The following is a 123,700-nucleotide window of genomic DNA, read 5'->3' on the forward strand; positions in this document are numbered from 1 at the left end:
TAAAACCTAAAAACCCTAAACCCTAAAAAACCTAAACCTAAACCTTTTAAAACCTAAACCCTAACCCTAAACCCTAAACCCTAATTTAAAACCTAAACCTTGCTAACCTAAACCCTAAACCCTAAAACCCTAAAAACCTAAAACCCTATTAAACCCTAAACCTAAACCCTAAATTAAAAAACCTAAAAAAAACCTAAAACCCTAAACCTAACCCTATGCTATTTAAAACCTAAAAAAACCCTATTTTTAAACCTATTTTAGCACCCTTGCTATTTTTAGTGCTATTTTAAACCCTTGCTAAAATTTTCTATGCTATTTTAGCACCCTTTATTTTAGTGCTATTTTAGCTCGCTTGCTATTTTAGTGCTTATTTTAGCACCCTTGCTTTTTTTTTTGCTATTTTAGGCTATTTTTAGCTTGCTATTTTAGTGCTATTTTTGGCTATTGCTTTTTTTTAGTGCTATTTTTTTGGCACCCTTGCTATTTTTAGTGTGCTATTTTAGCACCCTTTTGCTATTTTTAGTGCTATTTTAGATTTGCTATTTTAGCTATTGCTATTTTTGCTATTTTAGCTTGCTATTTTTTAGTGCTATTTTAGATCCCTTTGCTATTTTAGTGCTATTTTAGCTCGCTTGCTTTTTTTTTAGTGCTATTTTAGCACCCTTGCTATTTTAGTGCTATTTTAGCACCCTTGCTATTTTAGTGCTATTTGCTTGCTATTTTAGTGCTATTAGCACCCTTGCCCTTGCTGCTATTTTAGCACCCTTGCTTTTTTTAGTGCTATTTTAGTGCTATTTTAGCTCGCTTATTTTTTTTAGTGCTATTTTAGCTCATTTGCTTTTTTAGTGCTATTTTAGCTCGTTTCAAATTCAACGCTAGTTTTAACTATTTGCTACTTCAGCGCAAATTCAAGTCATTGGGAATTGGGAATTCTGTAAAACGTCTGGTGCATCTCCACTGCCTTGAGTAATGTCTGACAAAGCCCAAAATATTGCCGATATATCTCGATAAATTGGTACACCAATATCGATATTTTCAACATATATCTACCAAATATTAAACCCTTTTTTCCGATATAAAACTTTATATCACTGATATAATCAATATTTCCGATATAATCAATATATATCAGTTAATTTTTTGACTAATTTTTAATATTGAAATTTCCAAAATATCCAATATATCCGATATATATCGATTCTTCTGGTGGCATGATCAATCACCCTGCTAGTAGTGCGTCATATGGTTCTTCATATGGATATTAAAAGGAAGTTGATCAACAACCTTATGGCGCACCACAACCTAAACCAACATATGGACAACTCTATCCAAATTATCAATCTGTTAGAACTGCACCTGGATTTGTTGCATTGCGCCCAATGTATAGTTATACACTTATACCAATACTCCTCGAATTTGAATCTGTTAGAATTTTCAACACAAAAATATGAGTGGCATGTTCGACAATTTCTCAACAGTGGATATAACTCTGTATACACTTGGATAGGGTATTGTGAAGCACTTAGAATTCAAAAATCGGGTATACAAGTTAACCAGCCACGTCACTCGTTTATGTATTGATGACTTAATGTAACTTATTTATCTTATTTTGTAATTTGAGACTTTGCGTACATTAGATTATAACATTGTGGTTAATTATTTGTTAATATTTTTTTATGGTTTTCTTGATAAATAAGTGTTGTTATTATGTCCACCGATATATCCGATAGTTTAGACTTTGGACTAGTCACAAAAAAAAACGGATATATCCAATATAAATTGGTTTTTGGGTACACCGATATATTAACCGATATCGATATTTTGGGCCTTCCGTATGCGTGCATCAAATGTGGCGGCATACCGCTAGACCTATCTCTGACTCAAGGCCCAAAATATCGATATCGATAAATATATCACTGTATCCAAAAACCGATATATATCGAATATATCCAATTTTTTTTGTGACCACTCCAAACTATTTAAAATATCGGATATATTGGAAATGTCAGATTTATATTAAAAAATGGTCAAAAAGTCAACCGATATATATCGATTATATCGGCGATATAAAGTTTTATATCAAAAATTCCGATATATATCAAGAAAAAAAAAGTTCTATATTCCGTGGATATATATCGGAAATATCAATGTCGGTGTACCAAAATACCGATATATATCAGCGATATATAATATATATCGGCGATATTTTTGTCCTGGCTTCACCCAACCACCCAAAAAGAAGTGAAAAACAAACAAAACTACCAATTACAGGGCAGCACTTCAGTTTTTGGTAGATAATCAGTTGGAGCACTTAGCTGATAAGTGTGGCCCAATCTTTAAGATACGTATTGGTGTTAATCATGCATTAGTGGTGAGTAATTCGGATATCGTAAAGGAGTGCTTCATTACTAATGATACGGCATCAAAGATCCTGGGCTGTGATTATGTCGTGTTTGGCATGGCTCCTTATGGACAGTATTGGGTGGAACTACGCAAAATAACCGTGTCGGAACTCCTCTCAAATCGCAGACTCGAACTACTAAAGCATGTTAGGAACTCTGAAATCAATACATCTATCCAAGAACTATACAAGGTGTGGAAGAATCGTGATAAGGCAAAAGGTCCAGTCTTAGTAGACATGAAGCAATGGTTTGGAGACTTGACCCTCAGTGTGATTCTAAGGATGATTGCGGGAAAGAGATACTCTGCTTCAGTGTCTTCTTGTGATGAGACAGAAGCAAGGACATGTCAAAAGGGAATGAGAGATTTCCTTAGGCTGTTGGGGCTATTCGTCATCGAAGACGCACTTCCGTATCTAAGTTGGCTCGACTTGCAAGGTTACAAGAAAGAGATGAAGAACACAGCAAAAAAACTTGATTCTGTTTTTCACAGATGGCTGGAAGAGCATAAACGGATGAGACAAACCGGTGAACTGAATAGGGAGCAGGACTTCATGGATGTTTTAATGTCCGTATTGGAAGACACACAGATATCTGAATACGACAGTGATACTATCATCAAGTCTACTTGCCTGGTAAGTAAACCTTTCTGAAATCTGAATAACCTTCTGGACATTTTTATACGACAACAGTGCTGAATGACTACCAACTAAATTTGTATAGTGCAGCACCATGCTGGAAAAGTACACCAGGTACTGCGAAGAGGTAACTAAGGCATTGGAACTCAAATGCAAACAAGTGAATACAGTATCAAGCTAATTGGGTGTGACGAGATCAAATTTTCTATTTCTTCTTCCAAAACTAAGTGCCAAATGGCAAAACAACTAAGTGGCAAACAACCAATTGCAAGGTTGACCCCGCCCCCCTTCACCCAATAAAAAAACACTGAAAAACCAATAAAAACAACTCAAAAACCAAAAATGAAGTGCAAAATCAAAACTATTCTCCAAATATAGTCGCGAATGTTAATGTGATACAGCTACTTACCTCAGTATCCCATATGCGAACCACAGCATACTAATAATAGTCTTCTCCACAGGACCAAATACACCTCTGTTAATTTTACCTCCAGGGCTCTTTATTGAGAGAATACATTTCCCACACTCTGCAAGTAAACGTCATTCCTGGTTTAACCGTCTAAAAAAAATGTGAATAAGCAAGTTAAAGGAAGCACGCGCATCGTTAAAAAACCAAAACACCTTCTCTTAAACTTACATCAAACAAAATGGGATGGAGCATCGCCTTTTCTAGGCAGACTGCCGAAGCTCTACTTCTCAATACGGAAAAACTCACTGCTCCTCATACTCCGGGTTATATGCCACTGCTTCCTGCTAAATTAACTCCTTAATCTGTTCCCAAGACAATGCATGCTGCTCAGAGTCAGAGCTCAAGGGTGTCGAGCACACAGCTTCAAAATGTCGTGCAGGGACGCTAGCTACACATGTGCTACTGCTTCTTCAACTGCAGCCACAGAGAACAATACACACATAGATACATAAACCCTAAACCATAACTGCACGACTTTGTTGGGAAAACACAACTCAAATACCTCATTTCCTGTGTTACTGCTTTTACTACCATAATCAAAATCGAACCGAATGTCAACATCTTCTCAACCGGATCAACAGCTGCAGGATGGACGTGTGGGAATCTCTCACTAAACAATTGCCGCTTGTGGCCAGGAACTTGTTCACTGTATCTCTTTGCATTTTCGTTCATACATTCTAGGTCAGCCTCAGTAGGGAGCTGCCCTGTAATACACCAATTACTGCGTAAACACTACACGCATGCACACATCAAACGTCTTCCATATATATGTAAAATCATGTATTAAGACATTCAACGCTACAAATCTTAACTGTAGGCGTAATAGCATGTGGGATACCACACGCTCTATCACTTAGTCTTTAGACTTATCATTAGACTTAGTTACAGAGTACGAGTTGTTATTCCTGTATTTCTTTTGATGTAAACCAATTTTATATAAATAAAACGTGTCTCTTAGTCTAACCTCGTGTTCAGGAAGACAACCCATTCTCTGACTTTTCATAAGGCGTTTAGCCATTTACAAATCCAAACAAAAGCTTTTTTTTTTTTTTTTTTTTTTCCTCACTGGGCCATATATTACTTTAATTTCCTCATTTAATTTCAAACTGGGAACTAAATATAACTTTCTTGTCTCATTTTTTCTTCCTCTGCTTTTCTTCATAATCGTGCCTCCACTGTACTAAAGGAGTAAACAAACAATCAGAATCGCTCTTCTACTCCCATGTGGGTATGTAACGTGCTTTTCCAATACCAAAAATTACAAACTTGAGTGGTGAACAGGGAAAAAGGAGACTGTAATGTGCCACCACATTACAGCACTCAGCACCAGTACGTGACAGTCACAACAGTGGAGCAACATAACGAGGCAAATGCCAATTCCAAACTTTTTCCACTTGGTATCGTCCCAGTATAACATTACCGAGTGCTTTCAGAAACTCATTGTCGCCTCTTCCCTAATGTAGTGTCATAAAGACTATTATCTTGTTTTCCCTCTACGTTTCTTAAATTTGAGGTATTACCGGTTTACCACTACTTCATCACTGATAAAGGGTCCGAGCAGAAAGTGTAGCTAGGTAGTGTTGCAAAAAACATTAACGAAACCTGAAACATATGATGTACCCAGAATATAGGATATCAAACGTTGTTCAACCAAAAACCTCACTAGCTCCAATGCATAACACCCATAATCAAATTGTTTACCTCCATTAGTAATCCGAGCTGCTGCACATGCTCTCTCCGGGGAAATAACGCTTTCCGCTCCATTAATTCCATCAAAATGCAGCCTACAGACCGTACATCCATAGCTGCACTGTATTCAGATCACTTCAGTAACACTTCAGCTGCCCGATACCATCTTCTCACCACATATTCTCTCATCAAATCACTTTCAGACCTGATACGGCCGACTCTCAAATCGCATATCTTCAGATCACAATTGCCATTCCAGAGGAGATTGCTAGGCTTTAAGTCCCTGTGGAGAACATTGCCTCAGTGTGTGTATTTCAACCCACAGAGGATCTCATACACAGAATACTGCACAAAACGTAGAGATCACACAAATTCGTTAATTTCAGTTACAATATACAATTTTTTCTTGTCGAATCAGGAAAATCAGCAACCACAAGAACACAGTAAATTAAGTAACTCGGACAAACAAAACAGAATATTCAATTGTGTGTCTCAGTGTCCAAACCGCGTGCATCCAGCCAGTCATACATATCAAACGCTGCCTAATGTGAAAGGGACTTTAGGTGTACTTGTTGGAGGCCTCAGGTCGCTGGGACCTCATCACAAGGTAAACAGCATTACATTACAGATTCAAATGAAGGAGAGACAGAGCTGCTACTAAAGCACGCTACCGTCAAAGAGTAACCAAGAAATAGCCCCTACCTAGTCCTTTCCTAGTCCGGGACCTAGGAAAGTAAACATTAACCAACAACTACTCCTAGTTAACTCGCTGTTAACATAGCTTGGAACCTGTCAAATTCAACCGCTCTTTGTCAACTACTTCTTTTGTAATCTAATGTGCTCCTTTCGGCTAAAACAGAGACTGATTAAACCTGGCTAAAGGCCTAACTAGAGTGAGTCCTCTTCTATGGGATCGCTACGAGCTAGAGTATCAGATTCTTTTTCAGACTTATTTTCTAAGTAATCGCAATCGCCCAACCGTCTTCTCTCTAAGGCTTTCCTATCCTGTCTGTCAGCAACTCATTGCTTCATCTCCTGCTTCTACCTCTTCATTGCCTACCAAATGGAGACCTAGGAACAAAATACCGGGCCTTTCGTGCCTATCCATTAGTAAGCAGCTTCCCTCGAAGCCCGCTAACTCCGCCCTTCATAGTTATCCCAGTCGGTAAGCCCTTTAGCTTTCTAGCATTAATAGTAGTTAGGCTTTTGCCTTTGAGATTTTTCCTTCATGTAGTAAGGTAATAGGTAGCTAGGATAAGTCATTTCATCTTCTCTTCTATTGGCATTCATGGCTTCTAGCCAAGAGTTGAGGAGAGATATCCAATTCCCTCCATTTTACTTATCTAGGGTAAGCTCCTCTTCAATGGATTACTAGTTCCGTCTTTCCTTCCTTCCTTCCCAATCAATGCTAACTCTATCCTCCTCTCTTATGGCTTAGGAGATTGCCTCAGCTATTTCATTCTAGAAACAACCTTACATACAACTCTCCAGAGAGAAAGAGCTACCAGCTAATCTATTCTTATCCTTCCTTCGCTTTACTCTTCCTTATCAACCCTTGGAACAACTAAAAAAGAAACAACTCAATAGAAAGGAAGCCGAGAAACCTTACTCAACTACCAGGCAAGGAAAGGAAGCTCCTGCTTTGTCCTAACAATAAGGAAACAAAATACATTCTAAGCCTTGCTTCCTCGAAACCTATAGAGAAGCCGATAACAAAAAGGATGTTGCGTCTTCGTCTTTGCGTCTTCTAGATATCAATTACCGATGGTGTGGTCTAAAAGGAGGGCTCATTTTATATATATCCTCAGCTCGCCGTCTGCCATACTTGATCACCTACCTGCCTAAGGAAGGAGGGGGATAGCTAAAACCATGATTCGTTATGTGTGAGTCATCCTTAAACAATGGGGCCACACCCTTATTAGGGGACTTTGCCTTATAAACACTACTCATTAGTCTTTTCTCTCCAATGTGGGACTAAACTTAAACAACTATCCCACCACAAAGTCACTCACCACTTGTTTGATTGAAAAGAACTCAACAACAAAGAAATCCGGCCTCAAATTGACATACAATGCAGCCCCCAAGTGCTCAGTTGCAACATAAAACTCCCTAGATTTGTCAGTAACCAAGACTTAGGAATGGCGGTTAGTGGAAGGTGGTAGAGGGGGCATATCTTACCTGAAGGGATTTCAAGCGCTCAACTTAGAAACTTCAGGAATGTTCGGGACTCCCCTGCTCCCTTGTGCTGCCACCAAAGATGCCCCAACTGACTGCTGCCGCAAGGTTTCTTCCACCTGCTACCACCTTCTGTTGCGTGCTGCTGTTTCTGCTGGAGTGCTCCAGCTCCTGTTTGCCTGCTGCTACTACTTCTTTCTTGTCATGTAATGTATTGGCGTCAACAGCTCTCTCACCCAATTTGTAATATAACAGAATTCACTCACAATTCTCAATACACTGTTGTCTCTCTCTCTGTCCTACATTCATAAACCCATAATAATTTCAGTCACTACTTTGGCATCATCAGCATTTAAGACCTATATTAATGTTATTAATGGGACCCTGGTATGGAGGAAAATGTGCTTAGGATTGCAACACCTATTGGTGCAATGCTGTAATATTGGCCCGAGTGCCAATTTAACCGGAATGCACTCAAGACGTTCCCATACGTTTTTATTCAACTTTTCTTATTACTTAGTTTGATCTGACCTTAACAAATGTGACTAGTTAATTAAGGGCAATGGGCAACATCCTTTTAAGGATATAAAAACAAAAATACGATATAAGCATTGTGGGACTCAGTTGGTCTGCTGAGATCCAGCTGGCATCACTTTGTCCACAGGAGGAGACGAAGAATAATTTGGAGAAGAGGTACCTATTATTGCATCGTCATGTCATATTCTAGCACCCACTCTTTTGAGCTCAGGTCTTCCTTGCCTTTGTGAAAGACTCTACATAGCACCCACTCTTCCTGTCAGTGTATACATTTGTATTAGAAAGTAGAAAAGCAAGATCCCAATGTGCATTCACAAACATAGCACACTGCATGCTTAGTATCTCTTGTGCAGTGTTTGATGTATACATACAAAAACGGAAAAGAAACAACGGAAAATCATACCTTGGGAGGCATATGCAGATTCTCAAGGCGGAATTCATGCATGACCCAACCACTCTTCATCCCATTTGGAGCTCTGCCAAAGTAGAAAACTAATGTCTTGAGTGTTCAATCAAACTGCACAACTTTGCTGGGAAAACAGAACTCAAATACCTCATTTTACTGCTTTTACTACCATAATCAAAATCGAAGCAAATGCACAACTTTGCCTCCACTTCTACAGTACAATTACTTTCATCATGCAGAAATTTCTTATGTGATGACAATTCACTCTGATCTGTAAATCGATCTGCATAGAAAAGAGTGTTGTGCTCATTTTGACAGATGGAATTTCTGTTCACAGACGCGAATGCAAACAACGTTGTGTGCCTTGTGGGAGAAATTTATAGAAAGATTCGTTGTGAAAAATAGCCATATATTTTTTCTCTTGCTTCTTGCTAGTACTTATCATCAACAACATCATCTACACCTGCCACAAATCGTTATCGTCCTTATTATGCTTCAGGTTAATATAAAGATTAGATACCCAGATATATCTCCGTCTATTTCAAAGAAAGCTGGAAGAGAAGATGGCAATGGATTAGAGCACTGATTCTATCTTCAGCCATCTCTTTTACGGTAACTGTCCCAACATTTCTAAAAAACAACCGAGAATACCAAGTCCGTGATTGGGACTTTGGGGTTATGGATTAGCTACTACTTAAAATTTGCTTCTACTTGATTCTTTATTGGGGGAAGTTAAACAAAAAAACAAAAAAAATAGTTTGGCAATTCGAAAATGAGGCCTACAAATCTAGCATTGATACTCACCTTGAGAAGATCTCCAAGCCTTGTCAAATCAGGAACCAGGCAAGGCTGTGTGAAATCAAAAGCCTTTGTGAACAGACATATAATTTAACAAATGCCTAAAATGGGCTAATGTACTTAAAATAATGGCTTCCATTGACGTGTTTCTGAGCCACTTTTCGAATTCATTCCATAAAAACGAACCTAGTCCCACAATTTGTCATCTAATTTTCTATAAATTCCTTTACAACATCACAACTAAAATGACTATCTCCTGCTGTTACAACTTTCACCCAGTCGCGTTTCTCACTATTTTTAGGAATAATGCCTATAAATCGGTAAAGGCAGCAAGGTAGCCAATTGAATTCTTCAACTTCTCTCTTTCATTTTGCTCTCCATTCCCAAGTCATTTCTGATCCCCAATAGAATGTGTAACTTAGCTTTAACATGTTAGTTCCTGTTTAGAAGGCCTAGTTTCGGTTTTCCACTTACAGTGATATCTCATCCAGTAACCAGTAAGAGTTCTTCTGTCGACTATATACTTATCTCGAAATTGATTAAATCCCATGAAACAAATCTCTCTTGGAAAAACATTAATCACAAATTTTCTTTTACTTATTTTCAGTTAAATTGATTATTAATTGTTTTCCTGCCATATTTTGAGAATTAACTATGGTGGATATGATGTCAATTGTGCATCTGACATTGCATTTTCTGCTCCCAACTGTGTGGAGCACGTACATGTAGTACCAAACACTTATTACTAAAAAAAATAAACAACTACATCTATATAAACTATAAACTGACTTCTAGCTAAATCCTAGATTGTACACTCAAATTCATTAACTTGGGTTCTAATTGGGTATTAAAAGTCTCACAAAAATGCTAAAGTACGCAGTACACCATTAACAATACATTAATTAATAAATTACTCATTTTGTTTTTGAGAAACTGTGCTTTTACTAAATTATCAAACTAAAATATAAAGCAAAAAGCAGTGTTAGCATTTTTATTTAGTGAGGAAGACATACAACAGGACAACAAGTACTCAACCTCTAGGACACATTCGATGTATCGTGTATGTTGCAGTGCTTCTGGTCAAGCAAACAACTGTGCCAAGTCTCATCTTATACATCACAACAAACTCCATCCTAGATTTGCAAAAACTTTACAGAATCCTAAAAATTCCCTGTACCACTCACTTCCTCAAATTACCTCGGTGTCAACCTATCTTCGGGTCGAGCTACAAACGATCACTTTAAACCACGGTTTCGAAGATTTCACAAAAGACTTTGGTTGGGAAAGGGCAACTTCTTTCGAAAGGTGGCTGACTAATTCTGTGTCATCCTCCTTAGCCACTCGATCATATCGATCATGTCTTGCATTAAAGCAATCTTCCTTAATAGCATAACTAATGAAGATCTAGGTCTGTTTAAATTAAACATACAAATTAAGGAAGATGAAGATCTTCCTTAATAGCTAAAAACTAACAACTATAAAATGAATACATACAAATTAAATTACCTCTAGCTCGAGAAACAGGGAATGTTAAAACGATAGATATAAAACCATAATAAAAGCTGAAGTGAAGAACTGATAGAGAAAAATACCAGAATAAAACAGTGGATATCGGATGGATCGAAAAAGAAACCGAATGAAGGAGTTTTTTTCCGGTTAAGAGGATGGAGTGATTGATTACCTGAACGAGAAGCAAAATAAGCAGCAGCTTCAGCGAAGAAACGAGAGTCGAAATTGTTCAAGACATTTTCTCTCTCTCTATTTCTATTTTGTGCAAGAAGAATAGAGTTTGAAGTTTTCCCTTTCTCAAAAGTCAGATCTATTGAAATTTTGAGTTAAGCGGGTATAAACTTTGAATTCCCCCTCTTTGATATCTAGCGGATGAGTTTTAAATGTTTAGCAAATAATATAGCGGGAACTAGCCCGAGATAACTCAATTTTTTTCATACACACTGTCGCCGAAATTTCAATTTCCAACCCATTCGACGGTTTGATAAAATCTCGTCATCTCGTAGTCTCGTCTTTGTTATAGGAAAACTAGATATTTGGACCCGTTGAACGGGACGTTTTTATATAATTTTTTTCATTTTATTATTATATATTAAAAAATTTATTTCCAAACTATATTGAAACTCATACATACAGTAAATTAATTAACCAAAGTTTCTAGTGTCAATAATTTGTTATGGCTATTAAACAAAGTTACAAACATAGAGCACTAAGCAAAATCCATTAGTATGTACGAAAAAAAATTCAAACAACACAATTTTAAACATTTTCATTCATATGGATAGAATCACCCTTATCCAAAAGTCATATTTTTGAAAGACAATAAATCTTTTCTTGATAATCAACATTAATTGTTTTTTTTTTCTGATACTCAAAAACAATTAATCAAGATGAAGCCTTTGATGACATTACCATGGCAGATGAATGATTTTTTAAATATTTCAGCATAATTAAAATTTGAAGTAAATTACTATGATTGTTACTTAATTTCTATTAGTTTAATAGTTATGCAACCTATGCAATCTACGAACGGATACCATTTAATAATATTATTTAAAAATATAAATTAGAAGTCTTTCATCCTTCAGATTGAGTTGAACTGCTAGAAACACCAATATCCATATTGTTGAAGATCCAAACTTTTTTAGAGAGAGAGTGAGTGAGTTTGGATTATCAATAAGACTATCTATGTCGAAGCAACGATCTTGTTTGAAATTCCATCTTTATGTTTTTTAAGAGACATCCGCCATTAGAAGAAAGTCATTATACAATTGGAATTTTTATAAAGCACCTCATTGTACAATTCAAACAATAATGTTCTTCAAGAAACATGGTAAAAAATCATGAGAATTCAAATGCATTAGTGGTTTAGTTTGCTCCAAAACTTCAAATAGACAATGTGTATGAAAAAAGACTTGATATCTGCCATTAGAAGAAAGTCATGATACAATTGGAATTTGTGCTATAATTATCATCATGGGGTAAAATTCAAACAATAATGTTCTTGAAACATGGTAAAATCATGAGAAAACAAATGCATTTGGTTTAGTTTGCTCCAAAACTTCAAATGGACAATGTGTATGAAAAAGACTTGATATTTTGTTACATTATTTTGGTTTATGGATTTTAGAAGGAATATTAAGTATTATTCAAGCTTTTTTTGAACATGTACATGCTTGATTTGAGATTGATTCAATTATTTTGCATCGGACTTTTGTTTTCCAAAATGGTGCTTTGGGACGTGAGTGCTTTGCATCAAGCTTCCGATTTCCGTTGATTAATCAAGGTGATCTATAATAAATGGTATTGATCCTCTGTAGTGTCTCAAACAAAAAAAGCAATAAAAATCAAATTCACAAATGCTTCTATTAGTTATCAAATGATAATATTGTAGTTATGTATGATTTTAACTATTTGGGATCATCAAAAACTTATAAAAATATATTGAAATGATATGGATGAGTCATTTCAATAGTTAGATGATCCACTAAAACCATCACATAAACTAAAAAAAAAACTTTTACATCAACAAAATAAAACTATAGATATGTTGAAATCCATATAGATGTTTTTTTTTTTTTACATATGAATAAAGAAGACTTAAAAATAACAAGGAAAAGAGCAATAACAAGATAAATATAATAAAAGTAAATCCAAGAAAAAAAATCCATTTCAAAAGGAGTCAAATCCACAATTTTTCCTTTTTGAACCTTACAAAATTTGGATTAGAACAAAGGCTGATTAAGAGAATTCATAGTTGACAAATCTTAGATTGCATAGAAGCAAATGTGTACTTATTACATTTTTCTTTTTCACTTTTTTGTAATATTATAACTAAGGTGAATAAGATACAACATTAATTAACCTATTTAGTCTTGCATAAATTAAAATGTTATTTGGCATCACACTCACACCTACCACAAATTATCAACAAAATTGTGTATTTATTTCAATTCACAAAACTAAACTGCGTTGACTAATAAAAATTTAATATTGACTGACAAAGTTAACTACTTAAGCACTTAAGCAATTAATTTATACTACTATGTCTATAAATATCTACATAATCTAGTCCACATGTCTACAACAATTCAACAAATTGTTAACTTCCTATAATACTACAAGTCTATATAATCCTACTATTATGTAGAGAAAACTATAAAATATTAACATTAAAAGTAAAAAATTATCTTGTTTTGTTTTGTTTTGTTTTGTTATATTTATATTTTTTGTTTTTTTAAAGTGAAAATTTTATTGATAATGATAACGAGTTTTATAAATAATTATGACAATTGTTATGTCTATAAATGTCTACATAATCTAGTCCACAAGTCTACAACAATTCAACAAATTGTTAACTTCCTATAATATTATAAGTCTATATAACCCTACTATCATGTGGAGAAAACTATAAAAGATTAACATTGAAAGTAAAAAATTACTTTGTTTTGTTTTGTTTTTTGTTTTTTGTTTTTTGTGAAAATTTTATTGATAATGAAAATTTTATTGATAATGAGTACGATGTAGATCATGAGTTAGCAACTAGTTCTCAAGAGCATCACTTAGTAAGCACACATCCAGAGTTGATGAATTAGTTTTATGTAGAGCGTGCTGGAAGGTTGCCATGGAACCGACATGGCTTATGGACAGACTGGCACATGGAAGACCTACACTCTTGGACAACCTACAGAGAAGGACACTGAAGTTAAAGGCATTATGGTCCGTTCGATGGTGGATATTCTTGCAAATATTTCTCCAGAGACTAGTTCTGTTTCAGTCGCATACTTGTAGGTTAAGCTTGTACAAAGTAGTAAATTGCATATCACAGTTATGTTGTTGCTCGTTTGCTCATCTCTGTTATAAATTCTTTTGCAATTTTTGGTTATTTGATTTTTGTACGTTGACTTTATAGTCCATGTGTTATGTTGCTAGTCTTCTCTCTTACATTTTTTATTCATACATCTGTTAGCCAGTTACATATAGAGACCATTCGCGACCTCTTTAAGCCTAGAAACACCAATATCCGTATTGTTGAAGATCCAAAAACTGGAGAAATATCAATGCCTGAAGCAACTCTAGTTGAAATCAGAGACCAGCATAGTTTTTTAAAGGTGTTACGAATTGGGCAAGCAAAATGATTATCTACCACAACACAAATGAGTACAGACTCATCTCGAAGTCATGCTATCATGATGGTAAAGTATGATATTCTTGACTTGTTGTATAGTTTGCGTCATAAGTGTTGAACGGATTCTTATTTTATTTATTCTTTTAGAGGAATATTAACTGGTGTTACTTTTTTGAACATGTACATGTCAAGAGGTCTGTTGAGCAAAATGAAACTGTTTTTTCAGGTGAAAATGGTATTGATCCCTGTATGTTCAAAAGATCTAAGGCACCTCTTGTACGGAAAGGGAAGCTCTTTCTGGTGGATCTAGCGGGTTCAGAGTGGATGGAGAAGTTAGGTGTCGACCTAAACTTTTACATCTAAACTTCAATATATGTTAATCTCTTTCTTGTAAGCGATATATATTGACTATCCTTCTCTCGTAATCCATATTAAGTTTTTGAATTTGGAAGGAGGGACAAAGACAGGGACGAAGCTAGGATTCTAAACCATGGGGTGCGAGATTATGTGCACACCCCCCACCCACCCCAAAAAAAAAAAAAAATATGCAATTTTTTATTTTTTATTTTTGTCAGAAGGTCTAAACAATGAATATCAACAAAATTGTGCATTTATTTCAATTCACAAAACTAAAGTGCGTTGACTAATAAAAATTTAATATTGACTGACAAAGTTAACTACTTAAGCACTTAAGCAATTAATTTATACTACTATGTCTATAAATATCTACATAATCTAGTCCACATGTCTACAAAAATTCAACAAATTGTTAACTTCCTATAATACTACAAGTCTATATAACCCTACTATTATGTAGAGAAAACTATAAAATATTAACATTGAAAGTAAAAAATTATATTGTTTTATTTTGTTTTGTTATATTTATATTTTTTGTTTTTTTAAAGTGAAAATTTTATTGATAATGATAACGAGTTTTATAAATAATTATGACAATCGTTATGTCTATATATGTCTACATAATCTAGTCCACAAATCTACAACAATTCAACAAATTGTTAACTTCCTATAATACTATAAGTCTATATAACCCTACTATCATGTGGAGAAAACTATAAAAGATTAACATTGAAAGTAAAAAATTACTTTGTTTTGTTTTGTTTTTTGTTTTTTGTTTTTTTTTAAGTGAAAATTTTATTGATAATGATAACGAGTTTTACAAATAATTATGACAAGTGTGGAACAAGCGGCGCCATAAGTCATTTATGAATTTGTTTTTTGTTTTTTGTTTGAAATCTGACGTTTGTTTAATAATTAAGAGTGAAAGAAATGAGGAAGAGTTTACGGGTTTGTTATGGGTGATTATAATTATACAAACTGACTGGTTGGGCTTTGGGCCTTTGGCTATTTGTTTTAATCTCATTAACCCATCAAATCTTCAAAGACATATTTGTCCCTCTTTAATAGTTTTGGACTCAAAATAAATTATAAATGATAATTTTGTAAAGTCAAAAAGAGAAATAAACAAAAATAGGTTGGTTTATTGGAATGTTTTTTATTAGTTTTTTTTTTATACTATTTTTTTTTTGTTAATTATATTTTCACTATAGTTGTGAAAATTTTGAGGTGCGATAGTAGAAATTTGCTAAAAAAATTTTGGGGGTGTCCTTATAGTTTGAAGCTTTTTCTAGAAAATTGGTTATGTGGTAGTGGAGCTTTTCTAATCTCAGGGATGCAACTGCCCCACACGCACCCTATGGACGTAGGGTAGTAGGCCCTTGTGGATTAGGGTTTTGGAATCACCACAATTTTTGTTTCGGAATGCTCTGCCATTGTAACATCAGTATCAAAGTATCAAAGGGATGGTTACATCTATGGATCGAAAGCGACTCAATAGCTGCTGTCATGGCTCTTAGTAGGGACAATTCTCCTTGGATACTCAAAGCAAGATGGCCCGAAATCTTCTTTTTTGGAGATTGTCCCACACATACCGAGAAGCCAATTTTGGTGCGGACTTAGCAGCGAAGAAGGGAGCAACTATGAACCAAGGAGAGAGGCTATGGAGTTCTACTAGACCAAGCTATATCACAAGATTAGAAACTCCAAACATGCCTTACTTCCGTTTTAACTAGACCTAGTTTTTGTCAAGTTGTAAGCTCTCCTATTGCCATGTAACATTCTTTATTATTTTAATACAATATCTCTAATTGTGTGCAAAAAAAAAAAACCATTGTGGATATTACTGTGAACAATAAAACAAAATTTGAGCATAATCTACTCTTCAGTCTTCAACAAGGAGGAGCTTACTGGTGGAAAAGTATGGAGTTGTGTCTCATTTTTGGGGAAATTGTTTGTATTTCTAGGGAGAGGATCAATGGGACTCTTACAATTGACATGCTGTCACAGAACACCTGAATGTGCTCTTGCATTAACATGACTTGTGTACACCTGAATGGCAACCGTCACTCTTTTTAAGTGCATTTTGAGCATGAATGGAGTATGAAAAAACTTCTCTGTACAAATTCGAATATATATATCTCATTCATACCAACTGTCTATTATAACACTAGAGGCACATCTGACTTCACTTCACGGTTGCTCGACTTATCAGAGCTCCTGATCAGGAATCATGTATATGTACATCATGCTTGTTGTCTGAATTATGAAAATCGGTAAAGACGAATTAAAATACTGTTTTAGTGCTATCAGTTGACAAAAGATGTAAGAAAAGGAATATGATAAATATGAATACATTTTTTCCTTCCTATGAGGTTCTGGCCTAACATCCCCATCATTTTATGTTGATTACTTGGTTTTATCTTGGCAGGAAGTGAGGGAAAAACACTGGAAGAAGCTAAGTCAATAAATCTATCGCTAACTGCGTTAGGGAAATGCATAAATGCACTTGCTGAAACAGTTCGCATGTACCAGTCCGCGACTCGAAGCATACAAGGTTGCTTAAAGGTTCATTTCGGGGTGAGACATTTTTATTTACTTATTTTTCCCTATTACGTAGATATACTGTTTCCAGCAATTTATTATCCCTCAAAATTCTTATAATAGTAATGTTGGCGTGGCCTCTGATATTCCTTGTGCCTCAGTCCTCAGCCACCATGGGTACCACTCATGTCACAACTCACAAACACTTAATACACATAAATAGAAGCTTATATATGTTTCCAATGTGCAGACGAGTACCTAAAAATTGTTAAAATGTAACAGGTATGGGAAGGACATCGCTAATTGTTACTCTTGGTCCATCACCACGTCATCGAGGGGAGACATCGAGTACCATAATGTTTGGACAAAGGGTATGTATGTGCAGGATGCTTATAATTTGAATTTCACTGGAAATTGCGAATTTTAGGTTGAATAAAATAAACTTTGTGATTGTTGACGAAGTATGGTATATATACTGCATTATCTTGTCTTCATTTATCCTTTATAATTATAGAATTCTCAGACCAGAACATGTTGGCTCTTATTTTGCACCATCCTGTTCCTTACAGTTGAACTCTTGCTTTTATTTTGTGCAATTTTTTAATTGCATTTGTAGTTTGTCTTACATTGAGGAATTACTTTGCTTCTGCTGGGGTTTGATTCTTCATACTTTATATGTAGATGTTCAATACTGTTTATTGATGCTGAAGCTTCCGATTCTTGTAGGCAATGAAGGTTAAGAATATGGTGAAAATAAAGGAGGAGTTTGATTACAAAAGTTTGTCAAGAAAGCTTTATATTCAACTGGACAAACTCATCGCAGAGCATGAAAGGCAGAAGAAAGCTTTTCAAGATGAGTTGGAAAGAAAAACAATTGAGGCACAAAGTTTTATTGCTGACGAGGAGAGAAGCTGTGCAGAAAAATTGGAGGTTAGTTGCATTGATATCTGTGTTTCAATGTAACCTTTGACACGCACAAAGACATTGAAAAGAAAAAAAAAATTATTTATACACTGATCACTGATGTAGGTCCAGAGATGCTAATTAGAGGTAGGACAACTGACTAATAATTATTAAATTTTAAAACGAGATTTATATCTGCAGACACACTTTGTTAGCTGTTTGTGTTCTACTTTGGTAAGTTCCATCTGGGTCGTCATGTTTAGGGTAATACGCAAATATAGTCAAGAAGTTAGTTAGATGGTGCTTATTAATAAAGTAAAAAAGTTTGTCACAATTATTGAAGCTTAACAAAACCTATTACTGTTGACATAGTTCACTGAGGCAACTGAGGGCTTGCTAAGAATTGTAGCATTTCTTGAATAGAAAGTATTCCTTGCATCAATACCGTGCATTGGACAAGTCTTCAAGTCTATCCAACCCCTAAACAATTCATAGGACAAGTATAAACTTATCTAATAGGGTTTCAATTATCCAAAGTTCAACACTATCATCCCAACCCAAGAAGAACTAAAAAACGAACCGACGGCTGCGAACGGGAGTTCGATCAACTAAAGTTTTTGACATGATGCTATTGCTAAAGGGTTTTCATAGAAAAAAAACGACTGTAATCTACCTAGTAGTATTAAAAGGGGTTTAGAAAGTGGGAAAGTTTTGAAGATTTTAGTCTCAATATTGGTTTTGAAAAGAAGATAAAAAGATGGAAGCCACCATGGGTCTAACTAGGTGTTCAAGTTAAAAGGTTTTATACCGATTTTGTCCTATTTATATTTTAATTATTTTCTGATTACAGATTCAAAACGTGTGGCTAGGATTAGTGCACACTGAAATGCATTTAAATAGGTGCGCATTGTAGATTTGGTATTTTTAATAGTTCTATATTGTCTTTGCCTATTTTTTTTAAGTCACTTGCCACGTGGTCAACTCGGGATGCAAACCAACATACCAATATAACCCGGATGTTGCCCAAATGCGCTCCAAATGGGGAGAGATCGATCTCTTCTTATCATTTACCTAATAATAATAATTATTTATCGTTATTTTGTAGGCAACCAGTTTGACATGGATCTAAAAAGAATATAGAAGTATCATATTTTATGCAAAACCTTACAAGAACCACTGTGCACATTCTAGATCTCTTCTTATCATTTACCTAATAATAATAATTATTTATCGTTATTTTGTAGGCAACCAGTTTGACATGGATCTAAAAAAAATATAGAAGTATCATATTTTATGCAAAACCTTACAAGAACCACTGTGCACATTCTAGTTTTCTACTATAGTCGTACACTCGTACATAGACACTGGAGGGAGATAAACAAAACAAAATTTTGGGTGTAGAAGTGTAGAACTGTAGAATGTAGATACACACGGAATTCTTACGAAATATATATTAGAGTTTATTATGCATGGATTAATGTTTTGGCACCCTACTAAATTTGTTTAGTTAAAGCAAATAGGGGGAGGGGGCCAAATTCAAAGAAATTTGGAGCAGGCGGACTGCACTGCAGACCCAGTCCATCAAATTTATTAATGGTTTCACGAAAATTTCACTCACTCTATCTCCATTTTTAAGAGAGAGAGAGAGAGAGGACAAAAACTACACCACAGGAAGGAAAGTATCCAGCTCCTCTGCTAAGCTGAGTATGTGATGTGCGTCCGAAGAAGAAAAACTGTATCCCCTCTCTCTTCAGTCTCAGGTTTACACTACTTGATTCAATTCCCAATGATTGTCCACTACTTTCAAGCAGGGTTTTGCTTTCATTACAAGGGTGGATCTGTGGGTCTCCAGCATATTGCTTCATCTTCTTCTACTTGACTGAGTCATGTCGCATTTGTCTGCAGATCTTGTCTATTTTTTGAGTTTCAGACGATTAGGGCTAGCTTGATATCATTGATTAATTAAAGACACTATATGGATCTTCTACTTTGAATTATCTAAAGCATTTTTTTCAAAAAAACAAAAACAACATCTTGCATTTCTAATTCTTCTTTATATTCTGATCAACTCCACCAAATTATTTTGCTTGTAGCGGATTTCATTGCTTACTATGCTTTTATTGTTCATGGATATGCTTTTGCGCAGTCTGAACCAATGTCAATTGAGGAAAAGTCTGTAAGGCCCACTTTCTTCCCCTAAATTCGAGATGGCAGTGGATGCAACTCCAGTAATGGCTCAAAGTGTGAGAACAAGTCGATCTTCTTTCAGCTCTAACAACGGCGACACTACTCCACTGCATAGTTTCTTTCCCGTATCCAATGGGGATGACTACGATAGTGATGGTTCCAATTTCGCACCTCCGTAAGTTCCACAATTAGTATAACACCAATTTCATATATCCTTTTCTCTTGCTTCAAACCAATTCCCCATCTTCATTTTCATTATTTCGTTAGGGGAATTGGCTAGCTTTGTAATTGTGAGAGAGGGGCAGCTGCCAACTACCAAAGTTTGTAAAACCTCTGGGTGATGATGCCAGAGATCTAGGGCTCCAACCCCGCCAGTATCAAAGAGTTACTGATCTAATTTAAGCCAATAAAAAAAAACAAATTGGGAGAGGCGCACTCTGTCTGTATACAGTTAGTTTACTCTCCAAATATTCATACTTTTTTTTTCCACAGCACTCCAACGACCTTGTCCATGGCTATTCCCGCAGAGCTCGCTGGTGCTATACCTTTAATTGATAGATTTCAGGTGGGATATTGTGCTAACATGTGTTCTCTTATATACAGGAAGATATGCTAAGTTCTTCAACTTCTTTCAGTCTAAATTGCTTTTCTCTGCACCTGATAGCTTAAATGTTTGTTCTTTGTTATGACATGAATTGTGTGTGGACAATTTCCAAGGTCCCCATAATCCCCTCTACACTTTTAAGCATAGTACTAGATCACTAAGAAGACAAGTCCAGTAATAGAAAATAAGGTTACGGCTGGACCAGCAGAGTTGGCTGCCTACGTATCCACAAGGGGAATCAGACCTTATTGTGCATATTTCAATGATAGAGCTCAGCTATGTATAGGCAGAGATCCTCTTTCTTTCTGGAACATGGATCTCCCATCTTCCTAAAAGATGCGATTTCATATGTTATCCTTTCAGACCCTAGAAGCCTTCTAGACATCTTGAATTCTGAGGAGACTGAGTTGACCCAGCCCTAGACCAGGTCCAGGGCTGGTTGGCTCGGTTCTTTTTAAGTTGAGTAACTGAGTTCTATCTCAGTGGTGAACGCATGTGGAGCCGCTTATGTCTTAGTCACATGCTCCATGACCCATCTTAGGGCACACCGTAAGTGCGCCTCCCGTTCAGTCACCTGTCCAGATGGGCACTGACGGAAAAGTGAACACACAAATATGCTCCATATAACGTTTGTTTCCACATTTTCACCCTATTGTTGCTTGATTCTCCCTGTTAGGTAGAAGGTTTCCTGAGGTGTATGCAGAAGCAGATCCATTCTTCAGGCAAAGCGTGGATTTTTTCCAAAAGATCTGTGGGTCCTCAAGTTTAGGGAAAAGTTCACTTTTGAGGATATGCTATGCTTTCAAAAGGTAATATATTGTTAAAGCGTGAGAATAGGTAAGGTTATATTTCTGCAAGGCATTAAAGTGTTTGGAGAAAAAAGCAGCAATTTACTGTTTTCAAAATTCTAGATCGTGAACTTTTGCTTCAATATTGAACTTATCAGGCATTGATGCTGGGTTTTTGACAGGATCCTATTCCGACTTCTTTACTTAAAATAAGCAGTGATATGATAAATCGTGCAATAAAGTTGTTCCAGCTGATATTGAAGTATATGGGAGTTGACTCATCAGATAGAGTAGCTCCTATGAGTTTAGAAGAACGAGTTGAGGTTATTGGAAAATTGTATAAGCAAACATTAAAGCCCTGAACTCCGAGATGAACTTTTTGCTCAGATCTCAAAGCAAACACCTAAATAACCCTGATAAGTAAGCATGTTTTTTCGTCAATATGAGGTTTCATGTCATATAACATCGGTGACATTCCCTTGATTTTGTACTATTACTGATAATTGCATTTATGTTTGGTTTCATTTCTACAGGCAATGCTTGATTAAGGCATGGGAGCTCATGCATCTTTGTGCATCTTCCATGCCTCCAAGCAAGGATATTGGAGGATACTTATCAGAGTATATTCATTATGTAGCTCATGAGGTCAATACTGATTCTGAAGTCCAAGTCCTTGCATTGAATACATTGAATGCTTTAAAGCGTTCCGTTAAGGCTGGACCTCGGCATACAATCCCTGGGCGAGAGGAGATTGAAGCTTTTTTGACTGGGAAAAAGCTTACAACAATAGTGTTTTTCTTGGATGAGACTTTTGAAGAAATTACATATGACATGGCAGCTACTGTTGCTGACGCTGTTGAGGTATTTTTACTGGCATTTGCTGTATTTTTAACCGTGATAACAGCAACTGTATCTCTCAATACTAGAGGCAGACTTACTGAATTTCAACAAGTGCTTTCTTAATTCAGCTGTTGTAACTATTACAACAACTATTTTGTTGGGAGTGAATATTTCTTACCACCATCAGGGCTTACTTGTGTTTCATCATAATAAGCTATACATTAATGTAGTTCCAAATAAGAGGCATCTTATGTGAGGTATACCTCTTCAGTACTCAGATATTTCGTTTCTTTGTTAACTGGATCATTTTTTCTGTTGCTTGCCCCATAACTCAAATATGAATACTGAAAGGCATGGTTTTAATTTCATATGGTCTCTATTGTGGTCGTTGTAATGGCATTTTTATGCTTGGCCATACATGCTGACATTATGGCCTGCAGGGTGATTTTCTTTATTTATGTCATACCTTCAAGTCTTCGACTATACATGATCCTGTGTTTTTCAATTCTCTAATAAATCCGATGCAAATCATAATTCTTGCAGCTTGTATGCCCCTTCTTCCCTCGCCTTATTTTTTCTTTCTTTTTAAAAAAAAAAAAAAAAAAAAGAAGTATAATATACTCAATTTTTACTTTTGTTATTTGGATGTACATCTTCTTCAGGAACTTGCAGGGATTATTAAGCTCTCGGCATTTTCTAGTTTCAGTCTTTTTGAATGCCGTAAAGTGATAACTGGTTCAAAGTCACCTGAACCAGGAAATGGTAATCATTCTTTTTCTAGTATTGTAGATTCTGAACAGATGATTTGACACTCATCTGGTGCTTATGTTTTGTTTTATTGAGAAGAGGAATTTATTGGGTTAGACGACAACAAATATATTGGGGATTTGTTGGCGGAATTCAAGGTAGCTAAAGATCGTAGTAAAGGAGAGATATTGCACTGCAAACTTACATTTAAAAAGAAATTGTTTCGAGAGTCAGATGAAGCTATAGCAGATCCAATGTTTGCGCAACTGTCCTATGTGCAGGTATATGTTCTTCAGTCCACTTCATCTGTTTCCCTATCATATAAAGATTTTGTAGTTTAATTTAGTAATATATAATTAATACTTTTGTTGTTTTTACTGTTTTGGCAGCTGCAACATGATTATATTGTGGGGAATTATCCTGTTGGTAGGGATGATGCTGCTCAGCTCTCTGCACTGCAGATCTTAGTTGAGATTGGATGTGTTGAAAATCCTGAATCAAGCACGTTAGTGATTCCACTCTCTTCTTTTCATTTATTGTGAATTTTTGCTGATTTTTTTTGACTTCAAGTAAGGGAATTTCTAAATCTGGGATCATTTTTAGTGAGTGGATATCACTTCTTGAAAGGTTCTTACCTAGACAAATTGCAATAACTCGAGCAAAGCAGGATTGGGAAATGGACATTGTTTCTCGTTATCAATCAATGGTAATGTTCCAAGCCTCTTAATTATTAAACCATAGTAAAGTACTGAGTTCTCAAAGTGAAAATCCATAAGTTTTTACTTTCCTCTTAAATACTATAATTTTATTTTATCTTTAAGTGTATTCCTTTTTTGTACATATGGTGCGTTAATATTACATGGGTTAGGTCCCATTCAGAACTTACCTGTTATATACTTCATGTATTTTGTTCTATTTTCCTTGTTGGAATACAACTGTTTTTTATGATACTTTTAGGGGTCAATTTTTATTACTATTTTTCTGATGATTGGGGTGAGAAAGATGGTTACATTGTAGAGTCCTTTTTTGGCGGTCCTAGTGAAGGATTTCAATATGAGAAATTCTATTCCCTTCAAAGTTGGATTCTTTTAGTTGACTTGCTTATCTGAGAAGGATTAAGACAATTGATAATCTTAACCGGAACGGTTTGAATTTACAAAATATATATTTTTTATTGGCAAGCCTTTTTAAATGAGATCAGTAACTCTTTGATGTTGGCAGGGTTCGACCCCCAGACCTCTGGTATCATCTCACCCAAAGGTTTTACCGACTTTGCTAGTCGACACCTGTAAAAAAAAAAAAAAAAAAAGTGTGGGCAAACCTGTTTTTAAAGAGATCAATAACTCAATTGTGTGTAGCGGGGTTTGAACCCCAGACCTCTGGTATCATCACCCAAAGGTTTTACCAACTAAGCTAGATAAGCTAGAAATCACTTACAAAATGTGCGGGCAAGCCTGTTTTTAAAGAGATCAGTAACTCAATTGTGTGTAGTGGGGTTAGAACCCACCAGACCTCTGGTATCATCACCCAAAGGTTTTACCCAAATCTTTGTCCATTTTGCAAAGTGGTTGAGGAAAGTGTGGAACATCGTCATAGTGGAAGAGATTAGAATGGTTTTGTTTGATTGTGCTTGTGCTTGTGCTTGTCCAAGCTTTCGAGGTGTGTAATTTGTTGATTTCATGTGTAATTGAGTTACTCTTGTAAATTCGGGGGTGCATTGTCTATGCTCTTGTAGCTTCTTGCTAATTATGATCACTCTTCTTGGTACTTGAGAATGAATAGAATTTTACTGATCAGAAAAAAAGGGATTTAAAAAAAAAAGTAAGAATCTGCTCAAGCAGGTGTTAATAGCTCCAATCACTATCTTCTTTAACATGCTACCTTTTTTCTTTCCAGGAAAATCTTTCAAAGGAAGATGCAAGACAGCAATTTCTCCGGATCTTGAGAACACTTCCTTATGGGAACTCAGTTTTCTTTAGTGTTAGGAAGATTGATGATCCTATTGGGCTTCTGCCTGGTCGAATTGTTTTAGGCATCAATAAGCGTGGAGTGAGTTATAATCTTTTGACTTTGATGTTATCGACATGTTCTAGATATTCAGTTTTTCTGAATGTTAAGTTTGCTTGTGTTGAATATAGGACTAATTGCTTATTTGCACTCCAGGTTCATTTTTTCCGTCCTGTCCCAAAAGAATATTTGCATTCTGCTGAACTCAGAGACATAATGCAGTTCGGTAGCAGCAATACTGCTGTCTTTTTTAAGATGAGAGTTGCAGGTGTCCTCCACATATTCCAATTTGAAACAAAGCAGGTATAGCACGTCACTGTTCGCGTTGAATTACGTACTTGATTGTTTGCAGGTCATGCATAAGGTTTATGGCGGCTTCTTCCTATGTTGCAGGGGGAGGAAATTTGTGTTGCTCTTCAAACACATATAAATGATGTAATGTTGCGCAGATACTCTAAAGCTCGCACTTCTTCTAGCATCTCAATAAATGGAGACATTTCCCATAACCATAAGCTTCTTGTTGTGGATGATCACGACAAACGTGTGCAGGAATTGTCTAAAGCTGTTGAAGAATCTCAAAGGAACACTGACAGAGTAAGTAATATTGAATTTCCATTTCCTCATTCCCACACCTTTAGTACTTTGTATATCTTATGAACCCTTTATTTATTTTTTTAGTTTTGGCTCCCTTCTTTTTCATTTCCTCCTCAATCAAAAGTTTGCTTCTTCCATAGGTTTGTTTTGTGGATTGTGTTATGTAATTGCCCCCTGCCACCTCACTGTTCTCATGTTAACCTACATATGAAGATTTTCATTTGGTTATTTTCTGTAGTTACTGCAAGAATTGCGGGAGAAAGAAAAGCAGGAGGTACACATGTTGGAAGAATTGGAAGGGATGAAGGATTCATTGAGATTAGAGAAAGAAAAGCTTGCAGAACTTACTTGTAACAGGGAGAAGCTTAAATCTTTAATTAAAGAGAAAGATGATGCCCTGCAGGCATGAGTCCATATATTTAAAGTTGTATTGTTCTTAGTTTCATTTACATCAGGTACTTATCTCATTAATGCTTTGACTCTTTGTTAGGCTGCACAGTCTGAAACGAAAGGCATGGAAGCAAGACTGGTGAAGATGCAGATGCGCGATCAAGAATTTTTTTGTATAGAGAATACTGCAAAGAAGGATAAACTTGGATCAATGGACAAGGTATATTGGGTGGATTGCTACCTTTAAGTTTTGCTTCTTTAATAGTTTGTCTTTTTTGTGATTGCAATCCTTGGGAAGCTTTTGAATGCTTGAAGTTATATCGTGCACCGCTTAATAATTATAAAGTATTTGGTTGCTGATGACTTCTAAATGCAGACTGCAAGTAAACTCCAAGCTGAGTTAAGAGTGCAAAAAGAGGAATTGACTGTAGCTGAAGAAAATTTAAAGAGACTGGAAAACGAAAAATTCCATCTAGAACAAGAAATTGTCAAGATTGAGAAAAAGAATTCCGATGAGGTAGAGAATGATGTTTCTATTTTTGCTTTGTTTCTAGAAAATATTTCATCATTTCTATGCTTATTGAGTCTATATTTATTTTGTCAATATGTTGCAGATTGGAAATTTAGAGAGAAACTTTGAGCAAGAACGTGGAACCTATAAGCTATGTGTTTCTGAATTGGAGAAGAAGCTAGAAATATCTAGACAAGATTTGGCTACTGTTGAATCTACTCTTTCAATTAAAAATGTGGAATTGGATGCATTGCATCATAACCTAAGAGAACTTGAAGAACTGCGAGAAATGAAGGAGGTAGTGATCTAACAATAATTGCATCGCATCATAACCTTAGTTTGAGGTTTAAATGTTGGATTTTTTTCACGTTTTTCTTCCATGCATTTGTAGTGCCGTCTCTTATAACTAAAAAGTCATCTTCCTAATGAGTAAAATGTATGTTGTCAGGATATTGATAGAAAGAACGAACAAAGTGCTTCTCTTTTGAAGAAACAAGGGGCTCAACTGCTAGAATTAGAAGCACTTTACAAGGAAGAACAAATTTTAAGAAAACGATACTTCAACACCATAGAAGGTGTGTTTCGAATGCAATTTTTATTTGTATGAATTTGAGAAAAGTACGTAGTTAAATATTTTCTTTTTACCTATATTAATCCAAAAAATTCAGAACAATTATCATTATAGGGAAACCATGTATTTATGAGGACATATGCTTGCAGATATGAAGGGCAAGATTAGAGTTTTTTGCCGCTTGCGGCCACTTAATGAGAAGGAAATTGCTGATAGACAAAAGAATGTTCTTAGGAGTATCGATGAGTTCACAATTGAACATCTGTGGAAAGATGATAAGATCAGGCAACACCTTTATGATCATGTCTTTGATGATGATGCTTCTCAAGAAGATGTTTTTGGTGATACAAAGGTTGGTCAAAAGTGTTCCTTGAAGTTCTACTGTTAAATTATGAGTCTGCTTTTTCAGAGTTGCTTTTTCTTTGTTTACCTGTACAGTTGTAAGTGCCTCGGATACTATTTATCTAATTTCTATATTTCTCCCCAGTATTTGGTTCAATCAGCGGTGGATGGATATAATGTTTGCATATTTGCTTACGGCCAAACTGGATCAGGAAAGACATTTACAATATATGGATCTGAGAGTAATCCAGGACTGACACCAAGAGCAACTGCTGAATTATTTAATATTTTAAAGCGTGACAGCAACAAATATTCATTCTCGTTGAAGGTAATGATATATTATTTTTTTACTTCCATACTCTTTTAGAAAGATAGAATTACACATTTCAAAATGAGAATTACATATTCTTTCTGGTTGAGTTTTTTTTGAATTGTATTCTTAGCTACTGCTGTAGGTGTTTTCCATTTTGTTATTTGGTTACCTTGTGGCATATAAATTTAGAAGTATGCAAAATTGCTAATGCACGACCACAACTGCTACCGCTGAAAGATGTTCCTACACCCCTCATTTTCTGTTAGGGCATTAGTTATAATTCTAGTGGTTAGAATTGCAACGGTCTTGAAGAAGGTATCCATTAGTTTTGTGACACCCATTTTTCACTGCAATCTTTGTAATTCTCGAATTTGTGGCATCAGTATTCTTAGCAATAAGAAGGCTGCAACAACTGGTCATGTAACTCCGCGAGAACTTTCTACAAGCAGCTGAGATGAAACAAGCCAAACACTTGACCTGATAAATATGTGAAGGAAAAACATTTAACAGCCAAACACTTGACCTGATAAATATGTGAAGGAAAAACATTTAACAGTTCATATGGCGCATCTGGAATAATTCCATCGTAGCTGTTTCCAGAAGTTGTCAGCCAAACACTATTTTAGTATATGTCATAAAGTAGCATATTTAACTTTTTACTGTCACCCAATTTAGATAGTTATTTTCCCAATGGTTTATAACTGCTTATTATCTCCTAGCTATTCCGAACTGATTATTTTGTTTTACCTGTGAATGGTGTATACTTCCTCATGTAAGCCCTTGCTGCTATTCTTGAAAAATGCAGGCTTATATGGTGGAGTTATATCAGGATACCCTTGTAGATCTTCTATTACCGAAGAATGTCAAACGTATGAAGCTAGATATTAAGAAGGATCCAAAGGTGATTTACCTTTCTTTTACTAAATTGTTGGTACATGAGGTTGTGTGTGTGATTAATGTCGCTAATTCTGAAAATATTATTATGTTTGAATCTTGCAGGGGATGGTATCTGTAGAGAATGCGACAGTTGTACCTATTTCGACATTTGAGGAACTGAGAAATATCATTTTGCGGGGATCTGAGCAGCGACATACATCTGGAACTCAAATGAATGACGAAAGTTCAAGATCTCATTTGATACTCTCTGTTATTATTCAAAGCACTAATCTTCAAACACAATCTGTTGCTAGAGGAAAGGTAATATATGAATTGGCAACCCATTATATGTCTTTTCTATTATTATTAAAATGTTTTTTTCTTTCTTGAAATGATAAGCCTTGTCATCATAGATTCAGTTGGTAAACACTAATTAATTTGTATTTATGTTTTTATTAAGAAACACAACATTTCTACTTTTGCAGCTAAGTTTCGTAGATCTTGCCGGCTCAGAAAGAGTGAAGAAGTCTGGCTCTGCAGGGAATCAATTGAAAGAGGCCCAGAGTATTAACAAATCACTCTCAGCTCTTGGGGATGTGATCAGTGCGTTGTCTTCTGATAGTCAATACATACCTTACAGAAACCACAAATTAACAATGCTAATGAGTGATTCCCTTGGTGGCAATGCGAAGACTCTTATGTTCGTAAATGTCTCTCCTGCTGAATCAAACCTGGATGAAACCCATAATTCTTTAACGTATGTACTTTTTATCTCTTGTTTCACTGCCTCCTGTGTTTATTAAAAGTTGAACCTTACAAAGCCTCCCTGAGAGTTAGATCATTAGGGGAGCACACAATGACTTACAAAATCTACAAGCATCAAGCTTGACGTAGATGAGATTACTCACTAGCTACACATCACAATGGCTCCTCAAGAATGAAGTGATAGCAATGCTATCTCATTCTCTCCATGAAGTGATAGTAATGCTATATCATTCTCCTACTTTTTGGCCATGAATTGCTTCACTATCTTTGGATGATCTTACCTAAGATGAGTTTGTGCTTTCTCATAGTCATAGAAGAATCTCTCGCAAGCACAACACACACAAGTGAGTCCTAGATTGTCATCCCAAAACTCTTTAGTGTAGTCCTCAAGATTCCTCATCATTTCACCAAAGTTGCATATATTGATATATATAATATTAAGCAAGGCACAAATTCATTATTTATGTTATTACTAGGTATGTATGTGTCTGAAGCTGAGGGAAGTATGGACTTGTCAAGTCCATCATCTCTGGCTCGAATCATTGAAATTTGTATTTTGTTTTAAGCTTTAGAGATTTGTACAATAGACTTGGTTGGATTCACAGTCTGATAATGCTTTCCTAAAGAATTATTTAGATAGCTTCTTTTAATGCTGAAATTATATTTTCATGTGCATTCAGATATGCTTCAAGAGTCAGGTCGATAGTCAATGATCCGAGCAAAAATGTTGCTTCAAAGGAAGTCAACCGCTTGAAGAAACTGGTGGCCTACTGGAAGGAACAAGCAGGTAAAAGGGGAGATGACGAAGAACTTGAAGAAATTCTGGATGAGCGCCCACCACGAGGGTAGATGGGCGGTATTCTATGTAAGTTACTGTTATTTGATTGACATGAGATGAGTCTATATTTTGATTCTTCCAGAGGAGGGGAGGGAAAACGGAAAAATAGAAAGGGAGTGGGTAGTTAATGTTATTCTCATTCCTTTTGGCTTCTTATGTGCACAACTAGTTAAGCAATTTGCTTATGTCACTGACATGAGCTGTATGAGTTCTAAGGTTTTGTTGGCACACTTGACTGAAGGCCTGATATCAGTTCTGTGACAGTACTTCACTGGGAGCCTTATTGGACCGTGAGGTAAAAATCATTAGTTGTACTAGCAAAATTCACGTGTTTTTTTATTTTAGTACACGTGTTCTTTTTCTTGTACAGTTTTGCATAAAATGATACCTTGTCCGTATCTTGTTTTTAGATCAAGTCGACCTGCTGTATAACAATAACGATGAAGAATCGGAAAAATCAAAACTCGTTTGAGTCAATTTGCCACAAAATCAAAACTCGTTTGAGTCACACAATTTTGAAAATAAAATATGGAGAATAAATAGGAAGGAGGTTGCTTACAAATTTACAATAGGTCTTTCCCACTTGTCAAAACAAACCTAAAGGCGTTCTTAAAGAAAGACAGGCCTTAAGACTCCTAATTCATAAAAAAAAAAAAAAAAAATAGTTCTTATCTAATCAGTCAGATATCTCGTTGCAAAGGTATTTTTCTATCTCCAACGTAGTTGATACCTACTCCGACCCTTAAGTCAATGACAATACCGTCAATACCCCTTTTAACTTGGTTTAGTGAATGCATTGACATTATCAAGTTTTCTTTCTTTTGATTTACGCGTCTAGTTGAATTTGAAATGATTATCTTTTGTGTAGTTAAAAAGAGACTAGGAATTTGTCACCATTTGTCATTGTTAGCAATTCGGGATATGGCAAAAATTCGGTACGAAAATAATTCAAGAATTATTCGGCGCTTCAAAAAAACGGTTTGGTTAAATATTCGGTCAAATATATTGGAATCGACAATCGCAGTGTTGAATTATATTTTAAAATGGTCAAAAAAAAGTAAAAAAATTTATATATTATGTTAATAAATATCGGAATATCGATTATATAACAAACATATCTAAAAAATTTCATCTGAAAAATTGAAACCAATACGGTCTAAAAATTTTATTTATTTGTTCTTGGATTGAAATATCAAACTTCAAAAATACACACTATGACATGACAATTTAAATATTGCCAAAAATATATAAAAAAAATATATATATTGCGATATATCGGATATATCGGCGATATTTTGGTCCATGGTTGATACCTGGGGCACTTAAAATAAGAGTGAGGATATAAAATACATAAAAATGACAAAACACACCTGAATTTTTTTTTTTTTTTTTTAGGTTTAGTGAAAAATTCGCCAAAAACCAAATTATTCGTTTCAAAAACAAAAAATCATAAATTATTACGAATCTTTGAAATATTCGAAAATATTATACGTATTGCCTTTCAAAAATTCCATTCGCGAATTGAAGAATGAGAAATGAGGCATTATCCATGTTCCATGTAAGCATACATAAAAAAGAAAAAGAATTTATTGGTCAAAGGCCCAAATAATAAAGAAATCCAGCTGAATCTACACTAAAACCTTTTCAAAAGATACGGAAACATTAAATATGAAGCTAGCCACGTTTACAATGGAAGTCCACCCGTACAAAAATATTTGAATGTGCTGAGTAGGGCTGACAATGGGTCGGGTAAGAACCGATATCTGGTTCGAACCAATAAAAGTGGGTCTGGAACAGGTGGTTAAATATTCAATCGGTTATGGGTCTTGAAAATCAGAACCAGACTTTTATTGGATTGGTTCTGGATTAAATATGTACCGAACCGTTATAGGCCTGATCCAATTAAAATTTTTAGTCTTATTCTTCCTAATTTTCTTTCACCATATATTTATATTACTGCAACATCCTAACTTTCCTCCACCATATATTTCTATTACCGCAACATTGCTATATTTAAAGTTCCAAAATAAGATATGCAAAATACATATGTAATATTATGATATGTTTTTTACATAATAAAAAGATGGTTTATATCTAAAGGAAAATCCTCCCTAACAAATTTGGATTTCAAATCATTCATTATGCCTTTTGGATATTTATATTTGTGTTTAGCAAAAAAAAATTATTTAATATTTATATAACGAAAATTATGATCCAATTATAAAAAAACTCGATTCACCGGGTTGAAATTGAGCTTATTGGTTCGGAACGGATCGGATCCGGAATAAAAAAAAAGTTTTCAGTTCTGGAATAAAAAAAAAGTTTTCAGTTCTATTCTGGATCTCTAACTCAAATATCCGTTCGGGTCGAGTCTGATTCTGGGTATGTATTGTTGAAAAACAGATCGGTTTTGGATTTGCATATATCCGGACCGATCCAACCCATTGCCAGCCCTAGTGTTGAGGCGTAAACCCGGAATGTCAACTTGGCTATTAGATTGATTTAGGGTAATTTTAGTCATACCCAAAAAAAACTGTCACATAACCCCAAAATACCAATTATATCTTTTATTTATTGGGGTGTGGCCAAATAGCTACTTAACTATATTTATTTATTTTTATTTAATTAATTTATTTTTTTTACTTCTCTACCAATTCTTCTCAAGACGCCGTCACCTCTACAATTACCCCCCCCCCCCCCAAAATACCGGGTGTGGTGACTAGTGCGTTAAAATTACAGTTTCAACATATTAAAACGTTATAAGGTTATTATCGGAAAAAAAATGTTATAAGGTTTTATGCTTTCAAATAGGGTTTTTAAATTCCACAAAAGAATATTGTTCTATTCAATTCTCATGAATAGCCCAATAAATAAACTTAGTTGTTTTCTTTTTCCAAAGTTTCCACACGAGATTGAGTGAAAATTTTGATTGAATGGGGTTAAACTTAGTTGTATAAGATGGAATTAAATGAGAACAACTTCTATAGCATAGAATTGATTAATTGATTCAATTGGAAGGGGAAGGAAAGTAAAAAGGGTATTGGTGATTTTCATCGAATCATTGTCATGGTAGGGGTGGGAGAGGAACAAGAGAAGAAACAAGTTCGAGAACAGAGTACTTATTTTTTTGGTTCAGAAGTTTGAGAGGCAGAGTATGGTTGTTGGGCCATGCGAAAGTATTTTTGGGTGTGACTAAGATTACCCTTGATTTAAAATAACTACAGCAATTTCCTCGGTCCGCAAGTCAAAATCACGTCCATTTGAGCTCATCTCGTTTACAGTCAGAAAAACAGAATGTAAACGTACCACTGGTCTTTAGATTTGAGATACGTACCATCAGGCATTCATTTGCATACTGAAAACACCGACCTACATAGAGGACACGTGAATCGGTTACATTGAAGCCAACTCCAAATGCACGATACATGAAACACATGACCACACACTGAGAGCCGGCTTACCTCTTCTTCTCCTTCGAAATCGCCTAAGCACACTGCACACTGTTCATCTACTACTCTTCTTTGACATCGTGAACCAGTACACTCCAACTCTTCAAATTTCAACACTGGAAGATCCAATACATTATTGGAATTGCTGAGACTTCCTACTTTTGTTGGTTGGATAATCAACCCCATCAAGCTAAAAATATCCTGTTTGATTTGAAGGAACGGAATATAAAAGCAGGTATATAAAACAATGGCAGCAACATATAAACGAGACTGACGAGCAAAGACAAGGCAGAACATTTTTTTTTCCCTTGGGCTTCCTGGGAAAGTATCTGTACGTTGTGGACTTGTGAGTTGTGATAGGTGTAGCGTAAAAAGGTTGCTAAATGAAGGGCTTTATAAGCTTATACACAAGGGTCCTGCAAGTCAATTGGCACTAGCCATCTACCTGAGAGGCTGAGACTACGAATATAAAAATAACTATATGTGTTATATAACTATATTTTTTGATAAACTGCCCTGATTGTATTAATTTGTACATAACTTCTTACAATCAAAACAATTGACATTAACCTGAAAACAAGAAAATAAAACTGAAATTAAATTTTTGAAACCAAAAGTGTAAATATATGGAGACATAGACTCCAGGGACTCCAAGCAATGAGGACACCTCGACCACAGAAACCCCATCCTTTTCTCTTGGTCGACTTCATAGTTGCTCCTTCTTCCGTGTTGGATCTCCCATGGTGACGACTCACGATCATCAAAATAAACATAAAACTCCACAACAACAAAGATTAGCAATTCCAAACCGGAATGCCCCACCAAAGGCCCGACTAGTGAGCGGCAACTGACGAAGAATCCCAAACCGGCAACCGGAGAGGGATAGAAAATGGGGAGAGAGCCATGGCTTTGAACAAACAAATCATAATGCCAAACCAGAAATCCGGACATTTTGAACCCATGGCCTTTCGATAGAGATGTTGGACCAAGTAAATCCAAAGTGAAACTACCACAACCGGTGCATACCAAAACCAACTAAACCCAACTTATTTAAGGTCTTGAGATAGTGTAAGATCGCAAAATGTGGGAAGGTGGTCGCACCAAAGGAGACAACCACAAAACCCACCTAAGATCCATCGAAGATAGAGACCAATGTTGGTTGATATAAACTCTCCTACATACCAACACAAAGGAGGAAGCTTTTTTCTTTTTTTTTTTCTTCTTCATCACTTCCAATTAGTAGATCTACCGGAATCAAAGAGTTTTTGGGTTGTGGAGGTTGTGAATGGTAGGGTTTAGATTGTGGGATCTAGGTGGAGAAGAGAGTTTAAAAGGTTCAGTTAGAGGGTAATCCGCCATTTTTTTTATTAATATTTTTTCCAACAAGTTAATTATATGAAAAATATAATAGTATTTGAGGGAGGAGGAGGAATAAGATTATTAATTATATGAAAAAATAAGGTTTTAATTGGCATATAGAAGTTTAGGATGCTGAGGATCCAGGTTCAGTTAGCCTTTTAAAAAACGAAGTTCCAAATATATATATTTTACACGATAAGGTCTCACTTGGAGTGAATGCATCTGCATGTATAGCTCCCCTTCATCACTCATCCCTAACTTGTTAATAATTAGGGTTAACTAGTATTATCCCTCACTAGATAAGCCAATTAGGACTTCACCCCACTAGATGGGAAATTAGAGTCTCCCAGTGGAGGGTAACCCTTAATTAAATCTACTTTATTTTGTCTACCTCAATTATGCTAGAACAATGTCAACACATCCAGTTTTACACGTGGCTCCACAACTCCACTTCATTTGCTTATGCCTCGATCTCCTTCTCAAACTATAAACCGATTGCTAGATTTTCCTTTACAAAGCTTTAATTTTATGGTTTCATCTACACAATTTGTATAGGTTTTGAAGAAGATATGATTGTGATTGTCTTTCGAAATCTTAGTAAGAATGCTATTTGTGTACACAACTGTGTGGCACTTGTGGTGATCTAAATCTATTATTGCACAGTGGGCAAAAATGCTCATAAGCGATTTCAGGAGGCCATGTCAGCAATATTTTCCATTTAAGGACGCATTTTTAATTACTTTCTAGGACATGTTCATTGGTTATTACATATAAGTCCTCAATCCTAGGTAATTCAGTCGTAGGATTCTCTCGAGATCGTGCAGATGCTTTCAAGATACATAAAACAATTAGACGCCACTTTAAAAAAAGATTCGTGATAGAACTACGAGCCATAAAAACACAAAAATTGATTCTAAAACAAAATACCCTTCGACCCCTTCAAAGTTTAAGCTATGAATCCTAAAACAACAAAAAACCTTCTAAACCTTCTAATAGTCCGCAAAATAAAAAACACCCAAAAGACCAAAATCTCAGGAGTTCTCAACCGCCAAGATTGAAGAACTCGCGATTAACGAAGAAAGAAGCAGTTTAATCAGTCCATTGATCTGTAATTTTTTTTTAGCATATTTATTTCACATTTATTCTATATTTTTTGGGGTTTTGAAATCTATTCAATCTAAACTATAAACAACGTAATTTTTCTTCTTCTTTAAATAGAAATTCCAACAACCAATTAGCAATGTCAGTGCATTTTAAGATTGAATGAAGTACTTACTGTGTTGATTCTTACTGGTAATTAATTTTGCATTGCAGATCATGTTAACAATTGTTCTAAAAATATTTGCCAACTTATACAATTAGCTTGGCATAAAAAAAAACTAGAGCCAATGATTTTTGCTATCATACTCTATATTCTCTTTTTTTTTTTTTTTTTTACTCCTATTTATTTTTTCCAGATTGCGAGACCATTGGATTACGCCCGAAGAGGTTGGGTGAGTGTTGATGTTGATATAATTGTATGTGAATCTTGCGGCTCAAATCTTAGTTTTGTTTTGTTAGCATTGTGGACACCAACTGAAGGTGAACCATTGTTGTCCTTAGAGTTGTTAGTTTAATAATACCATATTAATATCATAGTTGTTAATTTATAATACTATATTAAATTTAATGGGGAGTTGTGTTTTTATGTTTCATTTTCTCCATGAGCTTTTCTAACAGTAGTCAATCTCATCTGTTTTTATTCAAGCTAATAATGCCGGTAAAGCCTTTGCCAAGCAGCTTAATGTTGCGCACGGAACCTCATGTCCTTGGAGGGGAAATAGCTGTGCAGAAAGCTTGGTTCAGTTTCCTCCAACCCCACCTTCAGCACTAATTGGGGGCTTTAAGGATCGATGCGATGGATTGTTGCAATTTGTTTCCCTTTCTGATATTGCTGCCTCTGCAATTAGTCAGATGCGACTTTCTAAGAGTTCACAAATTGATCGTCTTCTAGCCCAGTCAGAAACTTTGGCTAGGGAAACAGGTTACATACAAGGAATAGAGTTTATCAGTCGAGATAACACTTTATGCATTTATTCTCATGTAAGATATGTGGAAATATTTATTCATGCTGGTGACTTGATAAACATATATTATTTGGCTACTCGAAGTAGAAGTTTCAACCTTTTCGTTTTACATTGGTTAATGTTTTTCATTGACAGTCCAAAAGCTTATTAGCCTGTGTGGATCAATCAGCTTGTGTGGATGGGAGCCAAGATGGGTTCTTAACGTTCCAGACTGAAGAACACTCTGCTCAATCAGCTAGAGACGAATGCTCCTTTGGTCCGAATGCAAACTTACTCTGGCCTTCAAATCATCCTGGACCTATCAAACATGCAATCTCTGCTTCTCTTAAAAGAGACACGAGAAAGAAAAAATTAGTTTTTCCTGAGTCAAGATCTGAATCTAGGTCACCTATGTTGGATTGTAGCTTATGTGGCGCTACAGTCAGAATCTAGGACTTCCTAACTATTGATCTGAATCTTACGATTGCTGGGGATTGGGCAGCCTTCGGGAAGTGAGGTTGGTGATCGCGCAGCTTCATTTGAATCAAGGGGACCAAGTACGCATAACCGGAATATCAAGGGTGGTGGGAGTACAGTTGACAAACCACAGTTGCAAATGCAGGAGGATGATAATGTAGAAGGAACTGTCATTGACCGTGACGGTGACGAGCTGGTAGATTATGGCATCTAACTTTGTTTCTGAGAGCTATGGTCAAGGTATCCCTTTTGGAGCAACAATTGGCGATGGCTCTGCAAGTAATGTGGCTGGATCAATGGGTGAAAATCTAAAAGTATATTATATTAAGTAATTGAGGCTTGAAGGAGTTTGTGCTGAAGTCATTGGTGAAACATAGCTCTATATATACTCTGTATATGTTCATGATTTTTTAATTAGTTGTACTTATGAGAGTTAGTAATTGATTTATTTGGCTAATAAGATGGTTGCTTAATGGAAGTTACAAAGGATATTGAATATGTGGAAGATGGAGTCGATTGAATGAATCAAGATATCACCTTCGGTTTCGAGTCTCCTCTTATTGGAGAAGCGTAGGGAGAGTTTTCACCTACATTTACTTGCAAACTGCCATTTTCTTCTTTTGTGCCTGCCACACCTTGCTATGTGGAGGCTTTTCATTTAGTAGTTGTCATGAGTCAAATAGCTTGGAGTTCTCATCTCCCGTAGCTTCAATGCCAAGCTTTACATTCTTTGGTCCAAGCTCTCCTGTTGGAAAAGTGAATGATCCATTAAGTTTCACAGTCAACACAGAATCTGATGAGATTCAGAGAGGTATTCAAACTTCTGATTGTGTTCACTTTGCTTGATTCGAAACTCTGACTTAAAATGTCATTGTTCAATGACTTTTCCAATTTGAATTTGTTATTGAAAGAAAGATAAATTCTACTTTATCAGTATTATTGTCCATAATTTGAGTAGTATATTAAGTAAGATTTGTTAGTGGTTTTTAACGGATATTATATAGTTATTATTCCTTTAGATTGTTGAAATGTGAGATTTGACTGATTTATTTTTTCTATATTTTTTTCAGAAAATTTTAGATTTCTCTTTTTTTTTTTTTTTTTTTTTTAAGCTATAAAGGTTCCCTAATGATCTATCATTCCATCTCACTATTTTTTTCCCCGTTTTTTATATCCCCATGTCGCCAAAATAGACTAAGCATTTTATAAAAAATTAAGCCCAAAATACAGATAAACCCAAACGTTTAAAGCATACAATGAAACAATTCCGGCATAGCCGGGTGAAATGCTAGTAGTCAACAAGTAACTAGGTCGGGCAATATGAGAGACTCTTATAACGGTTAATGTGAGATACACTAACTCACTGACATGTATACGCGAAAACAGTTTAAGTCCGCTAATAATGTGCATCGCTTGCAAAACTCGGCACAATATTAATTCTCAATTTACATAGGCTACAGACAATCCGGTCCGAAAGTGGGATTAGAAACGAGTTAAACATATTAGGAAGGAAAGAAACATGTGGCATTATCTTTAAAAAAAAATAATAATAATAAATTGATGGGGTAATATCAAATCGTGGTTGTTTCTCAAATCATGGTGTGCATGAAATATCTGAAACTTTGAGAAACAAATGTATGCTAACAATTGGCCAACTTTGGGAGACGGAGGAGCCAAAAATTCTGAAACTGCACATCATGAGGACAGTTGGTGTTTCCCACAAAGCCTGGCCCAGTACGACATTTCAGAAAGAGGTGGAGGATACGAAATCTCTACACTATATGATAGCGGGACTTCACCACCCTACATCTTCCTCATTTTAGAAGCACCTATAATCAGTTATCCTCTCTTTATTTTCACCACCATCACTGAAATTATATAACCAATCACCCAACATTATACTATTTTTTTTACTTAGAATTAGATACCAAAAAACCAGTGCAAAGCACAGTTTTAGGGGTGTCTCTTTTTGCCGAATTTTTTATTTTTCCAAATCCAACCCGAAATTGGTCTGGCTCTGGTTGTAGTTTTCATGGGCCGATTTTCCGATTTCCGAAAATTCCGAAAAAAAATTGGATCGGATTTGGATATAATTCTAAAATCCGATCCGATCCGAAAATTCCAAAATTTCCGATATTATTTCCAATTTATTCCGAAAATATATACTTCTCTCACTATCCACTTGATTAGATCTCGACCGTTCATTCATTTTCTAGTTTTTACTTCCAAAACAAAACAAAACATAACCAAGTCGCATTACTTCCCCATTTGAATTGGACCACTCTACTATCATTACACCGTCCCGCCATAACAACAATGATATGAAAAAAAAATGTCATTGAAGTCATCATACAATGACTTCTGACCAATCCAAAAGCCAAATTCCAATAAATAGAATATTATGTAAAAGCTACATAGAGTCCAAGACCATAATCCATTATTTATACGGACACACTTCACACTTCAATTTCCACACACTAAAAAAAATTGAAACATTACAAATACCCGGGACCTCATGAGAATGCAATGCTTGCTATTATTGGTGGTGCGGGGTTCTTTTTCGTTTTTTCTTGGATCACTTGTTTGAATGAAAATAGGTTTTCTCAGTAAACAAGTGCGTATTGTTGTTGGTACATTGGTGTTATGGACATGGTTTTCTCTCCCTACAATGAACATTGGCGTATGATATTCCAAAAATAATTGAAAGTAAAGAGATCTTTGAAAATTTACAAAGTATTTCAAAATTTCCGAGTTATTCCGAAATTTCCAAAAGTTCTGAAATTGGAAATATATTTTGAATCCGAAAAAAAATTGGATCAGATTTGGCTAGCATATTAAGTTCCGAAAAAAATTTGGAAAAATTCCGAAGGAGTTTAATCCGATCCGATCCGAAATCACCCCTACACAGTTTGCATACTTGTAAACAATAAAGCAGTTTGCATACTTGTAAACAATAAAGTACGTATTAAAGGGGAACTTATTACTTGACTAAACCCAAAACTCCTAAGCAAATAACTTTATTTGGAAAGGGTATAGAGAAGACGACACCAATTTGGAAGAGAAAAAGGAGCCACCACAATCATCCAGGGCTTCAATAAGGTTATTGCTAAAAAAATGAGGATTTCTTCGTGTGCAAAAGCCATAACTTATTTTGTTCTTCTTCCGATCCTATAGGTTCAAGCATAGTACTCTGTATGTCCTAAACATCGGAAGTGTCTTTCTGTAATGGAGATCCAAGTAAAGGAGGTGTATTGCAAGTAATATGATTCACGACAACACCATTTTTCAGTCAAGCTTATTCAAAGACGAAAGGGGATTCGACTACAAGGGGATTGTGACAACATCAAGCGTCGACAAATATTTTACCTTACGTCATTACCAACCTTGAAAAAATTCCCTTTCTAGACCTTTTCATACAAAGTTAAACCTCTGGCTAATTAAGTTCAAGTAGAAAATACTTGGGTCATTTGTAGATATAAGGAGTAGGAGAAATCAATATTCTGATGTACAAAGCAATTACAATAAAGACCGAAAGTAAATATGCTTGCAAAGACAATAGCAGTGAACGACCAAGACCTAAGACCTAGTTAAAATCGTCCATTCATCCCTAATAACTAACTTTTAAAATTCAGTAACTAACACAACATAGATGACAACGGCATGTTCTATCCACAGCAATGCCTTAACAAAAATTGCAAAAGAGCAACCTGACAAACAAGCGTAAAGATTGAAAAACTTACAAGAATGAGCAAGAAAAGACTAGAACAATTTCTGGGAAATTTTCTTCCCAAAAATAGCCTCCCAAAGTAACGGCGAGAAGGGACCATTCTTGTCCAAATGCTCTCTAACAGATTTGTCATTGACAAAAAACCCTTTCTCTCTCAACCTCCTAACAGTGCTCTCTGCTTCTTGGACCCCTTTGTCCTTGCAAAAACCATCGATCAAAGTGGTAAATGTGGAGACATTGGGTAAATGACCAGCCTCCAACATCTCAACACAAAAGTCAGCAGCGTCCTCCAAATTTCTGCCTCTACAGAGCCCCTGAATCAAGATAGTATAACTGAAGGCATTGGGAGGGATGCCATTGGTCTGCATTTTCCTGAAAATCCTCTTAGCGTCGTCAAACTTATGAGCCTTGGAGAAGCCGTCAACGACTGCTGTGTAAATAACAACTTCGGGTATAGTACCCTTGTCACGCATGAGACCAAAGAGCTTCATTGCGTCTTGGACCAGTCCATCCTTGCAGAGACCATCAAGCATGGCGACAGCGTTAGGAATGAGTCCAGTTTCTTTCATTTTCTTAAAAATCTCATCAGAGTCTTGTGGGGGAGAAGAAGCTTCTTCAGGTTCGCAGCCGCTATTGTTGGTGGTTGGGCCTTTTTCCTTTCCCTCAAAACCAAGCTTGAATTTTTCGAGGAAACTTTCTCCGGCGGGATTGGTATGAACGAGTGGGGTGTCATCATCGCTGCCAAGGTCGAGTTTGGGGTGATTGCGTTGGGCCTCAGTTCTTCTATTTCTAATACCGTTGCTGTTGTTGTTACCGTCATTTCTGGAGGGGGGTCTATCTCCTCTCAAAGGTCTGTTTGGAATTGGGTTCGGAGGAGATCCAGCACCGTCTCTTCTAGTTCGTTGTATTCTTCTATCCCCTTCTACATTTGGGAGCGAGGATTGGTTGGTTTCAGTCCCAGCCCTAGAAATGTAATTGCGGAGGATGGTGGTAAAATCACGAGGGAGATTGGAATAGAGCCTCCTACTGCTGCTGTTTGGCCTTGCCAAAAGTGACATTATTATTATTTGAGAGTGCTAGCTAGGGTTTGTTTGATTGGAATGAACGAGAAAAGAAAACAGAAAATTAGGCTAGAGGAGTCAGTTATAAATACTTAGTAGTTCTAATACTCCTCTTTAATTTTTTTAGAATTTAATACTCCAATTTGACTAGAATATGGAGCTGCTATCTGTTATCAAACTTTACCAGGAATAGACGAAAATATTCTCACTTAGAAACAAACATAACGTAGTGGGATGCAAAACAAAAATTTCACTTATACCACCTGCTTTTACATTTAAAAATGCATATAATGAAAAAACTAAAAATATTATGCCTCCAATATTTTGTGGAGGCATTTAAGTCTAAACACCAAACCACTAGACACTAAATCCAAAATCTTTATAAACTAGACCCTAAACCTTAAGACACTAAATCATAACCCTTATAAACTAGACCCTAATCCTAAACCCTAAACCTTAAGGCACTAAATTCTAACCCCTATATTCTCTATTTCTAAACATTAAACCTTAAACCAACCCATTGCATTTAATAGTAGTTAATCAAACCCATAAAATAAATAATCAAATGTATTTTGTATATGTATTTTAAAATGTGTGGTGTGTATGCATTTTAAAATGTATAAGTTTATAACGTTTAAAATATAGAAGTTTATAACATGGTGCATTTGCATTTTAAAATGTATACGTTTATAACGTGATGCTTCTGCATTTTAAAATGTATAAGTTTATAACATGGTGCATTTGCATTTTAAAATGTATAAGTTTATAACGTGGTGCTTCTGCATTATAAAATGTTTGCATTCAGTAAAACATTTTTCATAGAATCTGCAAGTTTATCCATACAATTCAAAACCACTGATTTTAAGATTTAAGATAGGGGATTTACAAACCTAGGGGAGAGTCATGTGCATCAAAACTGACATGGCAAACAGAGACACGAGGTGTCGAGGCGAAGAAGTACAGTCAAGTAAAAGAAAATAATACACCATTAATACTATTGATAATCACAAACCGACACTGTTGAACATCAATCAGGTAAAAGTAAGGTGTTCTTCTACACCTTCCCTAAAAAATTACAAACTCCCACAACTTTGTCAAAGTAAATTCACATTTTATAATTCTGTATAATTCTATGCCCAAACAAAGGGTAATGCAAAGGAATTTAATAAACTCACACATACAAATGTAGTTTTTCAAACAATACTTTCCCATTCATGATTCTCAATCGCTCCTACAAACCATTAAATCTGTATCAGCGAGCCCGGACTTGCTGATGTGAACCCAAAGAAAAATTAGGATCTGAGATATCATTATGGGTTTCACTGCTGCCTCTAATGCAGGAGATTTGTTAATTGCTCTCCAAATAGTGCCTTACTCATTAGATGATCAGGAATTGTTTTGGCTCATGGATTAGTATTATGTGCTTTTAAGAAGAGATTAAATTGAGAGGGGATTAAAAGAATGATGATTGTATAAACTAAAAAAAATTATGTAAAGAAGAACAAAAAATAAATTAAGGGTGGTTATTTATCTGCTAAGTAGTTATTTTGCAAGGACAAAAAAGTAAATAAATTATCTCAAAAAAATCACAGGTGCGTAGGCGGTGAACGAAAAAAAAATAGGGATATTAAAACCCAAAAAAATTATTGGTCCGGCTTATAAGTTGTTTTTTTAAAAAAAAACCAGGCTCTCTAGCCCAATTTCTTGGAAAAGAAAAAGGTCCAATGAGAAGGGGGTATTTTAGTCATTCTTTGATGAAACAAGTTTGGGGATATGGAATTATGGATAGCAGAGCCTGTGGACCGCCCGTTGTGGATAGAATCATAGAATGACAAGCGACCACTATTGTCTTTCTTTCTTCTTCTGTTCAGTTGAGTTTAGCTATTGTATTTCGTCTCTCACTCTGCTCACTTCAACCCCGAACCTAGCGGTGCCGTCGTCGCGACTGTTAATTGGTAAAACCATTTCTTTCTCACTCCCCTTAATAAATTGTGCTGATTTTTTGGTTTGTGTCCGTCGAAATAGAAATAGAAATAGATATAGATAGGTAGATAGATAGATAGATTGATTGATTTTTGCTATCGTCTGACCAAATGACCCTACATCCAAAGATCTCAGGTACCACCAGTGGTGCTTTACATATGCTTTTCTTTTTTGTTTCCTCCAATTCGACTTACATATGCTTGACAACATGAGTACCAAATGACCCTACATCCAAAGATCTCAGGTACCACCAGTGGTGCTTTACATATGCTTTTCTTTTTTGTTTCCTCCAATTCGACTTACATATGCTTGACAACATGAGTTGTGATGAACACTGCCCTCATTGCAATCAATCCTATTCTTGTCGAGTTTTTCTTCTTTTTTTCTTACAAATTGAATTAGAATTTATGAATCTACCATTTTATCCTATTATTGTCTCAGGTTTTAACTACCATAAATCGCCCCAAATTTTATATCTCCTCTGGTAGCATGGATGTGAGCAGCCCTCAAAATGGTAGCATTGTTGGATTCTTCAGGGGAAGAGGGTTCGATGACAAAAACATCCATGATATGTTCAAAAAGTGCAAGCGCTTGCAAGGCGCAGAGAATGAAAGGGCTTCCGAAAACTGGGATTACCTCAAGAGCATTGGCATTGAAGAAAGAAAGCTTCCTTCTGTTGTTTTAAAATGCCCAAGGATCCTCACTTTAGGCTTGAATGAGAAGCTTGTGCCCATGGTTCAGTGTCTCACTACCTTAGCAAAGAAACCAAGTGAGGTGGCTTTGGTGATAACCAAATTTCCCCACATTCTCTCCCACAGTGTGGAGGAGAAGCTTTGTCCGCTCCTAGCTTTCTTCGAGGTGCTAGGGGTTCCTGAGACGCAGTTGGGTAAGTTGTTGTTTCTAAATCCCAGGCTCATCAGCTACAGCATTGAATTAAAACTTACCCAAATTGTAGATTTTCTTGCTAGTCTTGGATTGAACAAGGAAGGAATGATTGGTAAGGTTCTACTCAAGAATCCATTTATCATGGGTTACAGTGTGGATAAAAGGCTCCGTCCTACTTCTGAGTTTCTCAAATCAATAGGCCTGACGGAATTAGATCTCCAAAGAATGGCTGTAAACTACCCTGAGGTTCTGTGTAGAGACGTTGAAAAGATTCTCAGACCCAATTGCACTTTTATAAAGACATGTGGTTTTGGCGATAGACAAGTTGCTACTTTGGTTGCTGGGTATCCCCCTATCTTGATCAAGAGCATCCGAAATTCGTTGGAGCCTAGAATAAGGTTTTTGGTGGAGGTAATGGGAAGAAACATTAATGAAGTAGTAGACTATCCGGACTTTTTCAGGCACGGTCTGAAGAAGAGATTGGAATTGAGGCAGAGGCTTTTGAGACGGAAGAACGTAGGATGTAGCTTGACCGAAATGTTGGAGTGCAATCAGAAGAAGTTTAGCGACAAGTTTGATCTGAACAACAAGCTTATCTGAGATATTATCACCATAATCACATCACATTTTTGTGAGAAATAACTTTTACCCGGATTTAAAAGTGTAAACATTTTTTGCCTGTATTTTTTTTTTTTTTTTGGTCGAACTCCAAAGAGTTTCAGTTTAAGTTCAACTTATGCTTAAGAAACCCGAAAAACCTCTCTTTTTTTTCTTTCAGTACTGAAAGTTATCTGCGTCTTATGATTCCTAAGAAAAACTGTAGAAATACTAGCTTGTGGAGGTGACTTGAAAGTATTTTAAAGGTCTGTCAGAGCATACAGCCTTGGTGCAATCTTTTACGTGCAGCCATGGTTACTCTCCTAACCCTCCCTTTGACAATGGTTGCACATAAGATGTATCATCATTCATCAGTTATGTTTAGAAATGACGAAAATACAGTGATCGGTGATCCTTTATCTAAAGGGATCCCTTATCTAAAAGGCAACAACCACTTCAGAACAATTAATTTATGCAGTTTTCAATACTTGATTATTCCAATAATAGAACAAAACAAATATCTAAAAAAGCAAAAAATAAAATAAAATAAACAATAAAATGTTGAATACAGAATCCGTTATCCATAATTCCATATCGCATCACACCACAGCGATACATTGGACGGTCTGCGAAAAAAGGGCGCACTAGAACTCTAGAAGGAGGACAAGTGGGTGACACGTGTTAAACAATAAATGGTGGAGTGTGACAGGCATGGCACCTCCGTTACGGACAAAAGAAAGCGCAAACACTCATTGTCCGTTGCTTAAATACCGACGTCACGAGTTGTTTGATGACTCACCTAACCTAATCTAATCTAATCTTCCCCTTTAAGTAGTGGGAAAGAAGAAACGTTTGTGAGCTTAATGAGTTATCTTTCCTCCTTTAAAAATAACTTTACACAGGCACTCAAGCAGATCGAAAGCTACAAAAAAGAACACAATTCATATTAGTTAGGATATTATTAAGCACATATTGGATAGAAAGAAACCAAAATGAAAAATGAAAAACATCTACGGGCATTATACATACACTATTAAAAAGGACTATGGGAGAGGCAGGTTAATAAGAAAGTGATTCCGGCATTCATGTTCCTTACGGGTCCTCTTAACGCGATTTATGATAGTGCCAAGACAGGCTGAAAACTAATGAGAATGGCGAGAGATGTGGTAGGGAACTACGGGTCAATGGAAAGCAAGGAGTGTGTGTGTGTGTGTGTCTTTGTCGTCTTGTCGATGTGGGCTGATGTGATTTCCAAAACGTTTTGACGGTTATATGTGGTCGGCTATAAAATTTGCACAATTTGTTAAATCACCACCCACTATTCTTATTCGGAACCTAATGACCACCACTGCTCATAGATAGACTATGCTTTCAAAGTCGTAATCCTAAACCTTTGGAACTTATCTTAAGAAGAAAACGCTGGAATCAAACCCATCACTCTTGCGTACTTCTTAAGCCACATTATCCAACCAATGCTAAGATTCGTTTTGTTTTGTTTTGTTTTTTTCTCTTTTTTATTTTTTTTTCATTTTTTTTTAACAAGATTCGTTGATTTGTTGCTTTTAATAAAAGAACAGTTGCGTGAGTGCATCACTTTCTTAATTAGGTTTGACATTAATGATTTATTCCCAGGCTGCTTTTTGTCATTTTTCTTTCGTTTTTCTTTTATATAAACTAACTAGAAAATGAACCACAACAAAATATTGGAACTCTTTTTTGATAAACTTATAAATATTCAAAGAATCCGATATTTTGTAGAGGTCATGTCCATGGTGAGAATATCTTATCCACAAAAATTTAGCTCTTAAATTTAATAGGATGTAGCTTGACCGAAATGTTGGAGTACAAAAAGGAAAAATTCTAATTCGTGAATCGGTGGAATTTCTCTCCTATTGAAAAGGAAAAATTCACAAAAATTTAATAGGAGGTATTGTAGAAAAAGTGTTGTAAATAGAATCTACCACTATATTAAAGCTTCTACAAGGAGTATTTTTCTAGTTCTCTTAAAATTTCATGTTATCAACTTCTATTATAACGAGAATTTCTCTCATATTGAAAAGAAAAATTATAGCACTTCTAATTAAAACGGAAATCATTCTCCTATTAAAAATGAGAATCACACTTCTATATTAAAATGGGATCCCTCCTCCAATTTAAAAACGAGAATCATTCTCCTATTATAATGGAAATTCATTTTCTATTGAAAAATAAAAATCTAACACTTCTAATTAAAACGGAATCACAAATCTAAATTAAAACGGGATCCCTCATCCAATTAAAAAACGAGTTTTTAAAACTTAATTAAAACAATTTATTGAAAAATTAAAACGGTCACAAGGGGTATTTTTCTAGCTCTCTTAAAATTCCACATCATCAACTCTTATTAAAACGGGAATTCCTCTCTGTTGAAAAGATAAAATTCTAGCACTTCTAATTAAAACGAAAATCATTCTCCTATTATAATGGAAATTCCTCTTCTATTGAAAAAGAAAAATCTAGCACTTCTAATTAAAATGGAAATCACACTTCTAAATTAAAACGGATTTTTAAAACTCAATTAAAACAATTTGTTGAGAAATTAAAACGGGTTTTAAAGACTTTATTAAAATAATTTATTAAGAAATGAAAACGGGTTAGCGACGAAAACATGAATCACGATTTGTTAGAAAATTTCTATATGTATAGTTATGATTATTGAGCAAGTTTTTAAAAGAGTCGATGCGTATGCACGGGTCAATTTTCTAGTTAATATTAAAGCTCTCACAAAGGATATTTTTTATGCTCTCTTAATTCCATGTCATCTCCTATTAGAACAAGAATTCATTCCATATTGAAAAGAAAAATTCTAACACTTCTAATTAAAACGAAAATATTTAACCTATTAAAATGGAAATTCCTCTCCTATTGAAAAGAAAAAATTTAACACTTTTAATTAAATTGAGAATACTTCTCCTATTAAAACGGGATATCTCTCCCACTTAAAAAATGGGTTTTTAAACTTAATTAAAATAATTTGTTAGGAAATTAAAACAGGTTAGCAAGTAAAATAGAAATCCTTTTCCTTAATTAAAACGATTTATTATAAATTATATATATATATATATATATATATATATATATATATATATATATATATATATATATATATATTTTAAAAGCAAGTTTTAAAAGAGTCGGTGCGTATGCACAAGACTACATTTTAGTTAGTATTAAAGCTCCCACAAAGAGTATTTTTCTAGTTCTCTTAAAATTTAACGTTATCACCTCCTATTAAAACGGGGAATTTCTCTCCTATTGAAAAGATAAATTCTAACATTTCTAATTAAAACGGAAATTCTTCTTCTATTACAATGAGAATTCCTCTCCTATTGAAAAGGAAAAATCTAACAATTCTAATTATAACGGAAATCCTTATCCTATTAAAAACGGAAATCACAATTCTAAATTAAAACGGGATCCCTTCCCAATTAAAAAAATAGATTTTTAAAAACTTAATTAAAACACTTTGTTGAGAAATTAAAACGGGTTTTTAAGACTTGATTAAAACAATTTGTTATGAAATTAAAACGGGTTAGTGCATAAAATTTCTATATGTATAGTTATGATTATTGAACAAGTTTTAAAAAAAGCCGGTGTATATGCATGAGTCTACTTTATAATATTAAAGCTTTTACAACGAATATTTTTCTAGCTTTATCAAAATTCCACATCATCTCCTATTAAAATGAGAATTCATTCCTTATCGCACAAAAGATATTTTCCGAGCTCTATTAAAATTCCACGTCATCTCCTATTAAAATGGAAATTATTTTCCTATTGAAAAGGAAATTCTCGCAATTCTAATTAAAACGTGAATCTTTAGCCTATTAAAACTGGAATTTCTCTCATATTGAAAAGGAAAAATTCAGCCACTTCTAATTAAAACAGGATCCATCTTAATTACAATTAAAAAATGGGGTTTAAAACTTAATTAATACAATTTGTTAAGAAATTAAAACATGTTAGCAACTAAAACGGGAATCCTTTCCCCTAATTAAAACAATTTTTTATAATTTTTTTATATGTAAAGTTATGATCACTAAGCAAGTTTTCAAAAGAACTAATTTCTAATCTTAATATTAAAACTCTCACAAAATGTTAAAAAATGGGTTTTTAAAACTTAATTAAAACACTTTGTTAGAAAATTAAAACAGATTAGCAACTAAAACGAGAATCTTTTCCCCTAATTAAAACAGTTTATTAGATTTTTTTTCTATATGTAAAGTTATGATCACTAAACAAGTTTTCAAAAGAACTAGTTTATAGTTTTAATAGTAAAGCTTTCAAAAAGAGTATTTTTCGAACTTTATTAAAATTCCACATCACCACTTAATAAACCAACCTAACCTAAAACGGGAATCTCTTTTTTTTTTTTTTTTTTTTTTTTTTTTTTTTTTTTTTTAGAGCGTGCTTGATAAAAATTCTCACTTAATTGGGCAAATACTAGTGGCCAGGCAAATATGAAATGGAAAAATAAGGGACCTTTTCTCTAGAAAATTTTATCCAAGGGAGAGATGGATTACCTTTTCCCCTCTAAGCGAGAAAATAAGGCACGTGAGGGAAAATTTGGCAAATGTCAATTTTTTTTGTCAGGTTCTACTTTAAACACCGTTTTAAGTGGGAAAATATTAATTTGCCAGCGGGAAAATGGGTTATCAAGCAAGCCCTTAGAAAACCAACTTAAAATAGTTTCTTTATTTTATTCAAAACTCCTATTAAAACAGGAATTCCTTTTTTCTATTAAAAAGGAAAAAAATCTAACACTTCTAATTAAAACATAAATCACACTTCTAAATTAACTCAATTTTTATAACGGGATCACTCCGCTAACTTAAAACGGGTTTTTAAAACATAATTAAAATGATTTGTTAGGAAATTAAAATAAGCTAGCAACTAAAATGGGGATGCATTTTCCCTATTATAACGATTTGCTATGAAATTTCTATATGCAGAGTAATGATTATTGAGCAAATTCTCAAAAAAGATAGTGGCGTATGCATGGGCTTATAAGTTAGTATATATCTATATCTATATCTATATCTTAATATTAATATTAAAGCTCTCACAAAGGGGTATTTTTCGAACTCTATTAAAATTCCACGTCATCTCATATTAAAAAGGGAATTTTTCTTCTATTTGAAAAACAAGAATATTTTTTTACAACGGAAATTCCTCTCCTATTATAACGGAAATTTCTTTCCTATTAAAACAAATTCTAACACTTCTAATTAAAGCGGGAATCATTCTCCTATTAAAATGGGAATTCCTCCCCTATTGAAAAGGAAAAATTTAGCATATATAATTAAAACAGAAATTATTATTCTATTAAAACATGATCTCTCTCCCAATTGAAAAAATGGGTTTTTAAAACTTAATTAAAACTTAATTTAAAACAATTTGTTAGAAAATTAAAACGGGTTAGCGACTAAAACGGTAGTCCCAATTTTTTTTTAAAAATCTAAATGTTTTCAAAAGAGTCGGGCTTATGCACGGGCCTATAAACTAGTCTTAATATTAAAGCTCCCATAAGGGGTATTTTTCGAGCTCTATTAAAATTCCACGTCATTTCCTATTAAAATGAGAATTTCTCTTCTATTTGAAAAACGGGAATCCTTTTTTACAACGGGAATTTCTCTTCTATTAAAAACAAATTATAGCACTTTTAATTAAAGCGAGAATCATTATCCTATTAAAATGGAAATTTTTCCTCTATTGAAAAGGAAAAATCTAACATATCTAATTAAAACCAGAATTATTCTCCTATTAAAACATGATCTTTTTCCTCAATTGAAAAAATGGGTTTTTAAAACTTAATTAAAACTTAATTTAAAACAATTTGTTAGAAAATTAAAACGGGTTAACGACTAAAACGGTAGTCCCAATTTTCTAAAAAAAAATCTAAATGTTTTCAAAAGAGCTGGTGCATATGCCCAGGCCTACAAACTAGTTTTAATATTAAAACTCTCACAAAAAGTATTTTTTTAGCTCTATTAAAATTCCAAATCATCATCTCCTATTAAAATGGAAATTCCTCTCCTATTGAAAAAATAAATTCTATGCACTTTTAATTAAAACAGAAATCATTCAAAAATTCTAGAAAAAGATTCTTAATATTAAAGCTCCCACAAAATATATTTTTCGAACTCTATTAAAATTCATTGTCATCTCCTATTAAATTAGAAATTTCTTCTCTATTGAAAAGGAAAATTCTAACACTTATAATTAAAATGAAAATCTTTAACCTATTAAAACATGAGAATCATTAAGCAAGTTTTTAAATATGCGGGCTAACCACAACAAAATACTTAAACTAGAAAACAGCTAGCGGTGCAGACTTACCATTTCATTTGAGAAGAATAAAAACAGTGAAAAGGTATTAGCAATGAAGAAGATTGGGGACAAAGGCAAGAGAGATTTTCGGCAAGAGAGAGATTGGAGAAGAAAGATAAAAGTTGAGACAGACGGACAGCCAACTTATTTTCTACCCCTTACCCCAAGAGACCCATAATAAGCTCAAGCTCATACCAAGAGATTGTGCAAAATTCACCATCTCCTAACAAAATAGTAGCGAAATGGTACAATCCATTTTCGAAATTGTAACGTAACTATTACCAAATTTCGGGTGATGTGTATAAAAATTAATATGTCTGGATGTATATTTAATTTGTAACACAACTACTTTTACATTATCAACCATATGTACAAGAAACAAAATATGTGACCGACTCTGTTCCGATAAACATGTGTAGTGTAGCATGTACAATATAGGAATTATTTCTGTATCTTAAGCCTAACAAAGCCTAAATATCTATAAAGTATACAGTGTGATACTTATCTGTTCAGACCTTTTTAACTTCATCGTTCCCACATATGATGTGAGATTCAAGCCTTTGCAAGCAGACACTACTTTCTTTGTATTTACATAGAAAACCAAACGCCGGTAGCCTTTTTTTGCCGCCTTCTCCTTTTCCAGATTTTTCTATTAGCGCTGTCACACCCCTTCGAATTTCCCTTCCATAACTATGCGTGTATGTTTCTAGCATCCCACCTTGACCTCTACAACCTTGTTTCATCCCAGCATTATTAGCTGTACATAAAGACCCTTTTCCACGGACTTTCTAAACTTTTCTTTTTCCAGGTCTTACTTGAGACACACATATAAACACTTAGATATATAATAATTAGAACGGGGCGCGATGGGGAATACCCTTTCTCCTCCTGGAATTTCTGTTATTGACAATAGGAGGTGTGGCGGGTGATATATTGCTCCCAACCTCGTCACCTGAGCTGGTGTACTTATTATTGTTGTTGGCGTCGGAAGAGAATGAGAGTACTTGGCGAGTATCATCCATGTTGAAGAAGCGACTAAAGCCACTAGTCTTTGGGAATTTCTTTGGGGTGGAAGAATCGTCTGAGTCCAAGGCGTCACGACTGTGTTTTTGGCGTAGTATGAATGTGAGACTAAGGTCACCACGTTTCATTGCTCCCAGCTAATAATACACAGAAACAGAGAGGGTTTGTTGGTCAGTTTCTAGTTTTCTACCATAAAAATGAAAAGTAATATAAATATAAAATAGCCACAGCTATATCTCATTAAACACCAATGCATATATGCAATACGGATATCGGACAACGGATACAAATATCACAAACCACAACAAAGATAATGAGCGAGAGAGAGTGTGTCCTAGTAGAAAACAGAAATGTAGTTGTAGTAAAAGGTTATCTATAATAGAGCAAGCAATTTGGTGACTGACCTTGCATCCAAGGGAGCAAAACCTGAAGGAATCAAGGAGGCTCCTGCAACAAATTTCGCAGGTGTTGGTGACGCCCTTGCCGGGCCTTGGTTGGGGCCTCTCGTTCAGAAAAACAATCTTGGCACTGTTGATAATGTAGGTCTGAACCGCAGCTATGTCGATGTATTTCTGAATCTCATTAACCCTTATCACGTTATGGTAAGAAGACCTCCTTATCTGCAACCCGAGAGACAAGAACATCAACAAGAAGCAATAAGATATATGTGTGCGTGTGGAAGAAGGGGGAGGAGGGAGAGAGGGACCTGAACAATGTGATGATCTTTGTGATGAATCAAGCAGTAGGAACAGAGAGCAGTTCCGAGGCAATCCAAACAAAACATGTTGCATTCGCTCTTGTGGGAATCCCCATGGAACTCGCATGGAATGAAGTAATTCGCCTTCAAAAGGGGCTTCAACCATGGAGGGCACAAATGGTCTTCATCAGCATCCATCATCGGATCGACCTATAATGAAAAAAAAGGAAATATCTCCATTCATTATTATAATGATTATTATTAATTAGTTCAAACACTGCTCATCAGCGATAATACGAAGGAAAACCGGCCTCACCATGACTTTTTTGTGCTTGGTCTTAACAACCCCAATACCAGTCCTGGTGTGCCGATTATCCTCGATAGCCAGCTTGTCTAGTCTTTGAGTGTTTAAGCCAAAGCTGAAGAAGCAAAACGAATACCGAACCAACAGAGTTAGCTCTAGCAACTCAAAAACAAATCTTTAACACATTTAGATTCATTACGTACTGTCAGATAAGAGAGAGAGAGAGAGAGAGAAAGGCTTCACCTTTTCACTCTAGGCTTGTAAATTTATTTATGGGTCTGAATACGAAGAAGAAACTACTATTATTACTACTGTGTGGCAGAGGAAGACGATGGAGAGAGAAGGGGAAGAAGAAGCAGATTCGGTGGTGTCTTGATAGGAATGAAATATATGGGATAATTGACTCGTTGAATTTGCGAAAAGAGGCGGTCGACAATATGAAGAAACGTGCCTCTCATCTCTGCCGGTTGATCTTCTTTATATTCTCTCTTTCTAGCCGCTAGATCCTTTTATTTTTTTTCCTAGGAAAAAAAAAAAGAAGATATTAGTATTAGAAACAAATCGGTCAAAATATACATATACTCTAGGGCATCTCCGATATCTACTTCTATTATCTACATACTAAAGCAGAGATCTCCTAACGGAGGATTTTCTCTCTCCTATGTCCCACTATAATATGAGAGTTAGTTTTTTTTTTCTCGTGTGACACCTAATATGAAAGATAGTCTTTTTTTAATAACGTACAATCTCACGTACATGGAATCTCTTTGGAGGGTTTGAGTGTATTTCTAATTCTTATATTTAGAGAGTTTGAGTGTATTTCTAATTTTTATATATTTGATCAAATAAAAAAAATTGCTAAAAAATAGTTGATTTGTAAAAGATAATTTCCTATATACGAATCAAACACTTTTAGTGTTCTAATTCTTATATATTTGATCAAATAAATAAAAAATCTAAAAATTAGGTGATTTGTATAAACTAATTCCTTATTACAAATCATATAATTTTAGTGTCTATGATAAAGCACCGACTTATTTCGAATATATCCTTAACACGACCTCAAAACATAGTTAAAAACAATTATACAAAAAATAATATCACAAAATATATAATAGAAAAAAGAGTCTTTTTGAGTTATCCCCCCAAAGATATGTCGAGTTTTGTGTTTAACCCCCAAAATTTCAATCATCACAATTAAACCCCCAATCTGTCTCAGAACTCTAAAAACACTGTTCATTTTTTCCATAATGCCCAAACTATCCTTTCAAGAAAATTGCGGGAGCAAATTATTTCCCCCCCCCAATTAAACATGGCCCACTCCAATAACTTAGATTAAAACCCCCAACTTAGGGTTTTATTTTGCTTCTCACTCTATTTCTCATCTCATCGCTCGTCTGTTGAATTTAGGGTTATTTAGTGTGGAATCCATGATCTTAGGGTTCTTACACTACTCCTCACTACTTCTTACACTTTGGAATCCACGATCTCGCACTTTCGAATCGACAATCTGATCAAGGTAATTTTCATGTGCCTATATTTAGGGTTTTTCATTCTAAGGTTTTTTTAAATTATATAAGAGTATCAATGCCTTATTGATAGCATGGTTTTAAAGTTTGGTTGTTGTGTCCGATTATTGTTTTGGTTTTGGCTTGGTTACGTTTCTTTGCAGATAATGGCCTCAATTAGGATCTTTAGGTGTCACCATCGGGGTAAATGGGTAGAGGATGGACAATATATGAAATATGTTGGTGGACAATATGTAGATTCCGAGGAATGGGATTATGATTACATAAATTTGATGGACCTTGTTGCTTGGATCACTTTAGCATTTGGTGTCCCATCCGAAATGTATTGGAAATATGTTGGTTGCATGGTGGAAACAAAACTAGTCTAGATACTGATCTGAGATGTGATGTTCATGTGGGAATATGCAAGAGTTGATGCAAAGGGGTTCACACATGTCTTTGTAAATTGGCATGAGTTGGATGTCATTTCAAGTGATTCAAGTGATGATGAAAATAACTCTGAAGGTGAAATACCACATGTGGACTCTTCCACAGATAGTGAAGATGAATATGTATATATGCATGGCAGAAGATGTAGAAAGGGAAAAATGTTTGACTTGGATGACTGGCCCACTACAGAAGACTTTGACTATGTTATGAAGAAGACATCAAATTTGAGGTCCCCACCATTGCTATTGCCATATTATTCTGAAGACAAGAAAGATAGTGGCCCTAGTCTTAAAGTAAAGGGAAAGAGAGTTGATCGAGAACAAGATCAACAACCCACATCCATTGAAGTTCGGGAGTCGCATCTACATTTTAATCGGAGTTGTAGGTATGTGTAATTACATCCAAATTATTTTAATATCTGTCTACATCCAAATTTTTCCGAAGACTTCTTTTGTAATTCTTGTATGTTGCTTGAATGATTTAGGTCCTGATGCAACTCAAAGTTCTAGATGTGAATTCAACATTGACCAGATAGATGCAGCAGAGCATTACTACAGTCAAGATTCATCTAATGAGGAGTATGTACCTTCTGAAAATAATTCAAGTGGTGAAGAGTCTTTGTTTGATGAGGAGTCTTTGTTTGCTGAAGAAGAGGATGGAAATGGTTCAATTGCTGAAAAAGATGAACCAATACAACCAACTGTTATGACACAAACAGTTGAAGATGATGATGTAATAAATGTGTTGGTTGAAAACACATTTAATATTCCAACTGATGAGGGAGAGACTAGAACTGATGATACATCAGTTAGGTTGTTTGTAGGTCAGAAATGGGCTGATAGATTCTTGTGTAGAGATTATCTGAGGTTGTGTGCTATTAAAAGAAAATATAGTATGAAGTTCAAGAAAAATGATGCTCTGCAGATTGAAGCTGTATGTAAGGAGGAAGGTTGTAAATGGAGGGCTTATTGCAGGTGCATGACTAAGAGGAGTACATTCAGATTAAGAAGGTTGAATGATGTTCACACTTTGCGGTGTGAGAAAAGATAGAAACCCTATGGCAAATGCAACTTGGATAGCAAAAGATATTGAGAAAGACATGAGACTTCATTTCAAGAGCTACAAACCAGCTGACATCAGGAAAATCATTTGGAACAGATATCAAGTTAAGATTAAGTATTGACAAGCTTGGAATGCCGGGAACTTAGCAATGGAAATGATTCATGGAAGTTATGATGAGTCTTATGCAAAGGTTCATCGCCTTTGTTTGCATATTCTCAACTCCAACCCGTGTTCTATTGCTAAATTCTCTAGAAATGCTAACTACATGAGTTTTGAATGGGTTTGTATTGCTTTCAAATCATGTTTAGATGGGTTTGTCAGTGGGTGTAGGCCTTTAATAGGTCTTGATGGATGTTTTTAAAAGGGGAAATGGGGGGGTGTATGTCATGTCTTTCTAGCATTAGATGGAAATAATGGATTGTTTCCACTAGGTTTCTTTATTTGTATTTCGAAAAACACCGAGAATTGGACTGAATTTCTAGATATTATGGCACCATCCTTGAACTTACATCCATCTAGACCATAACCATAATTTCGATAGACAAAAAGGTTTAGGTAATGCAATTGCCACAGTGTTTCCTGATTGCAATCAAAGATATTGTTTTAGACACATGGTGTAGAACATGAAGACAAGGTTTAAGAGTCTTGAAGTGGAAGCATGGAATGCAGCAAAAGCATTTGGGGAAGCTGACTTTAATAAAAATATGGAGTTGCTTGAGAAAAGATGTAGTGATGCCAAAGACTACTTGATGACTGAGGAGCCTAGGTTGTGGGCAAGGTCACACTTAGACACTGAATGTAAGGCTAACCACCTCTCTAATAACTTCTCTGAATCATGGAATAGTTTTATATTGGATGCTAGAGACAAGCCTATTGTGAAGATGGTTTCCAAGATAGTGATGTTACAAATGAAGTTGATCTATGATAGAAAGGGGAAGTTTGTAGAGTGGAATGAGAATGATCTATTACCAAGGGTGAAAGATATCTTAACAAAAAGAGATAATGAAATTGGTGATTATGAAGTTGCTGGTTCAAATGAGGATAAGTTCTGTGTGACACATAAGTCTGGACATTGGTGGACTGTTGATTTGGTACAATTAAGTTGTACATGCAGAGAATGGCAAGTGTGTGGAATTCCTTGCATTCATGCTGTGGCTGTTATTAAGCCAAGGAGAGACACTTGGACACAGTAAGTTTAAATTTGATATGTTTATTGCAATTTGTTATGTTAAATTATATTATTTATTGCAATTTGTTGTTGTACTTGTTTTTAGATTCTGCAGTCCTTTTTTCACTATTAGAGCATATAGAAATGCACATAGTCAGCACATAACTCCAATGGTTCATGAGGATGATTGGCCAAAGGTAATTCTTATTCCAATTTTCAATTCTTTTAATTTCTACTTTATTGATTGCGTATTGACATGTGTTTTGTTTAATTGATGCAGCCTGTAGCTGCAGATTATGTTTATCCTCCAGTTAAGCATAGACAACCTGGAAGGCCTAGAGTTAACAGGAGAAGGGGTGCAAATGAAAATGAGAACTCAGTTAGGTGTTCTAGATGTGGTGTACTTGGCCATAATAAAAGAGGGTGTCAAGGAGGTGAAGTGGGTGGTAATGTTGTTAGAGGAAGAGGGACAAGATGAAGACCAGGTAGGCCAAGAAAAAGACCATTTCCAAATCCATTCTTGCAGGCACCAATCAACCCTGAAGATGGAGCTCAAGTTGCTCCACCAATAAGAGGTAGAGGCAGAGGCAGGCATAGGTAGAGGAGAGGCAACTGAAACTCAAAATTTCACTGGAGGAGGCAGGGGAGAGACTGAAACTGAAGATGGAGGAGGCAGAGGAGAGGCTCCCACTGTTAATGGAGGAGAGGCTCCCACTGAAACTATTAGTAGAGGAGAGGAAGAGGAAGTAGGGCAGCAGAGGAGGAAGAGGAGGAGGGGCAAGAGAGGGGAAGTGGCAATAGAAGAGGAATGTGTGCTTCTAATAATGCAACTGAGGCCTCATTTGCCTATTCCCAGCCCAGTCAGTCACAACCATCTCAGCCACAACCTCCAGCACAACAGACTTCAAATGTCAGACCTCCATTGGTGATACCTGCTATGCCTCCCATACAGCCACAACAACAGAGAAGGTACAGCAACAGAAGAAGTACTTCAACATAAAAGGTAATATCAAGCCAAGCCTCATGCTCAGTTAATGAGAGACCAGCAAAGAGAGCAAAGAAAGGGAAATAGTCTTGTTTTTTGTGATGGTGCTTATTTTGTGTTAGTTGCTGTGTTGTATGTGTGTTTTGTGGCTTTTGTATTTTTGCCCAAAACAATGCTTTCAATGTGTTTTTTGTTGGAATTTGCTTTCCGTTGTCAAGACATGATTACTATGTTGCTATGATCTGTTTAGTGATTAGTATGTTGCTATGATCAGTTGTCAGGATTACTATGTTGTTATGATATCTTAGTGATTACTTGCTATGATCAGTTGTCAAGACATGATTACACATAACATTTATTTTATTTCCATTCCTCTCTTTCATACATAATTTATCCAAGTGACAACTTTTTCACAAGTTCAGTTACATCACTAGCATTTCCTTTCACCTTCATTTTAATAGGACCTCAATTGTGACCAGTAGCTTTCCCTCTTGGCACTTCATATCCTCTTTTGAAGCCTTTGAAGTACTGGCAGCAGCTTCTTTGTTCTTGTCTTTGTCTAGGTGTCCCTTGTCTATCCAAATAAAACCTTACATCCATCTCTTGCATGTTAGAAATCTCGTCCAAAACTCCAGGTCCCTAGTACTCTTGTACATTTTCATAGTTTTTCCACAACCCCAAGGACAACTCTGTGAGGGCATATATCTTTCCAATGGTTCAAATCGCCACATTGAAAGCAACCGGTAGCTAAAAAAAGAAAAACATAACCCCAAATCATGTGCTAAAATTATGTTATTAACCCCTACTCTTTGTAACTAATTTGTAATTAACCCCCAAAAACCGGATTTAAAAAAAAAAAAACGAGGAAGGAAGCTATAATCAAGAACCCAATCAAGAACAGTAATAGTAAAGACCCTAATAGTAACAACCTGAAGGGTCAAAAGTGATACTTACGAAGTGACATCTTATTTGGTTCACCACCACCCCCATTAGTTATTGTTGGAGAGAGAAGCTTTTTGGATTTTATATGGTTGGGGAAGAAAGGAGTCAACTAATATCGGATAAGTCAAAGAGGATGTCAGAAATTTCAAACGGTTCTTTAACTTTCTAACGGCTCTTTCAAAGGGGTAGTTTGGGTATTATGGAAAAAATGAACAATATTTTTAGAGTTCTGAGACAAATTGGGGGTCTAATTGTGATGATTAAAATTTTGGGGGTTAAACACAAAACTCGACATATCTTTGGGGGGATAACTCAAAAAGACTCTAGAAAAAAAAACGACAAAACAATAATGACAAATACTTTAAAAAAAATATAATATTGAATGAAACTAACATAAAAAAACAATTAATGAGGAACTGAAAACTGGATGCAAATGCATCAAACTAACCTCAAAAAATATTTAACGGAAAATCAGAAATTGAATGCAAATGCAAGCATTAAACTAATCTTAAAAAGTAATTAACATAATATTGGAATATGAATACAACTGCATTAAACTAACCTCAAAGAATAATTAACGGAAAATCAAAACTTGAATGCAAATACATCAAACTAACATAAAAAATTAATTGTCGGAAAATCGGAAATTGGATGCAAATGCATTGAGCTAACTCTCAAAGATTAAATTAACGGGAAATCGGAAACTGGATGCAACTACATTGAACTAACCTCAAAGAAAAATTAATTATAAATTTGAAACATGATGCAAATGCGTGGAACTAATATTAAAAAATAATTAACGGGAAATCGGAAATCATATGCAACTGCACTGAACTAATCTAAAAGAATAAACTGGATGCAAATGCATTGAACTAATCTCAATAAATAATTAACGGGAAATCGGAAACTGGATGTAAATGCATTGAACTAATCTCAAACAATAATTAACGGAAAATCGGAAATTGGATGCAAATTCATTGAACTAACCTCAAATAATAATTAGCGGAAATCGGAAACTAGATGCAAATGCAACTTTATCAAATAATAAACGAGAAATAGAAAATTGGATGCAAATGCATTAAATTAATATCACAGAATAATTAACGGGAAATCAGAAACTGGATGCAAATGCATTGAACTGACCTCAAAGAACAATTAACAGGAAATTGGATGCAAATGTATTGAACTAATCGAAAAGAATAATTAACGAGAAATCAGAAACTGGATGCGACTACAATGAACTGATCTCAAAAAATAAATAACGGAAATTGGAAATTGGATGCAACTGCATTGAACTAACCTCAAAATATAAATAACAGAAAATCAGAAACTGGATGCAAATGCATTGAACTAACCTCAAAACATAGTTAGATTATATATTGTGGTAATGTCTCAATAAGTATAGTTTTGTATTTAAAATAGTGTTTATCTTATATCTTTCTGTATGATTGAGAACTCCTTGCTATTCAAGTAGCTTCAATATATATGAACTTCACCTTATTAGGCAATTTCACAAAACTTCAATCAAACTTCTATTATTAAACAACAAAATAAAGTTGAAGGGTTTTATCAAAGACGACTTTTTTTTAATGGAGAGTGAGATTTTCACGTTATAGGAAATTTGGTTGAGTGATTAATTTAATATTAATATATAATAGTTCTGCATATTTGCAAATATTTTTCAGAATAATTAATATAACAACACCCGTTCATATAAAATCTTTGAAGATTCCACGTATGAGTCATGCATAATTTAAATAATAATTAGTGGGAAATCGGGAACTAGATAATCTTCGATGATCCCACATAGTAAATCAAGCATAATTTACTTTTTATGTCATGTTTGCAAGGACACTACAAATGAATCAGTAGAAGCTGGTATTACACATCACATTGGATAATTAAAAGAAAATCGGAAACTGGATTCAAATACATAACTGAGCTCAAATAGTCTATACAATAGTTTGTAATTAATGTTGTAAAATCCTAATGACACTTATCTCGAGTCTATGTGGAGGTGTAATTTTACACCTTTATTAGAGATGCCCTAATATGTAAAAATAGAAACTAAATAAATAAGTAAAAATAGAAACAACGGCTCTATGAGACTATCAGAGACTCATAGTACCATTTGGACGCGCCGACTCTTATGAGAAAATCTATTTTCTTTTCTATTTTATCCAGAAATTGTTTGGGTAATTTTAGAAATGACCACCACTCTTTCCTAATTTATTAGGTTTCGGGCCTTCCCGCACTTCATGAAAAAAATGGCTTTTGGGCCTTGTCATATTAACTTTTACCAAACAGAACCCCCACCTTCACCCCACCAGCCCACCTCTTCCACGTTACCTACCAAAGTTCAAATCACCACCACCACCACCCAGACCACGAGATACAGATAATCCAATACGGTTTCGATGGTTGTTGGTAAATCTTGTTCAAAATTTATAATTGTAATATAAGCTAAATTTGGCCATGTCTTCACCAGAATCAAAACTAATAGTAGGTATTGCAGTGCATTGATATTTTGAAATTGTAGATTACCTGTGCCAAAAAAGGAGATACGAGATACAGACAATCCAATACGGTTTCGATGGTTGTTGGTAAATCTTGTTCAAAATTTATAATTGTAATATAAGCTAAGTTTGGCCATGTCTTCACCAGAATCAAAACTAATAGTAGGTATTGCAGTGCATTGATATTTTGAAATTGTAGATTACCTGTGCCAAAAAAGAAGATAGTACATTGTATGCCTATTAAGTGAACAAAAAATTTTGTCTTCTATTTATAAGATGTGTTAAATGTCAACAATTATGCGTTTTTCTCTTTTGTATTGTATCTCTTTCTCATCATCTAATATATGATACTGTTTTACCGATTAAAAAAAAAATCTGCATTTTGATAAATAATTGCCGTGTGCTGTAAAAAGTGTAAATTAATTTGTTGGTGACATATAACTGTTAAACTTTTTGAGAAACTAATTTTCTTACTAAGGAAAGCATTTCCCAATATCCTTGTTGGAGGAAAAATGTCAGACAAATAAAATGTAAAATGTTGTGTTAAAAAAAATTTGAAAGAAAAATCATGTGCACATTGTGGTAAAACAGAACCACTGTTCTCTCAAAAAAAAAAAAAGAACAGTTTTTGAAAGTTGAGCTCAAACATTGGTTTCACTGTTCGTTCCTCGGGGTGTCCATCCCGAATCACCTCCATAGTATGAGGATGTCATTGGCGTAGTATCTTGAGTTATGTTGCTCATACTGCTATCGTCTCCCAGCTCCATCATTGGCCATACAAAGGCTGGTTTAAATGGAGGGACATGAGGCGATGGGACAGATCCAGATACTATTTGTACGATTGATTGTGTCTTAGGTCTTTCAGATGCTATGGGATGGGAACAGGCCAGCCCAAGCAACAAAAGTCGGGTTGCTTCTTCATCCACATAATTCTTACCTAACTTCTCATCAACCGCCTCTAAGATACGACCTTCACGATACAACGTCCAAACCCAATCAGCCAAGAACTGGAACCCAGCAATCTTCGTCCAAGGGCGTTGACCACACAGCACTTCTAGTACAACCGCACCAAACCCAAACACATCTGACTCCCTAGTTGCCCTCCCTGTGTGAAAACACTCAGGAGCAATGTAGCCAGGAGTGCCAGGGACCCCTTGCTCTAACTCAGCGTAGGATGTTTTTTCATTGTCTATAGCACGTGCTAGACCAAAGTCTCCCAAACGTGCATTGTAGTCGCAGTCCAACATTATGTTGCTGGCTTTAAGGTCTCGATGGATGACTTTCTGATCGTACTCGTTATGGAGGTAATGTAGGGCGGATGCAACATCTGATATGATCTTGTACCTGCGGTCCCAGCTCAGTGTCTTCTCTTGATCACCAAAAAGGTGGCTGTCAAGGCTTCCTTTGCGCATGAAGTCGTATACCAATAACAACATCCCATTTGTGTGACACCAACCTATGCCAAAAAACACAAGGAACAATTATATACATGTAGGTTTCAAAAATTGAAACAAACTATGGGAATCATGCCTGATAAGGTCAATAAGCCATAGCCTCACACATTCGACCGCCTATTTTTTTTTTAAATGAGTCTTGTTTCGTAAAGAAGTCAAGGCTAGGCAGCGCTCGGCCCCTTTTGCTCCATTTTCATGTACCATATTTCAAATCATGTTTGGGGCTCCACTGGATCTCAATTGTATTAATGATATGAGGCCGTAGTTGTTTGCATTTACGTGAGCAAATTGAATCCAGAATTTAACTTTTAGGGCATTTCTAATGGAGGGTGTAAACTGTATAGAGTATAAAATTTACACTCAAAATATCAAAAAATTCTTTTCAATGAGGGTGGTATACCGTGGATAATAGAATATTAGTTGATAGAGGAGGTGAGAAATTCTCCATCTCGCTATGAGTTGATAAATGGTTCGGGCGACATTTTAACTAAGGTCCAAACAAAAACAATTTCAGATGTCCCTTTCTAATTCTAAAGTAATTTTTTTAACTCGATGTCACTTTAAAATCTTTTTTTTTTTTACATTTTTCTATAGGAAAGTATAGAGTGTGGATATTTATAGGCTAAGGGCATCTTCAATGGGAGGTGTAAAATTACACCTCCACTTAAGCTCCACGTAGGTGCCATTAGATTTTACACCTCTAATTGTATATTATTGTATAGCTTATAAATATCCACACTCTATACTCTCCAATGGAAGAGTGTAAAAAAAAATTTTAAACTCGGACGTCATTTGGAGTGACGTCCGAGTTAAAAAATTACTTTAGAATTAGAAAAGGACGTTACTCCAAGTGACGTCTGAAAATTATTTTACTCACGACGTCAGTTCGAGTGTCACACGGGCTTTTTATTAACTAATAGCGAGAGAGAGAATTTCTCATCATCTCTATTAGCTAATACACTATTACTTACAGTATATCACTTCCATTGGAAAGAGTTTTTTGATATTTGAAGTGTAAAATTTCCACTCTATACGGTTTACACCCCCTATTGAAGATACCCTAAAAATTAGAGGTGTAAAATCCTAATGGCATCTACTTAGAGCCTAAATAGAAATGGAATTTTACTAAATAGAGGGTTTGTAAAAAGTGTACTAACCAACTAATTTGACAAGATGCTTATGTCTGAGACGGTTGATGATGGTAAGCTCTGCCAAGAAATCGTCTCTCCCCTTCATGTTTTCCCTGGAGAATTTCTTGACAGCAACTTCAATGTCCTCCCCAGGCAACACCCCCTTGTACACCACACCGAATCCCCCCTGTCCCAACTTATTCTTCTCGTCGAAATTGTTGGTGGCTTTCTTCAATTCCTTAAATCTGAACTCCCTCGGCATTCCAGGCAAACTTTTCAAAGCCCCAACTATGTTGGGATCATTGGCGTGGAGGCGCCTTCTCTTTTTCAAATAGAACACTAAAACAACCATACCAACCGCAATTAGGAAGAGTCCTGGAACACCGACTCCCACCAGGATCTTTACCCAGGTTAAGTCTTTTTGCCTCGGAATAACCTCGACAGTCAGATTCCATCCGAGCACACAGTTAAGCTGAGTCCAGTTCCCTGTGGACGCTGCGAAACCAAAATAAGATTCTTGATTCACGTAGTCTCTTATGTTCAAGGGCACATTCATAAGTGGTTCGGCCGGGATGGACTCGCCTTCTAGGGCCATGTAGGCTCTCAACACCTTGGTCCGACCGTCGTACTGGACCCAGACGGTGTAATTTCTGGGGACTAGAGGGGCAATCTCGATACCGTGTTGGGACAAGGAGACGGTCCGGTAGGATCGGATGGAGTTGAGGTCTAGACCCATGTGGTTGTCGTCCGGGTCGAAATCCTGCTCGACTGTGTCCAGCTCCAGCGCAATGAGATGGTTGGAAGAGAGTCCATCTGTAGTGGCGTTGGTCAAGCCCAAGTACTGACCTTCGCTGCCCAATGGCACTGCGTCTAGATCTGGAGCAATGATGAAAGCAAAACCTTCACCGGCTGTGGTGTTGGGGGAGCGGAAGATGTTGATGAAGAAAGAAGTATTGAAAGAAGCGATCTTTTCGGAAGTGGAGTTAATGTCCCCTTCCCAGAGCTTGAAGGGCTGGGAAAACAAGACCCTGCCGGATTTGTGTTGGAGCACAAACACGTCGTTGATGGAGTCAGGAGTGATCTGAAGAGCCCCATTGCTGATGGTGGCAGGTGAACGGACGGTGAAGATATCGTAATAAGAGCTGTTAAAAGGGCCGAAATTGTGTTGACTCAAGGCATGCCCAGCTGGGAGGAGGAAGAGAAAAATGGTAATAACAAGTTTTTCTAGTAGCTTCATTTTAATTTTTAAGTAGGAGTAAATGAAAAGATTAAAACCGAAGGGAAGGCCCGAAGAGATCTTAGTTATTAGTATTGGATCTCCATTCTATTCTATCAAAGTATCAATCAAATCAAATGATATAGAGAGACAGTAAAGAGAGAGAAGAACAATGACTCGAGAGGTAAGAGAAACACGCTTGATCTCTTTTCGATTATACTCGTTTTTAATTAGCAACTTCATAGTTCATAGTCTTCATACTTTCTTTTTATTCTTTTTATTGAATTGGTGTGGTATTCAAATATCATATTGTTCCATTAGCTGATATATATATATTATATATCTAAGTAGAGTCGTTGAAAGAAAAATTATAAATAGGCGGCTCCGTTTTAGATTTTGATTGTGTGTTTTACTGGTCAAATAAAGGAGAAGTCAACTATTTTAGTCTTCTAAAATGTGAAGTTTCTGCTGTGTGTCTCAACTCTATCTCTTGTCTTGCTACGTATTTTCTCTTACTTTACTTTGAAGTTTGAACAATTGGTGGAAATAATTATAATTTGGAGGAGATGAAAAGTTCGCACGCGCTGGGGCTCAAAAAATCGACAGCTTATAAACTTGTGGTTTTCCACTTTTCCGTACACAGACCACCAGTTCATTCACCAACAAAATAAATATACCACAAAAAACAACTAAAAACAAAATTAATTAAATTTTTAGGCGCCACAAAATGTTAAAATTTTGCTATGTGGTTACTATTGTGAAATTTTGCTGTACTGAACAGGATCTCATGCTGCTACTAAAATGTTTGCTGAGGCTTTAAGCGGTAAGCCTTTAACTCGCAGAATCCTTTGTAAATTATTTTGAGTGGCTATCCAGCATCTCCACGCATGTTTATGACCAGAGTCGTTGCACACTTGCACAGTTGCACCTCCCCCCCCCTCAGATGATGACCTGGGACCAATTAATCAATATATATAGTTTAGAGCCATATTATAATGGGGATGGTGTACGAAACTTCACTTTATTTTATAGTGACTCCAAAATGACTCCACTTCTAATAGTGGATTTATAAGATGAATTTAGAGTTAATTTTTTGTAGAGATAAACATAACATAATGAAGAACTCCCCCACAAAAAATAAGCTCATTTGAATATGTTTAACCTAGGGTTTCAAATTCGTATTTGAAAAATCAAATATTATCTGAAAATTTTGGATTTGGATTTGGATTCGGATAATTTTTTATGTATGAACTGGTTTTGAATACGGATTCGGATACTGCCATATCCGATCCGATTTAAAATTTTAATCATAATTATATATAATTAATTTATTCATTTTTTATTGTATAAAATATTATATAAAATTATAAACTATTGTAATTGATGATTACCTCTTTGATAAGAAACGAATCTATATATAAATTAATGTACGTAAGTGGCAAGTCATGTGGCTAGGTTTCAAGCCTAGACACATGAGTTAGTGGGCCGGTACATTGATCCATGATATTGCAAATTGGGTCTTAGCCCTGTTGATTAAACGAATAAAGTGGAGATCCCTACCAATGGACGTTTGCTATGTAGGTGGGGGTCGAAACACCGCCCCTTCTTTGTCATGTGAACGAAGTTTGTTAGAAAAATGAATTTGCACAAATCCATTGAGATATGTAAACCCACTTGAGATGAAATAATATTTTTTTGAAACAATACGTAAAGTGAGAAAAACCTTTTTGAAAGGGTGCACTAGTTCGAAACAATGTATTATGCCGAAAAAGTGTGATCTTTCGGCATGATGCATTGGTTTATAAAACTATAATAACAAAATAATAATAATAAATGACAAATATATATATATATATTTATACTAGTTTTTATAGTGGTAAAATGAATTATTCAAAGCAAGTAAAATTTTAATTAATTTAATTTTCGGATCGGATATTATCCGATATTTGATTCGGATATCCGAAATCGGATTCAAATACAATTTTTAATATTCGTCGGATTCGGATTCGGATTCGGATAGAGGCATATCCGAATCCGAACCTATCCGTTTGCAGCCCAAGTTAATCTAGTCAAAAGTTATACCGAAATCAAACAAATATGAGTCGTTGGATAATTTCAAAACATTATAAACGATTTTTGATGAAATTGTACATCTTCAAATAAATTGATTTTTTGTAAGGATTATCTCTATTATGTGGAGAACCTCTCCACAAAAAATTAGCTTCTAATTCATTGTAAGTGGTGGAGTTTTTTTGGAGTCGCTTTAAGTGGAATTCATTCCTTAAATTATATTATTCTTACCTGATCATGCTTAACCGTGGAGTTTTCACTAACCCCTCAGCTAATTGCCGTTGAAAATCCTCGACTTTAGGATTTTGAGCATCATTACTCTTAACTAGGATTTTGGACAGTAGCCCAATCGAAGTGGGATCACAGTATCATACTATAGTGCAATCGTCACCCATCATCGAGATAGGAGTATTTCTCTCATATCCCTCCTCAGACCACGCCCAGGGTATTGCAATCCAACCACCTTAATATGAAGTCATCCTCGGCTCTGAAACCATTGTAACGTTCTTACCCATCTTAACACACCAATACGGTTCCCACTTAGCCACTGCGGACCTCCTATAGTCTGGGATTTTATCTAAATGAGACTTCCTTGGAGATCATCCATCATGAAAATTATTCCGGCCTAAGCACGCTTAAATGCAGAGTTTTCTCCAACCTCTCAGCCAATTGTATTTAAAAACAACTCAACTTAAAAACGGCTCAACGTTACGATTTGGCGAATTATTACTCATAACCAGTTGTCTAATTGAAGTGGATCACATCATAGCACAACTATTACCCATGGTTGGGCTAGGCGTCCTTGGCCACTATAACACCCCGCCCTTTTTAAACTTTCTTCGAGTAATAATTGATTTTAGGATGCTTTTTATGAAAACTCTAAGCTGACAAGGACTTTTCTACAAATAATATTTTAGAAGGGGATGTTTTGCAAATTTCAATTTTTTTTGTTTTGACTAAAATGAGAGACGAGACAAAAAGGGAGGATGAGCTTTCTCTTTCAGGATGTTAAAAGTCTTAAAACCCTAAGTGAGACAATGAGAAGAAATGGAAAGAAAGAAACGCTTTAACATAATTAAAGAGTGGGTTGTTAATTAGAAGTAGGAGAGATTCAATTGAAACGATTAGGTAAGAAGAAATAAAAATTGAAAAAATCATGTGGAGTTCTAAAACTTGTCTCTGGGTGTCAATGCTTAGTAGCAAATTCATGTTTTAGTGAGTTATATTTTACTATTTTATTTATTCTATCTTCTTTTTTATCGATTTAAGATAAATATACCAAATTTATTGTATGTGTTGGTTAATCATTGTTGGAATCCTTAGGTTATATTTTGATTCTAAATATTTTTGTATCTCATGTATACTATGGTTTTAGGAAGTGAGCTATTTGTTTTCTTCTCAATCTGCCATGCCGATATAAAATAGCTAGTTGATTGACTTTCCCATATTCAAATGATTTGAAATTTTTATAGTAGATATAAGACATGTAGAAGAAACACATATCCAAAAATCAGAGCATTTGGGTGTGTGGAGAAAGATATGAGCTCCATAATTCTGCACATCAGAAATTTGCGCTTCAGTATTACAATCAAGTTTTTATATAGTTGGGACAAGAGTTAGGTGTTCGGGAAAACATGAAAAAGTAATTTTTACGAGTTTGTTTTCCATCCTAATTGGCCTCATCGTATTCCGAGGCCTATGGAACATTTTGGTGGAGAACATCCAATTAGCTTTACCGCTACCTTGGGGAGGTAGAAGAACACGTACCAATCAATAATCTACCATAAACAGTAAGAAAAATATGTAAATTGCATGTTTTTTCATTTCAAAAAATTTGAGTAATCTTTTGTTGGAAAATAAAGAGAGAGTAAAGAGAGTTTATGGTGGTGTTGGGAAATAGAAAGAGAGTAAAGAGAGGCGAGGGTTTATAGTGTGAGGAAAAAATTTCAATTGTGAAAAAAATGAAAGAGAGGCTAGGGTTGTTTACGGTGGTGTTGGGATAGTTTTCGGGGTATTTTTGTTAGTTTATTTTGTTTTAGAAAAGAGGGGTGTTTTGTTAGTTTGTTCGCATACTGGAGGTTTTATGTAACGATTTTTTGGTGAGGGAGATTAAAGCCAAAATCTGGTTTTTAAAGTAGGACTAGGATTCTAGGACCTCTCGATCTCTATCATTTTAAAGCATAACAAATATTTTTACTGAATCAATTTATTTACCGGAGGACAATTCTGTATAATGAGTCGTAACAAATAAATGTTACCCGCTTCTTGTAGAAAAATATAATGAACGAAAAAACTAGAAAACGTGATCTTCGAACAAGACCAGGTCATCTCCTGCCGATGTGTTAGATTAGGTAAATTCAAGGCCATGTCTCAATCATTCTATGAAATCTGCTTCTCTGTTTAGTTAGGCACAGAGATTTGAGAAGAATTTGTATTTGCAAACCAAACTCCAAGCACATTTGATCAGATTCCTTTTGAAGTGCAGCTGCATTATGTGGTGGAATAACTATACTGTAACGCTACACAGTACACACTAATACACTATCAGTGGTGGTTTTATGTCTCACTGGCATCCTCTATAAATGCACTTTATGTGATATCCAAAGGCCGGATATCTACTTCTCCAGCGTTAACATTCTTGTTGCTTGCGGTCAGGTCTCATTCTCCTGTGCCTTTGGCTATGGCTACTACTCTAGTCAACATGCACATAACCGCACATAAGAAGAAGAGAAAGGGTTAACTAGTATTACCCACCACTAGATGAGCCAATTAAGAGGGGCAACCTAGATCAATGCAACATAAGTTTTCATGACATGCTCGTATAGTCGTATATTTTGACAATTTACACTTAACAGTGATAAATCATTGATAAGTATCACGATGTTGATAAATTCTGATTGCTTTCTCTTAAACTTCAGCATGGTACAAAACAAGCTAAATGGAACAACAAAGAAATTTGAAGCCAAAGAAGGGGAATCCTGGCACATATACCACCGTAAGTCCGTTACCTTTTGCTCTTTGAATGTTTACCAAAGCTCTGTCCATCCTCCTAGAGTGGAGATTTCCTTGTCCGGACTGCAGGCTCAAACTTTATAACACAACAATCGTCGACCTGGAGTTTCTTTTGGGCCTAGATTCTAGTGCCATGTGGCCTTAAGCATGCACGAAGGCTTTTAAAATCTTTTCTTCATGTAAATAGACCTCAGCTAGCAGAAACAGCCCGAACCACCAGTGGGCTGGTTACTCTTAACCTCCCTTTCTTCCATTCCAAGGAGCCGAACACATAGCCCTTAGATGGGGCGATCACCTTGAAATTCACAATAAAGCTAATTTTCTGGCCATAGTTGTTGAAGATCAGAAACTTTGGTGAAACTGTGACCTTGACTCCAGCAGGAGAAGACACAATTGCTCTGTAAGTACTTCTTGCTAGCCCTACATTTGTTACTGTTCGTGTCACCGAGTAGCTGCCTCCAAGTTCAGGCAATGTAATAGATGGATAGTTCAGATCCGAAGCTGTTGAGAAATTCTGATTACATATGAAATTGTCTCTTGTGATCATATGTAGTGACTTCTCCTTGTACCCGATTGAGCAGAGAAACTCTTTATAATCCATCGGTTCCAAATCATATACAAGCCCAGGATTGAGGACTCCAGTTGGGTTTAGAAATCCTGCGCCATAATCAAACGGATTGCCCGCTCTTCCAGTAGGGTCCACTGTAATGTGTTTGCACCTTTTATCCAACACAATAGCTGCAGTTTACCTTCGCACTTTTAGTCTCTTGAGAAAGTTGCAGCCTAAATGTCAATATACTTGCGAGTGAGCACGACCTCTAATACTAAAAGTAAAGGCAATTCAATTTACACATTTGGTTTTTTCCAGTGCCAAAAGAGTCAGAGTGTACTCCTAAATCCAACCATAAGCATCTACACTTCAGAGTAAGTTTATTAAATTAAAATAAGTTGTCGGAGCACTCCAATGACCAATCTAGCACACTCAAGTTCAGACTCCCTCAGCTATGAATTAGAGAACTTGTCAACCTTTTATTGGGTGGAAGAAAGTTGGGATATATTAGAGCATTAATCTTTTAGAAGTTAGTTGAGCACTGAGCTCTCAAAATACAAATCAGCGAGACGTTTTAATGAATGATTCAAGAAGTTATTTTAGTAGCAACACAATTCGATGACAAGGAATTCAGAAATAGGACTCTACATCAACAGGTAAACTTCCATGTAATTGAGAAATCTAAGAAAAGTATCAACCACGAATGCAAGTTCCAGGAAGTGTCAGATTTTGTTTAGTATGCAACATAACCATATGAAGCTTGAGATTTTACCAGTTGTCATAAGAGCGGATTTGATTGCAGAAGGAGACCATAATGGATACACTGCCTTGATTAAAGCTATGACTCCTGTTACGTGAGGGCAAGCCATGGAAGTTCCGGAGAGAATGTTGAAATCCATGTTTCCAACTGTCGGAGACCAAGCTGCCAGGATATTCAATCCAGGAGCTGTAACATCAGGCTATAAGAGCAAGATCATCACAAAAGTTAAAAAAAAATGGTAATAAGTGAGGCTGAGAACAAGCTTAGGCCTCTTAGTCTAATCGGGTGTTTTTACCTTCAAAATTGCTGGGGTCAAAGAATTAGGTCCTTTAGAAGAAAACGACGCAACCCTAGGAGCAGGTTGACGACCTATTACAGTCTTTGCAGGTGAGATATAGGCAGTCGGTTTCCTGAAGACGGATGACAAGGAACCCTTATCAGGAAACATGCATTGAAAAGATAAGGCGAGTCTTCTTGATGATTAAAGAGAAACTGAACCGTGTATGATTAATATACGATAGAATGCAATCTCCGATTCGTGCTCCAACAATAGCTGCAGGGATCGCGAAGGGAATAGCGACATCTGTATCTGCTTCATCTATTAGAATCATTCCTACTCCACCAGCTTCTTTGACTACCTTGCTCTTTGCCAGCTTTGATTCTGAAAAGCTTCCAGCATGTCGACAAACCACAACCTTACCGCTAGCTTTGGTGCTATTCAATGAACTCTCTAAACAGTAGCTACAGAAGTATGTAAGAGAGAGAATTAGAGATTCTCGTTATGCATTAACAAAACGAAACGTCGAGTACCCTTTCTCTGTACCTGGACTGATAAGGAGTGAAGTATCCGGAATAGGCTTCTGAGGCAGGGATGATAGTTGTGGGGGCATTTGTGTCAAGAAGACTCAGGCTTTCACCCTTTCCAGTGGACAAAGAGAATTTAGAATTAAGTAGGTAAGGTATGATCATAACATTGAACAATAGAATAGCAATACCGTGTAGTTAGCCCCTTCACCTAGATCGATTGAAGAAGTGAAATCCCTATCTGTTGAACTAGCAGCAACTGTGATCAACCATGGTGCAAGATTTGTTGCAGAACCTTGATTACCATCATTCCCAACGGACGAAACAACAAGGATACCACGGGATGCAGCATGAAACGACCCTATTGAGATGGCATCGGTGAAGTAGTCTCCTTGAGGAGCTTCAGGGCCCAAGGATAGAGATAAGACGTCAACACCATCTTTGATTGCATCATCAAAAGCAGACAATAAGTCCACATCGTAGCAACCTGAGTCCCAACAGGTTTTGTACACCGCAATCCTAGCCATGGGTGCACCTCCTCTAGCTCCTCCAGCAGCCAAACCTTTAAAATTCATGTCCACTACATATTGACCAGCAGCTATTGAAGCTGTGTGGCTACCATGGCCATTGCTGTCCCTTGGGGATCTAAACTTTTGTGGCTTGGCTGAATCTTCTTCTGCTTCGAACCCACTAACATAATACCTTGCACCTACTACTTTTCTGCAGGGGGAAAAAACCCTTAAACTTCACATGTATAAATCTCGAAGGACTTATGTCTAAAGCTAGACATTCAATCAGGAAAAACCTGTTGCAAGAGGAAGCATTAAATGCTTCTCCCACTTGACATTGTCCTTTCCATCTAGAGGGCACAGGAGGCATATCATGGTCACTAAAACTTGGCGACTCAGGCCATATTCCTGCCAGAGTTACACACTGAGATCAGAAACCGGTAGGTGTAAATAACTCAGAACAAGTTGTAGTGAATGTGGATACTGATGCCTAAAATGAGAGTAAAAAGGAAGAAAATTGATAGACCTGTATCAATGAAACCAATAATGACATTATGTTGGTTTTTGGTAGAGTAACCGGGAATTTCCATTTGTTCATCGTTGGCAAGACCCATGAAATCCCAAGAATGAGTAGTGTGTAATCTTCGTTTGGCATTGGGAAAAACAGAAACCACACCAGGCATTTCTGTACCAATTGTTCTCTCATCATAATAAGTAATTAAGTAAGACATTGAAGAGAATGCATAAAATAATTGAGTGGAATGCTCATTACTAGTCATCTGGAAAGCTTGCTCCTGGGTGAGTTTGGCTGCAAAACCAGTGAAGCCATGCTTGTAGCTACACACGTGAGAGGCTTGGGCTTGTTCAACACTGAAGAAAACCAGAGTAGTGTTCAGATATAAAAGTTATATAATTAAACCCTAAATGAGTAAAAAAAAAAAAAAAACAAAGAAGAAGCCCCCTTTTGAGTGGAACTGGCTAAAAAAGAAAGAAAGGACCTTCCTCGATGGACAATGGTGAGCATTTGGTGGTGCCTCAAAATCTGGTCAGGGTCGTCAACAATACTAGTGCCACCCATGTAAACAACATATGTCTGCAACCAAACAAATAAAAGCCACGGGTCACAAGAAGAAGAAGCAAAAAAAAAAACTTGAAACCCCAGAGCATTATTTCACCTTGGAAGCAAAAGAGAAGGTGATTTGGGTAAGAAAAACAGGAAGAAGTGGCAGGAGGCTTGTTAAAGTGAAAAGAAAGAGAGGCATTTTCAAATAGAGTTTGAGGAGAAGATGAGAGGAGCTATTTAGACTTTAGAAAGGTGAGAGTAACGGCTATCCAGCAGGGCCTGGTGGGGGGATGATGGCTCTTTGTAGACATTTCTTTTACCTTTATGCTTTCCGGGTCCACCTCCCCAAGGGAAGAATGTTTCGGGGGCCCACTGAACAAATAAAAAATATATATCTCGGCCCTAGAGCCAGCCAACTACTCCGATAGTAATATAGGAAGGAACTTGGGTCGGATTAACCTAAAGTCCGATGTGTTAAAACCCGATTTTTGTTAGTCCTAACTCCTAAGCTAACATTCCAAATCCTTGGTCTTGTAAAATCAAAACCCGACTCAGTTTTGGATTGGGCTCGGGTTAGAATATCCAATACCAGAAAAACCCGAGCCCATCTGCATATATGTACATATATATTTTATTCCTTCTATTTTGTTATATTATTTCTTTATAAGAATTTATTCTTGTAAAAAATAAGTTTGAAAATATCAATTTTAGAAAGAATAATTGAATCAATCAAGTTAGTTTTCCTTTCAAATAATCAAATATCTTTGATTTAGTTAGAATATTGAATTTCAGTATTATTTATATTTTAATTTATTTATTTAACAATGAAAAGGCGTTGAGTTCTTAACTGTTTAACATTGAAATATGAGAAACTTGATCAATCCGACTCAACCCGATCAACCCAAGGTCCCATGTTAGGTTTGAGCTGAAATTTTGAAGACCGACTAAGATTTGGTCCCGGACTTGGATTGAAACATTTAAAACTCTGATTGGACTTGGATTAGACCCCAACCTGCCTAAGTTCCACCCCTAACTACTCCCATCTCTAACTAGCAAATCCATCCCATCTCTAATTTGCTCTCTTACGACACACTACATACTAGTGACACCCATACACACCACATGCTAGTGAAACCCATATCCCACTGTCGCAGCTCGTGGGGTAAATGTTTTGCTTAGCATCTGAGACAGGGAAGGCGGGATTAACTCTTGGTATATGATTAGTTGACTTCTACTTGTACAAGGGTCATGATTAATGGAAGGATTTTTCTTGCATTGATTAGAAGAGTAAAACTAGTAGTCCACTGAGATTTGCCAACCTAACATTGGATTCAAACTTTTTTAGAAAAGGTTTGAATCAGTTATCGATCAACAAAATATGGACCTAAATTTCTCACCTAATTTTCAGTGCGTCCATCATGATTGATGGCAGGGAAAAGATGCTACCTCCACAATAGCCCCTAAAAGGAAATCAACTGGTAAAAGTCCGTCCCACCAAGAGAATTTTTAACTTGTCCCAATCAAGGCCCAAAATATTGATATCGATCAATATATCGGTGTACCAAAAAATCGATATATATCGGATATATCTATTTTTTTGGTAACCAGTCCAAACTATTTAAAATATCGGAAATATCGGATATATCGAAAATATAATATCGGAAATATCGGATATATATCGGAAATATATTGAAAATATCGGATTTATATTTTAAAATGGTCAAAAAGTCAACCGATATATATCAATTATATCGGAAATATCGATTATATCGGCGATATAAAGTTTCATATCGGAAATTCCGATATATATCGGAAAAAAAGGGTTCTATATTCGGTGGATATATGTCGGAAATATCGATGTCGGTGTACCAAAATACCGATATATATCGGCGATATATCGGATATATCGGCGATATTTTGGTCCATGGTCCCAATTCCCCAACATGTAAATTGCAGCCATTTTATTTAGGGATGAAAGCCGTCCTCAGATGGATAATAGGTAACTGAATCTCTACACTATCTGATTAGTCGGGTTTTGAGGAATCCCTCCCCACTATTGAGTAGGCTAATTTAGATCTCTTTTATTTGATTATTTAGTCTTTCATCTTTTATGATTTTAAAATTTATAAAACAACTATAAAATATTTATACATACCCCCCTAATAATATGGCAATCTCCTATTCTTTCTTAATTAGAAATTGTAAACACCTACGTTTCCTTCGCTAATAATGTCTTCTAAACTGAATTAACTTTCCACATCAATTTCTCTGTATATCCGACAAACAACAATCTATTTTTAAAAGTACTTTACTTTATCATTTTTTTATTAATCTCGATTTTAAGCAATTGTTGTTGTTATTTGATTGATCTCAAGTAATTGATAGTCTTTGGTTTTCAATGAAGGATATTTGTATTAGCTATTAGACTTGCCGCACATTAACCACCAACAATTTTCTTTTTGCAGATTTTATAGAAGATAATGTTCATCTCCATCATTAATTGACTGCTCGCACATTTTCATTCTTGCTTTGTGCGTAAATCTCTTTATTTAAGTCATTTGTTTATAACGTGCTTGATAATGATGCTTATGTTTAAATAATTTTATTTAATTGCAATCACACAATTTTCTCTGAAGAAGATAGTATTGTTATTTGTGTCGTTCAATTTGTTGAAGTTGCCCTTTTCATTCATGGTGGTGGTGATGTTGTTGTTTTAATTGCTGGATGGAGTGGGTATTGGATTGATAGACAATAGACATCAGGGGTAATGAAACTTTTTAGTTAATTTAATTAATATCCATATTTTTAATTACCTTTAATTTCCAATTTTTGTAGACATTATTGTTGGTAGTTTCTAGACAAAGCGGTGAATGCTTTAATAGTACTATTTGATTCAAGTTGTTAAATTCTAAATGTTGGCCTCTTTTCGTTAGTGCAGCGACGAAGCATGCTTAGTAAGTTAGTAATAGTTGGGCGTACGTTTGATATGTTATTTGTTTTCCATATTACTAATGTACTTATTCCATAAGCAATCATTTTCTTTCAGTTTTTGTGAGCTTATTTGAAAGATGGTCGCTTTTACTAATGATATGATTTTCTATTCAGTTGCTGTTGGGTGCTTTATTTTCCTTTAGCGAAATATTTATAGATTAAATAAAAATGGTAATGTCATCATTACCAATCTGTTAAATTACTTTTATTGATGTCTATGACTGTTGTGTACTCTATGTATGTACCTGATACCACTTATGCATATGTAGTAATGTTAATCAATTCCTCTTATGAAAATGTGAATGGAATCTTTGGATGCATGTAGCTTCATTTTTATTAGAAGGCTTACTTCATGTAGTATTCAGTGTTGTTTGAAGATTTATTAGGTTTCAGGTTAAAAAGTTTATGTATTCTATTGGTAGTATATCTTTCTAGATTCACATGCTAATGTATTAATTAGAAGGTATTGCAAAAAACTTAGTGTGATGACTCATGAAGTAAAAAACTTGAGGCTTTTTCGACTGGCTGTTCAGCTAATATATCTTATTCTATGTTGGTTATATTTCCATAGTTATAACCAAGGCCCAAAATATCGATATCGATGAATATATCGGTGTACTCAAAAACCGATATATATCAGATATATCCATTTTTTTGGTGATCAGTCCAAACTATTTAAAATATCGGAAATATCGGATATATCAGAAATATAATATCAGAAATATCGGAAATATATCGAAAATATCGGATTTATATTAAAAAATGGTAAAAAAGTCAACTGACATATATCGTAAATATCGGATATATCGATTATATCGGCGATATAAAGTTTTATATCGGAAATTCTGATATATATCGGGAAAAAAAAGGTTCTATATTCGGTGGATATATATCGAAAATATCGATGTCGGAGGACCAAAATACCGATATATATCAGCGATATATCGGATATATTGGCGATATTTTGGTCCATGGTTATAACCATTCTTATAGTGGTGTTGCTTTACCTGTATTCTTTGAGATTGTGTTCAGCCCATTGTTTCGTATTCTGCTACAGGCTGTCTTTAGTATGATTTACTAATTAATGAGTAGCTTACTTAACTTGGTTGTTGAAGCTCAACCTTTTAGCCAATGTTGCACATTGTTTGATGGTTTACATGATTTAGGTCCAGTTACATGCATTTGTGAAGCTCTGAATGCCAACTTGCTTGGTATCAACTTAGAATGATCCGTGAGCATTAAGTTGTTGATTGACACCTGCGCAAGTCTATTCCTCCGAGATTCAATTCTGCCTAGCTAGCTAGAAATTTTGTTGTGTTAACAAGTTATTTAATGTAGTATAATTTCCAGCGTTAAAATTACAGCAAGAGCTGTGGAGTTATCTATTGTTAGTGTGTTGTTGGTGATGTTGTCGTGTGTGGACGCGTTACTTAATTTCCAAAAACTAGTGCAAAGCACAATTTGCATACTAGTTAAAAGACAAAGGTACATGATGTGGACTTTTAACCTATCTTTTTTTTCTTCGATGCAACGACTTTTAACCTATCTAGATTCTAGTGAATATAACACTAGTGGCTGGGATGCCACGGGTCATATCTATGAACTCAAATATGTCAAATTGGAGTTCCACACATATCAAAACATTACCAGCCCAGAAAATTCAACTTCTAGTCAAATCTTTAGTCGGTTGCTCCCAATTTGTGTCTCATCTTTTAGAGCATTTCAAGACGCCCCAAATAGAGTGGTTAAACATCTAAATCGGAGCACCAAGCTAGAAATTATGCATGGTAAAAGTTCACACCTCATTCAATGTTTCTTTTTTATTATAATGGAAAATCTTTATTCACAATATTAGGGAGGGATGAGTTCCCATCACTTTTCATAGTCTCGAACTATCAACTAGGAACTTTTTTGGTGCAATACCAAGGCCCGTTCATGACGACACTCAAAGGTGCGTCATGGATTCTCGATGACTTTAGGACGGGTCTAGAGATGTATCGCATTTGGAGCATGCATATGTGGTACCGTTGGGAAAATAGGTTGCCAATACCACGTCCTAACGCATCGCGCTATGTTGTGCTAATTGGTCGTGGGAACATCTAGATTAATTCTCGTCCTAATGATATATTTAGCTATCCAGTCTCAAAGATATGGGACAGGTGTGCTTAGTCCACTCTCGGACATATTCGAAGATTTGACTGTGGGCAAACGGGGTAACCCCTCGGTTTTGACTATTCGTGAATTACTCGAGCACCGAATACTTATCAGGTATGTGTATGGTCGAGTTGTACGATCATGTACGCCACACGGACCCCTCTCAGCACATGTTTCGGAACGTATCCGTGACATGGGGGCGGCTTTGAGTTTTGGGGGGCTTTAGGCGAGTTCCTAAAATGTGGCCCCTATTGAGGAGTTACGAGAGAAAAGTACACTGTCCAAAACAATAAAAGAGAGAGGAGTGGAGATCGAGCCAAACTTGGAGAATTGGAGAGTAACATAATGGATTTACTACTTGGAGTGGAGAGCCAGCTACTTGTATGGATTGTTCTCAGGGCCAGTCCTGCAGTAGTTAACCAAGTTTCAGTAAACAATATTAAAATATAAATATAGGGCTGGATTTTGTAAATTCCAAAACTTGGTTGGACTATCTCATGTTTCTGCTCAAAATTCCAAAGGTTTATGGGTTTAGGGTTATTGATAGTTTTGTTTTAGGACAGCGGGATTAGCACCCAACTTATGGGACTTGCAATACACTCTTCTATTGTTTACAACAAAAAACACCCCTTTTAACACTAAATTTTTCCATACAACCTAATTTTTCATGGAAAAACAACTCCACAGTTTTTCACATAACTTCATTTCTTTGGCATAACAAAATTGTTTTTTATTTTTAAGTGGAATTTTATTCATAACGGAATTTACATACGATTAGGACAAGCACACTACAAATTGGCTACAAGTCCTTTTTGAATAGCAAATCCTATCCTTTTAAGTACAATCTAATACAAACTGATTAAAGCTAACCGTCATCATGTTGTTGTCCATGACTTCTTGCAATCTTTTGAGAAACTCAACAGATTGTGAAGCTAAAAACCAAAAGTGTGATAGGCAAACTTGATAAAAGTAATGTTGGTTAGCTCTACAAATTTTCTCGTATTTCTCCATCTTTGCTGATGTATCGGTGTTATTTGTTGTCTGTCCCATTTCAAACAAACCATTGACAAGCGTTATTATTGGAGAGACTCCAGTTACATCGACACATGCATATTTGCCCTAAGACTAACTGTAAATAAAAACATTCGTATAGTAGGCCACAACATCGATCTTCTTTCATTCGAGTTGGTGAGAAAATTGACAGAAAAATCTTTTTTTTTAACTTGTATACCAGCCCGCCAAAAAACATCTCTGACATAGTCATGTTGATATTTGAAGCCTGGAAAATATCTACAAACTACAGTGCACAGCGTGGTCTCCAAAAAAATAAGTCGATGCTTTCAACAGACAAGACAAACACCACCATCAGTACACAAAGAAATAATGCATGAAACAATAATAGAAGATGACACGATATTCCACTGGTGGCATATGTTGTCCAAGACCCTCCAATGGCAAGTAAGAATTTTTTTGCATATTCGGATTGTAAGTAACCAATGATCGCTTTCTAGCAAGCAGATAACTCTAACTCCCTCTAAAAAATGGTAACAATCTTAATTACTACACTAAGCTACTCCCATCCCATAAATTTTTGTAAATTGAGGGGGGGGGGGGATTAATTCACGGTTAGAGAGCTAAGGTCAAAATCAGGTTGGTGGAGACGCAGTGCATTAGTAGCATTCTCAAATATTTCACCCATTGGCATAGTGCCACAATAAATCCAAACGTGGATACATCAATTGCACAATAAATACCTAGGCCACCGAAACGTAATAAAATATTGTTGGTAGGATTCAAACATTTTCTCAGGCAGCCAATTTTTTTTTTGTATAGTGGCTCAATCCGTGATGGAGAGAATCAGTGGTGGGTTAACCCTGAAGCCATACAACAAAGAAAATCGAGAGGTATTGAATCAGGACAGCAAATCTCTAAATCACTTGGCGGAAAAACTCACACGTGCAGTGGAAAGTATGAGATTGTGAGATGAGGGGACAGGTGGACGACTAAGAGGAAAAGAGATGAAGGTATAAAGAGAAAGAGTAAGAGAAGAGAGAAGGGTTGGAATTCGATCACTGTGAGAGAAGAGAAAACCTAGAGAAGGAGAGGAGAGAAGAGAAAGGGTGATACTACAATTTGTGAAAAGTGGATGGATTTTGATTTTCACGAGCGATCCGCGTGGTACCTTCCACCAAATTTTCACTATGACACACACACACACACACACACACACACATATATATATATATATATATATATATATATATATATATATATATATATATGACTACGTTGACATACAAAAATGACATACGGAATTGACACACACAATCCAAAAGCGGACTTGCACATTGTTCTAAGGGCTGATTTTTTGTAGATATTATCTCCCTACCATGGATAGTATCTCCACAAAAAATCAGCTCAATCGGATGTGTCTAGTCTTGTCAAAAGAGTGTTAAAATTCTGAACCGTCAGATAAATTTCTAATTTGAACTCAATTTTTGGTAGGGTTAGACATATTCAAAGGAGCTGATTTTTTGTGGAGATGATCTCCATGTTGTGGAGATCACAGCCCTATAAAATCAGCTTTTAGTTAATTATGTAAGTAGGTAGGATTGCGTATGTCAATTTTGTATGTCGTCGTAGCCAGCCCGTATATATATATATATATATAAGTAGTGTGAATCCTCTATTATTTTGGGGTTGGTCGCGTTGGTAAAAAAAAGAAGAAGATAGGGAGTTAGTAAATTTCCTAAGCATTTGAAGCATGTGTATTTTACGAGGAAAGGGTTTCAAAATGCAATGGATTGTTGTCTACATCAGACTTATGATGTATGTTCTTTTGAAATGCAGTGGAAAGAGATGTTGTAAAAATGCAATCTAGTGGAATATGAATGGCTAAAACAAATGTATGATATTAGAAAGATGTGGGTGCCGGTGTACCACTTAGATACTTTTTTTGCTGGAATGAACACTACTGGACGTAGCGAAGGAATGAATGGATTTTATAAAAATTACTTTACATCTGACACTACTCTAGTTGAGTTTGTTCACAAAAATAAGAAATGCTTGCAGAGAATTGCTCGAAGGGAAAGGGAAGAAGACTATGAATCTGAGCACAAAGATCGGATTATGGATGCCTCTCAATATCTCTTAAAGAATGCAACATCACTTTATACAAGAAATATGTACAATAAATTCAAAGAAAAATGTTCTAAATCCATGAGTTACAAACTCTTAAATGAAGAACACGGCAATGACTTCAACTCCTATACCATGACATCAAGAAAAAAATAAAAAAGGTGATGGAAAAATCTGGAAGGTGATCTTCAACCAAACAACTAGTAATGGCTCGTGCGAATGCAAGTGGCCGGTTTGAGTTCATGGGAATTCCTTGTGCACATGTTTTGAAGGTAATTATCCACCATGATATTGATGAGATACTCGAACAATAGGTTTTGAGAAGATGGATGAAAGGATCAAACCAATACCGAGTTATAGATAAGAGTGTAATATTGAGTAGTGCTGAAGATTCAGATGTGCTAAGACTTATGAATGGGGTCTCATCTTGCCAATTAGGTTGTTTATGAAACTACAAAAGATGTTAAGAAATTTAGAATGATGGTAGAAGTGATGGACACTTTGCTAGAAAGGTTTTCAATACACGATGCAGCTAAGAAGCCAAATACGGTAATTCAAGAAGAAGAACCTATTGTTGCCAGCCTTCAAGTGTTGATTTTGAATCCCAATATTTCTCAAACAAAAGGGAGAAAGAAAAATATGAAAAAGAGTGGTTCAAGTAGATTCAAAAAGCCACTTGAGATCTCCCAGCAAACAACTTTAAGGATATGTGGATGTTGTAAAAAGAGAACTACTCATAACAGAAGAACTTGTCCCAATAATCCAAATAAAAAGAGCAAATGTGCAAATTTACTATAAATTTCTAATTGTTATTCAGTTTTACTCTTCATTGTGGCCTAATTTTTGTTCACTCATTTACAGGGGTAGGTGGTATTGAAGATGCAACAAATATTATTAATAGCGGAGATGCATAGAAGACCCCTTTCTATATTTTGATGACTTGAAAAGGAAGGAGGAGTTAGCACAGAGCATCCAATATGCCTAATCATGAGAGGATTGTGTGATCTAGTCTCACTTTTGTGTACTCAAATAGTTGATTATATATTCTTGGTATTGGCCTTTTGTACTGTGTGGGAGAATTTTGTGATCTCGATCAAATGAATAATAACTCTCAATAGAGCTATTTTATTGCTCCTACATATACAAACAAATGCCCTATTTCTTATATATACACCCATTTATATTTTTTGGTACTCTCAAATTTTGACATCCATAATACATCAGCTTGCGTCGTCAATATAATTTATACTACAATTAAAAGGTCGTTAGCTTTAATAAATACAACAGGAACACCTATATGTAAATAGAAACAACAATATATAGATTACATCAAGAGATCAAAATTTGAGAATCTTGGTGGATTTGAACCACGTACCATCCCTTGACAATTAGGAGACAAATTTCCATTGTCAAGTGCTTTTCCATATAAACTAAAGATCCATTGGTAAATGAACAAGTTCAGTACATGACTCAAATATAACTCAAGATATTAGTTTAACATTTATATAATTTGATCATAATTTTTTTATTTTAGCAAATTAAAGACTTGAGTACACAAGATTAAGAAAAAAGCATCACCTGCGAAAATATCAGCAACACAATGAGCTTAGGGCTATTTGTTTTTTTGGGTTAAGTTATAAGAGGGTCTTATAAGACCATGTGTTATAAGAGGGTCTTATAAGATGGTCTTATAAAGTGGTTTGTTTTTTATTTTAAGTTCCTCTTATAAGCAATTGTAAAAGTAGAAAAAACAAATACATGACATCTTATAGATGGTTATTTGACAAATATAACCCTACTTTACATCACATTTAACTTGAATATATTAATTTGAAACAAACGTATAGTTTGATTTTCGGTTTCAAATCAATTTTGATAATTAGAATATCGATTTTAGAAAACTACCTTAATTGGCGGTGGTGGTAGTAGTGGTCTTAATAGCACGGTGGTGGTGGTAGTGGAGGTGATGATATTGGTTTTAATGGCACGGTGATGGTGGTGGTAATAGAAGTGGTGGATGTCTTAATAGCACGGTGGTGGTGGTGGTGGTGGTAGTGGAGGTAATGATATTGGTCTTAATAGTATGGTGGTAGTGATGGTGGTGGTGGTGGTAGTAGTAGTAGTGGTTTTAATAGCACAGTGATGGTGATGGTGGTGGTAGTGATAGTCTTAATAGTACGGTGGTAGTGGTGGTGGAGGTAATGATGGTGGTGGTGATAGTGGCGGCAGTGGTGGTGGCTAGGGTAATAGAGTTATTTGAAAAATAAGATAATGAAAAAGGAAGAAAAGAGAAATGAGGCTAGGGGTATATGGACGGGGTGTTTGAGTCATTTTTCAAGTTATAAGACCTATAGAATTGAAGTAGATCCAATTTTAGTACTTATAGAAGTTGAGCCTCTTATAAGACATTTCTAGTAGAATGCCTCTTATAAGAGGCAAAAAACAAACCAAAAAAATGTCCAAAATCATTGGGCCACATCTTATAAGAGGTTATAAGACCTCAAGATCTTATAAGAGGCAAAAACAAATAGTCCCTTAGTCAGTTTGACTTCCACACATTTGGCAACCTAATTAAACATCAAAGACAACAGGTCTTAGTACTAGTAGTTTGTGGATGATAAGATTTAACAGATAACTACTTCTGCAGGACAAAACTGTGGAATCCTAAAAGTATTGTCTCTGGTGTTCCACTATGAACAATAGTTAAGTTTATAACATCAAATCTGCATTTACACACACCCCTATTGTCTGTACTTCCATGCTAACAACCAGGTATTAAGTCGCCAACAGGCTACAATAATTCAAGATGGGAAAGCTAAGTACTCTTTATCAATAAATTTCTCTAGTGCGTTCATATAATTAAAGTCAACCTATCGAGAAAATCACTTACAAAACTAGTTAAAAATTATGTTCGTGACAATAATAGCTTACTTGCTCTTTACAAAATAATAATATGGATGGAACTTGGAAGTTTTCCAAAGAATCCAAGCTACGCACCAGCCATCAGCATCGTGTCTTCTTAGATAGTTAAACTACCAAAATCACTTTCAACTCAGTATCCTCTAAATGATTAAGTGCTTTGTCAGGGCAAAACATAAAAAGAGTTTTAGAGTTGTGATGCACGGGAGGTGTACAATTGAGGAATTCCCATATTGGACATCAATAGAATCCACTTTAGGACATTGAAGACTAGGACGTCCCACTCTTCTATATACCTTAACTTTTCTCATTAATTAGAAACCACTCAGGAATTCAAACACCATTCACTTCCTTATCTAAATTTCAAGCAATTGATATCCAAATTTTATGCATTAGTAAGATAAAGGAACGAATAACCAATAATAATTAAAAAACATAAATCATCGCTTAATAAAAAAAAAATCAAAATAAGAGTGTGTTTGTTATGATGGAAAAATTATAGAAAAAAAAAAGGAAAATAAAAATGGTCCATATTTTCCATAGTTTTTAAGGTAGTTTTTAAGGTGTTTGTTTACCCACGGAAAGAAAATTGGTCTTTCCATAGGAAAACAAAATCATGAAAATAGAAAAGATTTTGTGTCTTTAGCAAAAACTGAAAAATTAGACTTACTATCGGTTTTAAAACTTCAAACAAAAAAATTTTTAAAATTTTCGGATATTAATCAGCCCTCTTTAAGGGCTTTGGGTCACTTTTTTTAATAAACTCCAAAATACTTATTCCTTTGAAGTAATAATCCGTATAAGTCAAAAATTTAAAATGCAGTTGATCTAATTTTTTCATTTTTTTGAATTTTTCTTCTTTATTGCATTTAAAATTATTTTAAATCTCCATAAACAAATAATTTACTTTATTATTATTTTCTTTAATAGATATATAAAGAAAAACATAATAGTTTTGGTTAAAGGGTCATGGAAGTTGTTAAACTATTTGTAATATCATAAATTATTTCTATAATAGATTCAAAACAAATATAATATTATCTTTCTTCCATTTTTCATACTTTGTATATGGAAATGAAAATATTGGCTTTTGAACAGTGATGGAGAAATGTTTGAGATTACAAATGTCATTTTTCGACGAAAGGGTGTTTTTGGTTTTACATGGGTATTTTTCTTTAATGGTGTGGAAGGAAACCTTTAGTTTTAGACTTGGCTTGGATGTGAATAAAAATATATAGAAATTGAGAATAATAAGTTCACTATGCGAAAGGAATAAAGTGTTATTTTTAGGAGGATGGAGAAGGTTGACAAGTTTTTGTGGTTGGGTGTTGGAGAAGAAATTATTTTAATTGAAAATATTTTGGGTTTTTCTTGTAAGTTTTAATTTTCTCAACCGAATCTATTTACCGAAAATATCCTTTTAGGATTTGTAGAGCGTTGAGGGAGGACAGAGAAGGGGTAAGTTTTAATTTTCTCAACCGAATCTATTTACCGAAAATATCCTTTTAGGATTTGTAGAGCGTTGAGGGAGGACAGAGAAGGGGTCGGTCATTGGAGAAGAAAGGTTTTGGGTTTTTCCCGTAAGTTTTAATTTCTCAACTGAATCTATTTACCGAAAATATCCTTTTAGGTTTTGTAGAAGGCGTGAAAATAATAATGTAACCGTAGATGGTAATAGAATCTAACGGTATGGATTTGGAGTGAGACTGGAGTCTAAGCGGAGTCTGCCTAACTGGCTCGTAGATAAAAAGAAAAACAGTTGGAAGTTGTGGTACGCGGACATGTCCAAATCCTAAGCACTGGGTAAGCTCCTCCACTCATGCTTCCGCTCGTTATTATCATTAGTTAGGATATTATAGCAAAGAGACCAACGTGAGTGTCTCTGTGTTTTCATTTCTTATAAAGTAGCTAGGTGAGGCCATCAAAATTGTTTACTTAATTTCTTCACAAGGTTAAAGTTCCTCCTCAATTTAGTAACTTATTTATTGTGCTGTTTCTGATTCTTGTTCTTTATTGTTTTATATTTTCATTTTATGAGATGAGAATAAGATACAGATTGGTATGTTCTTTAAAAGTGCTCTTCAGTTCATTTCTTAAGCAATTACGAAATTCATCTGTTACATGTAACGTTCAGTCTGTTTACTTACTTTCAACTGGAATTCCCATCGGTATGTTTCTAGCACACACACCCCATTTTCCTCTTTTTCTTGTCTCAAGATGGGTAGAAGGTGGCCTGGCCGGGGAAGCTAGGGCGCATTAAGATGTATTATAATCATCATTGGTGACAAGAAGCTCGAGTGAGGCCTTTCAGTGGGGGTGATGGCTACATTGTAATTAAAGTGGGTGTTCTGTTTGGTAGTCATCGTAGCAATAATGCCCAATACCACGCTTTCTTCAATGTGCTAATATTCGTTCCCTTCAAACTGATTATTAACCCTTTCAATCGTTCATGATTCTTCTATTCCTCATTTGAGCAATCAAATATAAGTTTGTAATGAAACGGGTTGGTTTGTGAATTCATGTCTAGTAAAGACGAAACATTTTCTCATGCACATCGACATCATACCTAGAGTTTGAGCTGACAACTGTTGTTGACACATATTTTGATGCATTAGAGAAGTCGTCAAGGTGGAATAGGTGAAGGTGTGGCTCTAGAAGTCATGGAGGCACAATACACATGATGCTCCTAGACTAGAGGTTGCTTTGGTTCCTCAAGAGGACAAATTTCAGAGCTCACATTCACTTCTTCTATTTCCAGCAGATAATTAGACCAGGAAGTTTCGTAATGGAGGTAAATATGTATCTACAGTGTAACATTTCCAGTGAAAGAAAACAGAGATACTGAAACTGGAATCAGCTGTTTAATGGCTGTGACTTGTTATTGATTTGGTAGTTAATCTGAACCGATTCAATTTCAGTTCTGCGAGCTTCTTATCGTCGGTGTCTAGCCTAAGTATCTGGTAATGTAATATCAAAGATGCAGAGTTGTAGTCTAGTAAGAGTTTTTTGTTGTAGTGCCTAGAGTAACTTAGGACCCTATAAATAGTTCTCTGAAGTAGTAGTGCCTAGAATAATTTAGGATTCGAAGCATGATCTTCTTGAGTTGTTATTGAGACTTAATAAGTTGGCATCCATGATCCTGAATATATTTAAGAAAAATGGTGTAGACGTAGATCACTTAGGCATTTAACCATGTTTTCTGTTCTATTGTTTCTACTTCATCAGGTGTTGGTCTTCAGGCGAAGTTGAGAATAGAAGACACAAAACACAGCATTCATGGCTGCTTCCACACTGTCTCTAGGCACTTTATTTCCAATCCATGCTTTGCGAAAATTGAACTCCAAGAATTCCAATCCTTCGTTATATTCGAAGAGAACACGGCATGTTCATAAATCAAGGGCACCACAAAAGTTTACTATATTTGCTGTGACTGAAGGTTCGGCAAAGTCTAGCAAGTCGGAAGAGAAAATTCCTTCCTGGGCTCAACCAGATTCCGACGAGCCTCCTCCGTGGGCTCAAGATGAAGGCAAAGAGTCATTACAACAGACGTATGAGGCCCCCTTTTATGTTTACTTGCTTGCTTCAGCAATCACCGCAATAGCTGCAGTATGTATTCCCTCTTTTTATGAGTTCTCCCCGTTCTTCGTTTAGTGTCACATCATTTTTACCGTTTACTTATTTTGACTGCAGATAGGTTCCATATTCGAATTTATAAACCAGAAGCCTGTTTTCGGAGTAGTGAACCCAGACAACATCTTTTATACTCCATTGCTAGGATTCTTTGCCATCACCGGTATTCCTACTTCAGTGCGTTTCTCTATTCTATCTTTTTCAATGTTTTTCTCCCATACCTAGATATTCGACATTAAATGATGATTTAATAAACTCGTTAGTAACTTTAGTTTGTATTCTCAAATGGAAATTTTATTGATAATGAGTTTTAGAAATAATTAGCACATACGTGCAACAAACTGTCCCGCCAAGTCTTTTCTGAATAACAAATCTTATTCTTCTAAAAACAAATTCGTTACTACCAGCCGTCATTACGTTAGTGTTCATAACTTTCTACAATCTCTTAAGTAGCTCAACAGACTATTGTGCCAAGAAACCGAAAGTAGAATAAAACAATGTTGGTTAGTCATACAAGCCTCCTCGTGTTTTTCCATCTTTCCTGCCGCTGCTCTATTTGTTGTTTTTCCTACCAGTTCCCTCAGACCAACTGTAAATTAAGACCTCCGTAGGCCGAAGTGTCGATCTGCCCTCATTCGGAGAGAAAATTAACGGGAGCCTCTTTTATTTGTACCTCAGCCCTCCAAATACATCATATAAGATGTCTCTAACACGATTATGTTGGTATTTGAAATATGGAAATGTCTACAATGTGTTACGAAGTCCCCAAAAACATCTAGTCTATTTATTATTATTTTTTTCTTGTTTTTTTTTATACACCATGGGAGTTTCCACTTTGGACAGGCATTCCTGTGGTTCAAATCTGTTCAAGCAGCTAACAAGGCAGGTGAAGAGCAAGATAGGAAAGACGGCTATCGCTAGACTCGGAGCTTTCATAGAAGCACAACTTTGCCCTATACTCAATATGGATCTATGTTTTTAGCCTATAGAAAGACGTGTTATCAACATTGCAGTTGTATTTTGTTATGGAGTGCAAACTGTGCTGCAATTAAATGATCAATATTCGCGTGAAGAAGGAACACAACTCCATTGCACTTTAGACCCCGAAGTATTCCACTGTTGCTCCTAAGGCATATTCTATCAGGCTCTGCACATGCACCAAAAAGATAACACTAGCCATATTAATGTACTATATAACCAATTTCTGAGAAAGATGGCAATTACAGAAACACCAATTCTGACAATCCATTAAATGTTTAGTTATGACAAACTTTACTGATATATTCTTCCCTTCAGGAAAAACTCACTCATATTACATACTATTGAACGGAAGCAGCATAGTTACTTTCCTCAGCGATAAATAGGAAAGAGTACCAAAACGTAAAGAAAGCTTCTTATGGTATAACTGAGTGTATTAAAGAATAAATTATCAAAAAGTTCTTTCTTCTAAAAAGATAAAAGCACAAAGACGATAAGCTGACATCCAAACATCAGAGCTTCCAAGTATTGTATAAAAGAATGGCCGATATACCTCTGCATTTAAGCGGAACACACCTTAACCTCTAAACCAAGGCATAAAAATCATAATTTAGGAGCCGAAGCTGGGCAACCCATATTTAAAAGAGAAACCAATGTTTCCCACCAAGAATAAGGCAACGACCACCATGACCGCAAGGAGGATCCACATCCATTGTTGCATCCTTTTCTTACCCCGATTCCTTAGAGGTGGAGGGACAACCTTTGGCTTTATCTGCTTTGACATCGCTGATGATTTCTGAGGCCTCTTCACCAGAGTCTTAGACTTCTCTTTGATTTCAAGTTCCTCGGTATTTTCAGGTTCGGTGATTTCTATCCTTGAAGCATACTCTGCATCAATGCCACCACTTGCTGCCTCCACCTTCTCCTTCTTACGCTCCTTCTTCTTTGCTCTTTTCTCTCTTTCCTGCAAAATACACATTCAAGATTCGTGCAAGATGCACATTCAAGATTCGTGCAAGGGGCATAAATGTTCTTTCCAGGAACTACACATTTAGCCAGCTTAGGTAGTACACAGACAATGTGTTGGACCAGTATGACTCTATAAAAATATAGCTTTCACAATTACACTACAAGTGAAGAGACTACCTTCTCTTTGAGCTCTGCATCCTTTTGTGCTCTTAATTCAGCCCTGGCCTGGGCCTTCTCAGCATTGCGTCTTTTCCTCTCCTCTGCCTCCTTTGCCTTGGCCTTCTCCTCCAAACGCCGCTGCTCCTTCAACTTGACTGCCTCTTCTTCTTTCCGCAACTCTTCTACCTTCCTTGCTGATTCCTTTTCCTCCACAGTTTTCTTATCCTCTTCATCATTTTGTTGTCTGTCTTCCCCACCGCTAGAAACAGTCACTATGCCATTTTCCATACCAGCAGATTTGGTTATTGTCTTCACTTTAGCTCTTGGGTATTTGTCTACCATGTGTGCATCAGATTTTGAATCTGCTTTGGGGTTCTTTTCTTCCAACTTCACAACAGAGATCACAGCTTGCCTAACTAATTCTTTTTGTTGTAAAGCTGGAAGTGATGGGATATCTATCTTGTTAGCTGAAGCTAGAGAGCTATCAACTCTTTTATCGAAAGTACTGCGTAGTAAAGGTGGCTCCTCGTCAGGACCCAGTGATCGGCCATCCAGTGTCCTCAGCCTCCGTAGTGTACTCATGGTGTTGCACCTGATGTATTCATTCCGGAACTCATCATTTTTGTTCCATAGTTCCATTACCGTCTCCACCTATATAGCAGATGATATGTTAGTAAATTACCACACATACATTTTGAAAAAAAAGACGACTTTAAACCTGGCACAAACTGGTAAAGAGAAAAATAACAAAATAGACAGCCCACCTGCTTAACACAAAGTAGCTGTAGTGCCTCTTTATCTCCTGCGGATGAATAATCTTCAGCCTGCCTGACATTATCCTTGTACATTCGAAAGTGTTTGTTCTGCCAGTTCAAACAGTCCAAGTCAGACATTAAAGGCTCAAAAGAGCTATAATTTGCTTATTTGCCTTTCATTGGAAGGGCTATACACTTTCATTATCTATTCCTTGTGTTGTACAACCCAGAAAAGGACAAAAATCAACAGTTGGATGAAGGTCTCATTTCTACTCCTTTCAAACAGAATCTAATAGCTAAAGAATTAAAAGGGATATCTCAATCCAAGACTTGCAAATGGATACACAGGAGATGAAGAAAAAAGAAAAAGAAAAATACTCGAGATCATAATTTTAAATAGACAACATGCCCAAAGATAACAAGTATCTGGCATCTCATCACAGATGTATGGAATTGGCTACATAGTCATATAATATGCACAAAGAAGTATTCAAATTTGATCTACTCAAGTGGTTCGACGCATTTGATCTCAACTACTTTCCAAATGCTACTTGTTCTTTCAGGAGCGTTTCATTATGATGGGTCTAGATAAACAAAGTGGCCTAAGTACTAAGTATAGCTCTCAGATGATCTGAAACAATGGGGGATATTTATAAATGATATGAAGCTATGAAAAGGGAGGGCAGCTAATCCTGGAAAAATCAGTAATCCAATTGCCAACTCAGAGATTTTTTTCAACCCAAAACTTGAAACTGATTCCTGAATGCCCATCAAACACATTATGATGGATCATCCAGAAAGTTTCATTTTTCTCGGAAGCCTCTGGAACACTCAAATATTCTCTTGCATGTTATCTGAATTCAAGCATGACAACAATCTAAAATGTGGATTACTATAAGAAAACAATCCATCTGTACCTTCTGCAGTTGTTTCCCTAACCATATAATTGTCTACATACAACACGAGAGAATGCACAAGAGTACTTACTTTCTCGTACAATTGCTTCTTAAGATTCTGTAACTGCATATAAGCTTCTTGGCGAAGATCATCAGCAGCTCTGAACTGAGCTTGCAATTCCTTTAGCTTCTCATTTTCATCAAAATATATCTTCCAGGCAGCTTTAGTTATCCCCTCCTCTCGAATAACCTCATTTCTGCACGATCCCATCTCCTGCTTGAGAAACTATGAGCATGGAAAAAACTGGTTAGCATCTCAATAAAAACAACAGTAATAACAACCAAGTATTAGTACCTTGAAATGCTCCTCTACTTTCACTCTCTCCTCAGGATTCGGCTGAAGTTCAGCCTGTTGACCCAAACTAGAAGAGAGTTGCTCACGCAGATGCTTCAATTGTTTGATCTCTCGTATCAATTGTTTTTCTTCTTTTAAGGACACGGTTTCATGCTCTATTCTGTGCTCCATATTGTGTACCTGTTATTCAATGATAAAAGTCAAGATAACTACAGATATGTCGGGGAAAAAAATAAAAACTAAACACAATCAACATACGTTGTCATTGGGTGAACAATTAATGACTTACCCTATCATCAATATCTCCAATTGAATTTGCATTTTTCACTCTGTTAATCACAGATTGAACAGAATCCATTTCCCGACGTTTGGCATTCAAAGCCTCCCTAGCACCTCTCTCTTCTGACCTTGCAGCTTCAAATTTCTCACGATATTCGCCACAAGTAGCCTAAATCATAGATATTCCAACAGTTAATACTTAAACATACTATATATAAAACAAAATATTACATTTCAAAGTGCTCACCCTTTTCAATTGGATTATTGATCTTATATCATCCCTATTGCGAGTCTTCTCGTCAACCTGTCCCTGAGCAAGTTCAATCTGACTTTTAAGTTTATCATCGATATATCGAGGAACTCGAACCAAGAATCGGAATGGACTTTTCTCTACTTCGTTATCCACTTTCATGGCCTCTTCTGGTAAAGGTGATAAGGACTCATTGCTATCAATTGCTTCAATGCCCTCACCTTGACAGATTGATTTACCAATGCTATCTCTAGTAACAGTGTGGTCTCCTGCATCTTCAATACTTTTAACATTGTTGACGTGATCAGGCTTGCTATCACCACTTACAATTGGACCATTTGAAGCGACGGATTCTAGTCTCCCGATGCCAGCACTAGATGCTTCCCCTTTGCTTGGAGAACTGTGTCCACCCCCAGATTCTGAGTCGTCAACTGGATCAGCAGGCAAGTTACTGCTACTCCCACTGAAACCATTTGTAGCTTCAGCGTCTGTCTCCAAATCATGGTCAGGAATAGCTGGTATGCTTTGGTGCCCTTCAATGGATACATTGCTGACTCTGGTTTCTGAATCTACAAAATCAGCAGACCACGTAGACACACTTTCATCTCTTTCGGCATAGACTTTAACATCTTGTGATACTAGATCTGCACAGGCAACAGGAGCAGCTGACGAGCCTTGTGCATTTTCAGCAGATATATCTTTGGCATCTGTCTCAGGTTTGGATGCCAATCTGGTGTTTTGAAAATAGTCTTTTGCATTTGGGGGCACGGATTGGAGGTCATCAGTAGGGCACACTGATTCGCTTTCCTTGTCATTTTCGGAAACAGGCAATTCAACAGGACAACTGGTGAAGCCATTTGTAGCTTCTATTTCTACTTGATTATCGTCTGATGGGCAGGAATGCATTCCTGAATTTAGATTTTCTGTTTCAAGGTGCATACAAGGTTCGGGATTGACAGCCTGTGTAGGTGTAAACTGAGTGTGTTGAGCGGATGGGTCTAAGTTACTATGTTCCTCAATCTCTCCACCATTATTATTGAGTTGATGAGATTCAGATTCCTCCCCTGCTTCTTCAGTGGTATCTAGAATCTGAGAAGCTTCTTCGGACTCTAATTCAGAATCTAGAAATTTAGCTTGATCCTGGTCTTCCTCAGGAGTCATAGGGGGTTGTGCTAATTTGGTTTCGTCGTGAGATTCATTCAATATTATTGTATCATGTTCTGTAATTTCTTCTCCCATTGCCTCAGTTTTGTAATTTGGAGCTTGAGCATTGGCATCCACCTCCTCGTGGTCGTGGTGAGTTGGAGCGTCGGCATTAATGGTTACCTGTACAGATTCATGAGTAGTAGGTTTGGGATCTGTGTGAACAGGAGGAGGATCATTAACCACAAAGACGTAAGATGCATCGTCATCGGCAAGAGGAATGCCATTGCAATCACCACCGACGACTGGATCGTCACTGTTATTCTTGGCCTCCTCCAAATTGCTCGCCATTTTAGATAAATAAAGGGAATTGGGAGAGAGATTCGTGGGATCAAACTGAATTCCCCGGATCAGATACGAGGCAATGAATTTTTAGATCACAAGAACAACTATTTATTTATTTATATTTAGTAAAGAGGGAAACTCTCTCTCTCTTTTCTGTTTCAAGTTTTTCAACTTATTATAAATAATAAAAGATAAAAGAAAAATACATCGTAGGACACACCCAGAGATTGACGAATTTTTTTCTTGTTTTTAATCGGATGGATTAGCTGTAGTACTAGAGGTAATTACATTATCAGTTTTATTACGGTACCCAGCTCACTAATTACACTCTCTACTGCTTATCTATTCCGCGTTTTCCATTGCTGGCTCAGTTTTCCGGAAGTGGGACCAGCTTAGACACTTTGGTAGTAGCCACTAGCCAGTAGCCAAATTTTCTTGCCGATGGTTTCTCTCGCTCTAGGCCAGTTAGTTTCCTTTTGAATAACGGGACGGGACCAATTATGCCAAAAGGAGGGGTGGAAAAGAAAACGTTCATGGCCGTTATCAATCACTGCCACTGCCACTAGTATGATGCTAGCTGCAGAAACATGTGTTTTAGTGCATGTGAGAGTAACACGCCTAACAAAAAATATCGAGACAGGTATAAAAGGTTTATTTATTTATTTATTTTTTTGCCAAGCATATTTTAAATGAGATCAATAACTCTTTGATGCTGGCGGGGTTCGACTCCCAGACTTATGGTATTATCACCCAAAAATTTTACCAAATTTACTAGTCACCACCTGCCACAGCTATAAAAAGTAGGGAACCCTATCCTTACAATACGATATATATTAGGATATTTGATAAAAGCAGCAAATGAAATTTAATAATTCAAATAGGGGCAAGAACGTACTAAAAAAATGACCAAGAGATTAGAAAAAATAAAATAAAAACCACTATTGTAAGATGGTAGATAAAGATCGCGATTTTTTAAGTAGTTTAGATTAGTCTCCGATTTTTTCAAAAAAACGTAAAAAGTCTCTGAATTGACAAGTTACCGAAATTCAAAACGAATAAATAATAAAAACGGTAAAAGTCTCTGAATTCTCCATGTTTAGTGATTTTTTTGATAATGGATAGTTTTCTATTAATTTTTTTAATATTTAACTTTCTAAATTGCAATTATTTGGAGGATATTGTAAAATATAACAAAACTTTACATATATATTTGTAAATTTTGAATTTGATATATGCTCGAAATAACTTTGACATGATGCACAATCATGCACTGCATACTATTTTATGTTTTAATTATTTATGACTTTTCCGATTTTTTTTAACGAATTTGTACGAATTAACGATTTCTTCTTTGTCGAATTGATGCTGAATTCCGAATTTGTGACTATGGTTTAGATTTGCTTGAAGGACCCCACCCCACCAAAAGGATAAGCGTGAAAGAGAGATATAGAGATGGGCGCTTTCGATTTGTTTCTAGAAAGCGTCAAATACTTCCCTCCTTCATAATGTCAACATCCATCCACTAGGTTTTCACCTGTCATCAACCCACATCAACATCAACATCTATATCCATGTCTCATTCCTGTATTTTTCTCCTACTAGTGTTGTAATCACTGTTCTAAACATCTGTCTAGGCGGTGCCCAATTGACTCGCCTATGCCTAAGTTGGTTCAAAAAGCGGTATAGGCGGGTTAGGCATACTAATCGGCCTCTAGGCGGTCCAATTAATCGGGCTAGGCGGTCTAATTGGCTCAATTTTTATTTTACTTTTATTTTTTTTCAAAAAATAATTAAATGTCGAAAATAAAAAACCTATGAAGACTTAAGATTTAAATGAGTTTAAAAAACTAGAGCCCAATGTAAATTCTATGCCACTATAAGGTAGAAAATGTTGTTTTATATGAAGTCGCTCTTTGGTCTCTCTATTCAACTCGTGCAAATCACTTATCACATTTTTCAACTATTACGCCATTTTGTAGTAAGTACTTTTGTTTGTGTTTATTTTTTGAATTATAGTAAATATTTGATTTATTTACTTATTGTAGTATAGTGTACGTGTGCACGACTATATTATAATATAATATATTTATTAGGAAACCCCCCCCCCGCCTAGGTGCTAGGTGCTCACCCACAGTCCGACTACTGCCTAGCATCTTTTAGAACATTGGTTGTAATTATGTGCCTGCCTCCTCTAACCCAAAGCCTTTTCGGGCTCCGGCCTTATTTTTCTAGCTCAACTTGTTCCCATGCATGACCCAGTCACAAGTCCCATACAATCTTCGATTTTAGATATTTCCAATGGGTATCCGATTACCCGAAGCCGAACCGGAATTAAAACCGTTTATTATAATTTTGATATATAAAGTTTAGTATTATATTACACTAAATAAATGCAAACCCAAACATTATAATACATATAGTTTTTTTAGGTGTAAAAGTCTACTAAATATATTGGGGTAGCATAATAGTGAATGTATGTTATTAAATGCATGTTTTGTAACATTACATTGAACATGTGTATTATAAATATTAATAATAATGTCAACGACTATACGCACGTATACTATGAATTAATTAATACACTATATTAATTAACAAGCTAAGGGCAGTAAACGCTATTAACAAGCAAGAGAAGCCCCCTTGGTACTGCCTGGATTTAGTCACTGCCATTCAAAGTTTGAGTCTCCTCTTTGAGTACATCTTCTTCAGTCATGTAGTACGAGAGATGAATAGGGCAACATACTATTTGGCTTCTATTAGTCCATCACAGGATGCACATAATGTAATGTCTTTTTTCTTTGTTTCACCCCTTGATCAGTCCCTTCATAGTATTGTGGAAGAGGATGCTCAAGGAACAAACTATGTAAGAGTTTCTTAAGCAATACAACAGGTGAGGGCCTGCCAATCCTTAGCTTAACTTAAAAAAAAAAAAAAATTAATACAATGTATATATTAACTAATAAACGTGTACATTATAATATTTATATAAGTGCACTCGATATATAGACATTATATTGTTACATGGCTTTGATAAAATTCAATATATACAATCCTTAATTATGCTCTCACTTATTATACTACTTACTCAAGTTCATAGATTGCCTCAATTACAATGCCCGTTGGGCCATCAAAAGTGAAGCTTTGCTGGAACAATGTCATATCGAGCTCTCCATGTCAATCAGCAGATAGTATATGATAATATCTTGTAGCTAATCCATAGCGTTGACTATTCATATGGCAATGCCTGAAGGTTAAGCAAACTATTTATAATGAGAATATAAAGTTTAAAGGTATACTCAAGATAGATTTATTGTTAAATAATATAATACCTTAGCAAAAGTAACTGCATTTTCTTGTGAATTAGGTAAAAGTTTGAATCTAGATATTATAGACATGACTGCAAAACCCACACAACTAAGCCAGGGTTTTGAAATAACCCAAATAGCTTTAAGGTTGCTCCGAATGGTATACTCTGAAAGCTAAATGAGTTCATGGAACTTCATTTTTTTTTTTTTTTAAATTTTTTTTTTAAATTTTTTTTAAAGTAGAAATTTTATTAATAACGATAACGAATTTTACAAATAATTAGGACAAGAGTGCAACAAGTTGCGCCGCAAAGTCCTTTATGAATATCAAATCCTATCATACTAAAAACAAACTCGTTAGGACCAACTGTCATAACATTACTGTCCATAACTTTCTGAAGTCTCTTGAGGAGCTCAACAGATTGTTGTTCCAAGAAATCGAAAGTGTCGAAACTAAACGAAATGAAACAATGTTGGTTAGCCCTGCAAGTTTCCTCATGCTTCTCCATTTTCCCTGTCGCTGCTCTCTTAGCTGTTTCTCCCACCTCAATGCCACCATTCCCCAACCCTACCAAAGGAGAGACTCCATTAGTTACATCCACACATGCATGTTTTCCCTCAGACCAACTGTAAATCAAGACATCCGCAGGGCGAAATGTCGATTTGCCCTCATTCGGATCAGTGAGAAAGTTCATAGGAGCTTCTTTCTTGACTTGTACTCCAGCCCTCCAAAATGCATCACACAAAATGTCTCTAACATGATCATGTCGGTATTTAAAACCAGAAAAATATCTACAATATGCTGCATGGTCTCCATAAGTATCTAATCTACTCCTTTTGAATACAGGGCAAAGACCACCATCAGAGTACAGATGAATCATAAGACGGTATCAGAGAATGGCATGATACTCCACCTGTGACATACGTTGTCCAAGTCCCTCCATCGGAATAGCAAGTAGAAAATCTTTTGCATGTTTCGACTGCAAACATCCAATGATTGCTTTCTGACGACCAGATAACTCAAACTCCCTATCAAGACTAACATCGATCTTACCATAGAAAGCTTCCGCCAAAACTTTTTGTGGTTTTGAGGGGACGGTAGCGTTCACAGCCATAGAATCATGGTCAAAATCGGGAAGACAGAGACGCAATGCACTGGTAGCATCATCAAGGATCTCACCCATAGGCAGTGGACCACAACTCCTAAAAATGTAGTTCCGAAGCTCTAAAGTCTGAAAACGGGAGGCCAGAAACGCAAAAGCAGAGACATTAAATGCCCAATAGATACCTAACCTACCAAAGCATAATGGAAGCGTCGATAAACACCATTACAAATCCCCAAAGCAAGAGCGTAATGGATTTTTTTTCTTTATAGTATATACTCTTTGAATAAAAAAAATGATTTTTTTAGTAGTATATACTCTTCGAATAAAATAAAATGTGTGTGTGTGTGTGTGTTTTTTGGTAGTATATACTTCTCGAATAAAAGAAAGTTTTTTTTTTTTTTTTTTTTTTTTTGTAGTATATACTCTTCGAATAAAAGAAAGTTTTTGTTGTTGTTGTTGTTGTTGTTGTTGTAGTATAATAGTATATATATACTCTTCAAATAAAAAAATGTTTTTTTTCTTTATTTTTTTATTTTTAAGTGGAAATTTTATTCATAATGATAATGAATTATACAAATAATTAAGACCAACGTGCAACAAGCAGCGCCGCAAGTCATTTCTGAATAGCAAATCATATCCTTCTAAAAACAAACTCATTAGAACCAGCTGTCACAACATTAGTGTCCATAACTTTCTGAAGTCTCTTGAGGAGCTCAACAGATTGTTGTTCCAAGAAACTGAAAGTGTCGAAACTAAACGGAATGAAACAATGTTGGTTAATCTTGCAATCTTCTTCATGCTTCTCCATTTTCCCTATCGTTGCTCTCCCACCATTTCCCAACCCTACCAACGGAGAGACTCCAGTTACATCCACACATGTATGTTTTCCCTCAGACCAACTATAAATCAAGACATCCGTAGGGCGAAGTGCCAATCTGCCTTCATTCGGATCAGTGAGAAAGTTAACAGGAGCTTCTTTCTTCACTTGTACTCCAGCCTTCCAAAATGCATCACACTGTCTCTAACATGATCATGTAGGTATTTTAAACATGAAAAATGTCTACAATGTGCTGCATGGTCTCCATAAGCATTTAATCTACTCTTTTTGCATATAGGGGAGAGGCCACCATCAGAGTACAGAGGAATCATAATACGGTATCGGAGAATTATTTTTATTTTTATTTTTTTGTTTTTGTAGTGGATAATCTACGAAAAAAAGAAAATGATGATGTTGTTCCTTTTTTTAGTATATACTCTTCGAATAAAAGAAAATATTGTTGTTGTTGTTGTTATTTTTTTTTTTTTTTATTTATAGTATATACTCTTCAAATAAAAGAAAATGTTTTTTTTTTTTTGTAGTATATTCTCTTCGAATAAAAGAAAATGTTGGTTTTGTTGTTGTTTTTAAGTTGAAATTTTATTTATAATGATAACAAGTTTTACAAATAATTAGGACAAGCGTGCAACAAGCTGTGACGCAAGTCCTTTCTGAACTGCAAATCCTATCCTCCTTAATACAAACTAGTTAGAACCAACTGTCATTAGGTTGTAGTCCATAACTATCTGCAATCACTTAAGGCTTAACAGATTGTTGTGCCAAGAAACCAACAGTGTCAAAACTGAATGGAATGAAACAATGCTGGTTAACTCTAAAAGCCTCCTCGTGTTATCACACAATAGGAAAGAGAAAGCACATAAATTGAGGCATGTGCTTTTGTCTGAACACTCTTATGTGGTATGTCCGTGAAAACTTAAGTTTTTCAATATGGGTTTTTTAACTTCAGATTTCCTAGATGAAGATCGTGACTTTGTAATGAGGTAGAACATATGCAAGAATGTTTCACAAGGTAGTTAGACCAACACGTATATTTTAAATTGATGGCGCAAACTTCAATAGTGGAAGTTGTTTGGAGATTTTAGAGTAGTGCACGCGACTGTATTTGAGCAGAATAAGTTCAATTAGCTTTGCTTTTGTGAGTTTTTTATTTGTCTTATTTTTATAGGGTTTTATTTTTTTATTTTTTTTTTTTTGTAGTGGATAATCTACGAAAAAAAGAAAATTATGATGTTGTTTGTTTTTTTGTTTTTTTTTTTTTTTTTTTTTAGTTTTTTTTAGTATATACTCTTCAAATAAAAGAAAAATGTTGTTGTTGTTGTTGTTGTTGTTATTTTTTTATTTTTTTTATTTATAGTATATACTCTTCAAATAAAAGAAAATGTTTTTTTTTTGTATATTCTCTTCGAATAAAAGAAAATGTTGGTTTTGTTGTTGTTTTTAAGTGGAAATTTTATTTATAATGATTACAAATTTTACAAATAATTAGGACAAGCGTGCAACAAGCTGTGACGCAAGTCCTTTCTGAACTGCAAATCCTATCCTCCTGAATACAAACTCGTTAGAACCAACTGTCATTAGGTTGTAGTCCATAACTATCCGCAAGAATCACTTAAGGAGCTTAACAGATTGTTGTGCCAAGAAACCAACAAATTGTTCAAAACCGAACGGAATGAAACAATGTGGTTAACTCTAAAAGCCTCCTCGTGTTATCACATAACAGGAAAGAGAAAGAGAAAGCACATAAAATAAGATATGTGCTTTTGTCTGAACACTCTTACGTGGTATGTGCGTGAAAACTTAATTTTTTCAAGATGAGTTTTTTAACTTCAGATTTCCTAGATGAAGATCGTGCCTTTGTAATGAGGTAGAACATATGGAAGAATGTTTCACAAGGTAATTAGACCAACATGTATATTTTAAATTGATGGCGCAAACTTCAATAGTGGAAGTTGTTTGGAGCTTTTAGAGTAGTGCACGCGACTGTATTTGAGCAGAATAAGTTCAGTTAGCTTTGCTTTTGTGTGTTTTTATTTGTCTTATTTTTATGGGGTTTAACTTTTAGTATTTTTTTTTTTGTAGTGGATAATCTACGAAAAAAAAAAAAAAATGATGTTTTTTTTTTTTTTTTTTTTTTTGTTTTTTTTGTAGTATATACTCTTAGAAAAAAAAAAAAAATGTTGTTGTTGTTGTTGTTGTTGTTTTTTTTTTTTTTTTTTTTATGTATAGTATATACTGTTCAAATAAAAGAAAATGTTTTTTTTTTGTATATATTCTCTTGAATAAAAGAAAATGTTGGTTTTGTTGTTGTTTTTTTAAGTGGAAATTTTATTTATAATGATAACAAATTTTACAAATAATTAGGACAAGCGTGCAACAAGATGTGCGGACAAGTCCTTTCTCGAATCGCAAATCCTATCCTCCGTAATACAAACTCGTTAGAACCAAACCATCATTAGGTTGTAGTCCATAACTATCTCCGCAATCACTTAAGGAGATTTTAACAGATTGTTGTGCCAAGAAACCAACAAAGGTCGAAACCGAACGGAATGAAACAATGCTTTGGTTAACTCTCTAAAGCCTCCTCGTGTTTATCACACAATAGAAAGAGAAAGCACATAAAATAAGACATGTGCTTTTGTCCAACACTCTTACGGTGGTATGTCCGCGTGAAAACTTAATTTTTTTTCAAGATGGGTTTTTAACTTCAGATTTCCTAGATGAAGATCGTGACTTTGTAATGAGGTAGAACATATGGAAGAATGTTTCACAAGGTAGTTAGACCAACATGTATATTTTAAATTGATGGCTAAACTTCAATAGTGGAAGTTGTTTGGAGCTTTTTAGAGTAGTGCACGCTGACCAGATTTTGAGCAGTAATAAGTTCAGTTAGCTTTGCTTTTGTGAGTTTTTTATTTGTCTTATTTTTATAGGGTTTTATTTTTTATTTTTTTTTTTTGTTTTTGTAGTGGATAATCTAAAAAAAAAAAGAAAATTATGATGTTGTTTTTTTTTTTTTTTTTTTTTTTTTTTTTTTTTTTAGTATATACTCTTCAAATAAAAGAAAATGTTGTTGTTGTTGTTGTTGTTTTTTTTTATTTTTTTTATTTATAGTATATACTCTTCAAATAAAAGAAAATGTTTTTTTTGTTGTATATTCTCTTCGAATAAAAGAAAATGTTGGTTTTGTTGTTATTTTTTAGTTGAAATTTTATTTATAATGATAACAAGTTTTACAAATAATTAGGACAAGTGTGCAACAAACTGTGACGCAAGTCCTTTCTGAACTGCAAATTCTATCCTCCTTAATACAAACTCGTTAGAACCAACTGTCATTAGGTTGTAGTCCATAACTATCTGCAATCACTTAAGGTGCTTAACAGATTGTTGTGCCAAGAAACCAACAGTGTCGAAACTGAACGGAATGAAACAATGATGGTTAACTCTACAAGCCTCCTCGTGTTATCACACAATAGGGAAGAGAAAGTACATAAAATAAGACATGTGCTTTTGTCTGAACACTCTTACGTGGTATGTACGTGAAAACTTAATTTTTTCAAGATGGGTTTTTAACTTCAGATTTCCTAGATGAAGATCGTGACTTTGTAATGAGGTAGAACATATGGAAGAATGTTTCACAAGGTAGTTAGACCAACATGTATATTTTAAATTGATGGCTAAAACTTCAATAGTGGAAGTTGTTTGGAGCTTTTTTAGAGTAGTGCACGCCGATCAGATTTTGAGCGTAATAAGTTCAATTAGCTTTGCTTTTTGTGAGTTTTTATTTGTCTTATTTTTATGGGTTTTATTTTTTTTTTTTTTTTTTGTTTTTGTAGTGGATAATCTATGAAAAAAAAAAAATGATGATGTTTTTTTTTTTTTTTTTTTTTTTTTTTTTTTTTATATTTTTTTTTTTTTTTTTTTTAGAATAAAAAAACTCTTCAAAATGTTGTTGTTGTTGTTGTTGTTTTTTTTTTTTTTTTTTTATTTATAGTATATACTCTTCAAATAAAAAAAAATGTTTTTTTTTTGTGTATATTCTCTTCGAATAAAAGAAAATGTTGGTTTTGTTGTTGTTTTTTAGTGGAAATTTTATTTATAATGATTACAAATTTTACAAATAATTAGGACAAGCGTGCAACAAGCTGTGACGCAAGTCCTTTCTGAACTGCAAATCCTATCCTCCTGAATACAAACTCGTTAGAACCAACTGTCATTAGGTTGTAGTCCATAACTATCTGCAATCACTTAAGGAGCTTAACAGATTGTTGTGCCAAGAAACCAACAGTGTCAAAACTGAACGGAATGAAACAATGTTGGTTAACTCTAAAGCCTCTCGGTTATCACACAAAATAGAAAGAGAAAGCACATAAAATAAGACATGTGCTTTTGTCCGAAACACTCTTTACGTGGTATGTTCCGTGAAAACTTAATTTTTTCAAGATGGGTTTTTAACTTCAGATTTCCTAGATGAAGATCGGACTTTGTAATGAGGTAGAAGAATATATGGAAGAATGTTTCACAAGGTAGTTAGACCAACATGTATATTTTAAATTGATGGCTAAACTTCAATAGTGGAAGTTGTTTGGAGTTTTTAGAGTAGTGCACGCCGATCGATTTGAGCGTAATAAGTTTCGCTTAGCTTTGCTTTTGTGAGTTTTTGATTTGTCTTATTTTTATGGGTTTTATTTTTTTTTTTTTTTTTGTTTTTGTAGTGGATAATCTACTAAAAAAAAAAAAAAATGATGTTTTTTTTTTTTTTTTTTTTTTTTTAGTATATACTCTTAAAAAAAAAAAGAAAATGTTGTTGTTGTTGTTGTTGTTTTTTTTTTTTTTTTTATTTATAGTATATACTCTTCAAAATAAAGAAAAAATTTTTTTTTGTAGTATATATTCTCTTCAATAAAAAGAAAAATGTTGGTTTTGTTGTTGTTTTTAAGTTGAAATTTTATTATTTATAATGATAACAAGTTTTTACAAATAATTAGGACAAGCTGCAACAAGTCGCGGACGCAAGTCCTTTCTCGAACCGCAAATCCTATCCTCCTAATACAAACTAGTTAGAACCAATTGTCATTAGGTTGTAGTCCATAACTATCCAGAATCACTTAAGGAGCTTAACAGATTGTTGTGCCAAGAAACCAACAAAGGTTTAAACCGAACGGAATGAAACAATGCCGGTTAACTCTAAAGCCTCCTCGTGTTATCACATAATAGGAAAGAGAAAGCACATAAAATGAGACATGTGCTTTTGTCCAACACTCTTTTACGTGGTATGTCCGTGAAAACTTATTTTTTCAATATGGGTTTTTTAACTTCAGATTTCCTAGATGAAGATCGTGACTTTGTAATGAGGTAGAACATATGGAAGAATGTTTCACAAGGTAGTTAGACCAACACGTATATTTTAAATTGATGGCGCAAACTTCAATAGTGGAAGTTGTTTTGGAGTTTTTAGAGTAGTGCACGCTAATGACAGTATTTGAGCGTAATAAGTTAGCTTAGCTTTGCTTTTTGTGAGTTTTGATTTGTCTTATTTTTTTATAGGGTTTTATTTTTTTTTATTTTTTTTTTTTTTTGTAGTGGATAATCTCTAAAAAAAAAAAAAAGAAAATGATTTTTTTTTTTTTTTTTTTTTTTTTTTTTTAGTATATACTCTTCGAATAAAAGAAAATGTTGTTGTTGTTGTTGTTGTTGTTATTTTTTTATTTTTTTATTTATAGTATATACTCTTCAAATAAAAGAAAATGTATTTTTTTTTTGTATATTCTCTTCGAATAAAAGAAAATGTTGGTTTTGTTGTTGTTTTTAGTTGAAATTTTATTTATAATGATAACAAGTTTTTACAAATAATTAGGACAAGCTGCAACAAGCCGCGGACGCAAGTCCTTTTCGAATCGCAAATCCTATCCTCCTAATACAAACTCGTTAGAACCAATTTTCATTAGGTTGTAGTCCATAACTATCTCCGCGAATCACTTAAGGAGCTTAAAGAGATTGTTGTGCCAAGAAACCAACAAAGGTCAAAACCGAATGGAATGAAACAATGATGGTTAACTCTAAAGCCTCCTCCTCGTGTTATCACACAAATAGGAAAAAGAAAGAAAGCACATAAAATAAGACATGTGCTTTTGTCCAAACACTCTTACGTGGTATGTCCGTTGAAAACTTAATTTTTCAAGATGGGTTTTTAACTTCAGATTTCCTAGATGAAGATCGCGGACTTTGTAATGAGGTAGAACATATGGAAGAATGTTTCACAAGGTAGTTAGACCAACATGTATATTTTAAATTGATGGCAAACTTCAAAAGTGGAAGTTGTTTTGAGTTTTTAGAGTAGTGCACGCTGACCAGATTTGAGCAGTAATAAGTTCAGCTTAGCTTTGCTTTTGTGAGTTTTTTGATTTGTCTTATTTTTATAGGGTTTTTTTTTTTTTTATTTTTTTTTTTTGTAGTGGATAATCTACTTAAAAAAAAGAAAATGATGATGTTTTTTTTTTTTTTTTTTTTTTTTTTGTAGTATATAACTAAAAAAAAAAGAAAATGTTGTTGTTGTTGTTGTTGTTTTTTTTTTTTTTTTATTTATAGTATATACTCTTCAAATAAAAAAAAAATGTTTTTTTGTTGTATATTCTCTTGAATAAAAAAAAAATGTTGGTTTTGTTGTTGTTTTTAAGTTGAAATTTTATTTATAATGATAACAAGTTTTAAAAATAATTAGGACAAGCGTGCAACAAGCTCTGTGACGCAAGTCCTTTCTGAACTGCAAATCCTATCCTCCGTAATACAAACTCGTTAGAACCAATCATCATTAGGTTGTAGTCCATAACTATCCGCAATCACTTAAGGAGCTTTAACAGATTGTTGTGCCAAGAAACCAACAAAGGTCAAAACCGAACGGAATGAAACAATGATGGTTAACTCTAAAAGCCTCCTCGTGGTTGTTATCAATAATAGGAAAGAGAAAGCACAAAATAAAATGAGACATGTGCTTTTTGTCCAACACTCTTTACGTGGTATGTCCGTGAAAACTTAAGTTTTTCAAGATGGGTTTTTAACTTCAGATTTCCTAGATGAAGATCGTGACTTTGTAAATGAGGTAGAACATATGGAAGAATGTTTCACAAGGTAGTTAGACCAAACATGTATATTTTAAATTGATGGGCAAACTTCAAAGTGGAAGTTGTTTCGAGTTTTTTTAGAGTAGTGCACGACGATCGTATTTGAGCAGTAATAAGTTCAGTTTAGCTTTGCTTTTGTGAGTTTTGATTTGTCTTATTTTTATAGGGTTTATTTTTTTTATTTTTTTTTTTTTTTTTGTAGTGGATAAATCTAAAAAAAAAAAAAAAAAAATGTTTTTTTTTTTTTTTTTTTTTTTTTTTTTTATATATACTCTTAAAAAAAAAGAAAATGTTGTTGTTGTTGTTGTTGTTGTTTTTTTTTTTTTTTTTTTATTTATAGTATATACTCTTCAAATAAAAGAAAAAATTTTTTTTTTGTTGTATATTCTCTTCAAATAAAAGAAAAATGTTGGTTTTGTTGTTGTTTTTAGTGGAAATTTTATTTATAATGATTACAAATTTTACAAATAATTAGGACAAGCTGCAACAAGTCGCGTGGACGCAAGTCCTTTCTCGAATGCAAGAAATCCTATCCTCCCCGAATACAAACTCGTTAGAACCAACCGTCATTAGGTTGTAGTCCATAACTATCGCAAGAATCACTTAAGGAGCTTAACAGATTGTTGTTCCAAGAAACCAACAAAGGTTTTAAACCGAACGGAATGAAACAATGTGTGGTTAACTCTAAAGCCTCCTCGTGTTATCACATAATAGAAAGAGAAAGCACATAAAATAAGACATGTGCTTTTGTCCAACACTCTTACGTGGGTATGTGCGAAAAAAACTTAATTTTTCAAGATGGGGTTTTTAACTTCAGATTTCCTAGATGAAGATCGCGGACTTTGTAATGAGGTAGAACATATGGAAGAATGTTTCACAAGGTAGTTAGACCAACATGTATATTTTGAATTGATGGGCAAAACTTCAATAGTGGAAGTTGTTTGAGCTTTTAGAGTAGTGCACGCCGATTGATTTGAGCAGTAATAAGTTCAGCTTAGCTTTGCTTTTGTGAGTTTTTGATTTGTCTTATTTTTAGGGTTTTATTTTTTTTTTTTTTTTTTTTTTGTTTTTGTAGTGGATAATAATCTAAAAAAAAAAAAATGATGTTGTTTTTTTTTTTTTTTTTTTTTTTTTTTTTATATACTATTTTTTTAAAAAAAAAAGAAAATGTTGTTGTTGTTGTTGTTGTTTTTTTTTTTTTTTTTTATTTATAGTATATACTCTTCAAATAAAAGAAAATTTTTTTTTTTGTGTATATATTCTCTTCAATAAAAAAAAAATGTTGGTTTTGTTGTTGTTTTTAAGTTGAAATTTTATTTATAATGATAACAAGTTTTACAAATAATTAGGACAAGCGTGCAACAAGTCGCGGACGCAAGTCCTTTCGAACCGCGCAAATCCTATCCTCCTAATACAAACTCGTTAGAACCAACCGGCCATTAGGTTGTAGTCCATAACTATCGCAATCACTTAAGGAGCTTAACAGAGATTGTTGTGCCAAGAAACCAACAAGGTCGTCAAAACCGAACGGAATGAAACAATGTTGGTTAACTCTAAAAGCCTCCTCGTGGTTATCACATAGAAAGAGAAAGAGAAAGCACATAAATTGAGACATGTGCTTTTTGTCCCAACACTCTTTACGTGGTATGTATCCGCGGAAAACTTAATTTTTTCAAGATGGGTTTTTAACTTCAGATTTCCTAGATGAAGATCGGACTTTGTAATGAGGTAGAACATATGGAAGAATGTTTCACAAGGTAGTTAGACCAACATGTATATTTTAAATTGATGGCTAAACTTCAATAGTGGAAGTTGTTTGAGCTTTTTAGAGTAGTGCACGCCGATCGTATTTGAGTAGAATAAGTTCAGCTTAGCTTTGTTTTTTGTGAGTTTTGATTTGTCTTATTTTTAGGTGGTTTTATTTTTATTTTTTTTTTTTTTTTTTTAGTGGATAATCTAAAAAAAAAAAGAAAAATGATGATTTTTTTTTTTTTTTTTTTTGTAGTATATACTCTTCAATAAAAAAAAAATGTTGTTGTTGTTGTTGTTGTTTGTTTTTTTTATTTTTTTTTATTTATAGTATATACTCTTCAAATAAAGAAAAAATTTTTTTTTTTGTTGTATATTCTCTTCAATAAAAGAAAATGTTGGTTTTGTTGTTGTTTTTAGTGGAAATTTTATTTATAATGATTACAAATTTTACAAATAATTAGGGACAAGCTGCAACAAGTCGCGGACGCAAGTCCTTTTTCGAATCGCAAATCCTATCCTCCTCGAATACAAACTCGTTAGAACCAACCGCCATTAGGTTGTAGTCCATAACTATCCGCAATCACTTAAGGAGCTTAACAGATTGTTGTGCCAAGAAACCAAAAAGGTCGTAAACCGAACGGAATGAAACAATGTTGGTTAACTCTAAAGCCTCCTCGTGTTATCACAATAATAATAGAAAGAGAAAGCACATAAAAATAAGACATGTGCTTTTGTCTCAACACTACTTACGCGGTATGTGTGTGAAAACTTAATTTTTTCAAGATGGGTTTTTAACTTCAGATTTCCTAGATGAAGATCGCGGACTTTGTAATGAGGTAGAACATATGGAAGAATGTTTCACAAGGTAGTTAGACCAACATGTATATTTTGAATTGATGGCTAAACTTCAAAAAGTGGAAGTTGTTTGGAGCTTTTTAGAGTAGTGCACGATCAGATTTGAGCGTAATAAGTTCAGCTTAGCTTTGCTTTTTTGTGAGTTTTGATTTGTCTTATTTTTATAGGGTTTTATTTTTATTTTTTTTTTTTTTTTTTTTGTAGTGGATAATCTAAAAAAAAAAAAAAAATGATTTTTTTTTTTTTTTTTTTTTTTTAGTATATACTCAATAAAATAAAAAGAAAAATTGTTGTTGTTGTTGTTGTTTTTTTTTTTTTTTTTTTATTTATAGTATATACTCTTCAAATAAAAGAAATGTTTTTTTTTTGTTGTATATTCTCTTCAATAAAAAAAAAAATGTTGGTTTTGTTGTTGTTTTTAGTTGAAATTTTATTTATAATGATAACAAGTTTTACAAATAATTAGGACAAAGCTGCAACAAGCCGTGACGCAAGTCCTTTCTCGAATCGCAAATCCTATCCTCCTAATACAAACTCGTTAGAACCAACCGCCATTAGGTTGTAGTCCATAACTATCTCAATCAATCACTTAAGGAGCTTAACAGATTGTTGTGCCAAGAAACCAACAAAGGTGTCAAACCGAACGGAATGAAACAATGCCGGTTAACTCTAAAGCCTCCTCGTGGTTATCATTAACAATAGGAAAGAGAAAGCACATAAATAAGACATGTGTTTTTGTCCAACACACTTACGTGGTATGTCCGCGGAAAACTTAATTTTTTCAAGATGGGTTTTTAACTTCAGATTTCCTAGATGAAGAAGATCGGACTTTGTAATGAGGTAGAACATATGGAAGAATGTTTCACAAGGTAGTTAGACCAACATGTATATTTTAAATTGATGGCTAAACTTCAATAGTGGAAGTTGTTTGAGCTTTTAGAGTAGTGCACGCCGACCAGATTTGAGCGTAATAAGTTCAAGTTAGCTTTGCTTTTGTGAGTTTTTGATTTGTCTTATTTTATAGGGTTTTATTTTTATTATTTTTTTTTTTTTTTTGTAGTGGATAATCTACGAAAAAAAAAAAAAAAATGATGATGTTTTTTTTTTTTTTTTTTTTTTTTTTTTTTTTTTTATATATACTCTTCAAATAAAAGAAAATGTTGTTGTTGTTGTTGTTGTTGTTTTTTTTATTTTTTTTATTTATAGTATATACTCTTCAAATAAAAAAAAAATTTTTTTTTGTTGTATATTCTCTTCAATAAAAAAAAAAAATGTTGGTTTTGTTGTTGTTTTTAGTGGAAATTTTATTTATAATGATTACAAATTTTACAAATAATTAGGACAAGCGCAAAAACAAGTCGGACGCAAGTCCTTTTCTGAAATCGCGCAAATCCTATCCTCCCGAATACAAACTCGTAGGAACCAACCGTCATTAGGTTGTAGTCCATAACTATCTCGCAATCACTTAAGGAGCTTAACAGATTGTTGTGCCAAGAAACCAACAAAGGTCAAAACCGAACGGAATGAAACAATGATGGTTAACTCTAAAAGCCTCCTCGTGTTATCACATAATAGGAAAGAGAAAGCACATAAAATAAGACATGTGCTTTTGTCCAACACTCTTTTACGTGGGTATGTGCGCGAAAAAAAACTTAATTTTTTCAAGATGGGTTTTTAACTTCAGATTTCCTAGATGAAGATCGCGGACTTTGTAATGAGGTAGAACATATGGAAGAATGTTTCACAAGGTAGTTAGACCAACATGTATATTTTAAATTGATGGCTAAACTTCAATAGTGGAAGTTGTTTGGTTTTTTTAGAGTAGTGCACGCACCGATCAGATTTTGAGCGTAATAAGTTAGCTTAGCTTTGCTTTTTGTGAGTTTTTGATTTGTCTTATTTTTTTTTTGGTTTTTTTTTTTTTTTTTTTTGTTTTTGTAGTGGATAATCTTTTAAAAAAAAAAAAATGATGATTTTTTTTTTTTTTTTTTTAGTATATTTCTTCAAAAAAAAAAATGTTGTTGTTGTTGTTGTTGTTGTTGTTTTTTTTTTTTTTTTTTTATTTATATTTATATATATCTTCAAATAAAAGAAAAAAAAATTTTTTTTTGTTGTATATTCTCTTCAATAAAAGAAAATGTTGGTTTTGTTGTTTTTTTTTAGTGGAAATTTTATTTATAATGATTAACAAATTTTACAAATAATTAGGACAACAATTGCAACAAGTAACAAGCGGACGCAAGTCCTTTTTCGAATCGCAAATCCTATCCTCCCCTAATAATACAAACTCGTTAGAACCAACCATCATTAGGTTGTAGTCCATAACTATCCGCGAATCACTTAAGGAGCTTAACAGATTGTTGTTCCAAGAAACCAACAAAGGTCAAACCGAACGGAATGAAACAATGCTGGTTAACTCTAAAAGCCTCCTCGTGTTATCACAACAATAGGAAAGAGAAAGCACATAAAATAAGACATGTGCTTTTGTCGAACACTCTTACGTGGTATGTGCGTGAAAACTTAATTTTTTCAAGATGGGTTTTTTAACTTCAGATTTCCTAGATGAAGATCGCTGACTTTGTAATGAGGTAGAACATATGGAAGAATGTTTCACAAGGTAGTTAGACCAACATGTATATTTTGAATTGATGGCAAACTTCAATAGTGGAAGTTGTTTGGAGCTTTTAGAGTAGTGCACGCCGATCAGATTTGAGCGTAATAAGTTCAGCTTAGCTTTGCTTTTTGTGAGTTTTGATTTGTCTTATTTTTTTTTTGGTTTTATTTTTTTTTTTTTTTTTTTTTTTGTAGTGGATATAAAAAAAAAAAAAAAAAATGATGATTTTTTTTTTTTTTTTTTTTTTTTTATATATATATACCTTCAAAAAAGAAAATGTTGTTGTTGTTTGTTGTTGTTGTTGTTTTTTTTTTTTTTTTTATTTATAGTATATACTCTTCAAATAAAAAAGAAAATTTTTTTTTTTGTAGTATATTCTTCTTCAATAAAAGAAAATGTTGGTTTTGTTGTTTGTTTTTTAGTGGAAATTTTATTTATAATGATAACAATTTTTTACAAATAATTAGGACAAGCGCAACAAGTCGCGGACGCAAGTCTTTTTCTCGAACCGCAAATCCTATCCTCCTAATACAAACTCGTTAGAACCAACCGCCATTAGGTTGTAGTCCATAACTATCTCGCAATCACTTAAGGAGCTTTAAATGATTGTTGTGCCAAGAAACCAACAAAGGTTTAAACCGAACGGAATGAAACAATGCTGGTTAACTCTAAAAGCCTCCTCGTGGTTATCACAATAATAGGAAAGAGAAAGCACATAAAAAGACATGTGCTTTTGTCTCAACACTCTTTACGTGGTATGTCCGTGAAAACTTAATTTTTCAAGATGGGTTTTTAACTTCAGATTTCCTAGATGAAGATCGTGGACTTTGTAATGAGGTAGAACATATGGAAGAATGTTTCACAAGGTAGTTAGACCAACATGTATATTTTGAATTGATGGCTAAAACTTCAATAGTGGAAGTTGTTTGGAGTTTTTAGAGTAGTGCACGCGACCAGATTTGAGTAAGTAATAAGTTCAGCTTAGCTTTGCTTTTGTGAGTTTTTATTTGTCTTATTTTTTTTTTTTATTTTTTTTATTTTTTTTTTTTTTTTTTTTTTAGTGGATAATCTAAAAAAAAAAAGAAAATGATGTTTTTTTTTTTTTTTTTTTTTTTTTTTTTTTAGTATATATACTCTTAAAAAAAAAAAAAATGTTGTTGTTTGTTGTTGTTTTTTTTTTTTTTTTTTTTTATTTATAGTATATACTCTTCAAATAAAAGAAAATGTTTTTTTTTTTGTTGTATATTCTCTCAAAAAAAAGAAAATGTTGGTTTTGTTGTTGTTTTTAGTGGAAATTTTATTTATAATGATAACAAATTTTACAAATAATTAGGACAAGCTGCAACAAGCCGCGGACGCAAGTCCTTTCTCGAACCGCAAATCCTATCCTCCTTAATACAAACTCGTTAGAACCAACCGCCATTAGGTTGTAGTCCATAACTATCCGCAATCACTTAAGGAGCTTAACAGATTGTTGTGCCAAGAAACCAACAAAGGTTAAACCGAACGGAATGAAACAATGCTTGGTTAACTCTAAAGCCTCCTCGTGTTATCACACAATAGGAAAGAGAAAGCACATAAAATAAGACATGTGCTTTTGTCCAACACTCTTACGTGGTATGTGCGTGAAAACTTAATTTTTCAAGATGGGTTTTTAACTTCAGATTTCCTAGATGAAGATCGCGGACTTTGTAATGAGGTAGAACATATGGAAGAATGTTTCACAAGGTAGTTAGACCAACATGTATATTTTGAATTGATGCTAAAACTTCAATAGTGGAAGTTGTTTGGAGCTTTTAGAGTAGTGCACGCCGATCAGATTTGAGCAGTAATAAGTTCAGCTTAGCTTTTTTTTTTGTGAGTTTTTGATTTGTCTTTTTTTTTATAGGGTTTTATTTTTTATTATTTTTTTTTTTTTTTGTAGTGGATAATCTAAAAAAAAAAAAGAAAATGATGATGTTGTTTTTTTTTTTTTTTTTTTTTTTTTTTTAGTATATATAAAAAAATAAAAAAAAAAAAAAAATGTTGTTGTTGTTGTTGTTGTTGTTTTTTTTTTTTTTTTATTTATAGTATATACTCTTCAAATAAAAAAGAAAATGTTTTTTTTGTAGTATATTCTCTTCAATAAAAGAAAATGTTGGGTTTTGTTGTTGTTTTTAAGTTGAAATTTTATTTATAATGATAACAAGTTTTACAAATAATTAGGACAAGCTGCAACAAGTCGCGGACGCAAGTCCTTTTTTCGAACGCAAATCCTATCCTCCTTAATACAAACTCGTTAGAACCAACCGTCATTAGGTTGTAGTCCATAACTATCCGCAATCACTTAAGGAGCTTAACAGATTGTTGTGCCAAGAAACCAACAACAAGTGTTTAAACCGAACGGAATGAAACAATGCTGGTTAACTCTAAAGCCTCCTCGTGGTTATCACATAATAGGAAAGAGAAAGCACATAAAATAAGACATGTGCTTTTGTCCAACACTCTTTACGCGGTATGTCCGCGGAAAACTTAATTTTTCAAGATGGGTTTTTAACTTCAGATTTCCTAGATGAAGATCGACTTTGTAATGAGGTAGAACATATGGAAGAATGTTTCACAAGGTAGTTAGACCAACATGTATATTTTGAATTGATGGCTAAACTTCAATAATGGAAGTTGTTTGAGCTTTTAGAGTAGTGCACGCGATCAGATTTGAGAGTAATAATAAGTTCAGCTTAGCTTTTTTTTGTGAGTTTTTATTTGTCTTATTTTTATAGGGTTTTATTTTTTATTTTTTTTTTTTTTTTTTTGTAGTGGATAATCTAAAAAAAAAAAAAATGATGATTTTTTTTTTTTTTTTTTTTTTTTTTTTTTAGTATATACTCTAAAAAAAAAGAAAATGTTGTTGTTGTTGTTGTTGTTATTTTTTTTTTTTTTATTTATATTTATATATACTCTTCAAATAAAAGAAAAATTTTTTTTTTTGTAGTATATTCTCTTCAATAAAAAGAAAATGTTGGTTTTGTTGTTGTTTTTTAGTGGAAATTTTATTTATAATGATAACAAGTTTTACAAATAATTAGGACAAGCTGCAACAAGTCGCGGACGCAAGTCCTTTTTCGAATCGCAAATCCTATCCTCCCCTAATACAAACTCGTTAGAACCAACCGCCATTAGGTTGTAGTCCATAACTATCCGCAATCACTTAAGGAGCTTAACAGATTGTTGTGCCAAGAAACCAACAAAGGTTTAAACCGAACGGAATGAAACAATGCCGGTTAACTCTAAAAGCCTCCTCGTGTTATCACACAATAATAGAAAGAGAAAGCACATAAAAATAAGAGACATGTGCTTTTGTCCAACACTCTTTACGTGGTATGTCCGCGTGAAAACTTAATTTTTTTCAAGATGGGTTTTTAACTTCAGATTTCCTAGATGAAGATCGGACTTTGTAATGAGGTAGAACATATGGAAGAATGTTTCACAAGGTAGTTAGACCAACATATATATTTTGAATTGATGGCTAAAACTTCAATAGTGGAAGTTGTTTGGAGCTTTTTAGAGTAGTGCACGCTGATCAGATTTGAGCGTAATAAGTTCAGCTTAGCTTTGCTTTTTGTGAGTTTTTATTTGTCTTATTTTTTTTTGGGTTTTTTTTTTTTTTTTTTTTTTTTTTTTTTAGTGGATAATCTACTAAAAAAAAAAAAAAAAAATGATGATGTTGTTTTTTTTTTTTTTTTTTTTTTTATATATATACTTCAAATAAAAAAAAATGTTGTTGTTGTTGTTTTGTTATTTTTTTTTTTTTTATTTATAGTATATACTCTTCAAATAAAAGAAAATGTTTTTTTTTTTTTGTTGTATATTCTCTTCAATAAAAAGAAAATGTTGGTTTTGTTGTTGTTTTTTAGTTGAAATTTTATTTATAATGATTAACAAGTTTTACAAATAATTAGGGACAAGCTGCAACAAGTCGCGGACGCAAGTCCTTTTCGAACGCAAATCCTATCCTCCCTTAATACAAACTCGTTAGAACCAACCGTCATTAGGTTGTAGTCCATAACTATCTCGCAATCACTTAAGGAGCTTAACAGATTGTTGTGCCAAGAAACCAACAAAGGTCGAAAACCGAACGGAATGAAACAATGCCGGTTAACTCTAAAGCCTCCTCGTGGTTATCACAATAATAGAAAGAGAAAGCACATAAAATAAGACATGTGCTTTTGTCCCAACACTCTTACGTGGTATGTCCGAAAACTTAATTTTTCAAGATGGGTTTTTTAACTTCAGATTTCCTAGATGAAGATCGTGGACTTTGTAATGAGGTAGAACATATGGAAGAATGTTTCACAAGGTAGTTAGACCAACATGTATATTTTAAATTGATGGCTTAAACTTCAATAGTGGAAGTTGTTTGAGCTTTTAGAGTAGTGCAGTGCACGCCGATCAGATTTGAGCGTAATAAGTTCAGCTTAGCTTTTTGTTTTTGTGAGTTTTTGATTTGTCTTATTTTTTATAGGTTTTTTTTTTTTTTTTTTTTTTTTTTTTTGTAGTGGATAATCTAAAAAAAAAAAAAGAAAATGATGATGTTTTTTTTTTTTTTTTTTTTTTTAGTATATATGTATTCTTCAATAAAAAAAAATGTTGTTGTTGTTGTTGTTGTTTTTTTTTTTTTTTTTTTTATTTATAGTATATACTCTTCAAATAAAAGAAAATGTTTTTTTTTTGTATATTCTCTCAATAAAAAAAGAAAATGTTGGTTTTTTGTTGTTGTTTTTAGTGGAAATTTTATTTATAATGATTACAAATTTTACAAATAATTAGGACAAGCTGCAACAAGTCGCGGACGCAAGTCCTTTCTCGAATCGCAAATCCTATCCTCCAAAATACAAACTCGTTAGAACCAACTGTCATTAGGTTGTAGTCCATAACTATCCGCAATCACTTAAGGAGCTTAACAGATTGTTGTGCCAAGAAACCAACAAAGGTGTTTTAAACCGAACGGAATGAAACAATGCCGGTTAACTCTAAAGCCTCCTCGTGTTATCAATAATAATAGGAAAGAGAAAGCACATAAAATGAGACATGTGCTTTTGTCCAACACTTTACGGTGGTATGTCCGTGAAAACTTAATTTTTTCAAGATGGGTTTTTAACTTCAGATTTCCTAGATGAAGATCGCGGACTTTGTAATGAGGTAGAACATATGGAAGAATGTTTCACAAGGTAGTTAGACCAACATGTATATTTTGAATTGATGGCTAAACTTCAATAGTGGAAGTTGTTTGGAGCTTTTTAGAGTAGTGCAATTTGATCAGATTTGAGCAGTAATAAGTTCAGCTTAGCTTTTTTTTTTGTGAGTTTTTGATTTGTTATTTTTTTATAGGTTTTTTTTTATTTTTTTTTTTTTTTTTAGATGGATAATCTAAAAAAAAAAAAAATGATGATGTTTTTTTTTTTTTTTTTTTTATATATACTCTTCAATAAAAAGAAAAAATGTTGTTGTTGTTGTTGTTGTTTTTTTTTTTTTTTTTTTTATTTATAGTATATACTCTTCAAATAAAAAAAAAAAAATTTTTTTTTTGTATATTCTCTTCAATAAAAGAAAAATGTTGGTTTTGTTGTTGTTTTTAAGTTGAAATTTTATTTATAATGATAACAAGTTTTACAAATAATTAGGACAAGTTGCAACAAGCCGCGGACGCAAGTCCTTTCTCGAACCGCAAATCCTATCCTCCTTAATACAAACTCGTTAGAACCAACCGCCATTAGGTTGTAGTCCATAACTATCCGCAATCACTTAAGGAGCTTAACAGATTGTTGTGCCAAGAAACCAAACAAAGGTTTAAACCGAACGGAATGAAACAATGCTGGTTAACTCTAAAGCCTCCTCGTGGTTATCACACAATAGGAAAGAGAAAGCACATAAAATAAGACATGCTTTTTTGTCCAACACTCTTTTACGTGGTATGTCCGTGAAAAACTTAATTTTTCAAGATGGGTTTTTAACTTCAGATTTCCTAGATGAAGATCGCGGACTTTGTAATGAGGTAGAACATATGGAAGAATGTTTCACAAGGTAGTTAGACCAACATGTATATTTTGAATTGATGGCTAAACTTCAATAGTGGAAGTTGTTTGGAGCTTTTTAGAGTAGTGCACGCGATCAGATTTGAGCGTAATAAGTTCAGCTTAGCTTTGCTTTTTGTGAGTTTTGATTTGTCTTATTTTTATATAGGGTTTTATTTTTTTTTTTTTTTTTTTTTTTAGTGGATAATCTAAAAAAAAAAAAAAAAAAATGTTTTTTTTTTTTTTTAGTTTTTTTGTAGTATATACTCTTCCAATAAAAGAAAATGTTGTTGTTGTTGTTGTTTTTTTTTTTTTTTTTTATTTATAGTATATACTCTTCAAATAAAAGAAAATGTTTTTTTTTGTTGTATATTCTCTTCGAATAAAATAAAATGTTGGTTTTGTTGTTGTTTTTTAGTGGAAATTTTATTTATAATGATTACAAATTTTACAAATAATTAGGACAAGCTGCAACAAGCCGCGGACGCAAGTCCTTTTCGAATCGCAAATCCTATCCTCCCCGAATACAAACTCGTTAGAACCAACCGGCCATTAGGTTGTAGTCCATAACTATCCGCGAATCACTTAAGGAGCTTTTAACAGATTGTTGTGCCAAGAAACCAACAAAGGTTTAAACCGAACGGAATGAAACAATGCCGGGTTAACTCTAAAGCCTCCTCGTGGTTATCACACAATAGGAAAGAGAAAGCACATAAAATAAGACATGTGCTTTTGTGTTTGAAACACTTACTTACGTGGTATGTGCGTGAAAACTTAATTTTTTCAAGATGGGTTTTTAACTTCAGATTTCCTAGATGAAGATCGCGGACTTTGTAATGAGGTAGAACATATGGAAGAATGTTTCACAAGGTAGTTAGACCAACATGTATATTTTGAATTGATGGCTTAAACTTCAAAAGTGGAAGTTGTTTGAGCTTTTTAGAGTAGTGCACGCCGATCAGATTTGAGCGTAATAAGTTCAGCTTAGCTTTGTTTTTTTGTGAGTTTTGATTTGTCTTATTTTTATAGGGTTTTATTTTTTTTTTTTTTTTTTTTTTGTAGTGGATAATCTAAAAAAAAAAAAATGATGATGATTTTTTTTTTTTTTTTTTTTTTTTTTTTTAGTATATATCTTAAAATAAAAAAAAAAATGTTGTTGTTGTTGTTGTTGTTATTTTTTTTTTTTTTTATTTATAGTATATACTCTCAAAATAAAAGAAAATGTTTTTTTTTGTTGTATATATCTCAATAATAAAAAAAAAATGTTGTTTTTGTTGTTGTTTTTAGTGGAAATTTTATTTATAATGATAACAAGTTTTACAAATAATTAGGACAAGCTGCAAAAAGCCGCGGACGCAAGTCCTTTCGAATCGCAAATCCTATCCTCCTAAATACAAAACTCGTTAGAACCAACCGGCCATTTAGGTTGTAGTCCATAACTATCGCGAATCACTTAAGGAGCTTAACAGATTGTTGTGCCAAGAAACCAACAAAGGTTTAAACCGAACGGAATGAAACAATGCCTGGTTAACTCTAAAGCCTCCTCGTGGTTATCACATAATAGGAAAGAGAAAGCACATAAAATAAGACATGTGCTTTTGTCCCAACACTCTTACGCGGTATGTCCGTGAAAACTTAATTTTTTCAAGATGGGTTTTTAACTTCAGATTTCCTAGATGAAGATCGCGGACTTTTTGTAATGAGGTAGAACATATGGAAGAATGTTTCACAAGGTAGTTAGACCAACACGTATATTTTAAATTGATGGCTAAACTTCAAAAAGTGGAAGTTGTTTGAGCTTTTAGAGTAGTGCACGCCGATCAGATTTGAGCGTAATAAGTTCGCTTAGCTTTGCTTTTGTGAGTTTTTATTTGTCTTATTTTTTAGGGTTTTATTTTTTTTTTTTTTTGTTTTTGTAGTGGATAATCTACTAAAAAAAAAGAAAAAATTTTTTTTTTTTTTTTTTTTTTTTTTTTTTGTAGTATATACTCTTCAATAAAAAGAAAATGTTGTTGTTGTTGTTTTTTGTTTTTTTTTTTTTTTATTTATAGTATATACTCTTCAAATTAAAGAAAATGTTTTTTGTTGTATATTCTCTTCGAATAAAAGAAAATGTTGTTGTTTTTAAGTGGAAATTTTATTTATAATGATAACAAATTTTACAAATAATTAGGACAAGCTGGCAAACAAGCCGACGGACGCAAGTCCTTTTCTCGAACGCAAATCCTATCCTCCCTAATACAAACTCGTTAGGAACCAACCGCCATTAGGTTGTAGTCCATAACTATCCGCGAATCACTTAAGGAGCTTAACAGATTGTTGTTCCAAGAAACCAACAAAGGTCAAAACCGAACGGAATGAAACATGCCGGTTAACTCTACAAGCCTCCTCGTGGTTATCACATAATAGGAAAGAGAAAGCACATAAAAAGAGACATGTGCTTTTGTCCTCAACACTCTTACGTGGTATGTATGCGGAAAACTTAATTTTTCAAGATGGGTTTTTAACTTCAGATTTCCTAGATGAAGATCGCGGACTTTGTAATGAGGTAGAACATATGGAAGAATGTTTCACAAGGTAGTTAGACCAACATGTATATTTTGAATTGATGGCTAAACTTCAATAGTGGAAGTTGTTTGGAGCTTTTTAGAGTAGTGCACGCACGATCGTATTTGAGCAGTAATAAGTTCGCTTAGCTTTGCTTTTTTGTGAGTTTTTGATTTGTCTTATTTTTATAGGGTTTTATTTTTTTTTTTTTTTTTTTTTTGTAGTGATAATCTAAAAAAAAAAAAAAAAATGATTTTTGTTTTTTTTTTTTTTTTTTTTTTTTTTTAGTATATACTCTTCAAATAAAAGAAAAATTGTTGTTGTTGTTGTTGTTATTTTTATTTTTTTTTTATTTATAGTATATACTCTTCAAATAAAATAAAATGATTTTTTTTGTTGTATATTCTCTTCAAATAAAAGAAAATGTTGGTTTTGTTGTTGTTTTTAAGTTGAAATTTTATTTATAATGATAACAAATTTTACAAATAATTAGGACAAGCTGCAACAAGTCAGGACGCAAGTCCTTTCTCGAATCGCAAATCCTATCCTCCTAAATACAAACTCGTTAGAACCAACCGCCATTAGGTTGTAGTCCATAACTATCCGCGAATCACTTAAGGAGCTTAATGATTGTTGTGCCAAGAAACCAACAAGGTTTAAACCGAAACGGAATGAAACAATGCTGGTTAACTCTACAAGCCTCCTCGTGTTATCACACACAATAGAAAGAGAAAGCACATAAATAAGACATGTGCTTTTGTCCAACACTGTAAATGAGGTAGAACATATGGAAGAATGTTTCACAAGGTAGTTAGACCAACACGTATATTTTAAATTGATGGCTTAAACTTCAATAATGGAAGTTGTTTGGAGCTTTTGAGTAGTGCACGCGACATCAGTATTTGAGCGTAATAAGTTAGCTTAGCTTTGTTTTTGTGAGTTTTTATTTGTCTTATT

At 34.6% G+C, this 123,700-nt stretch overlaps 8 protein-coding genes, 5 long non-coding RNA genes and 1 pseudogene across 31 annotated transcripts; 7 read left to right on the top strand and 7 right to left on the bottom strand.

Annotated features, from left to right (window-relative positions):
- Positions 1 to 2,458: 2,458 nt before the first annotated feature.
- Positions 2,459 to 3,218, top strand: LOC147473384 (strychnine-10-hydroxylase pseudogene; annotated as a pseudogene).
- A 28-nt stretch (positions 3,219 to 3,246) lies between these two features.
- LOC147473385 (uncharacterized) lies at positions 3,247 to 5,536 on the bottom strand. The gene is made up of 4 exons (XR_015210468.1): positions 5,208 to 5,536; positions 4,009 to 4,210; positions 3,675 to 3,920; positions 3,247 to 3,564 (listed from the first exon to the last, which is right to left on the bottom strand). It is a non-coding gene; the product is annotated as an uncharacterized LOC147473385 (long non-coding RNA).
- A 14,080-nt stretch (positions 5,537 to 19,616) lies between these two features.
- On the top strand, positions 19,617 to 30,766 carry LOC147473386 (kinesin-like protein KIN-14I). Its single transcript, XM_086587508.1, is given in 28 exon segments — positions 19,617 to 19,809; positions 20,196 to 20,411; positions 20,729 to 20,801; positions 21,517 to 21,606; positions 21,608 to 21,649; positions 21,811 to 21,983; positions 21,985 to 22,030; positions 22,032 to 22,048; positions 22,162 to 22,489; positions 23,131 to 23,230; positions 23,315 to 23,496; positions 23,605 to 23,720; positions 23,819 to 23,921; positions 25,112 to 25,264; positions 25,379 to 25,525; positions 25,616 to 25,816; positions 26,055 to 26,219; positions 26,307 to 26,426; positions 26,583 to 26,723; positions 26,821 to 27,015; positions 27,166 to 27,292; positions 27,438 to 27,640; positions 27,776 to 27,958; positions 28,749 to 28,844; positions 28,943 to 29,140; positions 29,305 to 29,576; positions 30,265 to 30,428; positions 30,431 to 30,766. Coding segments are annotated over 27 exon segments (3,813 nt in total). The 5' UTR covers positions 19,617 to 19,809; positions 20,196 to 20,256; the 3' UTR covers positions 30,454 to 30,766.
- A 4,987-nt stretch (positions 30,767 to 35,753) lies between these two features.
- LOC147473387 (uncharacterized) lies at positions 35,754 to 37,725 on the top strand. The gene is made up of 2 exons (XR_015210467.1): positions 35,754 to 36,338; positions 36,688 to 37,725. It is a non-coding gene; the product is annotated as an uncharacterized LOC147473387 (long non-coding RNA).
- Positions 37,726 to 38,191: 466 nt separating this feature from the next.
- On the bottom strand, positions 38,192 to 42,625 carry LOC147473388 (uncharacterized). Its single transcript, XM_086587509.1, has 2 exons — positions 41,493 to 42,625; positions 38,192 to 38,497 (listed from the first exon to the last, which is right to left on the bottom strand). The coding sequence occupies exon 1, from the start codon at positions 42,535 to 42,537 to the stop codon at positions 41,512 to 41,514; it is 1,026 nt and encodes a 341-aa protein (XP_086443635.1). The 5' UTR covers positions 42,538 to 42,625; the 3' UTR covers positions 38,192 to 38,497; positions 41,493 to 41,511.
- Positions 42,626 to 44,228: 1,603 nt separating this feature from the next.
- PDE191 (Mitochondrial transcription termination factor family protein) lies at positions 44,229 to 46,185 on the top strand. Of its 5 annotated transcripts, XM_086587507.1 has the most exons (4): positions 44,357 to 44,495; positions 44,652 to 44,767; positions 44,965 to 45,409; positions 45,479 to 46,185. In XM_086587507.1, the coding sequence occupies exons 3-4, from the start codon at positions 45,013 to 45,015 to the stop codon at positions 46,006 to 46,008; spliced, it is 927 nt and encodes a 308-aa protein (XP_086443633.1). In that variant the 5' UTR covers positions 44,357 to 44,495; positions 44,652 to 44,767; positions 44,965 to 45,012; the 3' UTR covers positions 46,009 to 46,185. The 5 variants fall into 5 exon arrangements, with proteins under 5 accessions (XP_086443629.1, XP_086443630.1, XP_086443633.1 ...); XM_086587504.1 differs by having other exon boundaries at positions 44,340 to 44,495; positions 44,965 to 46,185; XM_086587505.1 differs by lacking the exon at positions 44,652 to 44,767.
- A 676-nt stretch (positions 46,186 to 46,861) lies between these two features.
- Positions 46,862 to 47,173, bottom strand: LOC147473390 (uncharacterized). The gene is made up of 2 exons (XR_015210466.1): positions 47,035 to 47,173; positions 46,862 to 46,927 (listed from the first exon to the last, which is right to left on the bottom strand). It is a non-coding gene; the product is annotated as an uncharacterized LOC147473390 (long non-coding RNA).
- Positions 47,174 to 52,672: 5,499 nt separating this feature from the next.
- Positions 52,673 to 54,850, bottom strand: LOC147473391 (PLATZ transcription factor family protein). Of its 3 annotated transcripts, XM_086587500.1 has the most exons (5): positions 54,642 to 54,850; positions 54,411 to 54,513; positions 54,104 to 54,304; positions 53,802 to 54,017; positions 52,673 to 53,534 (listed from the first exon to the last, which is right to left on the bottom strand). In XM_086587500.1, the coding sequence occupies exons 2-5, from the start codon at positions 54,411 to 54,413 to the stop codon at positions 53,226 to 53,228; spliced, it is 729 nt and encodes a 242-aa protein (XP_086443626.1). In that variant the 5' UTR covers positions 54,414 to 54,513; positions 54,642 to 54,850; the 3' UTR covers positions 52,673 to 53,225. The 3 variants fall into 3 exon arrangements, with proteins under 3 accessions (XP_086443626.1, XP_086443627.1, XP_086443628.1); XM_086587501.1 differs by lacking the exon at positions 54,411 to 54,513 and having other exon boundaries at positions 54,642 to 54,781; XM_086587502.1 differs by lacking the exon at positions 54,642 to 54,850 and having other exon boundaries at positions 54,411 to 54,570.
- Positions 54,851 to 63,479: 8,629 nt separating this feature from the next.
- On the bottom strand, positions 63,480 to 67,169 carry LOC147473392 (putative L-type lectin-domain containing receptor kinase S.5). Its single transcript, XM_086587499.1, has 2 exons — positions 65,641 to 67,169; positions 63,480 to 64,485 (listed from the first exon to the last, which is right to left on the bottom strand). Exons 1-2 carry the CDS (start codon positions 66,848 to 66,850, stop codon positions 63,671 to 63,673), a joined length of 2,025 nt encoding a protein of 674 aa, XP_086443625.1. The 5' UTR covers positions 66,851 to 67,169; the 3' UTR covers positions 63,480 to 63,670.
- Positions 67,170 to 67,295: 126 nt separating this feature from the next.
- LOC147473393 (uncharacterized) lies at positions 67,296 to 72,536 on the top strand. The gene is made up of 2 exons (XR_015210463.1): positions 67,296 to 67,652; positions 71,818 to 72,536. It is a non-coding gene; the product is annotated as an uncharacterized LOC147473393 (long non-coding RNA).
- On the bottom strand, positions 71,732 to 75,935 carry LOC147473394 (subtilisin-like serine-protease S). Of its 5 annotated transcripts, none has more exons than XR_015210462.1 (11): positions 75,710 to 75,935; positions 75,533 to 75,627; positions 75,307 to 75,404; positions 75,061 to 75,219; positions 74,831 to 74,942; positions 74,217 to 74,745; positions 74,045 to 74,139; positions 73,738 to 73,962; positions 73,517 to 73,631; positions 73,234 to 73,407; positions 71,732 to 72,694 (listed from the first exon to the last, which is right to left on the bottom strand). XR_015210462.1 is itself a non-coding variant. In XM_086587496.1 (11 exons), exons 1-11 carry the CDS (start codon positions 75,794 to 75,796, stop codon positions 72,102 to 72,104), a joined length of 2,250 nt encoding a protein of 749 aa, XP_086443622.1. In that variant the 5' UTR covers positions 75,797 to 75,929; the 3' UTR covers positions 71,732 to 72,101. The 5 variants fall into 5 exon arrangements, 4 of the variants coding, with proteins under 4 accessions (XP_086443622.1, XP_086443623.1, XP_086443621.1 ...); XM_086587496.1 differs by having other exon boundaries at positions 71,732 to 72,649; positions 73,234 to 73,420; positions 75,710 to 75,929; XM_086587497.1 differs by having other exon boundaries at positions 73,234 to 73,420; positions 73,720 to 73,962; positions 75,710 to 75,929.
- Positions 75,936 to 77,223: 1,288 nt separating this feature from the next.
- Positions 77,224 to 80,027, top strand: LOC147473395 (uncharacterized). Its single transcript, XR_015210469.1, has 3 exons — positions 77,224 to 77,900; positions 78,063 to 78,128; positions 79,755 to 80,027. It is a non-coding gene; the product is annotated as an uncharacterized LOC147473395 (long non-coding RNA).
- An 8,061-nt stretch (positions 80,028 to 88,088) lies between these two features.
- LOC147473396 (uncharacterized) lies at positions 88,089 to 91,528 on the top strand. 9 transcript variants are annotated; one of them, XM_086587516.1, is made up of 6 exons: positions 88,153 to 88,228; positions 88,430 to 88,602; positions 89,415 to 89,590; positions 90,025 to 90,405; positions 90,490 to 90,606; positions 91,273 to 91,528. In XM_086587516.1, the coding sequence occupies exons 4-6, from the start codon at positions 90,076 to 90,078 to the stop codon at positions 91,348 to 91,350; spliced, it is 525 nt and encodes a 174-aa protein (XP_086443642.1). In that variant the 5' UTR covers positions 88,153 to 88,228; positions 88,430 to 88,602; positions 89,415 to 89,590; positions 90,025 to 90,075; the 3' UTR covers positions 91,351 to 91,528. The 9 variants fall into 9 exon arrangements, with proteins under 9 accessions (XP_086443638.1, XP_086443642.1, XP_086443639.1 ...); XM_086587512.1 differs by lacking the exon at positions 89,415 to 89,590 and having other exon boundaries at positions 88,089 to 88,172; positions 88,256 to 88,602; XM_086587513.1 differs by lacking the exon at positions 89,415 to 89,590.
- Positions 91,529 to 91,810: 282 nt separating this feature from the next.
- Positions 91,811 to 96,780, bottom strand: LOC147473397 (uncharacterized). Its single transcript, XM_086587511.1, has 7 exons — positions 95,068 to 96,780; positions 94,831 to 94,989; positions 94,542 to 94,721; positions 94,278 to 94,472; positions 93,300 to 93,398; positions 92,554 to 93,186; positions 91,811 to 92,371 (listed from the first exon to the last, which is right to left on the bottom strand). The coding sequence occupies exons 1-7, from the start codon at positions 96,562 to 96,564 to the stop codon at positions 92,018 to 92,020; spliced, it is 3,117 nt and encodes a 1,038-aa protein (XP_086443637.1). The 5' UTR covers positions 96,565 to 96,780; the 3' UTR covers positions 91,811 to 92,017.
- Between the last annotated feature and the right edge of the window lie 26,920 nt (positions 96,781 to 123,700).

This window comes from Coptis chinensis, unplaced genomic scaffold (assembly GCF_015680905.1).
Source record: "Coptis chinensis isolate HL-2020 unplaced genomic scaffold, ASM1568090v1 utg2617_pilon_pilon, whole genome shotgun sequence".
Taxonomy (NCBI): Eukaryota; Viridiplantae; Streptophyta; class Magnoliopsida; order Ranunculales; family Ranunculaceae; genus Coptis; species Coptis chinensis.

Coding starts and splice junctions, on each gene's coding strand:
- LOC147473391 (XM_086587500.1), bottom strand. Junction 54,018..54,103: donor AAGATCATCACATTGTTCAG/GTCCCTCTCTCC, acceptor CTCGGGTTGCAG/ATAAGGAGGTCTTCTTACCA. Junction 53,535..53,801: donor TTTGCTCCCTTGGATGCAAG/GTCAGTCACCAA, acceptor GTGTATTATTAG/CTGGGAGCAATGAAACGTGG.
- LOC147473397 (XM_086587511.1), bottom strand. CDS start 96,564: ATGGCGAGCAATTTGGAGGAGGCCAAGAATAACAGTGACGATCCAGTC. Junction 94,722..94,830: donor TTGGAGATATTGATGATAGG/GTAAGTCATTAA, acceptor ATTGAATAACAG/GTACACAATATGGAGCACAG. Junction 94,473..94,541: donor AAGTAGAGGAGCATTTCAAG/GTACTAATACTT, acceptor CCATGCTCATAG/TTTCTCAAGCAGGAGATGGG.
- LOC147473396 (XM_086587512.1), top strand. CDS start 90,076: ATGGCTGCTTCCACACTGTCTCTAGGCACTTTATTTCCAATCCATGCT. Junction 90,406..90,489: donor CAATCACCGCAATAGCTGCA/GTATGTATTCCC, acceptor TTTTGACTGCAG/ATAGGTTCCATATTCGAATT. Junction 90,607..91,272: donor TCACCGGTATTCCTACTTCA/GTGCGTTTCTCT, acceptor CACTTTGGACAG/GCATTCCTGTGGTTCAAATC.
- LOC147473394 (XM_086587495.1), bottom strand. CDS start 75,796: ATGCCTCTCTTTCTTTTCACTTTAACAAGCCTCCTGCCACTTCTTCCT. Junction 73,632..73,719: donor TCGTATATTAATCATACACG/GTTCAGTTTCTC, acceptor ATCCGTCTTCAG/GAAACCGACTGCCTATATCT. Junction 73,421..73,516: donor TGACCCCAGCAATTTTGAAG/GTAAAAACACCC, acceptor TTGCTCTTATAG/CCTGATGTTACAGCTCCTGG.
- LOC147473392 (XM_086587499.1), bottom strand. CDS start 66,850: ATGAAGCTACTAGAAAAACTTGTTATTACCATTTTTCTCTTCCTCCTC. Junction 64,486..65,640: donor GCATCTTGTCAAATTAGTTG/GTTAGTACACTT, acceptor TTTTTGGCATAG/GTTGGTGTCACACAAATGGG.
- PDE191 (XM_086587503.1), top strand. CDS start 45,013: ATGGATGTGAGCAGCCCTCAAAATGGTAGCATTGTTGGATTCTTCAGG.
- LOC147473388 (XM_086587509.1), bottom strand. CDS start 42,537: ATGTCACTTTTGGCAAGGCCAAACAGCAGCAGTAGGAGGCTCTATTCC.